The sequence below is a fragment of the Triticum aestivum genome, chromosome 3D (assembly GCF_018294505.1).
Source record: "Triticum aestivum cultivar Chinese Spring chromosome 3D, IWGSC CS RefSeq v2.1, whole genome shotgun sequence".
In the NCBI taxonomy this organism is placed as follows: domain Eukaryota; kingdom Viridiplantae; phylum Streptophyta; class Magnoliopsida; order Poales; family Poaceae; genus Triticum; species Triticum aestivum.
Window position 1 is genome coordinate 17,295,255 of NC_057802.1, and position 144,179 is coordinate 17,439,433.

Here is a 144,179-nt window from a genome sequence, read left to right on the forward strand (position 1 = left end):
AAGAATCACTCCAAAGTTCTTATCTAGCTGAGAACATAAGAAGAAATTGGTTGTAGGGTACGAAACCACCTCAAAGTTATTCTTTCCGATCAATCTATCCTAGAGTTCGTACTAAAATAACACCAAGCCATTCTTTCCGATCGATCTAACCAAGAGTTCATACTAAAATAACACCATATGATACACATCAGCCAACTTTAATGTCACCTAGATATATACTCCAATGTCACCGCGAGTATCCATGAGTTGATTATATGATATGCATCAGACAATTTCAGATGCATAATACTCAATCCAACACAAAGAACCTCAAAGAGTGCCCCAAGATTTCTACCGGAGAAACAAAGACGAGAACGTGCATCAACCATATGCATAGATTACCCCAATGTCACCTCAGGAATCCGTGAGTTGAGTGCCAAAACACATATCAAGTGAATCAATATGATACCCCATTGTCACCACAGGTATTCATAGCAAGACATACATCAAGTATTCTCCAATCCATAAAAGTATTCAATCCAATAAAAACGAAATCTCAAAGGAAAAACTCAATTCATCACAACAAGATAGAGAGGGGAAAACACCATATGATCCAACTATATTAACAAAGCCCGCGATACATGAACATCGTGCCATCTCAAGAACACGAGAGAGAGAGAGAGAGAGAGAGAGAGAGAGAGAGGGAGATTAAACACGTAGTTACTGGTACAAACCCTCAGCCCCGAGGGTGGACTACTCCCTCCTCGTCATGGTGGCCGCCGGGATGATGAAGATGGCCACCGGTGATGATTTCCCCCTCCGGCAGGGTGCCGGAACGGGGTCTACATTGTTTCTTCGTGGCTACAGAGGCTTGTGACGGCTGAACTTCTAATCTATCGACTCCCCTAGGGTTTTTGGAATATTTGGCAATTTATAGGGTGAAGAGGCTGTGTGGGAGGCCACCGAGGTGGGCACAACCCACTTGGGCGCGCCCTGGTGGGTTGTGCTCCCCTCGGAGCCCCCTCTAGTAATTCTTTGGCCCACCGGGTGTCTTCTGGTTTAGAGAATTCTTTAAAAAGTTTCACTGCGTTTGGACTCCATTTGGTATTGATTTTCTGCGAAGTAAAAAACAAGCTAAAATAGCAAGTGGCATTGGGCACTATGTCAATAGGTTAGTCTGAAAAATGATATAAAGTTGCTATAAAATGATTGTAAAACAACCAAGAATGATAATATAACAGCATGGAACAAGCAAAAATTATAGATATGTTGGAGATGTATCAGGGTCCCACCTATCACGGGGAGGAATAATTTTTTCCGCGTAACAAGGAAGCAGTTGCATGAGTCCGTCCATGGACCTGGTGCATCTGTACTCTCAGTCTCTCCACGTACAATCCTCTTTTGATGACTTTGTTGACCACGCCGCGCCGAGCGCACCAAGGCGGTGGACGACGGCGAGTCCCCGGATGGGAACGAACGGGAGATGGGAAGACGCAACAGTGGAGTCACAGACGGAGAGGAGTACGAGGGTTAACTGGTTCTGGTGCGGCGTGGGGCTGCAGTCGGTGAAGAACAACAGGATGTAGAGGGATGGCTTGCCGGCGGTAGGGTAACGCCTCGCAGCGAGGCATGCTAAGCAGAGCCGCTAGCCGCCGAAAGCGGGAGCTGGTGGTCCCGACGGCGCTGGTGGAAGTAGATGAGAGATTGAAGATGCATGCCGGCTGTTGGATGTAAATCCAATGGCTGTGGATGTTAGAATCATTTATTGACTAAATTGATAACGCCTTGCGTAGGCTTCAACATATTGGCCCACATGTTAGCCTAAAAAAATGTGGCACATATTCAACCCATTTTTTTTAAATACAGTCCTTTGATGTGCTGGGTGAACAAATAATATAGCGTCTATGCAGCTCATTTAATATATTTTTTGAGAAATCATAACTCATTTGCACTTTCTTTAAATACACCAATTTACTGGGTTGCTTGTAAATATAATGTTGAGTTGGACGGAACAATGTTCTTCTCTTTCTCTGTTTCTGCAGGTGAGCGCTTAGCCATGGCATGATCTCGCCACTTCTCCCAGCGACGTAGCTCGGTTGTCTGCAATTCTGTAGTTCCCTTTCTTCTCTAAGATTTCTTACCCTTTGCTCCACGTCACTAAATTCCAAGTACATGCCATCTTTTACAGAGTACAGGCACACATAGTGTTGCACTTTCCCTTAGCACTATTGTTTTTCTTTTCGTATGCTTCGGTGAAGCTGTGGCACGTCGGGAGCATTATCTATTATGGAAGGGAAACATTTCCCTCCTGACGACCGGCCGAGCGCTCGGCCGATCTCGCTTGGTGGGCCTCAGCAAGACACCCTTTCCTTATATCTTCCACACCGCACCTTTTTCTTTCTTTTCTTTTGCTTCTTCCTATCGCTGCTTCTTCCTCTCACCTTATGCACTGCAGGGTGAGCTCGTCAGCACCAACGGCGTGACCTCCTCCTGCTTCTGCGAGTAGCTCCGACCGCCACCGCTGCAAGCATCTCCTGCCCACGCACCTCAAACTGCACCCCCATCAATGCTACAACAGATCTTTTGACGGATCGCTGACATTTTTCCCCTGGGCACCTTCCCCCTCTCCTCGCAGCACCTTCCCCTGCCATGGTTACTGAACGATGGCGATAAGATGCATCTTACGAGATGGTGCACAACCGCAACACATACAGGGGTGCTTGTTGGGAAGGTTTTCTCCTGGGAACCAACATGTTGTTTTGCTGCAACCAGGAAATCCAGAGCTGGAATCAGCGTGTAGTTTTGCTTCATTGTCTGAGTGTTTTTTGCGGCGACGATGGCGGATGTCCCCATTTTTTGCAACCAACAAATGCAAAACCTTTTATCGGCAAGATTTTTTGCTATCACGGCGACCGGCGCAAGTAGCGATCAGGAGGCGGTTTGCAGCAAACGGTCTGTTGCGGGCGAAGCCTGAGTTGGAACTAGCTTTGCGTTTTGCTACAACCGGCAAATCGAGAGCTAGAACCCGCAACCATTTTTGCGGCATCATCGGAGTGCTTTTCTGCGACGACGACGGTGAGCGCATGATTTGTTGCAACCAGCAAAGGCAATAGCTTCTACCGGAGAGCTTTTTTGCTACCATGGCGATCACAGAAGTAGCAACTAGGAGGTTTTTCTTTGAGAAAAACAATTTGTTCTGGGCAAAGCCAGGGCTGGAAACAGCATCTTGGTTTGCGACAACCGGCAAATTCAGAGCTAGAGCCAGCATCTAAGTTTGCTGCATTTGTTTTTAGTGTTTTCTGCGGTGGCGACGGCGGACGACCTCATTTGTTGCAACCGCCAAAGCTAAAAGCTTCTGCCGGTGAGATTTTTTGCTATGCTGGAGCGACGCCGGACGATGGTGACCATGAACGACTTCTGATGGTGAGGATGAGCTATAAAAGCGATGGGGGTTGCCATGGGGCGGCTGGATGCGGCGGCCATAGACGCAGGGACTTCGCCGCCCGCACTGGGATGGGGGGACGAGCGCATGGTGCTGCGACCGAAGGAGACGATGATGCACCGCACTGCGGTGTCTTGTTGGAGACGCGAGGTGCTGGTCCACGGAGGGCTGACCAGGGGCGGGGGCTGTTGGGGGTGATGGAGTTTGCGAGAGGAGAGGGACGACCCCAAGGACCCACTGTGGGGCGCGGGGGAGAGCGGCGGCCACCATGGGGGGGCATCGAGCGGACAGGAATAGTAGAACGGGGGAAGGAAGAAGGCGACCTGGATGGGTGAGAGGATCTAATGGCTCGGGGTGGCCAAATTTGACGGCTGAGGTGCGACCGACCCAAACTTTGGGCCGGCGCGCCGGTGCCTATACCTCACGAAGGCAAAAGCTTCTACCGGAGAGCTTTTTTGCTACCATGGCGATCACAGAAGTAGCGACCAGGAGGTTTTTCTTTGAGAAAAACACTTTGATGAACATGTGTCAATACATAGACAAACAGAGTGTCCCTAGTACATGTGTGAATACATAGACAAACAGAGTGTCCCTAGTATGCCTCTACTTGACTAGCTCGTTAATCAAAGATGGTTAAGTTTCCTGACCATAGACATGTGTTGTCATTTGATGAACGGGATCACATCATTAGAGAATGATGTGATGGACAAGACCATCCGTTAGCTTAGCATTATGATCGTTTAGTTTTATTGATATTGCTTTCTTCATGACTTATACATATTCCTCTCACTATGATATTGTGCAACTCCCGAATACCGGAGGAACACTTTGTGTGCTATCAAACGTCACAACGTAACTGGGTGTTTATAAAAAAGCTCTACAGGTGTCTTCGATGGTGTTTGTTGAGTTGGCATAGATCAAGATTAGGATTTGTCACTCCGAGTATCGGAGAGGTATCTCTGGGCCCTCTTGGTAATGCACATCACTATAAGCCTTGCAAGCAATGTGACTAATGAGTTAGTTACGGGATGATGCATTATGGAACGAGTAAAGAGACTTGCCGGTAATGAGATTGAACTAGGTATGATGATACCGACGATCGAATCTCGGGCAAGTAACATACCGATGACAAAGGGAATGACGGTTGTTATGCGGTTTAACCGATAAAGATCTTCGTAGAATATGTAGGAGCCAATATGAGCATTCAGGTTCCGCTATTGGTTATTGACCGGAGATGTGTCTCAGTCATGTCTACGTAGTTCTCGAACCCGTAGGGTCCGCACGCTTAAGGTTCGAGTTATGTGATTCGATGACATGACGAGGAGTCTCGAAATGGTTGAGAGGTAAAGATTGATATATCGGAAGGTTATATATGGACACCGGAATGGTTCCGATAAGGTTCGGGGATTTTTGGAGTACCGGGAGGCTACCGGCACCCCCCGGGAAAGTTATTGAGCCTAATGGGCCTTAGTGGAGTAGAGGAGAAAGGCCACAGGAGGTGGGGCGTGCCCCCCTTGCCCCAATCCGAATTGGACAAGGGAAGGAGGCGTAGCCCCCCACTTTCCTTCGCCCTCTCTCTACCTTCCCCTTTCCTCCTCTCCGCTGGAACGAAAGGGGGGACGAATCCTACTAGGAATGGAGTCCTAGTAGGACCCCCCCCCCCATGGCGCACCCCCCTTGGCCGGCCACCTCCTCCTCCCCCCTCTTTATATACGGAGGCGGGGGGCACCCCAAAGACACAACAGACAATCTCTTAGCCATGTGCGGTGCCCCCCTCCGCAGTTTAACACCTCGGTAATTGATACGTCTCCAACATATCTATAATTTTTGATCGCTCCATGCTATTATATATTTTGTTTTGGATGTTTAATGGTCTTATTTATACACTTTATATTATTTTTGGGACTAACCTATTAACCCAAGGCCCAGTGCAAATTGCTGTTTTTTTGCCTATTTCAGTGTTTCGCAGAAAAGGAATATCAAACGGAGTCCGAACGGAATGAAACCTTCGGGAGAGTTATTTTTGGAACAAACGTGATCCAGAGGACTTGGAGTGGACGTCAAGTAATCAACGAGGAGGCCACGAGGAAGGAGGGCGTGCCTACCCCCTGGGCGCGCCCTCCACCCTCGTGGGCCCCTCGTGGCTCCACCGACCTACTTCTTCCTCCTATATATACCTATGTACCCCGAAACCATCCAGGAGCAACACGAAAACCTAATTCCACTGCCGCAACCTTCTGTACCCGTGAGATCCCATCTTGGGGCCTTTTCCGGCGCTCTGCCGGAGGGGGAATCGATCAGGGAGGGCTTCTACATCAACACCATAGCCTCTCCGATGATGTGTGAGTAGTTTACCACAGACCTTCAGGTCCATAGTTATTAGCTAGATGGCTTCTTCTCTCTCTTTGGATCTCAGTACAAAGTTCTCCTCGATCTTCTTGGAGATCTATTCGATGTAACTCTTTTTGGGGTGTGTTTGTCGAGATCCGATGAATTGTGGGTTTATGATCAAGATTATCTATGAACAATATTTTGAATCTTCTCTGAATTCTTTTATGTATGATTGGTTATCTTTATAAGTCTCTTCGTATTATCAGTTTGGTTTGGCCTACTAGATTGATCTTTCTTGCAATGGTAGAAGTGCTTAGCTTTGGGTTCAAGTGGCCGTGAAGGGATTGACAACCCCTTTATCGCGTTGGTTGCAAGGTTCTTATTTGTTTGTGTTGGTATTAGGGACTTGCGTGTGGCCTTCTACTGGATTGATACCTTGGTTCTCAAAAACTGAGGGAAATACTTACGCTACTTTGCTGCATCACCCTTTCCTCTTCAAGGGAAAAACCAACGCATGCTCAAGAGGTAGCAAGAAGGATTTCTAGCGTCGTTGCCGGGGAGTCTACGCACAAGCCAAGACATACCAAGTACCCATCACAAAATCTTATCCCTCGCATTACATTATTTGCCATTTGCCTCTCGTTTTCCTCTCCCCCACTTCACCCTTGCCATTTTATTCGCCCTCTCTTTTCGTTCGCCCCTTTTTCGCTTACTTCTTGTTGCATGTATGGCCCTGCCTAAAAACTTTGATCCTTACATTAAAAGGTTGGGAGAAATTGAAAACAACGTCAGAAGCTTTATGACTTTGCAATTTGAGCATAATAATTTCTTTAGAAATGAGCTTGGAGAACAAAAAAGCTTTATGGAGTACATGAATAAAGAGCTTGATGATATATATAAGGAATTTTATGGCTTGAGATCTTAGTTTGCTCATCTTGAAAAATTAATAGCCCAAATTTCGGATAAGCAGGCCACCTTAGTCAATAATATGGCTGCTAAACCGGAAGATTTAGAAGGTAATAAGGATGAAGATCTAAAAGTGATTGATGTGTCCCCTATTAAATCTTTGTTTTGCAATTTGAATCTTGATAATTATGGGACTGGAGATGAGTCAACTTTAGTTAAAAGGCGTCCCAATGATTCGGAGTTTTTAGACCTTGATACAAAATTTGGTAAAAGTGGGATTGAAGAGGTCAAAACTTTAGACAGCAATGAACCCAATATCTTGGATTTCAAGGAATTTAATTATGATAATTTTTCTTTAATAGATTGTATTTCCTTGTTGCAATCCGTGCTAAATTCTCCGCATGCTTATAGTCAAAATAAGGCTTTTACTAAACATATCGTTGATGCTTTAATGCAATCTTATGAACAAAAACTTGAATTGGAAGTTTCTATCCCTAGAAAACTTTATGATGAGTGGGAACCTACTATTAAAATTAAAATTAAAGATCATGAATGCTATGCTTTGTGTGATTTGGGTGCTAGTGGTTCCACTATTCCAAAAACTTTGTGTGACTTGTTGGGTTTCCGTGAATTTGATGATTGTTTTTTAAACTTGCACCTTGCGGATTCCACCATTAAGAAACCTATGGGAAGAAATAATGATGTTCTTATTGTTGCAAATAGGAATTATGTGCCCGTAGATTTCATTGTTCTTGATATAGATTGCAATCCTTCATGTCCTATTATTCTTGGTAGACCTTTCCTTAGAACGATTGGTGCAATTATTGATATGAAGGAAGGGAATATTAGATTCCAATTTCCGTTAAGGAAAGGCATGGAACACTTTCCTATAAATAAAATTAAATTACCTTATGAATCTATTATGAGAGCCACTTATGGATTGCCTGCCAAAGATGGCAATACCTAGATCTATCCTTGCCTTTATGCCTAGCTAAGGGCGTTAAACGATAGCGCTTGTTGGGAGGCAACCCAATTTTATTTTTGTTTCTTGCTTTTTCGTTTTGTTTAGGAATAAATAATCCATCTAGCTTCTGGTTACATGTGTTTTTGTGTTTTATTTAGTGTTTGTGCCAAGTACAACCTTTGGGAAGACTTGGGTGAAGTTTTTTGATCTTGCTGTAAAAAACAGAAACTTTAGCCCTCACGAGATTAACTACAACTTTTTACTGGAGATCGATATTTAGTTGATTATTTTTGCAGATGATTAATAGATAAATTCCTCACGGCCAGAAATTTATTTTAGAATTTTTGGAGTTCCAGAAGTTTGCATTAGGTACAGATTACTACAGACTGTTCTGTTTTTGACAGATTCTGTTTTTCGTGTGTTGTTTGCTTATTTTGATTAATCTATGGCTAGTAATGGAGTTTATAAACCATAGAGAAGTTGGAATACAGTAGGTTTAACACCAATATAAATAAATAATGAGTTCATTACAGTACCTTGAAGTGGTGTTTTGTTTTCTTTCGCTAACGGAGCTCACGAGATTTTCTGTTAAGTTTTGTGTTGTGAAGTCTTCAAGTTTTGGGTAAAGATTTGATGGATTATGGAAAAAGGAGTGGCAAGAGCCTAAGCTTGGGGATGTCCAAGGCACCCCAAGGTAAAATTTAAGGACAACCCAAAAGCCTAAGCTTGGGGATGCCCCGGAAGGCATCCCCTCTTTTGTCTTCATCCATCGGTAACTTTACTTGGAGCTATATTTTTATTCACCACATGATATGTGTTTTGCTTGGAGCGTCTTGTATGATTTGAGTATTTGCCTTTTAGTTCACCACAATCATCCTTGCTGTACATACCTTTTGAGAGAGACACACATTATTCGGAATTTATTAGAATACTCTTTGTGCTTCACTTATATCTTTTGAGCTAAACAATTTTGCTCTAGCGCTTCACTTATATCTTTTAGAGCGCGGTGGTGGTTATATTTTATAGAAATTATTGATATTTCATGCTTCACTTATATTATTTTGAGAGTCTTTTAGAACAGCATGGTAATTTGCGTTGGTTATAAATTTAGTCCTAATATGATAGGCATCCAAGATAAAAACTATTAAGTGCATTGAATACTGAGATAAGTTAGATACTTGATTATTGTTTTGAGATAGGAAGATGGTGATATTAGAGTCATGCTAGTAGAGTAGTTGTGAATTTGAGAAATACTTGTTGTAAAGTTTGTGATTCCCGTAGCATGCACGTATGGTGAACCGTTATGTGATGAAGTCGGAGCATGATTTATTTATTGATTGTCTTCCTTATGAGTGGCGGTCGGGGACGAGCGGTGGTCTTTTCCTACCAATCTATCCCCCTAGGAGCATGCGCTTAGTACTTTGTTTCGATAACTAATAGATTTTTGCAATAAGTATGTGAGTTCTTTATGACTAATGTTGAGTCCATGGATCATACGCACTCTCACCCTTCCACCATTGCTAGCCTCTCTAAATACCGCGCACCTTTCGCCGGTATAATATACCCACCATATACCTTCCTCAAGACAGCCACCATACCTACCTATTATGGTATTTCCATAGCCATTCCGAGATATATTGCCATGCAACTTACCACTGTTCCATTTATTATGACACGCTTCATCGTTGTCATATTGCTTTGCATGATCATGTAGTTGACATCGTATTTGTGGCAAAGCCACCTTTATAATTCCTTCATACATGTCACTCTTGATTCATTGCATATTCCGATACACCGCCGGAGGCATTCACATAGAGTCATATTTGTTCTAAGTATCGAGTTGTAATTCTTGAGTTCTAAGTAAATAAAAGTGTGATGATCATCATTATTAGAACATTGTCCCATGTGAGGAAAGGATGACGGAGACTATGATTCCCCATAAGTCGGGATGAGACTCCGGAAGAAAAAAAACAAAACAAAAAAGAGGCCAAAAAAGAGGGGAAGGACCCCAAAAAATGATGAGAGAAAAAGAGAGAAGGGACAATGTTACTATCCTTTTTCCACACTTGTCCTTCAAAGTAGCACCATGATCTTCATGATAGAGATTCTCCTATGTTGTCACTTTCATATACTAGTGGGAATCTTTCATTATAGAACTTGGCTTGTATATTCCAATGATGGGCTTCCTCAAAATGCCCTAGGTATTCGTGAGCAAGCGAGTTGGATGCACACCCACTTAGTTTCTTTTGTTGAGCTTTCATACACTTATAGCTCTAGTGCATCTGTTGCATGGCAATCCCTACTCACTCACATTGATATCTATTGATGGGCATCTCCATAGCCCATTGATACGCCTAGTAAATGTGAGACTATCTTCTCCTTTTTGCCTTCTCCACAACCACCAGTCTATTCCACCTATAGTGCTATATCCATGGCTCACGCTCATGTATTGCGTGAAGATTGAAAAGGTTTGAGAACATCAAAAGTACGAAACAGTTGCTTGGCTTCTCATCGGGGTTGTGCATGATTTAAATACTTTGTGTCGTGAAGTTAGAGCATAGCCAGACTATATGATTTTGTAGGGATAACTTTCTTTGGCCATGTTATTTTGAGAAGACATGATTGCTTTGTTAGTATGCTTGAAATATTATTATTTTCATGTCAATATTAAATGTTTATCTTGAATCTTTCGGATCTGAACATTCATGCCACAATGAAGAGAAATGCATTGAAGAATATGCTAAGTAGCATTCCACATCAAAAAATTTGTTTTTATCATTTACATACTCGAGGACGAGCAGGAATTAAGCTTGGGATGCTTGATACGTGTCCAACGTATCTATAATTTTTTATTGCTCCGTGCTATTATATATTCTTTTTTGGATGTTTAATGGGATTATTTATACACTTTTATATTATTTTTGGGACTAACCTATTAACCCAAGGCCCAGTGCAAATTGCTGTTTTTTTGCCTATTTCAGTTTTCGCAGAAAAGGAATATCAAACGGAGTCCAAACGGAATGAAACCTTCGGGAGAGTTATTTTTGGAAAAAACATGATCCAGAGGACTTGGAGTGGACATCAAGTAATCAACAAAGAGGCCACGAGGCAGGGGGCGCGCCTACCCCCCGGGCGCGCCCTCCACCCTCGTGGGCCCCTCGTGGCTCCACCAACCTACTTCTTCCTCCTATATATACCTACGTACCCCGAAACCATCCAGGAGCACCACGAAAACCTAATTTCACCGCCGCAACCTTCTGTACCCGTGAGATCCCATCTTGGGGCCTTTTCCGGTGCTCTGCCGGAGGGGGAATCGACACGGAGGGCTTCTACATCAACACCATAGCCTCTCCGATGATGTGTGAGTAGTTTACCACAGACCTTCGGGTCCATAGTTATTAGCTAGATGGCTTCTTCTCTCTCTTTGGATCTCAATACAAAGTTCTCCTCAATCTTCTTGGAGATCTATTCGATGTAACTCTTTTTGCGGTGTGTTTGTCGAGATCCGATGAATTGTGGGTTTATGATCAAGATTATCTATGAACAATATTTTGAATCTTCTCTGAATTCTTTTATGTATGGTTTGTTATCTTTGTAAGTCTCTTCGAATTATCAGTTTGGTTTGGCCTACTAGATTGATCTTTCTTGCAATGGGAGAAGTGCTTAGCTTTGGGTTCAATCTTGCGTTGCTTGATCCCAGCGACAGTAGGGGAAACGACACGTATTGTATTGTTGCCATCGAGGATAAAAAGATGGGGTTTATATCATATTGCTTGAGTTTATCCCTCTACATCATGTCATCTTGCCTAATGCGTTACTCTGTTCTTATGAACTTAATACTCTAGATGCATGCTGGATAGCGGTCGATGTGTGGAGTAATAGTAGTAGATGCAGGCAGGAGTCGGTCTACTTGTTGCGGACGTGATGCCTATATACATGATCATGCCTAGATATTCTCATAATTATGCACTTTTCTATCAATTGCTCGACAGAAATTTGTTCACCCACCGTAATACTTATGCTATCTTGAGAGAAGCCACTAGTGAAACCTATGGCCCCCGGGTCTACTTTCCATCATATAAGTTTCCAATCTATTTTTACTTTGAAATCTTTACTTTCAATCTTTATCATAAAAATACCAAAAATATTATCATCTCTATCAGATCTCACTTTTGCAAGTGGCCGTGAAGGGATTGACAACCCCTTTACCGCATTGGCTGCAAGGTTCTTATTTGTTTGTGTAGGTATTAGGGACTTGCGTGTGGCCTCCTACTTGATTGATACCTTGGTTCTCAAAAAATGAGGGAAATACTTACGCTACTTTGATGCATCACCCTTTCCTCTTCAAGGGAAAAACCAACGCATGCTCAAGAGGTGCAAGAAGGATTTCTAGCGCTGTTGCCGGGGAGTCTACGCACAAGTCAAGACATACCAAGTACCCATCACAAACTCTTATCCCTCGCATTACATTATTTGCCATTTGCCTCTCGTTTTCCTCTCCCGCACTTCACCCTTGCCGTTTTATTCGCCCTCTCTTTTCGTTTGCCCCTTTTTCGCTTACTTCTTGTTGCCTGTATGGCCCTGCCAAAAAACGTTGATCCTTACCTTAAAAGGTTGGGAGAGATTGAAAACAACGTCAGAATGTTTATCATAAAAATACCAAAAATATTATCATCTCTATCAGATCTCACATTTGCAAGTGGCCGTGAAGGGATTGACAACCCCTTTATCATGTTGGTTGCAAGGTTCTTATTTGTTTGTGTAGGTATGAGGGACTTGCGTGTGGCCTCCTACTGGATTGATACCTTGGTTCTCAAAAATTGAGGGAAATACTTATGCTACTTTGCTACATCACACTTTCCTCTTCAAGGGAAAAACCAACGCATGCTCAAGAGGTAGCAGTAATGTCATCGTACTGCTTAGGCGAAGCCCTGCGCCGGTAACTTCATCATCACTGTTGCCACACCGTCGTGCTGACGGAAATCTCCCTCGTCCTCAACTGGATCAAGAGCTCGAGGGACGTCATCGTGCTGAACGTGTGCTGAACACGGAGGTGCCGTATGTTCTGTTTACTTGACACAGACGTGATGCCTATATACATGATCATTGCATTAGATATCATCATAACTTTGCGCTTTTCTATCAATTGCTCGGCAGTAATTTGTTCACCCACCATAATAAATTCTTTCTTGAGAGAAGCCTCTAGTGAAACCTATGGCCCCTGGGTCTATTTTACAACATATTAGTTTCCCATCAACTTGCCAATTTCTGTCGCCGTTCCCTTACTTTGCAATCTTTTACTTTCCGTTCCATAAACCAAAAATACCAAAAATATTACTTTACCATTTATCCATCTCTATCAGATCTCACTTTGCGAATAACCGTGAAGGGATTGACAACCCCTTTGTCGCGTTGGTTGCAAGTTGGTTTTTGTTTGTGCGGGTATTTGGTGGCTTGTCGCGTTATCTCCTACTGGATTGATAACTTGGTTCTCAAAACTGAGGGAAATACTTACACTACTTTGCTGCATCACCCTTTCCTCTTCAAGGGAAAAACCAACGCAAGCTCAAGAGGTAGCAGTTTGTAGCACAAGTCATGCCGAAATTCATGGAAAATTTTGGCATGACCTTTGATACAAACTGGACAAATAGAGCGCCTAAAATTTGTCGAAACGGAAATGAATCAACATTCCGGCAAAACATAGGCCACTCGGAATCATTGCCTGCAAACAACAAAAGGCCACTTGGGCACAATCGAACCACTTCAATGTTGCATATAACAGGACCACTTAAGAACCTGTACATGAGCAACTACAACAGTAGATATACTTGAGAAAACACTATTAAGGAATTTGCATATAACCTGACCACTTCAAATTTGCATCTACTAGTGTTTGACACTTCAAGAAAATCTACACAAATATCATGCTCTCTCAAACTCAATTCAAAAACTAAATATAGATGGATGAACCCTAGAAACCTAGAACCTTTACATATTTCTGTCCTAATAAAATCTATGTCCTAATATAAATTATGAACCCTAGAACTCAATTTTTGTCCTAAATTTCAAATTATGAACCCTAGAACTCAATTCAAATTATGTCCTAAATTTCTGTCATAATAAAAAATTAGTACAAATTAAGAACCTACCAGACTTGTAGCACTAACAGAAATTTATATTTTTATATTGAATTTTTTTCTCTAAACTAAACACTACTGCCCTAATTAACATCTAATTCAAAAACTAAGTTAGAAGAAAATTCAGTTAACTACTAATAGAACAAAATTCAGTTAACTTTAGTGCTCTATAATGATGAAATGAAAAAAATTGAGTTAACTACTAATTTCATTCATTTAGGTCACTCATTTAACTTCACCTAATTAACCTACTGTACCACTACTACTAGCAGCTCTACTAACCTAATTAACCGAGTAAAACCCTACTACCCTAACTAAAAAACAGCTAATTAACATCTACTAGTACCACTACTACCCTAACCTAATTAACATCTACTAGTACCACTATATGTAGGAGATATGCCCTAGAGGCAATAATAAATGATATTATTTATCTCCGAGTTCATAATTATGTTTATGTTCCATGCTATAACTGCAATGATTCTCGAGTCTGCAATATCCACGAGGCTCGGAGGAAGACTCATATGCACGTGTGGAATAATAAACGGTAAGAAGTATTCCTAGTCTGGCCTCTAAGACTAGCTCAAGTGTTGCATGATGGTTCTGTTTTCCTGATCATGGGCATGTCTATGCCAGCAATTTTGAGGGCACAATGTTAAGAGAACATTTGTGTTGAATCGACCCGGATTGATGTTATGCTAAGAGATTCATTCGTCACAAGTTAATGGTTTATAACACAGAGATAGTTAATGTTTGCATAATTCCTTAGACCATGAGAGTATCGAGTTTCTTCATGCTTGCTTCATGAACTTTGGGGTTTGTTAAACGTCATCCGTAACTGGATGGCTATTACGGCGGCTTACGGGTTCATGGGAAAGTATGTTAAGTAACTTGATAGCTCGAAATTGGGATTTGCTCCTCCGACGATGGAGAGATATACTCGGGCCCACTCGGTGTTATGGTGTCCATCATCGTCTGGCCAGACACTTTGTGATTTGATCACGGGGATGCCGGAACACGAAACGAGAAAAGAGAACAAAACCGGTAACGAGGTAACTTGCGTAGTGGACAAAGTGTTGGCCCACGGGGATGCAATAAATCTCACCTCAGGTGTTTGTGATATATCGTGAAGCAACAGGAATAGCTCACCTCAACTGGAGGTTCACTCGAATATTCATTCGTGTGGGTATAGGGGTCAATATGGGTGTCCACGGCTCCGATGTTGATCATTGATCGGAAGGGGTTCCAGGTCATGTCTATACTTCACCGAACCTATAGGGTCACACGCTTAAGGGTCATCTATCTGCTGAATACTAGACAGGGAGTCTAAGAGAAAATCACCAAAAAAGTTTCGGACAGCGGAATCGTACCGCAGAGAGAGGTCACCGGATGAGTTTCGGTGAAACCGAAAAAGTTGTTTCGGGGTATGCCATTAAGTCAAAATGGTTTTGGCACATGCCTGATAATTCTTGGAGGGTGCCAGAATCATTCTGGAAACTTTTTGGAATTTTCAGAAATAAAAACCGAAAATGTTTCGGAGCTGCCAGTACCGCTTTGGCTGTTTTTCGCAGATGAAATTCACTAATCTGAAATTGCTTCAGAACGAATCCAAAATCATTTTAGTGGGTACTGGAATTATTCTAAGACCCACAGAAATATTTTCGGATTTAGTGGACGTGAAAAATTGTCTTCACGAATAGTGAAAACGCATTCTTGTTTGCTTTTCGCAGATGAAAATCACTAAACCGAAATTGTTTCGGAACGCGTTGAAAATTATTTTAGTGGGTACTGGAAATGTTCCGAGCCCACATAAATATTTTCAGTTCGAACGGACGCTGAAAAATGTCGTCATGAATAGTGAAAGTGCTTTTTTTCTTGGCTTCTTGGAGAAGCCACCTTGAGGGCCTTTTTGGTATTTCCCCCCTTGGCTTCTTGGAGAAGACACCCTTGGGCTTGGCCTATAAATAGGGGTGGAGGGGGCTGCCTAAAGGATCATTCCTTCTCACATACAAGTGCCATGCAATGATCTGGCTTCTCTCTCCCTCCCCGCGAAATAGTTTCGTAGAGCCGAAAGGCTGTCTGGGTTTCGGTAGGAACTAGTTCTGGACGGCGAAGCCCTGTCGGATAGATGACACCGTATGTGTGCAACTCTGTAGAGAGATCGTAGTTTCGGTCTTAGTTCGTGAGTGCCTCCCGAAGGGCTGTCCATGTGACCGTCCGAGTTTCGAAGGTCCTCCCGAAGGGCTGTCCGAGTGACCGTTCGAGTTTTGAAGGTCCTCCCGAAGGGCTGTCCGCGACACCGTCCGGGGGGCTGTTTGACCGCCTCCCGGAGGGCTGTCTGAGGAGCAGATGAGGGTATACATCCTCGCGGTTGGGAGGTTGTAAATCCTAGCTGCGGGGATCTGCACCACCGATCGTCATCGAATCTACTTCCTGCTGCGCTACGAGTCGGTAACGAAACAGATCAAACCATGTATGCAGTCTCCATAGTGGTCCTGGGCTGGTGCGTAGGTCGGAAAATTTTTGTTTTCTGCTGCGTTACCCTACACTATATATACTACTAGCAGCACTACAGCAACATTTTCTTTATTTTGTTCTTTTAAAAAACATCTATGAAAACAAAAACCATAATTAAACCCTACTTCCCTAACTAATTTTTTTCACTAAACCCTACTGCCCTAACTAAATTTTTGCTCTAAACTAACTTTTAGCTCTAACCTAGCCAACCTAGTTAACCTAATGAACCAAATTAACCTAGCTAGTTCAGTTAGTTACTTAACCTACCTAGTTAACCTACTTAACCTAGCTAATTCATAGGGTTCAGAACTAAATTCACCTAAGTAAATTAACCTAGAGAGGAGGGGTGGGGGCTCACAGAGAGGGTGCTCGGGGGAACGGTTGCGGGGAGGTGCTCGAGGAAGAGGGTGGCGTGGAGGGCGTCGAGGGTGGCTCCGGTGGCGTCTACGGCGGCTCCAGTGACAGCGAGGGAGGCAGGGGCATCGAGGGGCGGACGAGGGTGACTCCGGGGGCGTCGAGGGTGTGCGACGATGGCGCGCGGCTCCGGTGGTGACGATGGAGGCAGGGAAGGCGAGGGAGCAGGGGCGGTGAGGGAGAGATAGGGTGATGCGAGAAGAATGGGGAATTGAGGGAAGGAGGAACACCCATGCAGGGGAAAGTCAAACTTAGTAGTAGCGCTTTTTCCTGACAAGCGCTATAGCTACTTAGCTATAGCGCTTTCTGACGGAACGTGCTACTTCTATAGATAAGTTAGCTATAGCTCTTGTTCGTGAAAACGCGTTGCTGCTATTGCTTGCATTTTTTTCTTTTTCTTTAATTTTCCTTTTCTTTTTTTTCTTTTCCTTTTGTCTTTTCTTTTCCTTTTCTTGGTTGCAGCACTGTCGCCTTAAATCACGCTGCTACTATTTTGTTAGCAGTAGCGCTGTCCTTAGAAGGGCGCTACTACTATACCAAGCCTGGCAGCAATGGTGTAACAGTTATACTAGTAGCGCTTTTTATGAAGGACGCACTACTGCTATTTATGTAGCAGTAGCATGCTTTTTCATACCGCGCTACTGTTAGATAGTAGTACTGTCGTGTTTTAACAAGCGCTACTGATAAGTCTCTGTGTATAAGCATTTCCCTAGTAGTGTAGCTTTGCATGATACCGGAGAACTAAAATATAAAAATAGGTGTTGTTATCATAAAGTAAGAATATATTACTATATATTATAAAATAGCGAGTGTGGAATAATGATGGATCATGTGCGGAATTATCCTAGGCAATTGTTAACAAGATCAATAATCATTATTGCTATTGTACACGAGGGAGAGGCATAATCTAACATACTTTCTCTACTTGGATCATATGCACTTATGATTGGAACTCTAGCAAGCACCCGTTGTCGGTGTCAAAACCGGCGGATCTCGGGTAGGGGGTTCCCAACTGTGCGTCTAGGATCGATGGTAACAGGAGACGAGGGACACGATGTTTACCCAGGTTCGGGCCCTCTCTATGGAGGTAATACCCTACTTCCTGCTTGATTGATCTTGATGAATATGAGTATTACAAGAGTTGATCTACCACGAGATCGTAATGGCTAAACCCTAGAAGTCTAACCTGTATGACTATGGTAATGTGTATCTCTGTCCTTTCCGGACTATCCCCTCTGGTTTATGTAGACACCGAGAGGATCTAGGGTTTACATAGAGTCGGTTACATAAGAAGGAATCTTCATAATTGGTCGCCAAGCTTGCCTTCCACGCCAAGTAGAGTCCAATCCGGACACGGGTACATTCTTCGGCCTTCATGTCTTCGCAGCCCATCAGTCCAGCCCATGGATAACAGGCCGGACGCCCGAGGACCCCTTAGTCCAGGACTCCCTCAGTAGCCCCTGAACCTGGCTTCAATGACGAGGAGTCCGGCGCGCAGATTTGTCTTCGGCATTGCAAGGCGGGTTCCCTCCTTCTGAACTCCAGACATAGTCTTCGGATGAAGTAAGTATATCCAGACCTGTGTATATAATTGCAGAGAATACAATGTCCCACGAGTCCAACTTGCTGATAACTGTTCATGACGTCGTATCATGCCTGCCCGGTTACTATTTCCAACCATCGGCTAGCGAGCCGCCCCATGTCTTGGGGCGCGGTTTTATTGGCACGTCTTGTCAAAGCAGATATCGTGTCCCCTTATTTACGGGATTTTCATTAATGTAGGCGTGGGTAACCCAACCGTCCCCTGGGTACAACTCCTTGGGGATAGGTAAGTTTAGAGACCCAGAGGGAGACGCCCAGTATTCGGGGTCTTTATATAGAGACCCAGTCTCGTCTTCTTCCTTTGCGCTTGCTCCTTCCTCAACCCCAGCCACCCCAAGTTCCAACCCTCGGGTTCCAATCGCCACCAGCCCAAATCATGTCCGGATCCAACCGTCAAGGCCGGTGGGTGGCTTCTTCTGTCACAGAGGAGGATATTGCGAAGCTCCGCGCAGCGAGGTATCTAACCCCAGAAATCCTTCATCGGCTTCCTGCACAAGGGCAGGTTATACCTACCCCCAGATCTAGCGAGAGGGTAGTATTTGTATCTCACTTCCTCCACGGTCTAGGGTTCGCGCTTAACCCCTTCGTCCGGGGGCTCATGTTCTACTATGGGCTAGATTTTCATGATCTGGCCCCGGACTCTTTTCTCCTCATCTCGACATTTATCGTCACGTGTGAGGCCTTCCTCCGGACTCCTCCGCACTTTGGTTTGTGGATCAAGACCTTCGACGAGAGGCCACAGGTGACAGAGGAGGAGCAGGCAGAGTGCGGCAGTGTCATAATAGGCAAGCTTGCCAGCGCGGTTTGGCCTGAAGGATCTTTCGCCAAGTCTTCCGACCTATGGCAGCAGGGGTGGTTTTATATCAACGAGCCACGGGGCTCCAAGTAGGCGGCTACGCCTGTGTTCCAACCCGGCCCTCCAATTCAGATTGCTTCATGGATCAATAAGGGATTGGACTGGGGATCCGTCAATGAAGTGCAGACTCTGCAAAGTCGCATCCGAAGCCTTACCGAGAAGGGCATCGATCTTGTGAACGTCGTTCAAGTAATGCTAGTCCGTCGGACCCTGCCATGTCAGCGGCGGCCTCTCCGTATGTGGGAGTTTAATCCAGAAGGGTGGTGGATTCTTCAGCACTTCTTCGGCACCACGCACGAAGGAATGTGTAAATTATATTTCGGGGAACGAGAGCAGTGGCCGGACACCACCGAAGATGTCGGCCTTGACTGCAATCATCCGGACACTTTGGTAAGTATTCAATCTCCGAACACCTTCCATTCAAGCATCTCTTGACAAGATACTGAACAATCCGTCCCTATACAGGACTGGATAAAGAAAGCAGTGTTAATCTGGTGTCCGGCGCCCCTTCCCGAAGACTCTGCGACCGCCCCGCTAACGAGAATGCTGATTCCGACACCATACTAGGTGTCTGCAGAGGGGGCGAGAGCAGGCAGCCCAGAGGTGATAACCGCCCTGAGGATGAATTAAACGCTGCGTTCGGGGAAACCGGAACCCTTTTGCCCAGGGGCAAAGGTGCAGAGGGAGCCCTCCATGCCAAGAAAAGGGCCGCTTCCGAAGATCAGGAGGGGAAGCCTTCCAAGAGAGGAAAAATGCCATCGTCGGGCACCTTGGGCCGGGCAAGCGATGCTGCCATAGGGCTTGATGACGAGGACGAACCTCGAGGCAAACCGTAAGTGAAGCTGGGGCACTTTAAACGTACCTCATTCCTTTCCTATTAGTGAAGTAATCATCCGACATATGTACATCCACGCAGGTTAACTTCTGTTGTTTCTCAATCGTCCTCCTCCTCGGGAGATCTTCTTCCGGAGATGATGGAGAGTGACACGCCTTCTCCGGCCTCTTCGCCCAACAGGGGGGATGATACCGAGGTATCGTCCCGAAGGGCTCCTCCCGATCGCCAAATAGTGCGGGAAACGGAGAAGGCGTTACCCGAAGGTGGTGCCTCTGTCGCTCAGGGTTCGAGAATCAAGAATGACGGCCCCGAACCATCCGGTTTACATCCGGAAACGATCCTGGAGGCGAGTAAGCGAATTCCTTCAAAGGAATGCCATACTCCGGCGGTGGTTTCCGAAGACCCAGGAGCGCCGGAAATGCTGACAGACATGCTACGACGAGTGTCCATTTCAGAGGAGCACCGTGCCTTGATGGTTACGGTGGTCAAAAAGGTTCTATCCACGAAAAGTGGATTGAACAAGGCCTCACGAGCCTTCTAAGAGGTTTTGAGGTTTGTGATGTAATTTTGTCGATTGAATTTTATTGACAGAATGCACCTGTTGTATATGCAGTAGCCCCTGAGGCTCGGATTGCCTTCTGAAGGAAGCGATCGGAGGATCAAATGATTTATCTTGAAATACAGGCTGCCTCCCCTCCTGTGGCTGCTCGAAATACGGAAGTGGCCGAACTGCAGCGAAAGCTGGATACTGCGGAGGATGACATTGCATTGATCAACAGGCGTCTTGACGACTCGCAAGGTATATATTTCGAGCATTCCTTACACCAATGTGCTTGAATCTCAAAAGATTTTATATGAAATGTGCATGAATGCAGATGGTGCTGCCACCGTGGAAGCTCTTCGGGCGGAGCTAGTCCGGGCCAGGGAGCAGGCCCGGTTTAGTGATGCTGCTGCTGAAAAGGCATTGGCTGAATTAAAGGCCGAACAAGCTGCGCGGTGTCAAGGCGAGGAGAAGATATCCACGATGACACTCAAGCTGGAGAATGCTACTGGCCGCTGCGAATTTCTTGAGAAGGAGAATAAAGCCTTGACGGCTAAACTGGACAAGGCCCGCCAGGAGGCGAGAGAAGCGCGATCAGAATTTAGAGCAATCCGTGAGGAAGTTCGGCAGGCGAAGGAGATTGTGGTTGGGAAGCCTTTTCTGCTGCAAACTAAGTTTAGTGACCCGGACTATGCTCAACTTAACCAAGTGTGGAGTTCTCCGGACGAGTATTTGGACTTGCCGAAGAGTTCTTCCGATGCAGCGCGGTATTACCAAGCGCGAGATGGATATGCAACGGAGAAGCTTTTTTGGTCGCAGTTTGGCGCGTCAAATCGTCCTCTGCTGCTCAATGAACAGATGTCCCAATGGGCCGAACTTCATAGGGTATCTGGCGCTGCCATGAAGGATGTCATAATCCGGCTGTGGCCAACCAAGCCTGCGCCGAATAGCTATTTTGGTTTGGTGCAGAAGCTTGTCGACGCGGTGCCGCGAATCGATGCTGCGAAGCGATCGGCGTGCATTGAAGGTGCACGTATAGCCTTTGCCCGAGTCAAGACATTCTGGGGAAAGATGAAGGCCATCGACGTCGCGACGAAGGGTCCGCCCAAAGGCAAGGACCGTCCGGAACCGGAGCATTATTTTGAAGACGTCCTGGAGGCCGCCCGCTTGATAGAGGGTCAATGCTCGAAAAACATAATGTTCGAGTGAGGTGTATGATGATTGTAAAAGATAACTTTATAGTTAATCTATTTATGTTTTGCTCGAAAGCTTGAATTCCTCCTGTGCGGCCGTTTTAATATAATCTGAAAGCTTTCCAGTCGTCGGCTTCAGCCCCCTCGTAGGAAGTACGGGGGTGTTTGGAAAAGCATTTAATCACTCTTTATCCAACGTCTTGGTCCATGAGGGAGGTGATAATGCGGCGAACCAGGCAATCGGACTATAAGGCGTTAACACTTTCACTTAGCCATAGGAGTTCTATGGTGGGGCTACGACATAGCCCCTGGTATGTGTGCAGCGTATGGTGCCTTGCATATCTGATCTGAAAAAGATCCCTCGTGTTACACGGAGAATCGCTAAAGATTCCAATAAGTCGTCAAGTGGTTGACCAGCTCTCGCCGCATCATGACAGTCAGTTTTCGGCTTTCTCTACTGAGGTGCTCATCCGGTTTAGTCCAGGGCACAATCACAGTAGTTCTCCCTTTACTACCCTAGCCGATAGAGCAAAACGTAGGGTAGCAAGCACAGGAGCCGGGCAACCCAGCTATTGACCCAAGACAATGATTCGGAGCTGATGCATATAAGGCCAAACTTGCGACGCCGAAGTACGCTATAGAGTTGTTAGGACTTTTACTGGCAACTCATTCGTTCCCATACCGAGCCCCTGGCAGGGTATGCCGAGGTGCATCTGTAAAGCAGTCGTTGAGGCCGTACTTATTGTTGAAAGAGTATGAAAGATTAGTTCGGATGATCTTTACTGGGGACGGAGCAATATGCCAATGATAAATTTATGTATGTATATATATATAAAGAAACCACAGACCCGGCTATTTGACATGCTCGGGGTCGGTATCAGAGGAAAAAAGGGCATAGTACAGGCTCGGAATAAAGAGTACGCTCTACAAAAAGTTATTTTGGACCTCCTATTGCACGTCTGCGCCGCCCGTCCTCGGGGAGGGGAATCCTTAACGGAAATAGCCCCTTAGGTGAGTGTACGGATCCGAACTCCGATAGAGTCCGCTGTAGATGTTGTCCGGTTGGTCACCTGTTCTTAAGAGATGATACAGAAAAATAAGGAAAACAGATAAAAAAACATTACGGGAATGCTTGCAGGGTTGTCCGTATTGTGCTTCCGCCGATGCCCATGGTATCTTGAGTGCGTAGTGATGTACGCGTGGTGTAAATTTTGCCCGTACAGTAGGTGGGTGGCGGAAGCCGAACTGCTATTTCCGTTCCGGGAGTGGTCGAACTTCAGAGGCAAACTGTTTCTCGCCCCTGGTGTTCAGCTGGCGAGCCAATCCGTCGTCTTTATCGCCTGGTGGCCTCCTCCCCTTGTGATCGGCGTTGAGCTTGCCTGCCTGCTTGAGGACCCAACAGTTTCTGTTGGTATGATTAGCTGGCCTATCAGGGTGACCGTGAATCTGACAAGGTCGGTCCAATATCCTGTCAAGGGTGGATGGTCCATCCTGGTTTGCCTTTAGTGGCTTCTTCCGTTGACCGGGCTTCGGATTATGAAATCCGGCGTTCACCGCTGTGTTGCGTATATTACTGCGACTGTTGTGTTCGGTTCGTTGTGGCTTACCATTGCCGTCTCGGATTTCGGAAGTGCCCGGGTCACTGGCGTTGTTGCTTTTACGAGCGAGCCAGTTGTCTTCTCCCGCGCAAAAGCGAGTCATTGTAGCGGTAAGGGCTGTCATGGATTTGGGTCCTTCCTGGCCGAGGTGACGCGCTAGCCATTCATCTTGGATGCTATGTTTGAAGGCCGCAAGGGCTTCTGCGTCCGGACAGTCAACAATTTGGTTCTTTTTGACTAAGAACCTAGTCCAGAGCTCCCTGGCTGACTCGCCGGGCTCCTGGACAATGTGCCTTAAGTCATCGGCATCTAATGGCCGGACGTATGTTCCTTGGAAGTTGTCTCGAAAGGCGTCTTCCAAATCTTCCCAGTTGCCAATAGAGTTTTCTGGCAAACTATTTAGCCACTACCGAGCTGGCCTTTTAAGCTTGAGAGGTAGGTATTTAATGGTGTGAAGGTCGTCTCCGCGAGCCATGTGAATATGGAGGAGGTAATCCTCAATCCATACCGCGGGATCTGTTGTTCCATCGTATGATTCGATGTTGATGGGTTTAAACCCGTCTGGAAATTCATGCTCCATTACTTCGTCAGTGAAGCAGAGAGAGTGTGCGGCTCCTCAATGTTGGGCCACACTATGAAGCACCTCTGGCGGGCTCCATTTACGGTGCTTGGACTGGGCATGGTCGGCTCTGTAGTGTCCGAATAGGTGACCATCATCGTCGGTCGGGGTATATCTCCGTGATCCGTACATCGATCTTGTGCGTACTGCTCTACCCTCCAGGTCTTGGTTGATGTCGCGAGTGTTCCCCCGAGCTGTTTTGTTTTTACGGCCGGATGGGGTGGTATGGTGGTCTGCTTGGGCTGCTGCTTTATCCGGACCAAACTGTGGTCGACCTACCGCATTATTCGATGGTGGTATGGGCTCTAGCGCCCTGCCATCGTGTTGAGGGAGCCACCTGCACTTGGGATGGCTTTTGTCTAGGCCGTTAAGGCCGTATTCTTCGGCGGCTAGGACCTCGGCCCATCTATCATTGAGCAAATCTTGGCTTGCTTGAAGCTGCAGCTGCTTCTTCCTTAGACTCCTTGCCGTGGCTATTAGCTGGCATTTAAAGCGCTCCTGCTCGAGAGGTTCCTCGGGCACGATGAAATCCTCGTTGCCGAGGCTCTCCTTTTCCTCGGAGAGTGGGGGATAATTACTATCCTCCGAGTCTCCATATATGACCTGTTCATCGGGGCTATCTTGCCCGCTTTCTTGTTCCTCATGTTCGGGTCCTGCCTCATCAGGGTCCTTGCTGTCCGGAGTGTTATCATCTCCGGTGCCGGTGCTGTTTTCTCTTGAGCGACGTGACCGAGAGTGGTGCCGGGGGCGCCAATGTTCGGACTGTGTGCCGGGAGGTTTATCCTTGACTGGATCTTTCTTGTCATCGTCGAGATCGTTGTTAGGTGTGTCTACCATACATACGTCATACCAGGAAGTGGCTGTCCCGCGTCTAGCGGATGGTAAGTCCTGGTCTTGCCCCTCGTCGTCGTCCATACCATTGATGTCTTCGAAGCAGGTGTCCGGCGTGTTGTTGGGTCTTCGACCGTGGCTATGAAGTGGGTGGCGGGTGGGAGGCAAAACTCCCCATCGTCCGCCGTAAGTTTGAACCGAATATAGTTCGGTGGCGAGTCACCTGCCAGGGATAGGTTTTTTAGTGAATTTAGTACGTCGCCCATGGGCGAGTGTTGGAATACGTTTGCGGCGCTGAACATGAAGATCAATAACCGCTCGAGTTCGGTATCCGTGGACATGCAGGGTTCGGAACTTGTCGCCGGAAACGAGTCCGGGGTCCCGTTGATGCCGATATCGTATGAAGTGAAATCTATGTGCGGCTCCGACGCCGCGGGATCAGCAGCCTCCGTGATGGGGTTGAGTGTCCCATCTTCGGATGACTCAATCTGCTCCAGATCTAAGGCCGGAGTTGTTGCAGGAGCTATCTCCTGGATGGGGCCCGATGACAGGATTAAGCCATGCTCGTCGGGGTGAAGGGGAGCAGTGGCGCGGTCTCAAATCCTTTGAAGACCAAGTCTCCACGGATGTCCGCGACGTAGTTCAAGCTTCCGAATCTGACCTGATGGCCGGGGGCGTAGCTGTCGATCTGCTCCAAAAGGCCAAGTACGAAGCCGCCGAATATGAAGATTTGTCCAGGGAGGAAGGTTCCCCCTTGGACAGCGTCATTGTCGATGATTGAAGGGGCCATCGAACCTTTCGTCGACGGCACAATGGAACTCTCAATGAAAGCACCAATGTCGGTGTCAAAACCGGCGGATCTCGGGTAGGGGGTTCCGAACTATGCGTCTAGGATCAATGGTAACAGGAGATGGGGGACACGATGTTTACCCAGGTTCGGGCCCTCTCTATGCAGGTAATACCATACTTCCTGCTTGATTGATCTTGATGAATATGAGTATTACAAGAGTTGATCTACCACGAGATCGTAATGGCTAAACCCTAGAAGTCTAACCTGTATGACTATGGTAATGTGTATCTTTGTCCTTTCCGGACTATCCCCTCTGGTTTATATAGACACCGAGAGGATCTAGGGTTTACATAGAGTCAGTTACATAAGAAGGAATCTTCATAATTGGTTGCCAAGCTTGCCTTCCATGCCAAGTAGAGTCCAATCCGGACACGGCTACATTCTTCGGCCTTCATGTCTTCGCAGCCCATCAGTCCGGCCCATGGATAACAGGCCGGACGCCCGAGGACCCCGTAATCTAGGACTCCCTCACCCGCAACTACTAAAGATCATTATGGTAAAACCCAACCATAGCATTAAAGTATCAAGTCCCCTTTATCCCATGCGCAACAACCCCCTTACTGGGGTTAAAGCTTATGTCACTCTAGCAACCCACTATAAGCGAATCATGAACGTATTGCAACACCCTATAGCGGGAATCCTTCACGTGTGTGTGGCACGGAAGGCACCATAGGACAGCACCAAAATAAAACATACAACTCAAACCAATCTAGATCATCAATCAACCCAAAAGACAAAAGAAATCTACTCAAAACATCATAGGATGGCAACACATCATTGGATCATAATATGTGGCATAAAGCACCGTGTTCAAGTAGGGGATTACAGCGGGGTGCGGGAGAGTGGACCGCTTAAAAGAGATGATGAAGGTGATGAAGAAGGTGATGTTGATGAAGATGATCACCGCGGCGATGGTTCCCCCGACGGCACTCCACCGCCACCGAAAGAGAGGGGGAGAGGGTCTCCCCCTTGTGCTTCCTCCTCCATGGCCTCCCCCCCCCCCCTAGATGGGGAGAGGTTCTCCCTCTGGTCCTTGGCCTCCATGGTGATGATGGCCCCCTCCGGATTCCTCCTCCATGGCCTCTGGTGATGATGGCCCCCTCTGACAGGGTCCCAGAGAGGGACTAGATTTATTTTTCGTGGGTACAGAGGCTTGCGGCGGCTGAACTTCTGATCTAGGGTTCTTTTCGGAGGTTTGGGCATTTATAAGAATTTTTGGCGTCAGTCTCACGTCAAGGGGGTGCCCGAGGAGCCCACAAGCCGTAGGGGCGCCCCCTGACGGCTTCTGGCCAACTCGTTCACTTCCTGGCACAGCTACGGTGCTTCGGGGGCCTCTTTTGGTCCATAAAAAATCACCGTAAATTTTCAGCCCATTCCGAGAACTTTTATTTCTGCACAAAAAATGACACCACGGTAGTTCTGCTAAAAACAGCGTCAGTCCGGGTTAGTTCTAATCAAATCACACCAAAACCATCTAAAATTGTTGTAAACATGGCATGAATACTTCATAAATTATAGTTACGTTGGAGATGTATCAGATCCCTAATCGCAAACAGATCATCTAAGTAAACTGTATGTCCAATATTGCACACACCTTGATCTGGCTGACCGTTCCTGTTTTTCTGGCTCATCACAAACAGTTCGTATGGATCAACTGTATGACATGTATCACACACGCAACTCTAATCTGAATCGTTCTTGATGTCTCCGCCATCGCACATAGTTCGTCTTATTGGTGACGGCTTTATTACAACAATGTTTGCGGTTAATGCATCACCCACAGTTTGGTCGAAGGGTCTATGATTCACGTGTTGCGTTAGCAGCTAGCAGCATCCTGCAATAGTGATAGAAAGAACTTATTGTAATCTCCTCGTGGAGCTATTTGTTCCAAATTGATGTGCTAATTTGTATTGTGGTTAATATGAAAAATTGATCCATAATAATGTGGGGATGTATGTTTTCATCTAGTATCTAGTATTTTTCTTAGTACATTGTTCAACAAAGTATCACGATTTCCACAATAACGTGAAAACAGTTGAGATGCATGACTACATTGCTCACACTTTGCGTGAAATCTTCCAAAGCTTTCAAGAGGAAAGGAACTTTGCGTAAATATAAACAACTATACAGTTTCTTTGCTATAGACTAATATGGAACCTGGGAGTGGTCATATCCAAGTAAGAGACGATGGAGTTGAACTTTGAAGAAATTTCCTTATACAGATATGCATGAATTGAAAGGAGATGTCACAGCTTTACTCTATTTTCACACTTTCATAAGATGGAAATTGCCTCATACATCCATGCCTAGATGGAAAGGAAGGCGCTCCCTCTTAAAAGTGTGAAATTCATCGACGCAAGAAAAGTCAACCTTTTCTAGGGAGAGGTACAGATCTCAAAGCAAACAATAATCTAGAAATACCAATACACAAACACAAACTTAGATAAAAATTATCATATTGACAACTACCGAGGTCAACCTGATCTCCACCACCCACCCGGTTCTGAAGTTTTGGGAGATTAATACTGGAAATTAACGGAAGAGAGAAACACGACACGTGTCACTATGTTAGGGGGGCACACACCCAACACGCACCCCACTCCATCGCTCCATACCCATCCGCACCTCATACGCTCCCCTCCACCTTTCTGATCCAGATCCAACCACCTCACCCGAGAGCTACACAGAGCAGGCCCTTCTCTCGGCGGTCACACCCTCCCATTCGTCGACGCTCTCTCCTCCCTGCCGGGCAGATCCCCTCCCCCACGTCCACATCCTCCATCACCAACCTACCTCCCCGCCAGCGAGTAGGCTGAGCAGTGTACTCCATGGCCAGAGTCACTTCCCAGTTGTCATCAACCAGGGCAGACCTGATGGCGACCTCACCGGATCTAGAATCAACAACGCCCACCAGTCCATTCGACCGTAGTTTCCTCCCCCGCTCCCCCCGCTCCCCCAACCAGATCTAACACCGCAATCATCATTCCCTTCCTAGATCTATGTGTGGTCTCGACCAGCCTGTGCGTCCTCTGCGTCAGCTGGATCATGGCCATGTCATAAATGGGGAGATCAACAAGATCCTAACGATATGCTCCTCCCCGGGGTCAGATCCCAGCACTCCATGGCTCGTTGTGGCTGGATCTATCCATGGGTTCCTACAACAGCAATGACGAGGAAACCCGCATCACCTTCTAGGCTCCAAGTTGCTGCCACCGCTCATCTCCCTTCCCTACGGTGGTACTCGCTAGTTTGCATACCTCGTCTCCTGGTAAGCTCCGAGGAGGAGGCGATGCCTCATCTGCTATAACCGCGACCGCCTATTTCAACCTCAACCGTTGGGGATCTACGACATCGACGGAAGGTGTACCTCTACTCGTGTGCCTTTTGTGTGTACTATGAGCAATTTTGTGATATGAATGTGTATACCGTTTGCTACATTATGATCCCTTTTCTTATTATGGGCAAGATCTTAACTGGATCATGCATAACACTTACCATGTGCATATTACCTTTCCTGATGCATGTATATTCAAATTTGTAACGTTTAGAGCTTTGTGTTGATGCATCCTTAGAAATTTGTAGTATGTTCATGGTTTCTTACTGACCTTTTAGTGTTCTTAACTACAAGAAACATTGTTTTCACTTCATTTTTTAGTACCTTGTGCTTTAAGATCTTGTAGATTACTTTGGCACTCTATAACACTTTCGAGCACCTTGTAAATTAATTTGGCACCTTGTGCTTTACAGATTTTGTTAGTTTTAGCACCATGTAAGTAATTTTGCACTTTATTGATACTTTCCTAGATACTAGTCGAACTTTGATGATGTGTGTATATATGCAATTCCATACATCTAGTAATTTGGCACTGTCTTGCTAACTGGCATATTCTATATGTGTCCAAAAGTGTGAACTTTTATTGATCATATATATGTGGTAAATGGTTATGTTTTTACAATTAGGATTCGCCGACGATAGTAAATATGGTAACCATGACAGCTAGCTCGCCTCTAGCTATGCATTAAGCGGTGCTCTCGATCCAGTACCTTTGTATATGATCCAACACTTTCTTGTAATTCTGCGCCTTCTATTTAACACCTTTGTATATGTGTTGGCACTTGGTATCATCTCAACACTTTATCATCTGTGTACTAGCACTTTATGTATTGGCACTTTGTATTATCTCAAGACTTTATCATTTGAACAAACACTTTGTGTATTGCAACTTTAAATCATCTATTGTACATAATTTCATGTAATTTGGAACTTTGTTTTGTGGAAGCACTTTGGAATTTGGCATATTGTAATATGAAATTATTGTGATTATAAATGGCACTTTGTGATTGTTGTATAACCACACACTTTATGTATGAGGTGTGTATGAGAGAGTTCCCACGCGTACTCCTGCACATGTATGAATTGTAATTGGAACTTTTGTAAATGGCACTTTCCTATTTTGTGTGCTCAGAAAATACTATTTTCATAATTACATGGGTTCCAATGATTTTAGTTAATGATGGTTAATTCAGAAACATGTATTAACTTTTGTTATTAAGTGTAATGTTTGTCGCAGGCACCATTTAAATTTCAAGTGAGTTGGATGACAGTAGTACCCGTCTGGGTGACAATAGTACTACTGGTAGTCTGACAGTTGTACTAGTGCCAGGTGATAAGAATACTAGTGGTGTACATGACATAGACGATTTGATGAATTTATGTTGCAAAATGGGAATGGCTCTAGAGATCTCGAAGAAACATGTATGGTTTTGATAGGCTCAACTTGGGTAATGGTTGCTAGCATTATTTTTCCCACGGACATATACATATATGTATACGCTTTCAAGTCTTTGGTCACGCAAATACAAGAATGACAAATTCTTTATAACCAATCATGGTTCGGTGCATACGCTTATTCTCCAAATGGTAACATAGTGCAACCTTGACTCATATATATAAATCCGGGATGTTATATTGTTTCTTCTCACCACTGGATGTACGAGCCCTTTTATTCTTGGATAGGGAGACATCAGTATTGTTGTTAGACAGGAACACATCAGTGAGGACAGTATTGGAATTCATTGAAGCCTTGAGAATATCGAGCGCCTGCAAATAGATTAATTCAACATATCAACATAAGAAACAATTCATAAGTGCTTGAATAATTCAGCGAGTCTCACCTCTTTGTTACCAATCTTCACAGACTTCTCCTCGAGCACGAGGTCCTTTTGTTCCCTATTGAGCTTGGTTATCAGCACCACCGCGGATATGTTGGACATGGGGGTGATCGTGAGGTCATCCATGATAGTGTAAGTAACCAGGCCTTGCACGTGCCCGCCGCCGGCTATGATAGACCCATAGAGAGAGGAGTCACGTGCAACATCTGCCGCCATGCCCGTAGGCGCCAGCGCATGTGCAGTTACTGATGCATACTGTAGTGGGTAAGATGTCGCCCTGTGAACAGATGCCCGCATGGAAGGTGCCGCTGGGTGTGTTGTGATAGGGCGTTGAAGGAACAAGGGCCTACATGAGCTCAAGAGCGCCTCTTGCACGATCTTGCTGTGCATGTACCTGGTATCCATTTTCTCGGCACTATCATAGATGTTGGCCACGCCTACCCCATCACTTCGGGTCTGAAGTACCTTGGCTACAGTGCCTATGGGCATCGCTAGGAGGCTAAAGAGGAAGTCTACAGCCTCCTTTCCGGCCTCCGCGTACAAGACGCAATTGGCCTTCTTGTCGATGAGCAGCTTGAGGGTCAGTGCGGACGGGGCCAAGTTGATAGGGGCGGGAGGTGAAGACATGATTTTATGTTGAATGATAATTGGGAGCCCACGGCCTCATATATATATAAGGGAAAATATTATGTAATTAATGCATGTTGATAACTTAAAAAATGCAAGATATTTAATGACATTTATTATACGATATTCACCAAATACAAATAAGGAAAGAATTAATATGCAATTAATGCATGTTAATTGGTAAATAAAAAAGGTAATGAACGTAATTTATTATACAATCTTTACCTCATACAGATAAGAAAATAATTAATATGTATTTAATGCATGTTGATAGTTCCTCCAATCCTAAATATAAGTCTTTATAGAGATTACAATAAAAACTACAAACGGATGTATATAGACATATTTTAGAGTGTAGATTCATTCATTTTGCTGCGTATATAGTCCATATTGAAATCTCTAAAAAGAATATTTAGAAACGAAGGCAGTAAGTAATTATACAAATATGTTTAAATGTATTTATTACATAATATTCTCCTCATACAAATAAGGAAGGAAATAATACATAATTAATGCAACATGATAAATGAGGAAACAACACAAATAATTAATGATATTTATTGTAAATAATTTATTCTAGATTGTTTACATTCTAAGAATATTAAATTGTATACAAATTTAAAGTTGGCACACTTCATCCTTTGTTTACATTCTAAAAATAAAAATAACACTCCTTTCATTCAAAAATATAAGATGTTCTATTTTTTTCTAAATCAAGTGCATATAGATGTTTTAAATTTCAATCTGTTTGTTGTCCATGTTGAAATATCCAAAACATTTCATATTTGTGAATAGAGCGAGTACAAACAGCTGGTATTGAAAACAGAATCTGTCAAAAACAGAACAGGCTGTAATGATCTAGACAACTACCATACTTTTGCTACTCCAAAAATTCTGAAAAATTAGGAAAACATGGGAAATTTGTATATCAATCATCTGTATAAAATACAAGAATTTATCACGTTCTAGAAAGCAGATCAGTTATGTTACTAAGCGCAAAAGTTTCTGTTTTTTCACATAATCAAATCAACTATCATCCACACTATCCCAAAGGCTTTAGTTGGCACTTTATTAAAACGAAAGCTATAAAACAAGATTACTATAGTGGCTTAATCATGTGAACACACAAAAACAGTAGGGGTAAATGTTGGGTTGTCTCTCAACAAGCGCTTTTCTTTAATATCTTTTTAGCTAGGCATGATGATTTCAATGATGCTCGCATAAAAGATAAGAATTGAAACATAAAGAGAGCATCATCAATCACATGACAAGCACATTTAATTCTAACCCACTTCCTATGCATAGGGATTTTGTGAGCAAACAACTTATGGGAACAAGAATCAACTAGCATAGGAAGGCAAAACAAGCGTAGCTTCCAAATTTTCAACACATAGAGAGGAAACTTGATATTAGTGCAATACCTAGAAGCATATGTTCCTCTCTCATAATAATTTTCAGTAGCATCATGAATGAATTCAACAATATAGCTATCACATGAAGCATTCTTTTCATGATACATAAACATAGAAATTTTATTACTCTCCACACAAGCAAATTTATTCTCATGAATAGTCGTGGGAGCTGATAACCCACAAGTATAGGGGATCGCAATAGTTTTCGAGGGTAGAGTATTCAACCCAAATTTATTGATTCGACACAGGGGGAGTCAAAGAATATTCTCAAGTATTAGCAGCTGAGTTGTCAATTCAACCACCCCTGAAAGACTTAATATCTGCAACAAAGTATTTAGTAGCAAAGTAGTATGGAAGTAACGGTAACAGTGGCAAAAGTAACAGTAGCAGTTTTGTAGCAATTGTAGCAGTGGCAACGGCAAAGTAACATAGCAAAGATCAATATTGAAAAGCTCGTAGGCAATGGATCAATGATGGATAATTATGTCGGATGTCATTCATCATGTAGCAGTCATAACCTAGGGTGACACAGAACTAGCTCCAATTCATCAATATAATGTATGCATGTATTCCGAATATAGTCATACGTGCTTATGGAAAAGAACTTGCATGACATCTTTTGTCCTACCCTCCCGTGGCAGCGGGGTCCTAATGGAAACTAAGGGATATTAAGGCCCCCTTTTAATAGAGAACCGGACCAAATCAATAGCACTTAGTGAATACATGAACTCCTCAAACTACGGTAATCACCGGAAAGAATCCCAATTATTGTCACCTTGGGGTATGCGGATCATAACTCGTAATAGGTGTCTACAACTTGCAAGATAGGATCAAGAACACAAATATATTCATGAAAACATAATAGGTTCAGATCTGAAATCATGCCACTTGGGCCCTAGTGACAAAATTAAGCATAGCAAAGTCATAGCAACATCAATCTTAGAACATAGTGGATACTAGGGATCAAACCCTAACAAAACTAACTCGGTTACATGATAAATCTCATTCAACCCATCACCGTCCAGCAAGCCTACGATGGAATTACTCAATTACGGCGGTGAGCATCATGAAATTGGTGATGGAGGAAGGTTGGTGATGATGATGGCGTCGATTTCCCCTCTCTGGAGCCCCGAACGGACTCCTGATATGCCCTCTCGATGAAGAACAGGAGGTGGCGGCGGCGCCGTATCGTAAAACGCGATGACTCCTTCTCTCTGGTTTTTTTCCTCCCTGAACATGAATATATGGAGTTGGAGTTGAGGTCGGTGGAGGTCCAGGGGACCCACAAGGCAGGGGCGCGCCCTAGGGGGGCGCCCTCCACCCTTGTGGACAGCTGGTAGGTCCCCTCCGGTTGATTCTTTCGCCAATAATTTCTATTTATTCCAAAAATATTCTCCATGGATTTTTATGTCATTTCGAGAACTTTTATTTCTGCACAAAAATAACACCAAGGCAATTCTGCTGAAAATAGCGCCAGTCCGGGTTAGTTCCATTCAAATCATGCAAATTATAGTCCAAAAGAAGGGCAAAAGAGTTTGGAAAAGTAGATACGACGGAGACATATCAGGAGCAAACTCAACAAAATAACTATCATGGGATACTTGATTGGCATAATCAATTTGAGCATAAAAATCATGATGACAAGTTTCATGGATATCAATACTCTTTATAGCATACATGGCATCACCATAATCATCATAGATAGGAACTTTGTTGTCATAATCAATTAGAACCTCTTCCTAAATAGTGGATTCATCATTAAATAAGGTCATGACCTTTCCAAATCCACTTTCATAAATATTACAATAAGATCCAACACCCTCCCAAATAGTGGGATCATTAGTACATAGAGCTGACACCCTTCCAAACCCACTTTCATCAATATAATCATCATAAATAGGAGGCATGCTATCATCATAATAAATTTTCTCATCAAAACTTGGGGGACTAAAAATATAATCTTCATCAAATATAACATCCCCAAGCTTATGGCTTTGCATATCATTAGCATCATGGATATTCAAAGAATTCATACCAACAACATTGCAATCATGCCGATCATTCAAAGATTTTTTGTCAAACATTTTATAGAATTATTCTTCTATCAATTGAGCACAATTTTCCTTTCCATCATTTTCACGAAAGACATTATAAAGATGAACAATATGATGCAACCTCAACTCCATTTTTTTTGTAGTTTTGATTTTATAAACCAAACTAGTAAAAAAACAAGAAACTAAAACATTCAATTGCAAGATCTAAAGATATACCTTCAAGCACTTACCTCCCAGGCAACGGCGCCAGAAAAGAGCTTGATGTCTACTACACAAGTTGTTCTTGTCGACTTGTGTTGGGCCTCCGAGCGCAAAGTTTTGTAGGACACTAACAATTTTTCCTCAAGTGGATGACCTAAGGTTTATCAATCTGTGGGAGACGTAGGATGAAGATGGTCTCTCTCAAACAACCCTACAACCAAATAATAAAAAGTATCTTGTGTCCCCATCACACCAAATACAATGCTAAATTATATAGGTGCACTAGTTCGGCGAAGAGATTGTGATAAAAGTGTAGTAATAATAGTAGATATTGATTTTTGTAATAGGAACAATAAAAACAGCAAGGTAGCAATTGATAAAACGGAGCACAAACGGTATTGCAATGCTTGAAAATAAGGCCTAGGGTCTGTACTTTCGCTAGTGCAATCTCTCAACAATGCTAATATAATTGGATCATATAACCATCCCTCAACGTGCGATGAAGAATCACTCCAAAGTTCTTATCTAGCTGAGAACATAAGAAGAAATTGGTTGTAGGGTATGAAACCACCTCAAAGTTATTCTTTCCGATCAATCTATCCTAGAGTTCATACTAAAATAACACCAAGCTATTCTTTCTGATCGATCTAACCAAGAGTTCATACTAAAATAACACCATATGATACACATCAGCCAACTTTAATGTCACCTAGATATATACTCCAATGTCACCGCGAGTATCCATGAGTTGATTATATGATATGCATCAAACAATTTCATATTCATAATACTCAATCCAACACAAATAACCTCAAAGAGTGCCCCAAGAATTCTACCGGAGAAACAAAGACGAGAACGTGCATCAACCCTAAGCATAGATTACCCCAATGTCACCTCAGGAATCCGCGAGTTGAGTGCCAAAACACATATCAAGTGAATCAATACGATATCCCATGGTCACCATAGGTATTCATAGCAAGACATACATCAAGTGTTCTCCGATCCATAAAAGTATTCAATCCAATAAAAACGAAATCTCAAAGGAAAAACTCAATTCATCACAACAAGATAGAGAGGGGAAAATACCATATGATCCAACTATATTAACAAAGCCCGCGATACATGAACATCGTGCCATCTCAAGAACACGAGAGAGAGAGAGAGAGAGAGAGAGAGAGAGGGAGATTAAACACATAGTTACTGGTACAAACCCTCAACCCCGAGGGTGGACTACTCCCTCCTCATCATGGTGGCCGCCGGGATGATGAAGATGGCCACCGGTGATGATTTCCCCCTCCGACAGGGTGCCGGAACGGGGTTTACATTGTTTCTTCGTGGCTACAAAGGCTTGCGGCGGCGGAACTTCTAATCTATCGACTCCCCTAGGGTTTTTGGAATATTTGGCAATTTATGGGGTGAAGAGGCGGTGCGGGAGGCCACCGAGGTGGGCACAACCCACCTGGGCGCACCCTGGTGGGTTGTGCTCCCCTCAGAGCCCCCACTGGTAATTCTTTGGCCCACCGCGTGTCTTCTGGTTCAGAAAATTCTTCAAAAAGTTTCACTGCGTTTGGACTCCATTTGGTATTGATTTTTTGCGAAGTAAAAAACAAGCAAAAAATAGCAAGTGGCATTGAGCACTATGTCAATAGGTTAGTCCCAAAATGATATAAAGTTCCTATAAAATGATTGTAAAACATCCAAGAATGATAATATAACAGCATGGAACAAGCAAAAATTATAGATATGTTGGGGACGTATCAGGGTCCCAGCTATCAGGGGGATATTTTTTCCGCGTAATAAGGAAGCAGTTGCATGAGTCCGTCCATGGACCTGGTGCATCCGTACTGTCAGTCTCTCCACGTACAGTCCTCTTTCGATGACTTTGTTGACCACGCCGCGCCGAACGCACCAAGGCGGTGGACGACAGCGAGTCCCCGGATGGGAACGAACGGGAGATGGGAAGACGCAACAGTGGAGTCGCAGACGGAGAGGAGTACGAGGGTTAACTGGTTCTGGTGCGACGTGGGGCTGCAGTCGGTGAAGAACAACAGGAGGTGTAGAGGGATGGCTTGTCGGCGGTAGGGTAATGCCTCGCAGCGAGGCATGCTAAGCAGAGACGCTAGCTGCCGAAAGCGGGAGCAGGCGCTCCCGACGGCGCTGGTGGAAATAAATGAGAGATTGAAGATGCATGTCGGTCGTTGGATGTAAATCCAATGGCTGTGGATGTTAGAATCATTTGTTGACTAAATTGACTACGCCTTGCATAGGCTTCAACATATTGGCCCACATGTCAGCCTCAAAAAATGTGGCACATACAACCCATTTTAAAAAAAAATACAGTCCTTTGTTGTGCTGGGTGAACAAATAATACAACGTCTATGTGGCTCATTTAATATATTTTTTGAGAAATCATAACTCATTTGCACTTTCTTTAAATACACCAATTTACTGGGTTGCTTGTAAATATAATGTTGAGTTGGACGGAACAATGTTCTTCTCTTTCTCTGTTTCTGCAGGTGAGCGCTTAGCCATGGCATGATCTCGCCACTTCTCCCAGCGACGTAGCTCGGTTGTCTGCAATTCTGTAGTTCCCTTTCTTCTCTAAGATTTCTTACCCTTTGCTCCACGTCACTAAATTCCTAGTACATGCCATCTTTTACAGAGTACAGGCACGCATAGTGTTGCACATTCCCTGAGCACTATTTTTTTTCTTTTGGTATGCTTCGGTGAAGCTGTTGGCACGTCGGGAGCATTATCTATTATGGAAGGGAAACGTTTCCCTCCTGACGACCGGCCGACGCTCGGCCGATCTCGCTTGGTGGGCCTCAGCAAGACACCCTTTCCTTATATCTTCCACACCGCACCTTTTTTCTTTCTTTTCTTTTGCTTCTTCCTATCGCTGCTTCTTCCTCTCACCTTATGCACTGCAGGGTGAGCTCGTCAGCACCAACGGCGTGACCTCCTGCTACTTCTGCGAGTAGCTTCGACCGCCACCGCTGCAAGCATCTGCTGCCCACGCACCTCAAACTGCACCCCCATCGATGCTACAACAGATCTTTTGACGGACCGGTGACATTTTTCCCCTGGGCACCTTCCCCCTCTCTTCGCAGCACCTTCTCCTGCCATGGTTACTGAACGACGGCGGTAAGCTGCATCTTACAAGATGGTGCACAACCGCGACACATACAGGGGTGCTGGAACCAACATGTTGTTTTGCTGCAACCAGGAAATCCAGAGCTGGAATCAGCATGTAGTTTTGCTTCATTGCCTGAGTGTTTTCTGCGGCGACGATGGCGGATGTCCCCATTTGTTACAACCAACAAATGCAAAACCTTCTACCGGCGAGATTTTTTGCTATCACGGCGACCGGTGCAAGTAGCGATCAGGAGGCGGTTTGCAGCATACGGTCTGTTCCGGGCGAAGCCTGAGCTGGAACTAGCTTTGCGTTTTGCTACAACCGGCAAATCCAGAGCTAAAACCCGCAACCGTTTTTGCTGCATCGTCGAAGTGCTTTTCTGCTACGACGACGGTGAGCGCATGATTTGTTGCAACCAACAAAGGCAATAGCTTCTACCGGAGAGCTTTTTGCTACCATGGCGATCACAGAAGTAGCGACCAGGAGGTTTTTCTTTGAGAAAAACAATTTGTTCTGGGCGAAGCCAGGGCTGGAACCAGCATCTGGGTTTGCTACAAACGGCAAATTCAGAGCTGGAACTAGCATCTAGGTTTGCTGCATTTGTTTCGAGTGTTTTCTGCGGTGGCGACGGTGGACGACCTCATTTGTTGCAACCGACAAAGCTAAAAGCTTCTGCCGGTGAGATTTTTTGCTATGGTGGAGCGACGCCCGACGATGGTGACCATGAACGACTTCTGATGGTGAGGATGAGCTATAAAAGCGATGGCGGATGCCATGGGGTGGCTGGATGCGGCGGCCACAGACGCAGGGACTTCGCCGCCCGCACTGGGACGGGGGGACGAGCGCATGGTGCTGCGGCCGAAGGGGACGATGATGCGCCGCACTCCGATGTCTTGCCGGAGATGCGAGGTGCTGGTCCGCGGAGGGTTGACCAGGGGCGGGGCGGTTGGGGTGATGGAGTTTGCGAGAGGAGAGGGACGACCCCGAGGACCCACTGTGGGGCGCGGGGGAGAGCGGCGGCCACCATGGGGGGCCATCGAGCGGACAGGAATAGTAGAACGGGGGAAGGAAGAAGGCGACCTGGATGGATGAGAGGATCTAATGGCTCGGGGTGGCCCAATTTGACAGCTGGGGCACGACTGGCCCAAACTTTGGGTCGTTGCGCCGGTGCCTATAAGTCGCGAAGGCAAAAGCTTCTACCGGAGAGCTTTTTTGCTACGATGGCGATCACAGAAGTAGCGACCAGGAGGTTTTTCTTTGAGCAAAACAATTTGTTCTGGGCGAAGCCAGGGCTGGAACCAGCATCTGGGTTTGCTACAACCAGCAAATTCAGAGCTGGAACAGAAGGAAATATGCCCTAGAGGCAATAATAAAGTTGCTATTTATATTTCCCTATATCATGACAAATGTTTATTATTCATGCTAGAAATGTATTAACCGGAAACTTAGTACATGTGTGAATACATAGACAAACAGAGTGTCCCTAGTATGCCTCTACTTGACTAGCTCGCTAATCAAACATGGTTAAGTTTCCTGACCATAGACATGTGTTATTATTAGAGAATGATGTGATGGACAAGACCCATCCGTTAGCTTAGCATTATGATCGTTTAGTTTTATTGCTATTGCTTTCTTAATGACTTATACATATTCCTCTGACTATGAGATTATGCAACTCCCGAATACCGGAGGAACACTTTGTGTGCTATCAAACGTCACAGCGTAACTGGGTGATTATAAAGATGCTCTACAGGTGTCTCCGATGGTGTTTGTTGAGTTGCCATAGATCAAGATTAGGATTTCTCACTCCGAGTATCGGAGAGGTATCTCTGGGCCCTCTCGGTAATGCACATCAATATAAGCCTTGTAAGCAATGTGACTAATGAGTTAGTTACGGGATGATGCATTATGGAACGAGTAAAGAGACTTGCCGGTAACGAGATTGAACTAGGTATGATGATACCGACGATCGAATCTTGGGCAAGTAACAGACCGATGACAAAGGGAATGACGATTGTTATGCGGTTTGACCGATAAAGATCTTCGTAGAATATGTAGGAGCCAATATGAGCATCCAGGTTCCGCTATTGGTTATTGACCGGAGATGTGTCTTGGTCATGTCTACATAGTTCTCGAACCCGTAGGGTCCGCACGCTTAAGGTTCGATGACGATTTGTATTATGAGTTATGTGATTTGATGACCGAATTTTTTTCCCAAATGAGATCACGGACATGACGAGGAGTCTCGAAATGGTCAAGAGGTAAAGATTGATATATTGGAAGGTTATATACGGACACCTGAATGGTTCCGATAAGGTTCGGTGATTTTCGGAGTACCATGAGGCTACCGGGACCCCCCGGGAAAGTTATTGGGCCTAATGGGACTTAGTGGAGGAGAGGAGAAAGGCCACAGGAGGTGGGGCGCGCCCCCTTGCCCCAATCCGAATTGGACAAGGGGAGGAGGCGTAGCCCCCCTCTTTCCTTCTCCCTCTCTCTCCCTTCCCCTTTCCCCCTCTCCGTTGGAAGGAAAGGGGGGCCGAATCCTACTAGGAATGGAGTCCTAGTAGGACTCCCCCCCCCCCATGGCGTGCCCCCCTTGGCCGGCCACCTCCTCCTCTGCCCCTTTATATACGGAGGCGGGGGGGCACCCCAAAGACACAACAAACAATCTCTTAGCCATGTGCGGTGCCCCCCTCCGCAGTTTAACACCTCGGTAATATCATCGTACTGCTTAGGCGAAGCCCTGCGCCCGTAACTTCATCATCACCGTCGCCACGCCGTCATGCTGACAGATCTCTCCCTCGTCCTCAACTGGATCAAGAGCTCGAGGGACGTCATCGTGCTGAACGTGTGCTGAACACGGAGGTGCCGTACGTTCGGTACTTGGATCGGCTGGATCGTGAAGATGTTCGACTACATCAACCGCGTTACTAAACGCTTCCGCTTTTGGTCTACGAGGGTACCTGGACACACTCTCTCCTCTCGTTGCTATGCATCTCCTAGTTAGATCTTGCGTGATCGTAGGAATTTTTTTGAATTATTATGTTCCCCAACAGTGGCATCTGAGCCAAGTCTATGCGTAGATGATATGCACGAGTAGAACACAAAGAGTTGTGGGTGATAATAGTCATACTGCTTACCAGCAACGTCTTACTTTGATTCGGCGGTATTGTTGGATGAAGCGGCCCGGACCGACATTACATGACCGTGTTCATGAGACTGGTTCTACCGACGTGCTTGTTGGGTGTCTGTTTCTCCAACTTTAGTTGAATCGAGTTTGACTACGGCCGGTCCTTGTTGAAGGTTAAAACAACATACTTGACAAAAAATCATTGTGGTTTTGATGCGTAGGTTAGAACGGTTCTTGCTAGAAGCCCATAGCAGCCACGTAAAACTTGCGACAACAAAGTAGAGGACGTCTAACTTGTTTTTGCAGGGCATGTTGTGATGTGATATGGTCAAGACGTGATGAGATATAATTTGTTGTATGAGATGATCATGTTTTGTAAAAGTTAACGGCAACTAGCAGGAGCCTTATGGTTGTCGCTTTATTGTATGAAATGCAATCGCCATGTAATTGCTTTACTTTATCACTAAGCGGTAGCGATAGTCGTAGAAGCAATAGTTGGCGAGACGACAACGATGCTACGATGGAGATCAAGGTGTCAAGCCGGTGACGATGGAGATCATGACGGTGCTTTGGAGATGGAGATCAAAGGCACAAGATGATGATGGCCATATCATGTCACATATTTTGATTGCATGTGATGTTTATCCTTTATGCATCTTATTTTGCTTAGTACGTCGGTAGCATTATAAGATGATCCCTCACTAAATTTTAAGGTATAAGTGTTCTCCTTGAGTATGCACCGTTGCTACAGTTCGTCGTGCCGAGACACCACGTGATGATCGGGTGTGATAAGCTCTACGTTCACATACAACGGGTGCAAGCCAGTTTCGCACGTGCAGAATACTCGGGTTAAACTTGACGAGCCTAGCATATGCAGATATGGCCTCGGAACACTGAGACTGAAAGGTCGAACGTGAATCATATAGTAGATATGCTCAACATAGTGATGTTCACCATTGAAAACTACTCCATCTCACGTGATGATCGGACATGGTTTAGTTGATATGGATCACGTGATCATTTAGATGACTAGAGGGATGTCTATCTAAGTGGGAGTTCTTTAGTAATATGATTAACTGAACTTTAATTTATCATGAACTTAGTACGTGATAGTATTTGCATATCTATTTTTTTGTAGATCATTGGCCCGTGCTACCGTTCCCTTGAATTTTAATGCGTTCCTAGAGAAAGCTAATTTGAAAGATGATGGTAACAACTACATGCACTGGGTCCGTAACTTGAGGATTATCCTCATTGCTGCACAGAAGAATTACGTCCTGGAAGCACCGCTAGGTGCAAGACCCGCTGCAGGAGCAACTCCAGACGTTATGAACGTCTGGTAGAGCAAAGCTGATGACTACTCGATAGTTTAGTGTTCCATGCTTTATGGCTTAGAATCGGGACTTCAAAGACGTTTTGAACGTCACCGAGCATATGAGATGTTCCAGGAGTTGAAGTTAATATTTCAAGCAAATGCCCGAGTTGAGGGATATGAAGTCTCCAACAAGTTCTACAGCTGCAAAATGGAGGAGAATAGTTCTGTCAGTGAACACATACTCAGAATGCCTGGGTACCACAACCACTTGACTCAGCTGGGAGTTAATCTTCCTGATGATAGTGTCATTGACAGAGTTCTTCAATCACTGCCACCAAGCTATATAGGCTTCGTGATGAACTATAATATGCAAGGGATGGAAAAGACAATTCCCGAGCTCTTCGCGATGCTAAAGGCTGCGGAGGTAGAAACCAAGAAGGAGCATCAAGTGTTGATGGTTAACAAGACCACTAGTTTCAAGAAAAAAGGCAAAGGGAAGAAGGGGAACTTCAAGAAGAATAGCAAGCCAGTTGCTGCTCAAGGGAAGAAACCCAAGTCTGGACCTAAGCCTGAGACTGAGTGCTTCTACTACAAAGGGACTGGTCACTGGAAGCGGAACTGCCCCAAGTATTTGGCGGATAAGAAGGATGGTAAAGTGAAAGGTATATTTGATATACATGTTATTGATGTGTACCTTATTAATGCTCGTAGTAGCGCCTGGGTATTTGATATTGGTTCTGTTGCTCATATTTGCAACTTGAAACAGGGGCTACGGATTAAGCGAAGATTGGCTAAGGACGAGGTGACGATGCGCGTGGGAAATGGTTCCAAAGTCGATGTGATCGCCGTCGGTACGCTACCTCTACATCTACCGTCGGGATTAGTTTTAGACCTAAATAATTGTTATTTGGTGCCAGAGTTGAGCATGAACATTATATCTGGATCTTGTTTGATGCAAGACGGTTATTCATTTAAATCAGAGAATAATGGTTGTTCTATTTATATGAGTAATATCTTTTATGGTCATGCACCCTTGATGAATGGTCTATTTTTGTTGAATCTCGATTGTAGTGATACACATATTCATAATATTGAAGCCAAAAGATGCAAAGTTAATAATGATAGTGCAACTTATTTGTGGCACTGTCATTTAGCTCATATTGGTGTAAAGCGCATGAAGAAACTCCATGTTGATGGGCTTTTGGAATCACTTGATGCTTGCGATGCCTCATGGGTAAGATGACTAAGACTCTGTTCTCGGGAAAAATGAAGCGAGCCACTGACTTACTGGAAATAATACATACTGATGTATGCGGTCCGATGAGTGTTGAGGCTCGCGGCAGGTATTGTTATTTTCTGACCTTCACAGATGATTTGAGCAGATATGGGTATATCTACTTAATGAAACATAAGTCTGAAACATTTGAAAAGTTCAAAGAATTTCAGAGTGAAGTGGAAAATCTTCGTAACAAGAAAATAAAGTTTTTACGATCTGATCGTGGAGGTGAATATTTGAGTTATGAGTTTGGTCTTCATTTGAAACAATGTAGAATAGTTTCGGAACTCACGCCACCTGGAACACCACAGCGTAATGGTGTGTCCGAATGTTGTAACCGTACTTTATTAGATATGGTGCGATCTATGATGTCTCTTACCGATTTACCACTATCGTTTTGGAGTTATGCTTTAGAGACGGCTGCATTCACGTTAAATAGGGCACCATCTAAATCCGTTGAGATGACACCATATGAACTGTGGTTTGGCAAGAAACCTAAGCTTTCGTTTCTTAAAGTTTGGGGCTGCAATGCTTATGTGAAAAAGCTTCAACCTGATAAGCTCGAACCCAAATTGGAGAAATGTGTCTTCATAGGATACCCAAAGGAGACTGTTGGGTACACCTTCTATCATAGATCCGAAGGCAAGATATTCGTTGCTAAGAATGGATCCTTTCTAGAGAAGGAGTTTCTCTCAAAAGAAGTGAGTGGGAGGAAAGTAGAACTTGATGAGGTAATTGTACCTTCTCCCGATTTGGAAAGTAGTTCATCACAGAAATTAGTTCCAGTGATTTCTACACCAATTAGTGAGGAAGCTAATGATCATGATCATGAAACTTCAGATCAAGTTACTACCGAACCTCATAGGTCAACCAGAGTACAATCCGCACCAGAGTGGTATGGTAATCCTATTCTGGAGTTCATGTTACTTGACCATGACGAACCTATGAACTATGAGGAAGCGATGATGAGCCCAGATTCCGCGAAATGGCTTGAGGCCATGAAATCTGAGATGGGATCCATGTATGAGAACAAAGTGTGGACTTTGTTTGACTTGCCCGATGATCGGCAAGCCATAGAGAATAAATGGATCTTCAAGAAGAAGATTGACGCTGACGGTAATGTTACTGTCTACAAAGCTCGACTTGTTGCGAAAGGTTTTCGACAAGTTCAAGGAGTTGACTACGATTAGACCTTATCACCCGTAGCGATGCTTAAGTCTGTCCGAATCATGTTAGCAATTGCCGCATTTTATGATTATGAAATTTGGCAAATGGATGTCAAAACTGCATTCCTTAATGGATATCTTAAAGAAGAGTTGTATATGATGCGACCAGAAGGTTTTGTCGATCCAAAAGGTGCTAACAAAGTGTGCAAGCTCCAGGGATCCATTTATGGACTGGTGCAAGCCTCTCGGAGTTGGAATATACGCTTTGATAGTGTGATCAAAGCATGTGGTTTTATACAGATTTTTGGAGAACCATGTATTTACAAGAAAGTGAGTGGGAGCTCTGTAGCATTTCTGATATTATATATGGATGACATATTGTTGATCGGAAATGATACTGAATTTCTGAATGGCATAAAAGGATACTTGAATAAGAATTTTTCAATGAAAGACCTCGGTGAAGCTGCTTATATATTGGGCATCAAGATCTATAGAGATAGATCAAGACGCTTAATTGGACTTTCACAAAGCACATACCTTGATAAAGTTTTGAAGAAGTTCAAAATGGATCAGTTAAAGAAAGGGTTCTTTCCTGTGTTACAAGGTGTGAAGTTGAGTCAGACTCAATGCCCGACCACTGCAGAAGATAGAGAGAAAATGAAAGTCGTTCCCTATGCCTCAGCCATAAGTTCTATCATGTATGCAATGCTGTGTACCAGACCTGATGTGTGCCTTGCTATAAGTTTAACATGGAGGTACCAAAGTAATCCAGGAGTGGATCACTAGACAGCGGTCAAGAACATCCTGAAATACCTGAAAAGGACTAAGGATATGTTTCTCGTTTATGGAGGTGACAAAGATCTCGTCATAAATGGTTACGTCGATGCAAGCTTTGACACTGATCCAGATGACTCTAAGTCACAGACTGGATACGTATTTATATTGAATGGTGGAGATGTCAGTTGGTGCAGTTCCAAGCAGAGCGTCGTGGCGGGATCTACGTGTGAAGCGGAGTACATAGCTGCTTCGGAAGCAGCAAATGAAGGAGTCTGGATGAAGGAGTTCATATCCGACCTAGGTGTAATACCTAGTGCATCGCGTCCAATGAAAATCTTTTATGACAATACTGGAGCAATTGCCTTGGCGAATGAATCTAGATTTCACAAGGGAACCAAACACATCAAGAGACGCTTCAATTCCATCCGCGATCAAGTCAAGGAGAGGGACATAGAGATTTGCAAGATACATACGGATCTGAATGTTGCAGATGTTGGGGAACGCGGTATTTCAAAAAATTTACCTACGATCACGCAAGATCTATCTAGGAGATGCATAGCAACGAGACGGGAGAGTGTGTCCACGTACCCTCGTAGACCGAAAGCAGAAGCGTTTAGTAACGCGGTTGATGTAGTCGAATGTCTTCACGGTCCAACCGATCCAAGTACCGAACGTACGGCACCTCTGTGTTCAGCACACGTTCAGCGCGATGATGTCCCTCGAGCTCTTGATCCAGTTGAGGACGAGGGAGAGTTCCGTCAGTACGACGGCGTGACGATGGTGATGATGAAGTTACCGGCACAGGGCTTTGCCTAAGCACTACGACGATATGACCGAGGTGGTAAACTGTGGAGGGGGGCACCGCACACGGCTAAGAGATGTCTGTTGTGCCTTTGGGGTACCCTCTGCCTCCGTATATAAAGGGGGGATGAGGAGGTGGCCGGCCTAAGGGGGCGCGCCATAAGGGGGGAGTCCTACTTGGACTCCTAGTCCAAATAGGATTCGCCCCCCCCCCCCACCCCCACCCCCACCCCCGCCCCCTCCTTCCTTCCACCGCAGAGGGAAAAGGGGAAGGGAGAGAGAGGGAGAAGGAAAGAGGGGGGCCGGCCCCCTCCCCTAGTCCAATTCGGTTTGGGCAAGGGAGGGCGCGCCCCTCTCATGTGGCCTTTCTCCTCTCCTCCAATAAGGCCCAATAGGCCCAATACTTCTCTCGGGGGTTTCCGGTACTCCAGAAAAATGCCCGAACCACTCGGAACCATTTCGATGTCCAAATGCAACCTTCCAATATATGAATCTTTACCTCTCGACCATTTCGAGACTCCTCGTCATGTCCTTGATCTCATCCGGGACTCCGAACAAACTTCGGTCATCAAATCACATAACTCATAATACAAATCGTCATCAAACGTTAAGCGTGCGGACCCTACGGGTTCGAGAACTATGTAGACATGACCAAGACACATCTCCGGTCAATAACCAATAGCGGAACCTGGATGCTCATATTGGCTCCTACATATTCTACGAAGATCTTTATCGGTCAAACCGCATAACAACATACGTCATTTTCTTTGTCATCGGTATGTTACTTGCCCAAGATTCGATCGTCGGTATCATCATACCTAGTTCAATCTCGTTACCGGCAAGTCTCTTTACTCGTTCCGTAATGCATCATCCCGTAACTAACTCATTAGTCACATTGCTTGCAAGGCTTATAGTGATGTGCATTACCGGGGGGGGCAGAGACACCTCTCCGATACACTGAGTGACAAATCCTAATCTTGATCTATGCCAACTCAATAAACACCTTCGGAGACACCTATAGAGCATCTTTATAATCACCCAGTTACGTTGTGATGTTTGATAACACACAAAGTGTTCCTCCGGTATTCGGGAGTTGCATAATCTCATAGCCAGAGGAATATGTATGAGTCATGAAGAAAGCAATAGCAATAAAACTAAACGATCATTATGCTAAGCTAACGGATGGGTCTTGTCCATCACATCATTCTCTAATGATGTGATCCCGTTCATCAAATGACAACACATGTCTATGGTTAGGAAACTTAATCATCTTTGATTAACGAGCTAGTCAAGTAGAGGCATACTAGGGACACTCTGTTTGTCTATGTATTCACACATGTACTAAGTTTCCGGTTAATACAATTCTAGCATGAATAATAAACATTTATCATGATACAAGGAAATATAAATAACAACTTTATTATTGCCTCTAGGGCATATTTCCTTCAGCAGACCCGTTGACTAAGCCTCTCTCACGAGCAAAACATGATCAGCACCAAGACTCCATGGGTGTTTGAATCATTACTATGTAATCTAGATTATTGACTCTAGTGCAAGTGGGAGACTGAAGGAAATATGCCCTAGAGGCAATAATAAAGTTGTTATTTATATTTCCTTATATCATGAGGACCCCCTAGAGGCAATAATAATGTGACCATGAACGAGTTTGCGAGAGGAGAGGGACGACCCTGAGGACCCGCTGTGGGGCGCGGGGGAGAGGGGCGGCCACCATGGGGGACCATCGAGCGGACAGGAATAGCAGAACGGGGGAAGGAAGAAGGCGACCTGGATGGATAAGAGGATCTAACGGCTCGAGGTGGCCCAATCTGACGGCTGGGGCGCGACCGGCCCAAACTTTGGGCCGGCGCGCCAGTGCCTATAAGTCGCCATTATGGAATTGGTATCTTGGCAGGATTTCAGTAAATACACCTTCACACATCTCTCTCTTCAGTTCGTCGTCACACATCTTGGATGAAATGGAGTTGCCCGCGCGAAATGGTAACAATCAATTCCGCATGATCTCCGTCCAGGACGGTTCAACAGTCGATGGAATCTCCTGTCACAAAGGCAAAGCCATCGGTGAGTGGGTGGAGTGCGACAATGGCGATGGCGACGCTCCCAATTACCTGTCACCTCCACTTTTTCCTCTTCCTCTCTAGCATCGTCGTCGCACGGAGTGGGTGGAGTGGTCGCGGCCACGGAGAGAGTCCCAAATCCAAACAACAACACCACTGGCACCACGTCCGCCTGCCCGTCGTACCGCTGCGGCCACGCCGTGGACATCCGGTACCCGTTTTGGATCGACGGCGGGAAAGGATGTTCGAACGGCTCCCACTGCGGGTACCCGAGCCTCCGGCTGGAGTGCCGGCGCGACACGCCGGTCCTGCGGCTCCCGTCGGGCGACTACGCGGTGACGCACGGTGTCCCTGTTCGACCTGGGCGTGTTCTCCCGGTCCAACACGTGCCCGCTCGTCGGCCGCAACCTCACACTCCCGGACGGCTCGCCGCTGTCGCTGGCGGCGAGGGACGCCAACATTGTTGTGTTCTGTGTGTATTTCTCAAATGGAGCAATACACACAAGTTTGCATTTTTCTGTGTGTATGGAGCAACTCAAGTTTGCTGTTAACTAGTCTCAGATTTAGTGTGCGTATGCTTGAGTCCTGATCTTGTGCATTTTCTTATAGGAGTACGTACTGGCAAACATGATTTGGGCATTTCTAGTTTGATTTACAGATTCAGACAAAAGTTTACTGTCAAAATTGTCAATTTCCTTAACTGAATTTATATACTTAACTATTTACACTCTCAACTGAATTCTTACCAATGCTGAATTTTTTGCAGTATGTAGAAAAGAATAAAGTTGGACTACTAAAATCAAAGAAAATAGTCCATGAATTTTGTCATCTTGTCTCTGGAACAGCAAAAACATCACGCATCACTGAGTCCCATTCCTTCCCGAGTGCAAGCCCGATCCTGTTGGCTGGCCACGTCCGCCAAAAAATGGGCAAACGCCACCCGCGACGACCCGCCGTCGTTCCAAGCTGCCATGGCGTCTTCCTTATTCGCCGCGACCCGCGCCCTGAGCTCTCTGCCCTCCTCGGAATCCATGACAAGCCTTACCTTGGCCTCCACCTCGCCGGCCTTGACCAGCCCGTGCTGCCACCCGACCATCTCTACGGCGATCCCCATGTCCCCCACCATGAACAGCTTGTTCATCTTCTGCTCCGCGTACAGCGGCCAGCACAGCATCGGCACTCCCGCCGTGACGCCCTCCAGCACCGAGTTCCATCCGCAGTGCGTCACGAACGCCCCGGTGGCCTTGTGGCGGAGAACGTCCGCCTGCGGTGCCCACAGCTTGACGACGAGGCCACGGCCATTGGTGCGCTCCATGAACCCGTCCGGTAGGAGCGCGTCGATGTCCGGGTCGGCACAGGGGTCGAGCGGCTTCTCCGGGTCGTCGCTGACTGGGGCTCGCACAACCCACAGGAAGCGGTGGCCGGACTTGTCTAGCCCGACGGCGATCTCCCTGAGCTGCTCCTCGGAGTGGTTTCCTATGCCGATGCTCCCGAAGCAGAGGAACACGACGCTCCGGTCAGGTTGGCCGTCTAGCCAAGGGAGGCACTCGTGCCGCTCTTTTGCCTCGGCGACGGCGATGCTGCCGACAAATGGCCCGACGCAGTACACCGGAGGCAATACCCGGCCGAGGACACACCGAGGGTCCCTGAGAGCAGCCACCCCCCGAGCCTCCAATGACTCGAGCGTGTTCACCAGCGTGCCGTCGGCCTCCAGGATCCGGGGCAGCGAGGCCATCATCGCCTTATACTTGTCGCTCTCCGGGTCCTCAAGCAGTTCGGCCATTAGGTGTGAAGCCGGCATGGGTGGAAGGCCGAAGAGCTGGAGAGGGGTGTCTCCTAGCTCCTTGAAGCTCGTCCCGCCCTCTGCGAGAAGTGTCGGAAGCTGGGCGAAGGCGGCGAGGACGGAGGCGCTGGAGGTGAACAAGTTGTAGCCGGGGATCCCGAGCCTCTTTACCACGCCGAGCGCCTCGCTGGACAGCGAGTCGACGACCACGGCATGGACGCTCCGGGGGCGCATGGAGCAGAGGAAGTCGTGGAGGCGCTCGTTGTAGCGGCGTATGAGCTCGAGGTAGCCGGCGGGGAACTGCGTGTCCTGGGTTAGATCGGGCACGTCCTCCACGGTCGGGAGCGTGTGGAAGCGGACGGACGGCATGGAGGCGGCGACGCGGGACACGACGGCGCCGAAGGCGATGTCGTCCTTGACGGCGGGGTCGATGAGCGCGACGGAGACGGCGTAGCCGTGCTCGAGGAGGGGCGCGGCGAGCTGCATCATGGGGACGCAGTGGCTCACGGCGAGGCCGGGGTACAGAACGACCGTCTTCTCCATGCGTTGATGGCTTGAATGAAGCTTGGATCGATGGTTGTTTGTGATTTGTGTGGTGGAGCCTCTGCATCTGCAATGATTGAGAAGCATCGACTGGCCCTGGGCCCTGCAATAACGTTAAGCACCGGTGCAGTGTAGCAATCACACAGGGAAGCAAACCTGCTAGTGGCGTGCTTAGATTATCAAATTGACCTTCTTTTAAAATATGGTGTTGTTTTGCATTTCCTGCTAGTCCATGCATCCGTCAGCTAGATTAGATGTGTGCATGTAGCAGTTGGATTTTTCTTTTGATATGAGCTACCTTGGCATGATGTACGTGTCTGTTCTTCACTCACGGTCAGGATTCAGCAAAGGGGATAGCTGCATAGTGGATTAAAGTAACAAGTTTTGGTGTTCCCTCTTCTCTGAACGTGGCAACTCTGTGATTCTGTAGTTAGTTTTTGTTCGATGAATTGTTGTTAGAGCGTAGCTGGTGCGGCTTCGAACTGTGTTCCCATAATGATTGTGTGTGTGAGTGGAATCGAGAGTTTACTCAAGTTTATCATAAGACTTCTAATGCTTGCAGTTTCTGAGCACTGAATTAAGTTTAGGTTGTCGCGTTGCTCTAGTGTAGTAGTCATCTAAACGCTTTTATATTAGTTTGCAGAGGGAGTATTTCTTTTTGAGCTTTGACTCTGCTCACGAGGTGAATTTGAGCACTAAATTCATCTTTTCAACGATATGTATCTCCAGGATCAGTATCCCAGCTCATAGATTTCTGAATGCAGAGTACTTCAGTACTTATATTTTCTCGTTATAAAATAAATCGTGAAAATCCTCCTATGTTCTGTTGCCCCGCAGATCTTTAAGCTGCCTCCGTTTCGAGAAAATTGCGGCCAGGAAGGTGTTGACGAATGGTCGCTGGATGCAAGGTTTGCAAAGGATGAGCAATAAGGATCAGCTAACACAATTCGTCAGGCTATGGGAGGACGTGCAGATCGTCACCCTCACTGAAGCAAAGGACACGATCGGCTCGTCACTAAAGGCCAAATGGCCAATGCCCGGGGACACACCGAGGGTCCCCGGGAGCAGCCACTCCCCGAGCCTCCAACGACTCGAGCGTGTTTACCAGCGTGCCACCGAGTCCGGGTCAACGCCTCAACGGTAGGAGGCGCGCACGAATGCATCCCCAGCCAATCCTTGTGGACCGAGGAGGACACGACTCTTTGACTACCAATAGTCGACACCAGGCAAGCCCCGATCGCTCTATGGCCTTGGCCAAGGCAAGCTTGCACGATGCCACACTCGTGGCCAAAGACGTTGATCTGTCTGCAGGCATAGCGATGTCCCAACCTCCACTATCGACCATGGTGCCCGTGATGAAAGGACCCTCACCACCCGCGAACATCACCCGGACCCACGCCCAATCACTTCTACCCAAAGCGCCAGCTCGGACATGCCTCGGGCTCATATCTGGTCCACCCGAGCGCGAGCGCAAGCCTAAGGTCGAAGTCACCTCCTGCTGATGCCCCTACCCTGGAGAGGAAGGCACCACCTCTATGCGCCACGTGCCGAAGCGTGACAACCAGATCCACGCCGCTGAACCACGACGCCAACCTCGTTCCGCACTTCCAGAGGTGCTGGGAGGCCGATGCGGAGCTCGGCCTCATGGGGCGAGCGAAGGCGGCCGGAGAAGAAGGCGCCGCCAACCGTCTCGCCGCCGCCAAGGAGGCGCACACCCTCGCCCACGTGCTCCGCAAGTCCGCCACGAAGGTTTTACCTTGGCGTCGACGAGTGAGACAGTCGATTTAGGTTTAATTTGTAGCATGAAGTTTGCATTTCCTATGTATACACTATGGCTATGATGAATTATTTTCTAGCGTGAAGTTGTTTCTTAAATTTACAGTACAAGATCTACGGGATCTGTTTCATTGGAGCCTTTGCGTTCTCGCAAAACTGTTTTCGAGGGAACCCTAAAATGATTTTGCAATACCGGATTTTAGCGGATCTGCTAGAGATGCTCTTACATAGACTTGCGCCTGCCCTTAGCAGCAGATTTTTTTTTTTTTGGTGTGGTTCGTTGAAGCTGTTGGCACGTCAGGAGAATTGTACACAATCCAATGTGTTGTGGAACTGGTACCTTTGCAGTTTGCACGATTTCTAACTTTGTTCACACATCAGTATCTTCCTTCACACATCTTGGATGAACCGTACGTCCTGGATACATGGAGTTACCCGCGCGAAATGGTACCAATCAACTACGCATGATCTCAGTCCCGGCTGCTGGTTGAACAAGAATTGATGGAATCTCCTCCTCTCGCGAAGGCAAAGCCATTTGTGAGTGGAGTGCAACAATGGCGATGGCGACGCTCCGAGCCAGTCACCTCAACTTTTTCCTCTTCCTCTCTGGCATCGTCGTCGTCGCCGGCGTCGCGGCAACGGAGAGAGTCCCAAATCCAAACAACAACACCACCGGCACCACGTCCGCCTGCCCGTCGTACCGCTGCGGCCACGCGGTGGACATCCGGTACCCGTTCTGGATCGACGGCGGGAACGGCAGTTTGAACGGCTCCTACCACTGCGGGTACCCGAGCCTCCGGCTGGAGTGCCGGCGCGACACGCCGGTCCTGCGGCTCCCGTCGGGCGACTACGCGGTGACGCACATCCTGTACGGCGACCGCACGGTGTCCCTGTTCGACCTGGGCGTCTTCTCCCGGTCCAACACGTGCCCGCTCGTCGGCCGCAACCTCACGCTCCCGGACGGCTCGCCGCTGTCGCTGACGGCGCGGGACGCCAACCTCACCTTCTTCATCCACTGCTCCTTCATGGGCATCCCGGCGCACCAGGTGGCGTGCCTGGAGGGCGACGGCCGGCACCACTCGTACGTCTTCAGGGACGGCGACGACCTCACGCCGTACGGCTACGCCGGGCTGTGCCAGGACGTGGTGGGGATGCCGGTGCTCAGGAGGTCCCTGCTGGGCAAGACGGGCGCGGCAGCCAGCGGTCCGCTGGACGCCGTCGTGCCGGCGCTCAACATGGGGTTCGAGCTTAGCTGGAGGCCGGAGGCGAGCGGGGAGTGCGGCGGCTGCGAGAAATCCGGCGGCCTGTGCGGTCACCGTCGGCAGGCGGCGCGAGATGCATGGACGTTCACGTGCTTTAGGACGGGAACGACGACATCTGCATGGGGCGCACCCAAATCTTCAGGTACGCAACACTGTGTCGCCTTCAATCAGAAAGTTCTCTGCAACTTTCTGTTAGCCTATATTATTGTTTGGCAGTCCCATTTCCAGTACTAAAGCATTTTTTTTAGAGCCAAAGCATTTTTATTTTCAAATTCTGCCACTTTAGTTCAAACTAGCAGGTACGCACCCAAAAGAGTTTAAGTTTAGACCATACTCCCTCCGTCTTATGATATAAGAGCATTTTTTACACTACACCAGTGTCAAAAATGTTTTTATATTATGGGACAGCGGGAGTAGTATATACTTACGCAGTAGTGCTGGTGGCTGAAGCCAATCGACACCAACATTAGACTAAACTCAAACAAACACGCTGCTATGAATGTACTCGTGCTAGCACCGCCCGATGTTCGCCATCGGAAAAAGGTGACTGGTAATTCGTGGTCAACCATAGAATCAATCACTACTTTCGACAAGCCCAAGCGTTCCTTTTTGAACTTCTCATTTTTCCGACATGTACTTCCACAGCCAGTTGTGGCCAGCGTTTTGGTTACCGCTCGAAATTTCGAGATCGCGAGCAGTTACCACGATTATTGTCCCCCCACGAAATACACTCATACCGAGCAAAAAAAATTCAAAATTTTGAATTCAAACGCTCACCTTCTAGTTAAATATAAGGCATCTCTCTATGAGAACACTACTGGTGATGGCGTAGTGGCAAAGAAGTTCTCTCCGCAGCACCCAGTCTCGGGTTCAAATCTGGTCGCTCGCTCTTTGAATACATATCTATATCGACCTCAAAAAATTCGAGTTCAAAATTTGATAATAAATTTGGTCTGATTTTTTTTTTGGTATTTCGGGGTTACCGTGGTAATCGCAAATTTCGGTATCCTTCGAGAAAAAAGGTCCACTCAGGATCCAAAACCTTGGTTGTGACACTATTTTGCAACTGTAGCCTTGTTTTTTGAAGCTATAGGAAAAAAACAACCATTACAAAAGAAAAGCGAGTTTGAACCATTATTAATTAACTGGCTTTAGTCCAACACCAACATTCATGAAACTTTCAACAAACAATCCGCAAAGCACAACTATTTCTTATAAGCATTTTAAGGAACAAATAACCAAGCTTTCTATTGTTGCTGCAGGAGCTCTCCACCAAAAACACTAAAGCTTTCAACTATCTAAACGAGCCTTTGAATAAAATTTTACAAGCTTTGACCTAAAAAATTAAAGAAATGCAAAAACCCTAGATCGAACCCCATTGATCCCAACCTCCCTCGGTGATGGCGTTGAACCATGGTGACCGTAGCGATACATCTAGATCCTGAAGGCGGAGAAGAAAAGGGGAAGGAAACGACACCGCACGCACACTGACCAGCTACTAGCTAGCATACTCGAGGAGAGCGCCGGCACTGGCGCACAACAAGATACTAAATTAGAAAGACGTCTTGACCATCGACGTGTGGAGAAATACGAGAAAGAGCTCATAGGTTTGTAGATTAGTTAATTTGGTAGAGAGAAAATATATAATGAGATGAAATATACCACACATCAGTTACGGAATAGTTGGTAGTGAGCACGAGTGATGGGGTGGGTTGTAAAAAAAGGAGCGAAGGTGAAGGAGCCTTTGGGATGTTTTGTGAAGACAAAGGCTAGCTCCTTGCTTTATCATCTTCGTTCGTTCACTCGTAGTCAACCTTGCCGTGCCCGCGGCGGCGGCTGGAACGCCGTGGCGCCGCCCCGTGTGGCGGCGCTCTAGATAGAAATAGAACCATGCGCTGATTTGGGTGGGTAGGCCCCACGTCGATGCATGCATGCATGCAGTGTAACGCGTCTTGGTCAAGTCTACGTACGCATACAGAGGCTCAACTTGCTCTCTCTCTCTTTTTTGCATCGATACAGAGGCTAGCTTAGCATGCAAGCACTCGTTTAGTTTGCAACAAATTATTACAGCCCACAGCCACAGGACAAGGATACGGTAACGACCAGAGCACGCGGCCGTTTTACTTTACTCGCTCGCGGAAAATGGTAGAGGCGGAAAGGTTGTTTTTCCGTGCAGTAGGTAAGGATGCGTTCAAACCCAGACCCGGACCGACGACCTCCCTTCTCCGGTCAATGACATGCGGGCCCGCGCCGCCGTGAGGACCCACATGGCGGGTGAGCTCCCACTCCCACTCGCCGGTGGTGTCCACTTCAGTCAGTCAAACTCCCTGACGACGAACGGTCAACACATCCGGCAACCATGCATCCATGAATGTCCCGGTGCTTTCCTTCTTCTCATCCTCAGCATCCTTTCCTCTCAACGTTACCCAAATCTCCTACGCCTTCCAGAGCATCCCGTAGCCGGCGGCCTCTCCCTTTCGTTGCAACAACAAGATCGACGCGATGCATCCGTTTCGCGTCCCGGCGTCCGCCGCCGCCGCCGTGCTCTGCTCAGCCACGCTGCTGCTAACAACCGTCCTTGCCACCGACGCCATAAACACCACCGCGCCGTCGTCCTGCGACCCGGCGGCGTGCGGGGGCCTGCGCATCGCCTACCCGTTCTGGCTCGACGGCACGCACCTGCCGGAGTGCGGCTACCGGGCCTACCAGGTCAGCTGCGACGGCAACGGCACGGCCTCCCTCAAGAACTCCCTCTGGACGTACCAGATCCGGGAGATCAATTACGGGGACGACAACGGCACCTTCCGGATCACCAACGCCCAGCTCACCGACGGCACCTGCGACATCGAGCTGCGCGTGAACGCCTCCGCCGACCTCGGCCTCGCGCCGTTCAGCATCAGCGCGGCTAACCGGCAGCTCTTCTTCCTCTACAACTGCACCGACCAGCAGGCGCGGCAGCCGCCGCCAACGTGGGCGCACGTGAACTGCGCCAACGGCTCGCGCAATGACTCGTTCGCGTTGCTCGCCGGCGGGTACAAGCCCGAAGACAAATGGGGGCCGCTGCCGGGAAACTGCACGGTGTCGATGATGCCAGTGCTGGGCTACCCACGGGCGGCCGGAAAGGACTACCGGCGGCTGATGAAGGACGGCTTTCTTCTGGAATACACGGTCGACGACTGTGCGGGGTGCGTGGACAGCGGAGGGCTTTGCCGGGTTAACACCGTCTACGACTCCTTGGAGTGTCACTGCCCCGACGGCGTGTCCGACTTCATCATCTGCGGCGGTCAGTGTCAATTCATCTCGGTTTTACCTCTTTTTAATCTCCGTAGACCTGCTAATTAGATCTCAAGCTTCGGAAATTATCTCGCATGCCATTATTAGTATCAGTATTACCTCAAACGTGTTTGCAAATGTCTAAGTGACTGCGAGAGCCAACGGACAGGCTATATGTATGTAGCCCCAGCCATGCCATGTGGTTAAACCAACGTTTAAAGGAACACATTTGTTATTTCTCATGCAACTGAAAATAAATTTCGGATCAGTTGATTCTCGATTTCCATTGACAATACGCTGTGGAGATCCAAGGTCCCGCATTAGATAGCAACCTGGCAAGAGGTAGGAATGGCGCGGTGAGCCATGATGTCACGGGGGAAGGCAAGGAATGACTTCGCCAAAGGTAGGAATGGTGCGGCGAGGCATGATGTCGCGGGTGAAGGCAAGGAATGATCTCGCAGCTGGAGGTAGGAATGGCGCGGCGAGCCATGATGTCATGGGTCAAGGCAGGGAATGACTTCGCCATATGTAGGAATAGCGAGACGAGCCATGATGCCAGAGATAGTGTAAAAAATAAAGCCTCTTCAAATTTTTCTGTCCGCTTTGATTGATAGAAATTTTGATCCAAAATAGTTTGCAATTGATCTTATGGAAATTCCTGGATGGACTCGAATATTCGAGTGATTGAGGATTTGCGTCCCACAGAACTACCATTTTAAAAAAGTGACCGAAAACTACCAAGATTTTATAATTTTATGACTAAAAACTACCACTTTCAGATAAAGACCAGTTTAGACGATTTAAGCGTGTTGTCAAAGTCAACGCTAACGTGGGTCATCTGTCAACACTAGCGGCTCAGTCGTGCTCGTTGCCTCCGTGCTGAACGCCACCAACGGCCTCGTTGACGTTGAGGTCGGCTCGTTGAGCTCGTATGGGCCGCGGCCGCCGCCGGGCGTCGGCCTGAACGTCACCATCACGCCCAACCGGTCGTCGCCCGGCGCCGACACTAGTCACCTCACCGTGCGGATCGAGTACGACGACCCCGCGCACCGCCTCTCGGTCTACGCCCACGACACGGCCGTCGGCGACCCGCCCATCAACGACACAGCCCTCCTCCTCCTCGACGCGCCGCTCGACTTGGCCGGCCGCTTGCCCGCCAAGGCCGCGCTGGTGGGGTTCTACGCCTCCACGGTCCCATGCCGGCGTCCGGCAGGGGCGGCTGCGTCGGGGCCGGTGCGAGGAAGCGGCTGCGCGGGCGCGACGCCGGGCCCTCCCTGCTGAGCCCGGTGGAGGGCGGCAGGTTTAGCTGCTGCGCGTGGAAGCGACGCCGGGCCCTCCCTGCTGAGCCCGGTGGACGACGGCGGAGGTGGCGCGCCGGTGCACGCAAAGTGTTTGGAAAAATGTCACGGAGAGAGGAGGAAGAAGGAGGAGGTTCACGCTGACACGTGGGCCTCGCCTGTCATAAACACGTTTAAATCGTCTAAGCTGGTCTTTATTTGAAAGTGGTAGTTTTTAGTCACAAAATTATAAAATTTTGGTAGTTTTCGGTCATTTTTTTTAAATGATAGTTCCGTGGACGCAAACCCTTAAAATGATAGTTTTTTGTCAATCACTCCTAATATTCTGAATCAAGAAAAAACCCTCTTTCCCAGCTCTTGGGAAACCTTTCCCCCCGCTCGATGCTTCAAAAAGGTCTTTGCAGTTAGTATCTGAGACACGTTCCACCTCTTTTCGCACGCATGCACGAAAGTCATCCGAAATATAGCAAAATACGCCGCGAGGATCGAACAAGACCATCTTCCCAAGTTCTAACATTGACCATACTCTGTAGCCTCCGTAATCAAGCACCCAAAATGTCACGCAAATCGGCCGCTCCCTTCACCCGCTACCTCCTCGTCCATGGAGGACCATCCCCCGGCCGCTTACAAGTTACTACTAGTACGATCCAGTCTCATTCACCCAATCATAAAATACCCCAAAAATATCCTCCTGTTTCGCCATTCGATCCGAGATGTTGCTCCTGCTACTACTGCTGTCCATGCCTCTGCTGCTCGGCGCCCGCGCGCAGCCGCTGGACGCGAGCTGCGCGCCGGCGGCGTGCGGCGGCCTGACCATCACGTGCCCGTTCTGGCTGCGCGGCCACCACGAACCGAACTGCGGCTACCCGACCTTCAGCGTCACCTGCGGTGATAAATAGGATTAGCTTGAACGGACCAGTATTAGCAATTGACTGAGTGATCTGTTTTATTCCAGTACTCCATAGCAGCCGAAATGGGTATAAAAAATTCTGGGGGTGTAGGATAGTGCATAATTTTGACCAGCAAAGTCAGCGTCGCGATTTCCAACACGGAGACATTTTCTTTGTAAGGAATGTCCATCGGTTGATCATCTCTAGTTGGTCCCTTAAAACCGGTTAGAGTAAAAAATATTTGTTTCAAAAGATTAAACCGAATTTAACCAACACCTTATCGGCTTTAGCCCTTCAAAAAATTTACTCATCGCTTCAGCTGCCGCTTATATTTACTCCTGCGGCGCCACTTTCCGAAAAAAATTCCTCCCCCGTGCCGCGCGCCCCCCTTGCTCGCACCACATCGATGTTGACGCGGCTCAAATCCATATCGCACCACCCACCGGCTCTCCCGCCTTAACCCGCAGTCATTCCCACACACCCGCTGACGCTTTCAATCGGTCGGTGCCACCCCGAAATGGCGGGATCTATCCGTACAAGGTCGCCCCCACCGAGTTGGAGCACGGATCCATGTCGCGTCGCACAACCGACCCGTGCAGCACGCGGCACCCCCTCCCCTCTCGCTCTTTTCACCACCGACGTATTGATGCCGCCGCGAAAGAAGAAGAAGTATCACAGCGTGCGACAGTGGTCGCGGGGGCGTGGTTGTCAAAAATCAAGGAAGCGGACATCGGTCGTCAGTACCAACTTGGCTCCTTCGAGTCGGCAGCGAGGGCATACGACAGGAAGGAGGCGAGCCTTTAAAGCAGCAAGGCAGAGATCAACTTTCCCAACGGCAATTGCAAGGTCCCAGGGCCCGTCGACATCGATCCCTAAATGGCCCCCTGCTGCAAGTTGCGGGAGAATCGGGAGGCCTTTGAGGGCTCGAGGCGGGACGCGTTTATGAGAAGTACATGACCGAGCTCCGCCGGATGCATCCGGAGCTCATCGCCAAGGAGCGTTGGTGGCTCTAGATGTACAAGAGATGGCTACCGGCGAGGACGATGCCGGGGCGTCCAGTGAGGGGGACGAGGGGACCAGAACTGATCAATCTTTCGTTTAATGACTCTGACTCCTGCTTCGGCCTGCTCCAACAGTTTCCCTAAACCCCAAATTTTCTAGGATCTCTACTTAAAAACGCCTCATCTTCCCTACAACACAATTCATGTTGGCGGGAGCCACCCGTCTGAATTCTCATGCTCGACGTTGCCCTGCCTCGCCACCGGCTGTCGCCCATCTGAATTTTCATGCCTCGACATTGCCCTGCCTCGCCACCGGCTGCCACCCGACTCGCCGTCGCTCTTACGCCTTTGACAGCCAATAAATTCATTAGAAGAGTCCCTAAACACGCTTATAGGGGGAGGTTTTTGAGAGAACTACTGGATATGGATGCTTTTAGTCCCCTGCACAAGGAACAAAAAAAAATGCATTAGTGACGGGTCAGTCGTTTTTGCTTTATTACCCTATATACACAAACATCATACATTATGAAGAACATTCTATCTTGATAATATATTAAACCCCAATCAAATGGATTGTCAAAAATAGAACGAATCAAATTCCTAAACTGACTGAAACGTGGCTCTTGAAAACAGAGTCAAATCTAAAGAAGGAGGGTTAGCAGCCTCCTGGGTAGTAGCCTAGCTGTGCCCTTTTATTGGACACTTAAAATTTCACGTTGATTTTTGCCAGAATAAGAACACAATTTTTAAAAAGAAAGTCAAATATGCATGAAATACTAGTCAAACAAACCACACCATTCGCATTCCCCTTTCGTCATTCTCGCAGCTCCTCCCTGGCTTCTACATCTTCCCTCCCATGACTCCGTTCTTTCACACTCGCAACCAGACAGCACACATCCGGCATTGACAAGCTAGCTAGATGCGCGCTTGCATGATGCCTCCGGCCGTGCTCATCCTCCCGCTACTGTTGTCCTCCTTCCTGCTCCTTGACCATGCGGTGGTGGACGCCGAGTGCGAGCCGGCGGCGTGCGGGAACCTCACCATCAAGTACCCCTTTTGGCTGGGCGCCCCCGACCGCCCCACGCCGGAGCCCTCCTGCGGCCACCCAGCTCTCCAGCTCTGGTGCAGCGGCCAGGGCCACGGCAGCACATTCACGGCCTCCATGAGGAGCTCCGCCATCCAGGTCCTCAGCATCGACTACGCCCGCAACACCTTGGTGGCCACCGACGGCAGGCTGGCCGCCGCCGGCGACGCCGCCGTGTGCCGCGCCGACTTCAACGTCTCCTCCAGCCTAGCCCTCAGCCCCTTCAGGGTCAGCCCAGGCAGCCGCGCCCTCTACTTCCTGCACGACTGCAACGGGACGGAGCCGATCGGGCGCGGCTTCGTGAACGCCACCGCCGGCTGCGGTAGACCCGCCTATGCGTGCCTCGGCGGGGTCTACGACCAGGACACGCTGCCGCCGATCCCGGCGACATGCACGTACTCCTACCTGCCGGTGCTCGTGAAGGAGGCGGCGGCGCGGCCGGCCACGACGGCTGGAGACTACACCCGGCTTCTAAAGGCCGGGTTCCAGCTGCAGTGGGCGGGCGTCGGCTTCGGCGACTGCGCGGCCTGCGCTGCGAGCGGCGGGCGGTGCCGGTACAGCAACGCCACCGCGGCGTTCGGGTGCCTCTGCCCCGGCGACGGGACGCTGCGCGGCTCCACATGCGCCGGTAAGTACGACATGCAACGCTGCCACTTTGCCTATATATCGGCACGTACATGCTTTGTTAGATTTTCATTTGTTCACTGCACTTTCGCGGTATGGTTGCAGTGGCATACCAGCGTTGCACTAGTCGGGAGGTCTAGCGTTAAATAGAGGGCAAATCGCCCACGCAGATGGGCTGCGGCCCAATAGCCCTATCTAGGTCGCTCAGCTAGCACGTGTATACAGGTGGTTTTTTCACCTCGACGTTCGAAAAAACACTGCAGATGTGGCTTAGAGAAATAATAAAGTCTATCGTTTTTCCAAAATATTCAGAAAATATTCGTGAATTTATGAACTATGTATGGATTTAAAAACATGTTCATGGATTTTGAAACAAAATGTTCACGAATTTTTAGAAAACAAATAGATATTTTTTTAAATGTTAACGCTTTTGAAGAAAACCTAGACTAAAAAATGTTTATAATTTTAAAATAATAACTAAATTTAAATAATATACACAAATCTTATAAGTTTCATATGTTTCGATTAAGGTCCATAGAAGAAAAAAATCATGAATTTTAAAAAAACGTTCATGATTTTTAAAAATAGAAATTAAAAAAAGAATTTTTTGTTAGAAATTATGAATTAGAAAATTGTTCAAGAACGTAAATCTTTAGGAATTAAGAAGTGATTTTGACTTTTATTTAAAAATATAAAAAGGAAAAAGAACAAAATAAAATGGAAGAAACCGGTGGAGAAAAAAGGACCAAGTGGGGAAACCATGAGTAGCTACTGCTATGTACGCTCTCCTATAGAAAACCTGATAAGAAATCAAACAAAATTGCACCTAACTAGGCCAGGAAAATCTAAGCGCAAAGAAGTGCAAGAGCACGCAATTTGTAACAAATACTCTATATCCTTCGCTGCAGGCGATACATAGCAAACACATTATAGCCAACTAGTGTTGTCCCCATATTCACATGCGGGCGTTATTCTCCTAAGACACTAAATACATCGTTGGGGTGGCATTGAGTAGTCTATTATGGTCATTGACATCGACATCAATACAAGAGAATGCGAGGTTAGAGGCGATCACAATAATAGGTTGCCTCCCCGCCGCCCCTGAAATCGTTTGATTGATTGTTACATTGGAGTACTATAGCAGCAATCCTTACAAGTAGCTCGGGACCCAACGGCGCCCCAGTTCCACCATTGTGTGAGGGTCGTCCCTTTTCTCCCTTGTCCCTTCTAAGCCGGAGTACTTATTTTGCGTTGAACTTAGAGAGCTTTATACATCAAAGGTTTCAAGTACAATCAGTCAAAATGTTGCTAGCAAGAAAGTTAGTTGTCGGGTACAGTTTGCTGTTTTCCCAAGGTTTATTATTTTGGTTTGGGTGGAATTTTGAAACCCAAGGATGTTTTGAAATTTGGAAAAACTATTTAGAAATGTGTCTTCAACCCTCAATGACGAAATTCCATGCAACATTTTTACCAAGATCTCACCGAAATTCGTGAAATCGGCCGAAACTGGAACAACACATAATGCCCGTCATTTGGTAGATCAATAAGCTTTAGTTGCTACTAATGAAGAAAAAAGGGAACCAATGAAGAAAAAAAGGACCACAATGAGAAAACTAGGAGCGGCTACTGCCATGTAGGCTCTCACCGAAAACCAGGAAAGAAATCAAACAAAATCGCTCCTAACAGTATTGTACTGGGCAAGGAAAATCTAAGCGCAGAGAAGTGTGGGAGCACGCAATTTGTAGCAAATACACTATATCGTTCGCTATGAGCGGTACATAGCAAACACACTATAACAAGCCAGTATTGTGCCTCGGGTGATATTTTCGTAAGACGCTAAACACATTGTTGTGTTGGCATTGGGTAGACGGTAATGGTCATTCACATCGACACCGATACAATAGATTGTCCGGCAAGTGTGCGAGGCTAGAGGCGAGGATAGTACTAGGCCGAGCCATGCTCCAGATCATGACCCTGAAATCCTTCGACTGATTGATATATTGGGGTACTATAGTTGCAATCCTTACAAGTATCCCGGGACCCGACGACGACCCAGTTCCATCACTGTGTGGGGGTCATCCCTTTTCTCCCTTGTCCCTTCTAAGGCATAATACTAATTTTGCGTCAAAGTCAGAGAGCTTTATTCAGCAAAGTGTTCAAATATAACCAGTCAAAATGTTGCTAACAAGAAAGCTAGGTGTCCAGCACTGTCAACTATTTGTCAATATTTATTATTTTGTTTTCGGGTGAAACTTTGGAACCCAAAGGATGTTCCCAAATTCGGAAAACTATTTACATATTTGGCTTCAACCCTGAATGACGAAATTCTTGGAAATTTCACCAAGATCTCACCGAAATTCGTGAAATCAACCGAAATTGGACAAAACATAATCGCTTGTCATTTGGTAGATCAATAAGCTTTAGATGCTACCAAAACAACAAACTTTAACTACGATTATCACAAAAAGACACTTTCAATTTGGGATTATCCAGCTTGTCGGGCCCATATTTCTACTGATGTGATGCTGTTGGGATAAGGTAGTTCCATCCACCTACAAACTAATCCATGACTTTCTTCTGCCTGCTTCCTCCTGATCACAAACATCACCAACCTTTTAGTAGTAATAACTCATCACACAGTCACATGATCCAGGAGTTGTCCACATATGCGGCAGGCCGGCACATATGACATGAGCCCGGAATTAAATTACCGGCAACATACACATCGCAATCATGAATTTGGAACCACATATGTAGCTAAAAAATAATACTGTTGTTCTCAAAAAATAAGTAATACTGTTAGAACCACACAAGGTGGAGCTTTCTTTTGCCCTCTCAGCCCTCAAAAGTCAAGAGGCAGCACCGGTTTCCCACTCGTGCTGATAAAAGAAAGTCCAAGGTATAGAAAAAGAGCAGTCAAACAAAGCCACACACCATTGGCATTTCCCCTTTCGTCCACCTAGCCAGCTTCTACATCCTCCCACCAAAGACTCCATTGTTTCGCACATCCCAACCAGAGACACATAATCCACTCTAGAATCTACTGTAGATGACTACGGCCGCGACCAGCCTGCCGTTCTTGGCATCGTTCCTCATCCTCTTCCTTCACCATGGGGTGGACGCCGAGTGCGAGCCGGTGGCGTGCGGGAACTTCACCATCAAGTACCCGTTCTGGCTCGGCGCGCCCAGCCACACCCCGCCGGAGCCCTCCTGCGGCCACCCGGCCTTCGAGCTCTGGTGCGGCATCAGCAGCACCTCGGCGACCATGCGTGGCTCCGCCATCCAGGTCCTCAGCATCGACTACGCCGCAAGCTCCCTCGTCGCCTCCCACAGCAGATTCTCCGGGCGGGTGAACGGCGTGTGCCGCGCCGACTTCAACATGTCCTCCAGCCTGGCCCTCAGCCCTTTCAACATAAGCCCGACCAACATGGCCCTGTGCCTTCTCTTCGACTGCAACGGGACGGAGCCGGGCGGGCGCGAGTACGCCAACGCCACCGCCACCTGCGATAGACCCGTCTTCGCGTACCTCGGCGGGAGGTACGACCGGGACAAGCCGCCGTCGATCCGGACGGGGAACTGCACCTACACGTACCTCCCGGTGCTTGGGACGGAGGCGGCGGTGTCCACCGCGGCCAACTACAGCCGGATGCTGAAGGCCGGTTTCCTGCTGGACTGGGCGGGCACCGGCGGCATCGGCGACTGCCCCGCCTGCGTCGCGAGCGGGGGCCAGTGTCGCTACAGGAACGCGCTCGGGGCGTTCGCCTGCCTCTGCCCCGGCGGGAAGCTTCGCGGCCCGACATGCGCCGGTGAGTTCGCCCACGCCGCCACTTGCCTCTACTCTACTGTACCAGCGCGTGCCGACGTGGACGGCCATATCGGCACATGCGCGTTTGATTATTAGTCTCATCTTCCTCCCTGGTTCGTTGCATTTCCGCCGCATGGTGCCATCCCGATCTTGCGTAGGCCCATGGAGATTTCACCTTTGGCTTTTCTTCTTCTCCCCGGTAGATATTCAGGCGGCTAGCTGACCGGCTAACACGCTGAGTACATCGTTGGTGGTGGCATTGACGGTTGACTGGTGGATTGCTGCGCCTGATTGACCTCGGCGCCGGCACGAGAGATTGGCCGGTAAACGCGTACGTTCGTCTCCTGCTTTCTCCGTTCCAAGGTTTTACCCAACTTTTACGCAATTCGTTCAAGATTTACTCGAGCTCGTTGGGAGCACAGGGGTGACAGCACTAGTTATTACCGTACTTTGTCCATTGAAATTTGAAGACGGAATAGAGTATTAGGTGTGGTACGTACGTAAGATTCGGTTTGTGGTGGGCATGTAGACCAGTGCGGTCAGTAGGTACGTGTATATTGCCCGCAAAAAAAAGTAGGTACGTGTATACTTATCTTAGAAAAAAGTAGGTACGTAGACCCGTGTATCACTGGACAAGTTTTATTTTAGCAACGCATCATTGGACAAGTGGAACTGGTGGGTATATAACAAGTGGTTTCTTAAGGCCTTGTACAATGGGAGGTGCTTAGGAGAGGTGTTTAGATAAATAAATCAGGATTTCTTAAGCACCGGTGCTTATTTGTACAGGATAGACGCTTAACTAAGCGTCTCTCCTATAGAAATAGGCACCGGTGCTTCAGAAAAATCCGGTTTATTTTTCTAAGCACCACCCTAAGCATCTTTCATTGTACAAGGCCTAACCATCCTTCCCAAAATGTAAGGTGCGATTGACTTTGCACAGTCTTTGATGCATGACTTTGACCACTGATATATACAATCAAAGCACGTGGATATAAATGGCATCGTCGTATTTTTCTTACAAAACAATTTTGTTTCATATACCTACATACTAGTTTTATAGAGATACAATAGGTGAAAATCTTAGTCAAAGTTATGCAACGAAGACCAGAAAAGTCAACCGGCGCCTTATATTTTGGGAATGAAAAAAAAACCTATGAATCTTGTAAGGTCGGCATTGCGGCCGAAATTGGCATGCTGCACTTGTTCAGTCCAGACAGAGCCCAGTCCTCCATACACTTTCAGACGCACGGCCTGTTAAGCCTATATCTATATACTTATAGGACTTTCGGTTGAATTACATCTCTTCGGCCCACAATGATAGGTATTGAGCTATTGGCTATCAGGTCAGAATATTATCCTTGACATTAGCTCCATACTTCTTTAACGAAAAAGGGTTTTCCTCCGCTTTAGATTATAAAGCAATCATACTTCTTTTTTGATCCATGCAGAAGAACTGCATGTAATATATTAACAACAAGAGAGGGTTCAGCCGGTCAAACGACCGGCATGTTCAAGTTTACAAGGACACTGAAACAAGCACGCACAAAAGAAAAGGACCAAAACTAGCTTCCGCCTATAGCTTAAGAATAGTAGCTACTAAAAAAAAGAAAAACTCAATCCTTAATATATTTAATTTTTATTGAATAAAATATATTAAAGATTTAGATTCTACGCATTTTTAGATTGCCGTTTGAATAAAAGGATTTAAGCCTTAAAATACATGTTCTTGGAAAAACCGTAATGTCTAACTAAGCCAAGTCCCACGTTGCAAATGCTATAATAATGCCCAATAAATGTGTGAACTCTAGGTTTGAAATGGACTTTTCCCCTATAAAGACAGAAATTTGCGTGGAGTTAAAATTTAAAAAGGATAATTTTGTTTTTCCTACCAATTAGTAGTTTTCTTAGTAGCCCATCTAAAAAAGAGATTTTTAGTGGGCTGTCCCCCGCATTTTTTTAAAAAGGCCGTCAATTAAGATCACGTTGTGTTTGTCCGATCATGGTATTCCTACGCCGGTCGATATACAAACCAGCACCGGAATATGGGATATATCTATTTCCCCTAGGAGGAACAAAAGAGAGGAGAATACATCCCGCTTTAAGTGCAGTCGCCGGCGCTTAATTATCCCGCCGAGGGGGAAGAAAGCTAGCGTCATGCTGCTGTGTAGAAGAGCCGCACTCTCGCCGCCGTGGACCGCGGAGGAGATGCGGTGCCGACGTCGCGTTGGAGGAGAGGGAGCCAGTGGGGCTCGCCGTCGTTGCTGTGGAAGAGGCAGTCTAGCCTGCCGATGAATGCCGTTTTTTTTTGAGGGGGGAATCCCGTTGGTGAGCCACCCGCGGAGCTGGGCCCCAGGCAGCCCAGGCAATGGCCTTGGTCATCAGAAAAATTTCAAGCCCATATTCTAAAAAATAAGATTGGCCTGGGCCACAGCCCACTCTTAATCCTCTTGCTGGGCCTCAGGTCTGTGAAGGCTGGCCCAATACCACCTAGCGATCGAGAGGCTATCGTTTGCCAACCCTACCCTGCCGGCCAGGCCGCCGCCGCCCGCCGTCGTGCTCCCCTTCGATCCCTTTCTCCTTGGCTGCGGCCATGTTCAGCGAGGCGGCAGGCTGCCCGGCGGCAGGACCGTAGGAGGCCAGGAGCAACCCACCTCGGTCCCTTGGTACTTCTGCCTCAGCGGCCCAGCTCCGCCGTTGCACGGAGATATTATTCCTCCATCCGGTCATCCCACAAAACTGCCATCTCAGCCCTTTCAAATCTCAATATTTCTTGCTAGATGCCTCTGTTTGATGAATGATGATGACAATTTAATTCTTAGTGCTTCCCCCTTTCCAGCATAAATATGGAAACCGATTTAGATATTTAGTAATTTTTGACAATAACATCTTCTTTTCAAGTTCAAACCAAGGGATCCACGGAAACGGGTCCTTCAACTCGAAGAAATGATAATATCCCTCGCATTACAGCCCAACTCAAGCCCGGTGATATTGATTATTGATCTAATGATCATCGCGTCTAGTTGGAATATATTCTCTCCATCCCACAATATAAGAGCGTCTTGTACACTACACTAGCGTCAAACAACTGGGACGGAGGGAGTAGCGCGCTATTTTTTTCATTGGTAACACCACCGTGAGACGCACCCTCGGTTTACTCCCCTTAACTCTGGAAAGGCTGCGACGTTGCCAGCCCATAACAGGTGCACTCCGTGCATGACCTTGCCTGAGATGGAGAATCGTTTTTCTTTTCCCTGTAAAATGTGATCTCTGTACAAACCTATCCCGACCCAAGAATCCATGAACAAGACGTACTTGAAAGACAAGTACGTGAATATGTATGTTTGGTCGACGATAAATCTCCGTCTGGACTAAAATTTACACGGAGTTTTCAAAATGCACAACCCAGTAACCTGACAAATGATCATCTTTTTCGTCGGATACTGACATAGTATTACCTGTCAAGTCTGAATGTTGTATAAATATTAGAATCTGGCATCTAAAACTTTCTCGATGAAGGAATCTTGTATTTAGATAGCTGACAAAAGGATGGAGTATCCGGTATGGAAACAAACAGCCTATAAGCATCCAGGTTCATGTCACATCGCGGGCACACAGAGGTCATGTTGATGGCTTACCCGTCAATGGTGTTAGGATTAGAGATTCAGAAACCATGGCCTACAAGTCCAAGCGGTGGTTGAGGGAATTCGTGGATGACGATTGCTTAGCCCCGATTTTCCAGTCATTTGTTCGTACCACCGTAGGATTCGTCCACATATATCCTTCTTTAACCATGATATCCTCTCATACACATTTCTCCACCACCCCACGGCCAAATCTTCTTCTATTCCTATGGCTACTGCCAGCTGCTGGTTTTTGGTGTTCGTCTGGGTAGTATGGTGGCTGCCACCGACGCTCGCCGGGCCTGAGGAGCAGCAAGGAGAAGGCTGCTCGAGCTTGGCCAAGACGTGCGGCAACCTCACTATCTCCCGCCCGTTTTGGATCGCCAGCAGGGAGGCGGGAAGATCGTGTGGTCCCTTGGACTTCCAGGTCGGTTGCTCAAACAACAACATTTCATTTCTCCGGAGCTCTGGATTCACTGGGTCCACTGGCTTTGCGATCATGAACATCTCGTACGATGATCGCAATCTGCGTATCGTTGATGTACACAAAGAGGAAGCCTTCAACGTCACCAACGGCACCTGCAATTTCCCGAGTTGGAACACCTCCAGCAAGCTGGCAGTGCCGTTTAAGGTCAACCCCGCCAACCTGAACATCATCTTGTACAAGTGCACAAAGAGGGTGGCGCTGGTGGAGGTGAGATGCGCGAACGCGAGCAACGTGTTTGTTCGCACGGGAGTGCGTTTCGATGAGACTGGGAACTATGGCGGCTACGCCTTGGAGGGCTGTGATGCTATCGTCGTGCCGGTGATGGGCTCGGCGAATGCAAGCAACTTCGAACAGCTCATCAGCGATGGCTTCCTCCTGACATGGGATCCACCCCCTGCACGTAAGTTCACCTGTCGAATCATCTTTTAATCAAGTTCGTACCTAAGCTAGGACGTGGGGTGCCTAAGTAACTTTCATGGATTCCCATAATCGTTGGAACAATCAAACATGTTACTACTCACTAACCGAGGATTATGATGAAGTTGTTAGTTTTCTTCTTCTTATTCCTACATTTTAGAAATCCAGTGAATCAAACAGGCCCTAGTTAGTCTGAATTGAACTCCTGAAGTTGGCCATATATACAGCCTAAATTGGCATCACGCACTTGTTCGGTAATCCAATCAGAGTCCAGTCACACTTTCAGTTCTTTTTTTTTAGACAAAGTCACACTTTCAGCTTCAGACAACATATTAGTTATTTGGAACTTTTGGATTGTTGGATTGGGAGTGGCTACAAGACAGTGGACTGAAGAAAATTTAAAGGGTCAGTCGATTTCTAACATTCTATTTCAACCGTTGGATCAAGATCCAACGTCCACAACTTCATCTTCAACCTGTGAGCATGCACTGTTTCTCTTCAACCTCAAATCTGACCCCAAGCCGCCAGCTACCACCAGCCTAACCACTGCCACCTGCCCCCCGCGGCCGGCGGCGCTCCAGCGATCGCCTCACCGCGCCGTCCTCCCCTGAACCGCCCCACTGCCGGTCTTGCTGCCGCCCCGGTCATCCCTCTAGCCTCGCCCCGTCCAGTTTTTTCTCCGGAGAAGCCCCACCACCGCCGTCCACCTCCGCCCCCACCTAAGATAGATAATGGGGGTGATGACGGCGAGCCCCTTCCTTCTCTCCAGGGAGGCCCTTCCTTCACTCAGAATTGACTGACCCGGATTCGAAATTCAGCCGACTGACATGTAGCTAATATGGGTTGGATTACGGTGCGTTGGCCCCCAACAGTGGAATTCTGTCTGGCGTAGCGGAGTCCTTAAGCGTCAAATAGGTGGACAAACGACCATGTGCAGCTATTTGGGCCAGCTGTTGCCACAACCCATGTTAGCCCGTGTCTTTGTTTTTGTGAAAAATGTATTTTGCTTAATAATATTTTAAAATGTTGTCAAAATATCAGTTTGAAAAAGTGCACAAGAGACTGCGTGAAATGAAAGACATGTTCATTTGTACAAACAATTATATTCATGTATAAAAAAATCCATGGACTTTTTAAAATCGTATATGTGAAATAAAATGTTCATCAGATATTTTATTTTTTCACATGTACAGAGAATTATATTCAGATGTTTAAAGAATTTACATAGTTTTTAATGAACCAAAGAAAAATAATCAAAAGAGGAAAGATGTATAAAAATAAATATAAAACTGATACCAAAAGGAAAATTAGAAAAATAAAAAAACCACCTAAAAAACATGGGAAACAAAAAACAGAAAACTAGAGAAGATTCCAAAAAAAGAAGAAGAACAAAACATAGAAATGACTGACCCAGGAGATGTGCTAGGCCCAATTATGCGTCCTCGTTTGTGTTATGCCGACATTTTAGTGGGCGTCAAATAGGGTTTGTCAGCGTAGCCGGCAAACCTTGTTTTGGGTCTTAGCCCCTTAGTGGCGGGCCACCTGGGCAAATACATAAACCCGCAACCTCGCTCGTACTTTTATCCGAGTGTCATCTTTGACTCTTATTTGAGGCGCGTTGCACTGGATAGTTGGTTTCTTATCAGGTTTAAAAAGTTAGTGGTTGTTTCCATAATGAAAATCGTTGAGAAGGCTAAATTAAAAAGACGCTGTAAAGAATCAGTTTGGAAATTCATTTGATGCTTTCAAGTCCTTGGAGAAACCACTATTTAGAACTTTGCCAAGTTGCACGTTACAAAAGCTAAAATGACGCAAAGTAAAATGTGTGAACTCAAGCTTTGAACAGACGTCTCCCCTGCAAAGACCGGAAAATTGCACTCAATTTCTAAAATGCGCAGCCCCAATAGCCAATCAGTGCAAGGATCTTCCTTCCTACTGATAGTTACCGCTGTCAAGTGTGAATGCCGTAGAACAAGCGCATGGAGTATCCGGAACCGACAGAACCAGCGTACCTAATAAGCATCCTGGTTCAAGTCACATCACGGGGTCAGGTCATGGTCATGGCTTAGGGACAAAATGGGTAGCTCTCAAGGCCTCAGGTTTTAAAGGTCATGGCTTTCCGGTCTAAGGGGTCAGTCAATTGGGGAATTTCGTGGAGGACGATCGCCTGAAGAAACTTTCCAGTCAAATGTTCCGGCTAATAGTACTCCGCTCGCTTGCCGTCCCCTTATATGGTCCATGCTTCGACCACGGTATTTTCTCTCTTATGTGTAGCCGACCACCACAACCCCCTTTGGCACCGCTCGCTGCAATCTTTCCAAATCCCTTCTACTCCGATGCCGCCGAGCTCCTGGTTCCTCACCTTAATCTGGGTGTGGTGTCTGCCACTGATGCTCGTGGAGGCCGAGGAGCAGCAAGGAGAAGTCTGCTCGGCCAAGTGCGGCGATGTTAGGATCTCAAATCCATTCTGGTTCACTGACTTCGAGACCGGAAGATCATGTGGTTCGCCTGGTTCCCCGGGCTTCCAGCTTACATGCTTCAACAACAGCTATTTTCCATTTCTACCGAGCTTTGTGCCCGACAGCCCTGGCTTTGCAATCATGAACATATCTTATGGGGAACGCAGCTTGCGCGTCGTTGATCTGGGCAAGCTGCAACTATTACATGACCAGCCCGAGATCTTCAACCGCTGCCTTCCGATCTGGAACACCTCTGTCAAACTGGGCCCCTCGTTTAAGATCTCCCCCGTCAACCTGGAACTCATCTTGTACAACTGCACGGAGAAGGCTGCGGCAGCGGCACGCCGGGAAAAAGAACTGGTGCAGACAAAGACGATGAGGTGCGTGAACACGAGCAACACGTTTGTTCGTGCGGGAGTGCCATACGACCCCACCGGGAACTACTCCGGTTATGCTTTGGAGGACTGCGCTCCAATCGTCTTGCCGGTGTTGCCGTCCGGCGAGACGAACGCGAGCCACTACGAGCGGCTCATCCAAAGTGGCTTCCTCCTGAAATGGGAACTGCCCCCTCCAGGTAAGTTCACCCAGTCAAATCATCTTTTATTCTAGTTCGGCTAGCCGCAGTCCCTAATTTGCTTGAATTTCCCTAACCGAACCAAGCAATCAATCATGTTAGCTTAGTGCTCTCACTAGGTACGTCATTAGTTTTTTTTTTTTTACGAATGCTCGTTAGTGGGGCCTATGGTTTTTTAGCAACTGCGCCTATGTGGTACACTTCTATACTTTAAAAAAAATGTCATTTTAATGCAATGACTTCAGTGACTTATAAAAAGTGATTTTAATACGTCAAGAGAATATGTTGAATGTTCATGTAAAATATTTTTGTTTCATAGTAAAACTAATTTTATAATAATTAAAGAAAGTCCATATATTTGAAAATAACTACAAGAAAAATGGTCATGTATGTCAAAAGCGATGTTCCTGTATTTCAGAACAAATATTCATGTTGAAAAAAAGTTCAAGACTTTGAAAATAAGTGTAAATATAATATATATTTACGACAAAAGTATAGTAAAAATTCAAATAAATATAATTATAAATAAATTCACATCATAAGCCAGTAATTTGAAAAAAAATGGAACTAAAAAAGTGAAGAAATTAGACAATAACAAAAAATCAAAACAAAAAGGCCAAAAAAGTAAAATTATAAATATGAAAACAAAAGGTAAGTAAAAATGATTAATATGAAAACAAAATCCACTTTAAGTGATTTGGATCAAGAAGACCATAATCGTTCTACAGTTTTGCTATCTCTAAGTTGGCTGAGAAGTTGGTTTCCGTACGCTGGCCAGGTCACACATCACAAAGGCTAGCGTTGCCAAAAAAAAAAAGGTGCACTTCATGTCTAGACGTAGAAATGTGCAAACAGAGGTTAGAAGTTTCTTTTATTAGATTAGATAAATGTCTAAAAAAGAGCACAAAATATCCTGGCCCTGGTTCCGGTGACATCATGGGCGCCCGGAGGTCATGGCATACCTTACTTGCAGATTTGATAAGTCATGGCTTACTAGTCTACTGGGAAACTTCCTGGATGATGATCGCTTGGCCCAAATTTCCAGTCATGTATATGTGGTTCGTGCTTCGAGCACGGCACTATCTCTTATGCGTAATCTACCTTCCCACAGCCATAGCCCATGACCAGTGAATCCAGGTACCACCCTTTGCTATCCACTGCAATCTCCCCAAATCTTTTGCTCGGATGTCTCCCAGCTGCTGTTGGTTCTTATTCTTCATCGGTGTGTGGTGGCTGCCGCCGATGCTCGTGTTGGCCGAGGACCAGCAGGGGGGAGACTGCTCGACCATGAAGTGCGGCAACGTCAGCATCCTTCATCCGTTTTCCCTCACCGACAGAGAGACGGGAAGATCATGCGGTCCTGATCCCTACCCGGACTTCGATGTCGCTTGTAACAACAAGAGTATTCCAGCTCTACGGAGCTCTATACCCCTGAACAATGGCTTTAGAATCCTCAACATCTCTTATGAGGAACGCAGCTTCTATGCCATTGATCTGGGCAAGCTGGACGTGTTGAAATCCACCGACAAATGCAGTGCCGTGTTCTATAACACCTCGGTCAAACTGAACCGCCCGTTCAGGATCGCCCCCGTCAACCGGAACCTCATCCTGTACAACTGCACAGAGGAGGACGGAGCAGCGGCCGCGGCACGTCAGGACACAGGCCTGGCGCAAACGACAGTGAGGTGCGAAAACGAGTGGGAGGTGCTTGTCCGCGTGGGAGTGTCTCATGACGTGACCGGGAGCTACAGCAGCTACGCTTTGGATGGCTGCCGTGCCGTCGTCGTGCCGGTGCCGGCCTCGTCGGCAGGGGCAAACGCGAGCGACTACGAGCAGCTCATGAACGATGGCTTCCTCTTGACATGGAATCCGCCACGTAAGTTCACTCGTCAAATCATCATTTAATCAAGTTCGTACGTGAGCTAATTTGCTTGGATTTCCCGTATGGAACCAAAGCTAAAAATCATGTTAGTCACCAAACGATGATAATGTTGAGTTGATTGTGGCGGACCAGCGGATGTTCCGCTTGCCCTTGACGTGGGGCGACCTGCCTGCACTAGCCAAATTGCCATGCTTGTTTTAGTTAGAATTTACCGGATCACTGTATACTAGTATATCTTGCCGGCATGGTGGCCTGGAATCCTTGTGCTATTTACAGGTGTCCAGTAGACCTGTGCATCATTAGACGTCTACTAACAAGTGGAAGTGGGTCCACCATAAGTGTCTTTTGCTTAGTCTGAACTCTGAACTTCTGAAGTCTGCACTATGGCCAAAATTGGCTTCGTTCACTTGTTCAGGTGTATAATCAAGTAAGAGCCCAGTCAGAAATAGACCTCAGACATGTGGACTTCTATAGGCTTGTGTTTATTTTTTGCAACTTTCGGCCGAATTGCAGCGCGTCGACCCCAGAATGCTGGGTGCTCCTATTCATAGTTTAATAAAGTGCTATGGGCTCAGCCCATATAGTGCTGATGTGCGAGGACCGGTCCCATCAAAAGAAAAACTGGCACGCTCCCAGCTACTTCTTGCTCTGTTAAAACTCGATTAACATGAATTGCTTTAAAACTTAATTTTGAATTTTTTAAATGTTCTCAAAATTTATAAAATATTTTATTAATTTAACATGCTCACGAAAGTTTAAAAGTGTTCACGAATTTTAAAATCTTATTGTTTGGAAAAAGATGCGAATGAAACAAATGCTCATACTTTTTATTATAATCATGGATTTAAAACATATTTATGATTTTTTAAATGTCCATCATTTTAAAATGTTCATGTAGTAAAACAATAAATAATAACTAGAAACCAGAATGAAAGAAAGGAAAGAGTTTTTTTTGGAAGAAAACCTATTATAACCCTTAGAAAAAGTAGAAAAGTAAAAGACAGGGAAAAACCACCGAGAAGTAGTTGCCACTCGCGCCGAAGTTGAGACCGGACCATCATGCTCGCTCCCGTGCGATTTAGAGACAATTTGTCACAACCATTGCTCAATATGAATTCCCCACAATGGTGGAGTCCGGTCTGCGTAGCCCATGAACTGTGTTTTGAACCTTAGCCCTAGGCCATGGCTATCTTAGAAAATCCCTTGGTCGTGGCCTTCTGATGCCTCTTAATAAAAAGATTTTCCAAACACTGGCAAATCTAAATAGCATATCTATCTGAATAAAATGTGTTTACTCTAGGTTTGAATTGGAATTCTCCCTTGCAATTTAGCTACAATCTGTGACAACAAGTCATGAATTAGAATTCTCACGATGGTGGAGTTTGGTTTGCGCAGCCCACGAACCGTGTCTTGAACCTTAGCCCTAGGCCGTGGCTATCTAAAAAATAAAACCACCCCTTGTCGTGGCCTTACAATGCCTCTGAAATAAAAAGGATTTTCAAACACCGGCAAATCTAGACTACATACCTATCTGAATAAAATGTGTTCCGTCAAAAAGATCTGAATAAATTTTGTGTACTCTAGGTTTGAACAGGAATTTTCCCTTGCAAAAAAGAAATTTGCATGCAATTTCAGTGAAACGCAACCCAGTGACTGATCGGGCTATAGAACCTTCTTTTCTATTGGATACAGTAATCAGTAACCTGTCATCCCTTAAGAAAACAAGTAACCTGCCAAGTGTGAAGGTTGTACCAAGATTAGAGTCTGGCCAGATAGCAGACAAAGAGCACAAAGTTGCCGCAACCGAAAAAACCCAGCCTAAGCAGCTTGTTCAAATCACATCACATGGTCAGAGAGGTCATGGTCATGGATTAATTACCCCGTCTATTTTTTCTCCGCAAAGAAAAAAAAATTACCCCGTCAAAGGGTAACCCAGAAATTTAATATGTCATGGCTCTACTAGTCCAAGTGTTCACTGGGGGCGTTTCAGTATATGTGGACGATGATCATTTGCCCCAGTTTTCCAGTCAAATGTTCGTCGCTCACTCTGCCCTCCCATATATATATCTTTGGTTCTTCAGTTCTTCAGACCGCGGCACCCTCTCTAGCCTATGACCACCCTTCCATCCACGGAGCTCCTTTGCTAAATCTTCCACTCCCATGGCTCCGAGCTGCTGGTTCTTCTGGGCGCTGTGGCTACCTATGATGCTCGCGGTCGCGGCGGCCAAGGAGCAGCAAGGGGAAGGATGCTCGGATTCGGCCAAGAGATGCAGCAACGTGACCATCTCCCACCCGTTCTGGCTCAGGCATAACGAGTTGGAGCGAGCGTGTGGTGTCCCAGATTTCGAGGTCACGTGCTTTCACAACACTACTCCAGTTCTACGGAGCTCTGTGCCCATCGGCTACGGCCTCTCTATCATCGATATCGATTACGGGCAACGCAGCCTGCGAGTCGCTGACGCAGGCAAGCTGGAGCTGTTGTCCAACGACTGCCTGCCGGTCTGGAACACCTCGGCCAAGGTCGGCGCCAGCTTCATGATCGCCCCCGACAACCTGAACCTCGTCCTGTACCGTTGCACGGAGGCCGCGTCGGCCGTGGCCGTGGCGCGGCGTGACAGGGAGCTGGTTCGGACGAGGATGAAGTGCGGTGACGGCAGCGAGGTGTTGGTCCGCGCGGGAGGGCGGTACGGCGAGACGGGCGGCTACGGCGGCTACGAGGGCTGCGACGCTGCCGTCACGCCGGTGCTGGGCGCGCACGGCAAGGCGAACGCGAGCGACTACGAGCGGCTCATCAACTATGGCTTCCTCCTGACATGGAAGCCCCCGCGTAAGTTGGCCCGTCAAATCATCTCTTGATCGATCCAGTGTGTGGCTAAGCTAGGACGGACGTACGCCCAGTACGTGCCTTGCCTTTGCTTGGATTTCCCTTACCCGATCAAGCAAGCGATCCATCGTGCCACTCGATCTCTTGTTTGAGGGTAAGGCCGTGGACCCGTAGTAGTCGTCGTGCCCAGTTGTGGCGGGCACTTCCACCTTCCTGGTCGCTGAGTACTGTGCGTGCGCCCACTTGACCATAGCCACTGCATCTTGGGCGGCAGGCATGTTGGCATTGCGCAAGTTAGTGCCAGTACCCTTTTTATCTTCCGTAGGCTGTCGGGTAGATGCATTTCATCCTTGTGTGCTCTAGCCGGCTGACATCCACTTGTTTTAGTGTGACGCGTGGATTTCACAAAGAAAAGGGCCCGGCTACCTTTTTACCTGGGTGATCTTTGTAGCATTCGTCTGCGCCTGCCCATGTACTACCTAGATCGATTTTTCTCGCTTTCAGTTCACAGCCCGGCCGGGTGCTTTTCGACGACACTGCTTGCACGATTTGTGCACGATGAGGCAGCTGGGCCTTTCATCATGTCTGATTCATGGACTAGCACTAGTAGAAAAAAAGGCTTCCATACGCCCCCATTAGTCCCCAAAATAATCGAACCGCGACCAAAGGGGTCTTTAGTCGCGGTTCGGGAGGAGACCCGCGACCAACTATCTGGGCCCAGCGCGCTCGGTCGACAGCTGGCGGACGGGAGGGGCTTTAGTCCCGGTTGGCCTGGCCAACCGGGACTAAAGGTCCTCAGGCTGGCCCGAAGTCCTTTAGTCGCGGTTGGCCAGACCAACCGGGACTAAAGGTTAGCCCTTTAGTCGCGGTTGGCCAGACCAACCGGTACTAAAGGGCCCATCAAACTCTACCCCCCTGGACCGCCTTTTCAGTTTTAGAAAAACCAAAAGAAAATGATGCAAATGTCAAAAAAATAAAATAAAATAAGTTTCTCATGTGATATGTGGTCTAGTTGTTGGGAAAATTAACAAATATGAATTTCGACTTTATTTGCAAAATCTCTCTGGAATTTCTTAAAATGGGCATAACTTTTGCATACGAACTCGGATGAAAAAGTTTTTTATATGAAAAATCATCTACTCGAAAACATTTTCAAAATCCTCAAAAACCTAACAGAAAAAAGATACGGGGCTTTTAAGATCTGGAGAGGCAAAAAAATTCAAAAAAATTCAAATTGTGGTCAAACTGTGGTCAAACTAATTATTCTACAATATTAATGTTACTAAATAATTATTTTATTTTTTTTAAATTTTGGTCAAATCTGGTCAAACTGTGGTCAAACAATGGTCAAACTAATTATTCCAGAAATATTAGTGTTACTAAATAATTATTGTTTTTTAAAACAATAGTTTCAAACTCAAACAGTGAAATGTGTCACTTCATGCTCAAGCTAAATTCCTGAGGGTTAATAGAATTGACATCCTACTATTGTCAGGAAAACAACAAGTGCAGACTTGGAAACGAGGGAGAATAGAACCCGGAAGTTAAGCATGCTCAGGCTGGAGTAGTGAGAGGATGGGTGACCGTCCGGGAAGTTAGATGATTTGGAATGATGAGGGGTGATTAGAGATTAGAGGATAAATTGAGCAGTGATGAGGGGTGGTGATTAGAGATTAGAGGTTAAAATAATTCAGAAATTTGAAAATAAAAAAAATAAAAAAATTCGCAAAAAAACCAGGTTTAGGGGGGCTAAAACCCTAAACCTGCGGAGGAGGCCTTTAGTCCCGGTTAGCCACGAGAACCGGGACTAAAGGTCCTCCGCCCCGACGGACCCCTGGCGCCCACGTGGACGGGCCTTTAGTCCCGGTTAGCCACGAGAACCGGGACTAAAGCCTTTAGTCGCGGTTCGTAAGAGGCGCGACTAGGGGGGGTTTTTAGTCGCGCATATTTAGTCCCGGTTGCACAGCCGGGACTAAAGGCCTTTGCGAACCGGGACTAAAGGCCCATTTTCTACCAGTGTAGCACCCTTGGATTAGTTGTCGTGCAAGGATCGGCTAGCAAACTGTCGTGCGTAAAGTAGTTTGGTAAAGTAAACTACTCCCAAGTGGGTAGTACCAGCTTGCATTAGTAGCCTAGTAGGTGCTCGTTAGCACAAGTACGTGGGTGCTAGTTTGCATCAGTAGATGCTCGTACACTAGCACAAGTGGAAAGAAAGTTGCTGCTAGACCTAGCGTACGGACCAAGACTGGATCGATCAGCCCAATTTGAACTCTCAACTCTCAAGTCGGCACTGGCTGACAGTAGTTTCGAAAAAGGTTCAAAAGCGATTCATCAGTCTTCTAGTAAAAATTTCGGATTTTGGAAAACATGCTAAACATTAGACTTAGTATATGCTGTAAGCCGGTAACGAGCACACGCCATTGTGTGGAAAATTCGTGCCAATACGTATGATCAGCTAATTGGAGTACTGTCAAAGGTTTACTAGTCCGCGCTTACGTTTCACCGGTTCACGTGTACGACCACTGTTACCAGTCCTCACACAAGTACCCAGCTAGCTCACACCCATGGGTCCATGGCCGACAGGAGCGTGCACCAGCCGCAGCCGATCGACACGACGAGCCCGGGCTCGCATCTTATCCGGTCCAGTCGCATCACTGCTCGACCACGACCGGGGATGGCTGAAATGCGCGTGTGTGGACGTTGGCTGCACCGGTCAAATGTTCCGGCTGATCACTCACTGAGCCCCTTCCCTGATGGGTGTCCATATACGTAGTAGGTACGATGAATATCACAGCTGATACAATTCTATATCCTCCTCCATATCCACTCCACTTTGTGCCAAAGAATTATCCTGCTACGTACTCGCCTTAGCCATCTACCGGAATCATCCTCTCCCGCATGTTCCCATGGCGCCTGGGGCCTTGCCTCTTCGTCTCCGTCGCCGTCGTCGTTATCGTCGCTTCCACGATGCCGGCACGGATGCTCGCCGCGGCGGCGGCCTGCGAGCCGGAGCGATGCGGCAACGTGAGCGTCTCAGCCCCGTTTGCGATCCTCTCGGGCTCCGAGGAGAACCGATGCGCCCAGATGGGGTTCCAGGTCCACTGCAACGACGACGTCCCCTACCTTGGGTACTATGAGCGCAAGTACGGGCTCCAGATCCTCGACATCTTCTACGGCAACGGCTCCCTGCTCGTCTCCGACGTCCACAAGCTCGGCGACTTCTCCAATGGTTCCAGCTGCCATGTCCCCACGGCCAACACCGCTAGCAAAATCGGGCCTCCGTTCTACATGAGCCTCCTCAACCGGAACCTCATCTTCTACAACTGCGCCAGGAAGCCGAGGACGGCGCGCCGAGCGGGGCTGGTGGACACGGTGTGCCGGAACAACACGTTTGTCCGCGCGGGAGGGCGCTACAACGCGTCCGGCAGGATCGATAGAGGGTACGCCTTGCCGGGCTGCAACGCCACCGCCGTGCCGGTGCTGGGGGCGTCCGGCGAGGTGAATGCCGGCGACTACCAGGAGCTCATCAGCGATGGATTCCTCCTCACATGGCAGCCGCTGACGCCGAGTGCCGGTAGTGGTGAGTTCAGTCGTTGAATTAATCATTTTCTATCGAGTTCCTAGGAAACAAACAATCTGGCCTCAGCTTCAATTATCTATGGGGCCATGCAAAATTAATGGCGGGTTGGCAAGCCGTCACCGTCGCCGTCGCCGTGGCGGGCCATGGCGGGCGCTCCTCGCCGCCGCCGCCGCCGCCGCCCACGGCATTGCCGCTGTCCAACGGCATCCCCGAAATCTAAGGGACACTAATTAAAAATTGGAAATGCGAAACAAAATAGCGCGTTGACTCTGACTAGTCAAGCCGCTCTGGCCACCGTCCTTGTTCCCCAAGTCGCACATCCCACCCTCCATTCTGTCCCGTTAACTAGTCCTCGCCAGGTCCGTTCAGTCAGCCATCCCCACCCCAACCCATGCCGCCGCTCCAGCCCCCTCTCCTCCTCCTGCTCCTGCTCGTCGCTTCCTTTCTCCGGCTGCCGGTGCCGGCCACTGCGGCCTGCTCGCCCAAGAAATGCGGTGACCTGAAGATCAGTTACCCGTTCTGGCTGGAGGAGCCCGGCAGGCCGCCCTGCGGGTCCCCGTCGTTCCAGCTGAACTGCAACGGCAGCCAAGCTCTCCTCACTCGCTCCATGTTCGGGGCCTACCAGGTCGTTCAAGTCTTCGCCGAGAACTCCTCCTTCCTCGCCGTCGACAAGAACCTCCCGCTCGACGACGGCTGCCCCAAGTTTTGGTTCAACATCTCGCTGGGTCTCGGGCTGGGTCCGTTCGTCATCAGCAAGAAAAACAAGGAGCTGCTCGTCCTCGACAAATGCACCAAGGAGGCGACGCCGCCGGGATTCAACCGCACCCGTTGCGCCAGCGAGTCTTTCATCCGCCTTGGCGGGGAGTACGGCGGTCACCGCGAACCGGGCGTTGTCCCACCGGCCTGCCGTCTCTCCGTCGTGCCGGTTCTTGGTTTTCCGGGCGGGGGCGACTACGTCCGGAGCATGAAGCAAGGGTTCCTGCTTGAGTGGGCGGTGCCGTCAGACAATTGCCCCAAGTGCGAGGCAAGCGGCGGGCAGTGCAGGTATGCCAACGACGGCACCGGGTTTTCCTGCCATTGCTCCGGCGGCGTGTACCCTGAGAAGTGCGGTGAGTTGAGGAAAATTAACTGACAGCGCCACCATGAATTTCCCTAGTCAGTAACTAGTTCTTTGATCAAGCTAACCCCCTCAAAATTTCAAGTGCTAGCGACCGATTCAGTGACTCCAAAAATGCCTGACGTAGGTAGAAATTTTGACATTGCCATCTGACATTGAATCGCTGTCAAAAACAGATTTACTGCGTTTTACGTCGCTGTTGCTAGGAGGAACATAGAATGCTGATTGTTGTTGTTTTTTCAACTCTTGAGTGCTTGCTTGGTTTCTTGGAGCTCCTGCAGACTATTATTTTGTTTCTGGTAGTTAGTGATGAAGTTAGCCCATTGATTGAGACGTTGGATGATTGGAGCCTATGGATTCCTAGTCAAATGCGTTTGTTGAATTAGTCAGCAATGCTATTCAACAAAGATGCCGTACTGACGGTTCCAAACAGACTATTCCCGTAATTGCCCGATCGATGCGCTTACTTTTCTGTGCCCTGGTCCGTGTTTCAAACATGTGGAAGTCAATGTTATTGCAGCTGTTTGTTGTTGAATTAGTTAGGTTAGGGGTGTAACGTTGAATTGGACACTGTGATTTGCTTAAGTGGCTACTTAGAGATGCTGATGCACATGGTAACTGAGTGTTGCACTGCTTAAGCAGTGCAGAAGAGTGGCGTGATGCCAATAATTATGGCAGCTTACAGCATTCCATTTAATATTTCTCTGTACCAAGGCACCAAGCTAGCTTCAATGGAACTATCTAAAAAACTCTGCTCGTTTTCTGGAAAACTATGATGGCACAGTTGCAGTTTTGTTACGTTTTGACTTACTGCAAATGTATGAATCTGTTATTTTTGGTGTCACTTTTAGGATCTAAGTGTCATGATTGTGGCTTCTTTGAATTTTTTTTCCTCCATATATGTTGCCACCTTCACTAGAGAATCTGAAATTCAGCTGTTGCTGGATTTTCCTCATTAACCAGTCACAAAAGGGAGTTCAACTTATGTAGAAGCTGGCATAGTTATCATGAAAAAACCAACTCATCCTACATAAAGTTCTTCTCATTTGTCAAGTGATTGATTACTCATACTTCTTGTTTGCTACTTCATAAACCGTGAAAATATTGACAGACTCTTCTTATGCAGGGGGCAGTAAAAAGACGACAAGAATGTTCATAATATGTGAGTCCAATCAACTATCAAGCTGCTCGGCCCATCTAGTCCTTCGGTTCTTAATTCCTTGCTCCAAATTATAGCATAATATGGAGAATAAGGGGGCAAAATCTCATGATGAAGAATTAATCAGATCCCTTGGTTGCTTCATGTTGCTAATGCGTTATATTTGTTGTGAACAGTTGGATCATTAGGCGGTCTTGCTGCATTAACGGTGTTCGTCTTCTATCTCTTGCACCAACGAAAGAGGAAACGAGCTGTAGCTTCAGACGAGTTGATGCGAAGTGGATCTTCAATGACGTCATACAGTAAAGACCTTGAGCTGGGTGGTTCGCCTCATATCTTCACTTTCGAGGAACTTGAAGTAGCTACTGATGGATTTAGTGCTTCAAGGGAGCTCGGTGATGGTGGCTTTGGAACTGTTTATAAAGGTAAAACACATGTTTGCCAAACTCGCTTGTAAATCTTAACTTTGGAACAGTTTAGAGCTCTGTTCTCAAGTCTCAAGTGTCATCTTTGATAAAATTATCAACTTAGACAATGACAACTTTGACATTTTTGTCATTCAGGAAAACTCAAGGATGGGAGAGTAGTAGCGGTGAAACGCCTTTACAAGAACAACTACAGACGGGTTGAGCAGTTCCTCAACGAGGTAGACATCCTGTCCCGCCTGCTCCATCAGAACCTTGTCATCCTATATGGCTGCACGTCGAGGATGAGCCGTGACCTTCTCCTGGTGTACGAGTTCATCGCAAATGGGACGGTTGCGGACCATCTTCACGGATCACGCTCAGCGGAACGAGGCCTCACGTGGCCTCTAAGACTGAACATTGCCATAGAAACAGCTGAAGCACTGGCCTACCTCCATGCCGTCGAGATCATACACCGGGATGTGAAGACAACCAACATATTGCTGGACAACAGCTTCCATGTCAAAGTTGCAGACTTTGGGCTGTCGCGCCTGTTCCCGCTCGAGGTCACCCATGTGTCGACTGTTCCACAGGGCACACCGGGCTACGTCGACCCCGTGTACCACCAGTGCTACAAGCTGACCGACAAGAGCGACGTCTACAGCTTCGGCGTCGTGCTGGTGGAGCTGATATCCTCAAAGCCTGCTGTGGACATGAGCAGGAGCCATAGTGAGATCAACCTGGCCAACATGGCTCTCAACAGGATTCAGAACCATGAAGTTGTTCAGTTGGTTGATCCGGAGCTCGGCTACGACACCGATCCCGAAACGAAGAGGACGATCGACCGCGTGGCCGAGGTGGCCTTCCAGTGCCTGCAGATGGAGAGGGATCTGCGGCCGTCGATCAAGGAGGTGGTGGAGATCCTGACTTGCGTCAGGGACGGAGACTGTCGGGCTAAGAGCATGAAGAAGAAGGCGTCTCAGAAAGAGGACGCGCACTTGCTCACGGAGGGCCTGCAGTTTTCGCCTGACACGGTCATCCATAGATTCGATAGCCGGTCAACTAACCACTCGGTAGCGTCGAATGCTAGCGGGTTATGATGCGCTTTGTATTGATTCTGAAGAAATAAGGCCGCCCTGTCGATCGGATGAGTTGTATATAGCATAGAGTTGCTAATGAGGTGATTCATCTTACTAATAAGTACAGGCTCACGGTTGCAGTAACTCTGCATTTTTGAGCTTGGCAATGATTCAAATGGTAGGTGTATGTACTAGGAGCAAATTCCAGGGTAAGCACTGTAATATACATATAGTCGGTTCAAGTTGACCAAAGGATTGAATTCAGAAGTTGAACTGATCAACATTCATATTATAAGTAATCACACTGTACTTATATATAGGAGCAATGTACAGTTATTAGAAAGAGGACGCGCACTTGTTCACCGATGGCCTGCAGTTTTCGCCTGACTTGGTCATCCATAGATTCCATAACCAGTCAACTAGCCACTCGGTAGCGTCAAATGCTGAAAAGAATATTGCCGAGGCCCTTTTTGGCACTCTTTGACAATGACAAAACAAAGTTCCCAATTTTTTTAATAGATTTCGATGGATTAAAGATGAAGATTAGAAGATACCCTTTTAATCAAAAAAATTATATTGTTATGATCTCTTGTTTGATGCATTAGGAAAGTAAGGATTATAATTAGTTGATCCTAAATAAACGAGAATACGCAACACCAAACCTAAAAAAGAAGTCTCCCAATGTCAAAAAATCATGGTCGAAACCAAGGGCCCGTTCTGCCCTACAAGGCCTCAAAGGAAGGAAATATTCTCATGGGTCTTGAGCAACTTGTTCTTTCCTGATGGGTACAGAGCTAACCTGACAAGGAGAATGAATCTTGTTATGTTGTAAAAAATTTAGGGAAACGTTTACAATCGGCACGCCGGCCGAACGCTCTGCCGGTCGCGTCCACGCGCGTGCACTCCCAGCCATTCAAGGTCTGACACGTAAGGGTGGGGGGCCACCTTATCTTCTGTCCTCTCTCTCACACGTCCACCTATCTTTCTCTGTTCTTTTCTCTCTCTCTCTCTCACGCACCCATCTCTCTTTATCGGTACCTTTCTCTCTCCCACCGTGGACATGGTCTCAGGCATTCTCCTCGTCGGCGGTCTCTCACCGAGCGCCACCGCCGTGGGCCTCCATCAGCGACCCCCTCCTTCGATCAACCTTGTCTCAACGTGGTGGAGCTGACGGGCGATGCAGACGAGCCTTACCGGAAAAACCTGCAACCTCGATGTGAGATGCTGGAAAGCTGCGACCGACACCCGTCGGCGCTGGAGAAGAGGCACCCTCAAACTCCCATGGTGCTACAATTGGCACCCACCGTTGCTGGAACGGTGGTCTCCATTTGCTACAACCGGCGGCGCCAAAAAAGCTGGAATAGTTGGGAATGCGAGCTGCATCCGTGTTGCTTTTTGCTGGAACCGCAGTCAACTTTTGCTACATCCACCACGCGGTGTTGGTCGAGACGACGGTGATGTTGTTTTTTTTGCTGCAACCGTGTTTGAATTTAGCTGGAACCAGAGACAACTTTTGCTACAATCCACCATGGTGGTGTTGGTCGCGGCGGCGGCGACGTTTTGTTTTGCTGCAACCGTTTCGGAGTTTGCTACTAGCGGAGGTGTCATTTGCTACTACTGGAGCTTCAACGGCGACGACGGTGAGGCTGCGATGGCGAGGTTGCAACGGCGAGGCTACGGCGAGAAGGTTGCAAGCTGCAACGGCGAGGCTGCTGCCGGCGACAACGAGGCTACGATGGTGAGGTTGCAAGCTCCAACGGCGAGGCTGCTACCCGACGACAGCAAGGTAGCAACCTGCAATGGTGAGGTGGGGTTTTTTGCTGCAACAGTCATCGGATTTTGCTACCAGCGGCGAAGGATTTAGCTACATCCGTCCTGGTGGAGCTGCAACCCCGCGACGGCGGCGACCTTTTTGCTGCAACAGTCGTCAGATTTTGCTACCACCAGCGAAGGATTTTGCTACATCCATTCAAAATGTCGTTTACTGGTGGCCGTCTGGAATCCCGTGCAGCGAGCGTCGACGGCGAGTGGCGGCGGTGGTGCATCGTGGTGTCGCATCAATGGAGCATCAACAACGGGAGTTGCAACCAGTCGGGGCGGAGCTGCAACCGAAATTGAAGAGCGGGGAAGTTTCTTCGACGAGCAGCGGAGGGCTATGGGGCGTCGGAGTGCGAGCAGCCAGCGGCCGTTTTTCCCTCGCGGAGCTGCACACGGGAGGCTATGGCGTGTGGGCAGAGGTGGGGTTTTTTTTCCTGAGATTCGGTGGGAGGTAGAAGACGAGTCAAGAAGAGGGGAGAGAGCCAGATCGGATGACAGACAGAGGTCAGATCGAACGACTGTGGCTGGACCGGCCCAAAACTAGCGCCGGCGCACCGGCGCCTAGTGTCGCCCAAAAATTTAATAAGAGTATTTTTATGGATTCGGGTGTGTGCGTGTGTGTGTGGGGGGGGGGGAGCTTCGAATCGCGGTGTTGCTGCCCACAGGCTCATAGGCGTCCACGGCTCCATCAGACATCATGGCGGAACCATTCTCCTCATACACGGAGGAGCAGCAGGCGCAGGCGCCCCTCCTCGTCGAGGCCGCTGCGAGGGACGATGAGTTTGCGCGGGCAGATCGAGATGGTGCTGGCATGGTCGATCATCGATCGCGGTCCAGTGCCGCCATCTCCCGAGGCCCAACGTGGCGTTCAAATTGGATGCCTCATGAAGGAGGAGACGACATCTCCGTTGGGCAGTCACGCGGTCCATATCACGGGTCACCACAAGGAGCAAACGTCGGCGTCTCCGACGTGTTGGCAGTCGGGCAGCCAGTGGCGCCCAATCACCGTGAATAAGGAAGAGCCCTTCTTCAAGGCATCCTCCAAGCCACCCCCAATCACCGTGGATGCTGTCTTAGCAACCAACTTCTCCGAGCGGGACTGGCCAAACCTGAGCGCTTCGCTCGACTCCAAGGCAAGGGGCAGGAGGTGCAGATGGAGTCTGCGGCCGCACGTCGCCGAAGGCAGCCAAGCATCTACACCAGACTAATTTGCAATTATATTTTTGAGAAACGGAACATACCAGTTTAGACCGACCCCCCCTCTCCCTCCTGCGACGCTCCCGCGAGCGCCGGGGAGGGCAACCCTAGCTGCCGACCCAGGCCCCCCTTTCCTCCCTCCTCCCCCCGCCGCCGCCGCGGCGCGCTGACGGGCAAAGCCCTGCCAGCATCGACGGCGACGGGGTGCTTTTCCTCCAGCCGCATGGGGCCGAGCGGCGCGGGCCGACGGATTCTTGCAGCGGCGCTGCGCAGGTACAGGGCGTGGCGGCGCGGCGGCTGCAGCTGGCGGCGGAGGCGCTGGTTGACGGCAGCGGCGTGGAGGGGTTGTGGATGGCAGGACGGCACTCGTGTCCTTGGTTGAGTCAGGCCAGCCTCGATCTGGCTGTCGACACGGGTGGCTCGGCTCCATGCGGCGGCTCGGTTGGGTTGGGTCGAGGGTGGTAGCTGGGTCCGAGCTCTCCTCTGCTCGGTCATCCGTGGTGGCATGCCTGCCATCCTCCGGTCTGGTCCAACCATGCCTGGCTAGATCTGACGCTGGCAGGGGGCGCGGGCCGTGTTCGGCGTTGGCTGGCAGGTGTTGGGGCGGTATGGCTGCTTGGCTGGGCGGCGGTGTGATCCAGATGGTGGTGGTGGTGGTGGTTCGTGCTGGTGGTGGCGCTGGCGGTGGTGTGGGCTTCGGTCGACCTTGCGTGCGGCGGCCGTTGGCGGCGAGGGTGGTGACGCTGGCTCGGGGCTGCCCCTCGGGGTCCCGATGTGGATGTGGGCTGCCACGGCGTGGTGGTTGCCCATGGTGGTGGTATGGGCCGTTTCACAGCGGCGGCTGGACTTCTTCGGCGTCAGCCTGTCGGTGAGCGCCCTTGACGACCTTCGATTCCTCTCCCCGTCGTCCAGGCGCTACTTTCATCAGAGGGTTGGCCCTCTCCTAGCTGCGGCCCATCGCCCGTCTCGCGCCCGGTAGCGGGACCGAGCTCGTCCCGCGCCCGGCAGCAGGACCAGACTCGTCTCGCGCCCGGCGATAGGACCGAGCTCGTCCCGCTCCCGGCAGCAGGACGGGTCGATGGTGGCCAATTTTGGCCGGCCTATTGGGTCTCGGCGCCGGGGACAATTCATGGGTGCGAAAGGCGGTTCCTTTCCACTCGTCTCTTTGGTTGGGCTAGCGGTGGGTGGCGAGTGAGGTGGCGTCAAGGTCCTGGATGCCGGGGCGGCGGCCCTGGTGGTGGTGTCGCGGTGCTCCTGGGCAAAGCCCATGGCTTGGTGCTGCCTGGTGGCCATGGCCGTGTGGGCGGCGTGGTAGCCAGGGTGTGGCGTTCGATGGCGGTGAATATTGGCCGGGGTGAAAATCTGTTCTATCTTCGGACGGACCAGCGGCGGCGAAGCTTGTTCCCTTCTTGAAGGCGTCGCCGCGGCTCTCACTGCCCGTCGTGTTGCTCCGAGAGAAACTCTGATCCTTGGGTCGGGCGGTGGCAGCGCTTTGGTGTCGTAACCTTCCTGTAGGCACCGCCTTGGAGCCCACGGTGCGTCATATGTGGCTTCTTCTCTTCGCGGTGACGTGTTTACGGCTGAGGCCCCCCGGTGGCTCATGTAGTGCTAGGGGTGGTGTTGCTGCGCTCAGCGCCTATGTATCCAGTATCCTGCCTTGGGTGTGTGCATGTGTTTCGGTGGCGTGCGTTGTACCGGGTTGTTGTTGATCTTTACTTTATATATAAAGCGGGGTGAAAGCCTTTTTGGGTAATTATATTTTTGAGTTACGCTTTAGTGACCGCGGCTTTTGTACTGAAAAGAACACCACTGAATATGTTGAAATGACAACATATAAGATATGGTACAGGACGTCGAACCAGTTTGTATTTTCTTAAAATTTGGAATGAGGTGCGTATGTAAAGTGTATCATGGTTTTCATCCGGAGCCTTTAGTAAGGTAATGACACCGAAGCGCCGCCGCCGCTCGATCCAAATGATCATGGTTTTCACCCGGAGCGATTTGAAGAGAGTAGCCATGACGATGCCTTCATGGACATCCTCGAATGCCGTCGCCATCGGTCTAGACAAGCCAGATAGGAATCAGTACCCAGCACGCCTCCTGGCCTCCAAGACCACGAACGATTGCCTAAAACACCGACCACCACGTCGCTCAGACTGCCATGATTGTTGTGTCCACACCTAAGCCGTGAGCTCCGCCCGCGAGCACCGTGGCTCCCACCACCAAGGGTCGCCGCCCCGGCATCCCAGATCTCCCCTCCGTCACTGCCATTGCACCCGGATGCCAACAACCAGTGAAGCGGCAAAAGGCATCACCAAGAGCCCTACAGCTTGCTCCTTGGTGAGGACAGGGCCCAGTCGGTCTGTACAGGGTAGGGGAAGTGGACGACGGCCGCCAACTGCAGCCACCCAAACCACCGGAGACCCGGACCTCTGCCACAACCTATCTAGTTTCTCCATATTTTAGCAACGGGACTGCCAGGGCCCCCTGCCTCCCTCTCGGATTCGCGCCCACCACCACTGGCCGTTAAAGATGCCTAGACCATCAACCACTGCCACCGACCGCAGAGCTCGCCTCCAGGCGCTGGGTCAAGCCACCAGACGAACGGAGAGGAAGATCACGATCGTCCCCACCGTGCCGCTGCCACCACCTACCACTACAAGGTGGCCGTCCGCGGCCAAAGCCGCCCACAGCCCGTGCCGACGCACAACAAAGCAAGCCGCCACCACTCGCCCACCTGGACGCGCACCATCCACCGCCACCCGGCCATGACAAAGCAGGTCACCCGTGACCCAGGTCGCAAGCAGTCCCCGCGACATGACAGGCCGCCGATGTGAGATCCACTTGATCTGGTCTGGTCCGTCCGACATGTCACCGCCTGAAGAGGCCACCACTCCCCAGCCGCCGCATGTCGTTAGGGGCCCAATTCGCCCCCGCATCGCCGCCAAGGGCCAGCTCGCCGCCGCCAGGTAGAGCCGCCGCCACCCAACACACACTAGTAGAAAAAGGGTCAAATGTGAAGCACATTAGTGCCGGTTTGATTTTGAGCCGGCACTAATGTGTCCATTAGTGCCGGTTTCAACGGCTAGGCGGGCGGAGATCATTAGTACCAGTTCGTGAGCAACCTTTAGTATCGGTTCGTGTCACGAACCGGTACTAATGAGGCTGCGTCAGGCTGTGTTCAGGCTGGGGCCCCACGGCCACCTTTAGTACCGGTTCGTGCCATGAACCGGTACTATAGTTTCTTAGTAAGCTGTTTTTTAGTCCCACCTCGCGAAGAGAGGGGCACTAGGAGCGGTTTATAAGCCCTGAGTGCAGAGGCGATGAAGGAGAGGCGCAATGCTCATCTGCACGTTGCTTAGCTTTAAGCCTTGAGGAATAGTGTAGACTGCACGGAGCTATGTGCAGTGCAGTTTGCACTATTCCGAAAGGCTTGAAGCTAATTAACGAGCATTGTGCCTCTTTTTATCTTTAATAACTTATTACAACTCCGGACTTCTTGTGTTACGGCAAAAACTGGACGCACTTCGTGTACAAACTGGACAATCTCTTTCGAAGTATCAGGGTTTCTGACGAGAACTCATCTGTTACATGGGCACTTCATTTTTTTAAACTTATTACAACTCCAGACTTTTTTGCGTTCCGTACACACCATTCAAAGCGACGTCATCAATTTTCAAAACTTTCTGACATCATTTGCTATTTTTAGTCATTTACCGATTTGTTTAGAGAGCTAAATGACCGTGAAATTGAAAATCACTACAAAATGAACTCTGAAAATGTCGAAACTTGGCATGGTATCATCATTTCACCCACATAGTATGTGCAAAAGAGTAGAGAGGGTTACGGCAAAAACTGGACGCACTTCGTGTACAAACTGGACAATCTCTTTCGGAGTATCAGGGTTTCGGACGAGAACTCATCTGTTACACTGGCACTTCATTTTTTAAACTTATTACAAATCTAGACTTTTTTGCGTTCCGTACGCACCATTCAAAGCGACGTCATCAATTTTCAACACTTTCTGACATCATTTGCTATTTTTCAGTCATTTACCGATTTGTTTAGAGAGCTAAATGACCGTGAAATTGAAAATCACTACAAAATGAACTCTGAAAATGTCGAAACTTGGCATGGTATCATCATTTCACCCACATAGCATGTGCAAAAGAGTAGAGAGGGTTACGGGAAAAACTGGACGCACTTCGTGTACAAACTGGACAATCTCTTTCGAAGTATCAGGGTTTCTGACGAGAACTCATCTGTTACATGGGCACTTCATTTTTTTAAACTTATTACAACTCCAGACTTTTTGCGTTCCGTACACACCATTCAAAGCGACGTCATCAATTTTCAAAACTTTCTGACATCATTTGCTATTTTTCAGTCATTTACCGATTTGTTTAGAGAGCTAAATGACCGTGAAATTGAAAATCACTACAAAATGAACTCTGAAAATGTCGAAACTTGGCATGGTATCATCATTTCACCCACATAGCATGTGCAAAAGAGTAAAGAGGGTTACGGCAAAAACTGGACGCACTTCGTGTACAAACTGGACAATCTCTTTCGGAGTATCAGGGTTTCGGACGAGAACTCATCTGTTACACTGGCACTTCATTTTTTTAAACTTATTACAACTCCAGACTTTTTTTGCGTTCCGTACGCACCATTCAAAGCGACGTCATCAATTTTCAACACTTTCTGACATCATTTGCTATTTTTCAGTCATTTACCGATTTGTTTAGAGAGCTAAATGACCGTGAAATTGAAAATCACTACAAAATGAACTCTGAAAATGTCGAAACTTGGCATGGTATCATCATTTCACCCACATAGCATGTGCAAAAGAGTAGAGAGGGTTACGGCAAAAACTGGACGCACTTCGTGTACAAACTGGACAATCTCTTTCGGAGTATCAGGGTTTCGGACGAGAACTCATCTGTTACATGGGCACTTCATTTTTTTAAACTTATTACAACTCCAGACTTTTTTGCGTTCCGTACGCACCATTCAAAGCGACGTCATCAATTTTCAACACTTTCTGACATCATTTGCTATTTTTCAGTCATTTACCGATTTGTTTAGAGAGCTAAATGACCGTGAAATTGAAAATCACTACAAAATGAACTCTGAAAATGTCGAAACTTGGCATGGTATCATCATTTCACCCACATAGCATGTGCAAAAGAGTAGAGAGGGTTACGGCAAAAACTGGACGCACTTCGTGTACAAACTGGACAATCTCTTTCGAAGTATCAGGGTTTCTGACGAGAACTCATCTGTTACATGGGCACTTCATTTTTTTAAACTTATTACAACTCCAGACTTTTTTGCGTTCCGTACACACCATTCAAAGCGACGTCATCAATTTTCAACACTTTCTGACATCATTTGCTATTTTTTAGTCATTTACCGATTTGTTTAGAGAGCTAAATGACCGTGAAATTGAAAATCACTACAAAATGAACTCTGAAAATGTCGAAACTTGGCATGGTATCATTTCACCACATAGCATGTGCAAAAGAGTAGAGAGGGTTACGGCAAAAACTGGACGCACTTCGTGTACAAACTGGACAATCTCTTTCGGAGTATCAGGGTTTCGGACGAGAACTCATCTGTTACACTGGCACTTCATTTTTTTAAACTTATTACAACTCCAGACTTTTTTGCGTTCCGTACGCACCATTCAAAGCGACGTCATCAATTTTCAAAACTTTCTGACATCATTTGCTATTTTTCAGTCATTTACCGATTTGTTTAGAGAGCTAAATGACCGTGAAATTGAAAATCACTACAAAATGAACTCTGAAAATGTCGAAACTTGGCATGGTATCATCATTTCACCCACATAGCATGTGCAAAGAGTAGAGAGGGTTACGGCAAAAACTGGACGCACTTCGTGTACAAACTGGACAATCTCTTTCGAAGTATCAAGGTTTCTGACGAGAACTCATCTGTTACATGGGCACTTCATTTTTTTAAATTTATTACAACTCCAGACTTTTTTGCGTTCCGTACACACCATTCAAAGCGATGTCATCAATTTTCAACACTTTCTGATAGCATTTGCTATTTTTCAGTCATTTAACGATTTGGGGAAAAGAAAAAAACTATATAAAAAACTAATCAGAAATAAATAGAAGAAAATAAAAATAGAAAAAAAGAAAAAAAAATATATAAAAAACTACTCAGAAATAAATAGAAGAAAATAAATAAAGAAGAAAAAAAACTATATAAAAATTTTTCAACACTTTCTGACAGCATTTGCTATTTTTCAGTCATTTACCGATTTGGGGAAAAGAAAAAAACTATATAAGAAACTAATCAGAAATAAATAGAAGAAAATAAAAAAAGCAGAAAAGAAAAAAGTATATAAAAACTACTCAGAAATAAATAGAAGAAAATAAATAAAGAAAAAAAGAAAAAAATTATATAAAAAATTATTGCGGCGCTGCCCAGTGGGCCTGCTAGACCACGGGCGTGGAAATTCAGGCCCACAAGGGCCAGCAGGCTCACAGGGCAGCGCGCCATAGTTGGGCCAGAAGCCTGCTTTACAAGGGAGTTCAAAGTAGCAGCCGCGGCTGGGTTTATAAACCAGTGCGGCTGCCTTCGCCCGGGGAGGTGGGACTAAACTTTCTACACCGCGGGTGGCAGCGCACCCCCTTTAGTACCGGTTGGTAGCCCAACCCGGTACTAAAGGTGGGTCTTTAGTACCGGTTGGAGCCACCAACCGATACTAAAGGCCTGCTCTTCACGCCTCTTGGCCTAGCCAAAATAGGCCTTTAGTACCGGTTGGTGGATCAAACCGGTACTAATGGCCACCGCTATATAAGCACCACTTACGAATATTTTCAGTTCGTTTCAGTTTGTTCTTCGCCCCCGTCGCCCCCCTGTCGCGCCCCAGCCCGTCCCTGTCGTCGTCGTCGTCGCCCAGCCGGCCCCCGTCGTCGCCGTCTCGCGCCGTCGCCCCAGCCCGCCGCCCGTCTTCCCTGTCCCCGCCGCCCCGTACGTGTCGCCGTCTTGCGCCGTCGCGCCGTCCCCGCCGCCCGTACGCCGCCGCCCCGCTCGTACACACACACACACATACACACACACACACAGAGACACACACACAGACACATTTTTTTACTTATTTTCTGTTTTCTGTTGTTTAGATTAATGCATGTCAAATTTTTTGTTGAATTAATATAACTAGTTTATTTTTAGTAAATGCTTAGTTGAACTAGTTGAATTAATAGAACTAGTTTATTTTTAGTAAGAAAATTTAGGTATATGAGATTTGATGATCTAATTAAAATATTACTATATATAGCTACTTTATATATTTTAGTAAGAAAATTAATATAACTAGTTCATTTTTAGTAAATTCTTAGTTAAATTTGTTGAATTAATAGAACTAGTTTATTTTTAGTAAGAAAATTTAGGTATTTGAGATTTGATGATCTAATTAAAATATTACTATATATATAGAACTAGCTACCTTATTTTAGTAACAAAATTAATAGAACTAGTTTATTTTTAGTAAATGCTTAGTTGAATTAGTTGAATTAATAGAACTAGTTGAATTGATAGAATTAGTTGAATTAATAGAAGTAGTTGAATTAGTTGAATTAATAGAACTAGTTGAATTGATAGAATTAGTTGAATTAATAGAAGTAGTTGAATTAGTTGAATTAATAGAACTAGTAAGTGCTTAATGTTTCACCTATATGAACATAGGAAATGTCGTCTGACGACGAAAAAGATTTCATTAAGTGCGAATATTGTGAAGACCAGCGCGGCCTGTGCGATAGAAATTTCCTTGTTGATGATAGGCGCTTCAGCATCAAGCTGGATGAGACCTTCGAAGTGGATATAGTAAGTCACAACGACAAGTCTTTTTTCGTAATTAAGCATGACTTATGCTTCATTTGCTTCAACTTATAATTTTTAATTTTCACTATTGTACTAGCGCATCCCCTGCCATGCAAGAATTTTTGTCTTGGATAAGATAGGTTTCAGTGCTATGGAAACTATGGAGGTAAAGAGAGTTTACCTGAAGACCGAGCATGGTTATACTTTCAACGTCAAATTATACAATGCAGACACATACACTTATTTTGAATGCAAAACTTGGCAAGCACTATGCAAGACTTATGCATTTGAGCCTGATATGGTTATCACCTTTGATATTCGTCCGGAAGATGATATTGAAGGTAATAGAGACATCTGGGTCGATGTGCAGACGCCTCCAGTTCTACCATTATGTGAGTTTCTCAACCATATTTATGTCTTCGATATTGTTTATTCAAAAATAGTTGACAAGTAATTTCTATTGACAGCTTATTTTGATTCAAGCAAACATGTTCGGCGCTTGGTAGACAGGACCATCCACTGTCCCGGGGCTGAACTAAACTGCGAGGAGATAAGTCATTATGTTTCATGGCTTGAGGATCTTGATGCTGTCAAGAGAAATCATTTTCCTGAATTTGAAAATCTTAGTACTCAAAACGTGCGACCAATAGTGATCGTATTGAACTACGGTCACATGTATTTAGGAAAGATGGTAAGATTTTTACTATTAGTCCTCAGTGCATTTTTCCATATATACATTATTTTTCAAGTTAAACTTTCATTGCTAAGTATATTAATTACTATACGATGTTCTTCAACAGGGACTCCCGATGACAGTTGTGCCTCAGTGGATCGAGACTAAAGGTCGCATGTCAATTGTTAGCTTACGGCCAAGATATCCTACAGTGCACATGAGTGCATTCAGGATTTCTGAAAGCGATGAATGCTTAATAGTGAAAGATTGGAGCAAAATTGTTAACGATCGCAGAGAAGTACTAGGGGGCAGCAATGAGAAGCGCACGCACGATTAGGAGACAGGTTCATCTGCATGCTCCAATATGATGAATCAGGAGAGCTATACATGTTCTATGCTATTTTACCTGAGAGAGAGCAGCAGGAGTGATTTAGCTAGTTATCATGCTCTTAGTACTTGTTGTCCTCTCATGCGTGTCCGTGTTCTTCGTCCTGAACTTAATCTCAAAGAGTGATTTGCTTTTGTGGTGTTATCAACGCTTATAATATCATGACCATGTTGAACTCGATGATATCTTTGCTAGCTAGTATATACTGTTGTTGGTGATGATATGATGCAAGAGTTTTTATATTAATATGATGATGATGATGATGAGTTATTATATCATTTATGAAAGAAACCGCATATTAGTTTCAACTGGATGGATCCTAGCTAAGTGATCAAGTATATGCCATATCCATATTACTTAGATACTAGTGATCTAAGTAATATGGATATGGCATATACTTGATCACTTAGCTAGGATCCACATGCATCCAGTCGAAACTAATCTGCGGTACTTTCACCTAATAATTTAACAACTCATTATAATGTAAAACAATCACTAAATTAAATTGAAAACACAAAACTAAAGGAAAAATAAAAATTAAAACCAAAACACACCCAAACATTTAGTACCGGTTGGTGTTACCAACCGGTACTAATGTCCACGCACCCGGGCCTGGCTCGTACCACGTGGTGGCACGTTAGCGCCGGTTCATGCCGAACCGGTACTAAAGGGGGACCTTTAGTCCCCACTCTTTAGTGCCGGTTGCAGAACCGGCACTAAAGGCCCTTACAAACCGGTGATAAAACTCCATTTTCTACTAGTGACGATGGACGTTGTGCCGCCAGGCCCTGTCGCAGTCCAACGCCTCCTCGCACTGCGGCGTCCCGCGCCAGCCGTCAACCGCGAATAGAGGGCTTAGATCCCTGCTGCCACCAACGTCGGTCGGGCTTTGTCGCGGTGATGATGGGGGAGAAAGGCCGGGGCACTCGAGTGGTGGCGCGCTAGGGTTTCCCCCGAGTACGCTTGCGGGAGGGGGCAGGTTTGTCTTAAAAAATTTACTGGATACTCCCTCCGTTCTTATTTACTCTATATACTTAGAGTTGACTGAAGTCAAACTTAGTAAAGTTTGACCAAGTTTATGAAAAAAAGTAAATATTTACTATAATAAATCTATATTATGTGAAAGTACATTCAATAATATATCTAATGGCATTGATTTGTTATTGTATATGTTAATATTTTTGTTTATAAATTTTCTTGAAGTTTATAAAGGTTGACTTTGACTAAAGCAAATATACGAAGGGAGTAGTAGATTTCCAACCCATTGGCCGGGATAAGTCTAAGTTTGGACTTCATTAGATGATATGCCACGTTTGAGTTAATATGTGTGATGATATGGGTGTGTGTACCAAAAAAAAAGTATTTTTCAAAGGAAAAAGATCAAAGAAAACTGAAGGTATTTCTCAAGAAAGGAGAAAGAAAACTGAAGGTGAGATAGAAGTCACACAATCAACATTCAGGGCATTCAGGGTAGTGATCAGTGTAGACACACTTTTAAGGAAAGCTGAATGTGAGACAGAAGACATCCAGTGTATCGACCATTCTGTAAGCAGATATTTCTGTAGAAGAAAGCCTGTCAGTGGCCAAGTTTGCCATGTTTTTCTCTTGATCCTGTCCATCCGAAACACAAGCGAAAACGATGGTCAAATTTTGCGTATGCAAAGTCTGCACTGCACTCAAAATCAGAACAATTTATTTCTCATTTATTCATCGCCAAATCTGTTGGCGATTACACAAGTACAGACGCAACAGGGAAAAGAAACGCAATACAGAGACCAAATGCCTCACCAGACTCGGCGAGAACAAAGACACAACTGTAGCATACTTTTAGGCTGCAGAACTTGCACACACATGAACCAGACTGGCTCTGACCCAAATACTCAGCCGGATATCTCGATGGCCTTGACCTCGGGCTTCTTGACCTCGGCCTTGGGCACGGTGACGGTGAGCACGCCGTTCTCCAGCCCGGCCTTCACCTCCTCCACCTTGGCGTCCTCCGGCAGCCGGAACCGCCTGACAAACTTGCCGCTGCTGCGCTCCACGCGGTGCCACTTGTCGTTCTTGTCCTCCTTCTCCTTTGTGCGCTCGCCGCTGACGACGAGCACGTTGCCGTCCTCCACCTCCACCTTGACCTCCTCCTTCTTCACGCCGGGGAGGTCGGCCTTGAAGACGTGCGCCTCGGGGGTCTCCTTCCAGTCCATCCGGGCGTTGGCGAACGCGGCCGTCTCGCTGCTGCCGCCAGAGATCGCCGGGACGATGGAGCGGAAGGTGTCGAAGGGGTCCGCCCAGAGGTCGGCGAAGGGGTCGAACACGTTGCTCCGCCGCACGATCGACATCGTCGGTGTTGATTGCTTCGGCTTGTGCGCTCGGAAAATTCTGTAGATCGTAGGTAGGACTAGGATGCTGTGTGCTTTTGCTTTACACTGATTCGAGTTGGCATGGAGGGCAACGGGAGGCCAGGTACTTATAGCGTCGCAGGTGCTGCTCTTGAAGCATCTCGAGCACTCTGCAATCGACGAGCGTTTGGTTCTGTTCGGCTTTCCAGCTCGGCTCCACGAGCTTCTCCTTGTTTCTATTTTCGGCCCATGAAGGTGCCACCGTGTTCTAGAGTAGTCTCCTGCTTTGGTGTTAGTGGGCCTTCTCCATTATTTTTCTTTGTACAGATCCAGCACCCCGGCGAGTACTCCGGAATGTGATGGGGCCTTTTCTAGAAAACGACATGGAGAACTCGAGATGCCTCAGGAGCGCACCCAGCAAGCGACTCACACCGGAACAGAGACGGTGAGACCAACCGAGAAGAGCGCCAATCACAGACCAAAGCTATGATCCAATTACACGAGTTTTTTTTTATAAACCTGATATCTATATCTATTCCATTATATAATGTACGAATAACTTGGAATAACAATCATTGGATTCGATGAAGCCGATACGACGGTAAAAACATGGCAAATTCGAGTGTTGCTGACCTGTTGGATCTTTTCATTGCTTCACTAGATTCTGTACGTGTACTATTTAGAAGATTCTATGGTTGGCCTTAAGCCACATGAACATTTCGCACAAAACTTGTAGTAGGCTTCTACTTTATTCTAGACTCTTCCATGCTCATTCTCTCCTAATTTCTTTTTTCTATCGAAACTATCATTCACTTTTACTTTGTATTCAAGGCTATGTACTTCCATAAATCATATTTATCTTTGCAGATAGAACAATAGCTTTATGATAGCCAGAAAAGATATCTAGACCAAACACGCTCAATATATTTTTGAAGTGATTTTTTATTTTATTTTTGCATCTTATACGTCATGGATATGCCTCCCAATTCCATTTGCATGTTATAATTAATACAATAACAATATGCCTATCTTTGGTTGTAGTTTGATTATCTGAGCTGCCACGTACATAGCACGTACTTCCTCCGTTCCATAATGTAGTATGTATAGTTTTTTTGAAAAGTCAAACCTCACAAATTTTGATCAAGTTTGTGGAGAAAAATATTTACATCTATAATTCCCAACATATATCGTTAGATTCATCATAAGATGTAGTTTCATATTTTATATATTAGCTACTGTAGATATAAATAATTTTCTCTACAAATTTGGTCAAAGTATGCAAAGTTTGACTTTTCAAAGAAATCTATATGCACTACATTATGAAATGGATGGAGTATAACTTACAGGTATAAGATAGAGTCAAATCTTTTGTCCAGGTTTAACTTAAGCAATAGTAATATGTACAGACCGCTTGATTAAAAGCGATGATAGTCAAAATGTAAAACCAATATTATTTTCACTACCGAAATAAAGCGGAATTGTAGCGACTGGGATCACATGCGGAAGCAACTTCCACTCTCACTCCGCAAATGTCATCCTCGACGGAGAGTTGTTCCTAGCAGAAAACTTGGTCCCAAAACACTTGAATCGTGTAACTGTGCCCTTCAATTCTAAATAAATGTGGTTTTGGTCTCTTGAAGTGGTTTTGATCAAAGTTGTGCTGATGTGCAGTCCTCGTCGCGGTCGCGTGCCTCTTGCATCGCCATATTTTCTTCTGAAATATCCATATAATGCTAAAGAAAAGATCCAAATACAATTGTGATTTAAATTCAAGGTCCAAATACAATTCTTTAAAACGTTCACAAAATTTGGTTGGAGTCATAACTCTTGCCAGAAATATCAAACATTTAATAAGACATTTTGGAAACATTGAATTAGATTTTTGGGTTTTTTCCCTTTTATTAAAGTTTGAGGCTTTTAATTTCCTTCAATTCAATTTTTCTAAATTTAAACATGATGCATGGATGCTTCTAATGCAACAATTTACAACTAACTACACTATAATATTGTAGGGCCGTGATAGCACGTGTACTACTCCTTTTCTCAAGCTTCAATGGCATGTAGAAGAGAATCCCTTATAAAATGGTCTGAACTCCCTTTCGAGAGCAACTAATCAACGAGTACTCCTTGGGGAGCCCTGCAATGGACATTTTTGGGGGGCTGGAAGCGCCACTTGGCGTGCTCTCAGTCACCGCCACATGTCGCATACTGGGTGGTCCCTCTGGGTTTTATTATTTATTATTTCATTATTTTTTGTACGCATTTTCGGCTTGTAGTTGGCATTTTCCGGGTTTTTTGGCTTTTCGATTTTCCCTTCTTTCCTTAGGTTTTGGACAAAAAATAAATCAAAAAACCAATATTTTGCGCGAAAAATGTGTTTTTTTCCTGCAAGAGGCACATATTTACTTTTCGTGGAGGCACTCGAAAAAAACACATTTTTTTGCTACCACGAGAGACACGGATTTACTTCACGTGGAGGCACAGATTTGCTTCCGCGAGAGGCGCGGTTGTGCCTCTCGAAAAAAAAACGTGTCTTTTTTCTTCAGTGAGAGGCACAGATAATACTTCTCCTTGAGACACTGATTTGCTGTGCCTCTTGGAAAAGGAAAAATAACCTGTTTTCTTTTTTTCCGCAAGAGGCACATATATGCTTCCACGGGAGGCACAGTTGTGCCTCTCGGGAAAGGAAAAAATATATATTCCGCAAGAGGCGCAAATTTGCTTCTGGTGGAGACATATATTTGCTTCTGGTGCAGACTCAAAGCAGAAAATTATTTTTCTCATTTACATCCCTAGCCGCCAATCTCCACCTGGGCTTGGTCGGTTGCCCCGACCTACTGCCGTGTAGCCATCGCTACCTCGAAAGGGTACCTCTATGTATCTCTTGAGAGCTCCTCATTGGGGCCTTATGTGCCAGTTTTGCCAGGCGATGCTCACGTGCCGACCCATTTAGAAAAACCGATTGCTTCGATCGATCGGCGACAAAGAAAAACCGCTTACCCCTGACTTTTCAAAATTTTAAAAAAGTTCACAGATTTTGCAAAAAACATCACGAACTTGAAAAGGTTCATGCATTGAAAAACAGATTTTAAAAGAGTTCATCATTTTTTTTACAAAAGTTCACAAATTTGAAAAATCTTCACGGATTTGTTAAATAAAATCTTGGGTTTAAAAAAAGTTCATTGATTGTGAAAAAGCTCATCGATTTTCAAAAAAAGATGGATAAAAGAAAAAAATTAGTGGGCCTTATAGCGTCGTCGGCTGCTGGTCTTGAAGCATCTCGAGAACTCTCCAATGGGCAAGAGTTTGCTTTCTTCCTTCGGTTATCAGCCCTTGAAGGGCCTACCGTCTTCTAGAGTCTCCTACTTGCCGTTAGTGGGCCTTCTCTCTATTTCTTGTTAATAATTGTACTGGCACCTGGGCGAGGGCGACTAGTCTAGAATGTGTTGTGGGGCCGTTTCTAGAAGAGTTTCAAAGTGTTGGGCGTTTTTCCATTGAAATGATTTTTCTTCGGCTTTTTTTGTAAAACTTTTCTGTTTTTGGTTTTCCCTTTTTTGGGTTTTCTGTTTTCGGTTCTACATGTTTTCTCTATTTTCTTTTTTTTCTGTTTCTTTGTTTTTTGGTTTTACGTCTCCAATAGTTTATGCTTCTTAAAAAATGAACACGGTTGTGTTTCACCTTGCGAAAGCACAAGCAAGTTCACTTGGAAGCACAGTTTAGTACAATTTGAAAGCACAAGTTACTACTAGTTGAAAGCACAAATTTGCCCAAAAAATTCTCATCGAAACCAACTGACATGAAATCTAATTTTGAAGATCTTGACGCAAGAAACACAATGGTGAAAATGGTTCGCGATTTAGACGTGCGGTTCAATAGATAAAACTCTTTAAAAAACCAATCTATGAAAAAAGAACACAAACCCACCGGCGCCTCCCGTACGAGGAGTGAAATCCGACCAAAACTCTCTGGTTGCGACAATTCTCACACATGCAGTTGCCACTTATCACATCACCGGGGGAGGTGAGAGTGCAAGGGGTACCCCTAAACCACTGATTCCGGAGAACTTGAGGTGTCGATCATGTGAGGAGCCGGAGGGCCAATCCTAGAGGGCAAACGCGACGTTATATGGGCCAGCCCATTATGGGCTCCGTATTTTTTCCATAATTTTCCCTTGCCGTTTTTCCTTTTTTCTGTTTTTCCATTCAGTTCAATTTTTGCTTTTTTCAATTTTTTCTATAGAAATAACAAAACAATTCTTGAATTCACCAATATTTTATGAACTCGACAACATTTCAAATTCACAAATATGCTTTCAATATGTTACCATTTCTTAAATCAAATATATTATTCAAATCCATGAACAGTATTTTAGTTCTCAACATTTTTTGATATCCTTGAACAATTTTTAAAATTCATGGACATTTTTATTTCACGAACATTTTCCAAGAACATGAACCTTTTTAAATTTTCTTTTTTAATTTGCACTCATTTTATGAAAATAAAGAAACAAATAAAATTTGTAAAAATTTCATGAATTAGCAAACCTTTTTTAAAATCCATTAATAATTTCTATAATTCACAAACAATTTTCAAAATTGTTTTTTGTTACAAATTCGTGAACAATTTTTTTGAATTCACGAATATATTTTTAAAATTTATGAATATATTACTGATTTTTTTTTAAAGATGAATCATAAAGGATGAAAACACAAGTGCACACACTTCTGCACTAGGCCAACCCAAAGTGCTTGGAGGTACGCGTTTGCTAGCCTTCGGTCACTATATGTGGTAACTAGGAGGTCCCGTGTAAGTCCTCGTCTTCACCGCCTTAAGCACCAGCTAGCAAAGCTGGCGCTCGCACGCATGGAAGCGGGCCGTGGCCCAACTTTGCGCTAGCCTCTCGCTCGCTTCGCCTACTAGTTTTCCGTTATTTTCTACCGTTGGTCTGGTAGGGAAAAACAGGTCGTTATAATACAATTGAAAAAATTTCATCGATAAAAAGTTCATAGATTTGCAAAAGAAAGTTCATGAAAAAAGAAAAAATTCATTATTTTGAAAAGGTTGACGAATTTGAAAAGGTTCATGATAATTTGAGAAAGGTTCATGAATTTGAAAAAACCATTGATATTGGAAAAAGAAGTTCATGAATTTAAAAGAAGTTTTCCAATTGACGAAAGGTTTTCCGAATTGAGAAAAGTTCCATGCATTTGAAAAAATAAAGAATAATAAAAAAGAAAATAAATAGAAAAAGAATGATCAAAAAACCTAAAACATTAAAAAATGGCTGGGAAGCTTTTGGAATTTGGACCATTTCAAAACGCTTCTGGCACCACCGCGCGAGTTAACGAAATGCACATAAGGCGTCAAATAGGATTTTAGGTCCCGAGTGGGATCTCCTATTTTGCCGCACGCTGCAACAACGGGGCGTGGCTACCTCTCATCCGCAGCTAGATGCGAGGTCTGCTGGCATCTGTGCTTCTTAAATGGTCCAGACTCATAAGCAGGCACACGCGTAAGAATGTGTGTCAACCACATACTACGCATGGCCGTCGACATGGGTGTGCGAGGTGGGCGACCAAACAGGGCCCCCAAAAAATAGGGAGGCCCAAATCCTCTATCCGTTCTACGTCTCTTTGGTTTTAGTCTGTGTCAGAACTTATAGGGAGAGGTAGGGCGACCATTCTGCTTTCATTTTTTCATTTGTACTCTGTGTATTTGAATCTATCTACTGGAAGTCGCAGCCGCCACCATGAATGAAAGCTCCTGCTCTACCTTGCATTGTGGGGGAGGAAAATGACAGAAGGAAGGGCGATCGGTTATTTGGGCCTTGGACCTTTAGGCCTGGTAAACTGATAAGGTAAGTCCATAGGTGTTTTGTTGAAAACCCCTAAAAAAGGTGTTTTGTTGGAAGGGAATCAGTTGCATGCAAACCTAAGTCACAAGGAGGAAATCGGTGGTGTACGGTGTCCAGCGGGGCACGACAGCCTCTAGCGGGCGGAGAGCGGTGTCCGGCGTCGTCTTATATTATGTGGGAAACATGCCTGATATGGTGAACTGGTGATGTGGAGGTAGTTTTTCCATGTGAAGATCTTGTCTGCTATGGAACTTGCATATGATGCTTTTGTATATGGTCTCCTCGTATGATCCTAATTTAAGAGCTTTCTTCTTAGAGCCTATTTATTTGGACTTTTGCTACTACTTTTCCAGCTTTTCCACTTTGACAAAAAAATCACAAAAAAGCTCTTAAATAGGGGTTTTTTGCTTCAGCTTTTGTCTTATGAATCAATATTCTTATATGATGGTATAAGCAAAAAAATCACTTATTTAGGAGTTTTTTTTTGGCTTTTTGCCAAAGTAGAAAGCCTACAAAAGCAGAAGCAAAAGTCCAAACAAACAGGGCCTTAATCATATTTTGAATGCAAAGACTCGCATGTCTCACTTTGCTTATCAATTTGTTGAAATATTGTTTGCCAATTATCAAGTTTCTCTTGGAGTTTTAGATGAGAAAAATGAAAGTATTGCCGGTGTCGGCCAGGGAGGTTCCAAAGTCTTGATGCGGCATTCTAACTTGGTGATAATTGTTGTGTTATACTAGTATACAGTGATATGATACGCTCTATCACACATATGCCTCCTTATATCTGCCTCAAAACATCCACCATACCTACCTATTATGCATTTGCATAGCCATCAGAGATATATTGCCATGCAACTTCCACCGTTCCATCACATGACTTGTCTGTTCATCATCATATTGCTTTGCATGATCATATAGAGCTGAGATGATATTTGTGGCATAGCCATCGTTCATCATTGTTATACATATTACGCTATATCATTGCACATCCTGGTACACTGCCAGAGACATTCATATAGAGTCATGTTGTTTCAGTTATCAAGTTATAATATCGAGTTGTAAGTAAATAAAAGTGTGATGATCATCATTATTAGAGCATTGTCCCAATGAGGAAAGGATGATGGGGACTATGATTCCCCCACAAGTCGGGATGAGACTCTGGATAAAAAAAGAAGAAAGAAAAAGAGAAAAAAATAAAAAGAACAAGAACAAGAAAAAAATGCGAGAAAAGAGAAAACGAGCAATGTTAATAACCTTTTACCACACTTCTGCTTCAGAATAGCATCATGTTCTTTATATAGAGAGTCTTCTGAGCTATCACTTTCATATAGTAGTGCGAATTTTTTATTGTAGAACTTAGCTTGTATATTTCGATGATGGGCTTCCTCAAATGCCCGAGGTCTTCATAAGCAAGCAAGTTGGATGCACACCCATTATGTTTCCGTTGAGGTTTCATACACTTTATAGCTCTTAGTGCATCCATTGCATGGAAATCACTACTCCTTGCATTGATATCGATTGATGGTCCTCTACATTGCTCGTTGATCCGCCTAGTTGATGCGAGACTTTCTTCCTTTCTGACTTTCCTTAGGGTGTGTTTGTTAGCTGATATGTCTCCAACGTATCTATAATTTTTTATTATTCCATGCTATTATAGTATTAACCTTAGATGTTTTATATACACTTTCAAGCAATTATATATCATTTTTAGGGACTAACCTATGAACTTAGTGCCTAGTGTCAGTTGTTGTTTTTTGCTTGTTTTTTGTTTTTTAGAATATCAGTACCAAACGAAGTCCAAATGCCATGAAACATTTTAGAGATTTTTTTCTGGACATAAGAGACCCTGAAAGCTTCGGAGGGGACGAAGAGATGGAGCAGTGGCCCACAAGGCACCAGGGCGCGCCCACGGGGGTAGGGCGCTCCCTGGTGGCTTGTGGAGCCCTCGTGGCTCCGTTTGACCCAACTTCGCCTCTATAAATTCTCTAAAATCGTGAAACCAACAAAGGAGTCCAAGAAATACTTTTTTCGCCGCCGCAAGTTCCAGAACCACGAGACTCCATCTAAAGGCCTTTTACGGCACTCTGCCGGAGGGGGATTCGATTATGGAGGGGCTCTACATCATCCTTGCTGCCCTTCCGATGATGCGTGAGTAGTTTACCACAGACCTACGGGTCCATAGTTAGTAGCTAGATGACTTCTTCTCTCTATTTAATCTTCAACATAATGTTCCGCTCGATGTTCTTGGAGTTCTATCCGGTGTAATCACTTTTTGCGATGTGTTTTTTGGGATCCAACGAATTGTAAGTTTATGATCAGATCTATCCATGAATATTATTTAACTTTTCTCTGAATTCTTTTATGCATGATTGTTATAGCATCATATTTCTCTCTGATCTATTGATTTAGTTTCGCCAACTAGATTGATTTTTCTTGCAATGCGAGACGTGCTTTGTAATGGGTTTGATCTTGCGGTGCTCAATCCTAGTGACAGAAGGAGACATTACACATATTGTATCATTGCTATTAAGGGTAAAAAGATGGGGTCTATTCATACGTGAGTTTATCTTATCTACATCATGTTATCTTGCTTAAGTCTTTACCCCGTTCTTTATGAACTTAATACTCTAGATGCATGCTGGATAGCGGTCGACGTGTGGATTAATAGTAGTACATGCAGGCAGGAGTCGGTCTACTTGTCTCGGACGTGATGCCTATATACATGATTATTGCCTTGGATATCGTCATAATTATTTGCTTTTCTATCAATTGCCCAATAGTAATTTGTTTACCCACTGTATGCTATTTTCAAGAGAGAAGCCTCTAGTGAAATGGCCCCCGGGTCTATCTTTTATCATATATTAAAACCAAAAATACCTTGCTGTGTTTTTGCTTTATTTATTTTATTTTGTAATTTTATCTGATCTATTTATCAAATACCATGCAATTTAATCTTGCTCGTAACCGTCGAGAGATTGACAACCCCTTGTTCGGGTTGCAAGGATTTATTGTTTGTGTGCAGGTGCTGCTAACGAGGTGTTGCTTGGTTCTCCTACTTGATTGATAACCTTGGTTCTTAACTAAGGGAAATACTTATCTCTACTGTACTGCATCATTCTCTCCTCTTCGCGAAAATCCCAACGCAGTTCACAAGTAGATGTAGCTTGCATGGAGGGTGCATGGTGCCAAAAATAGCTACAAATGGAGCTGTGTAAGACGAGCCGTGGACTCCAAAACGATGCCTTCAGTAAGGTAACAGCACCAGAGCGCCGCTGTCCCTCAATCCAAAGGATCACAACGAAAGAAGGAGAGTAGCCATGATGCTGTCTTAATGGACATCCTCGAATGCCGCCGCCGTCAGTCCGGTCCAAGCTAGACAGGAATTAGTCCCCGGCCCGCCTCCCAGCCCCCAAGACCACGAACGATCGCCTAAAATACCGACCACCACGCCGCCTACATGGCCATGATTGTTGGTCCACACCTAAGCTGCGAGCTCCCCGCCTGCGAGCACCATGGCTCCCACCACTAGGGTCGCCGCCCCGACATCCCATATCTCTCCTCCGCGTGCTAACATCGCACCCGGACACCAACAAGCGATGAAGTGGCAGAAGGCATCACCAAGAGCCCCAAAGTCAGCTCCTTGGTGAGGTCAGGGCTCAACCGGTCCTTACAGGGCAGGGGAAGTGGACACGACCACCAACTGCAGCCACCCCAACCACCGAAGACCCGAACCTCTGCCACGACCAACCTGGTTTTTTCCAATTTTAGCAACAAGATGGCCAGGGGGCCCCCACCCTCCCTCGCCGATTTGCCCCCACCATCGGGCCGCCGAAGATGCCCAGAGCATTAGCCACTGCCACCCACCGACTGAGCTCGCCTCCCACTGCCAGATCGAGTCATCGGACGAACATAGGAGAAGATCATGGTTGTCCCCCACCACGCCGATGCCACCACCTAGCACTATAGGGTTGCCGCCTGTGACCTAAGCCGCCCACAACTCGCGCCGCCTGGCAGAGCAAGCCATCGCCACTCGCCAATAGCCCACCTGGACGCGCATATAAACCACCGCCAGCCACGGCAGAGCTGGTCGCCCGTGACCCAAGCCGCACGCAACCCCTGCTGCATGACGACGGGCCGCCGACGCGAGATCCGCCTGATCTGGTCGGGGTTGTCTCGCACGTCACCGCCTAAAGAGGCCGCCGCTCTGCAGCCGCCACATGGCTGCCAGGTAGAGCCACCACCATCGAGCACGGTGGACATTGTGCCACCGGGCCCCACGGCAATCCAACACCTCCTCGCGTCACGCCCAGCCGCCAACCGTGACTCGGGGGGGGGGGGCACTACTGGAATCGCCACCTACATCGAGTGCCAGAAACACTCGGCAAACAGCCTAAACCCTCGGCAAAGGCTTTGTCGAGAGTTGTACTCGGCAAAGCCTACCAGGCGTACACCTCTCAGGCAAACAGAAATTTGCCGAGAGCCAGAAAACGGGCACTCGGCAAAGAGTTTGCCGAGAGCCAAATTGTGCCTCTCGGCAAAATAAAGTGACTTCACGGTTGCTGGTTCCGTCATTTCTTTGCCGAGAGCCATGCTCGGCATAACTGTCACAGCCAACTGCTAGATGCTCCCAGTGCATGCCATTTTGCCGAGAGCTGCACTCAGTAAAGATTCGTTCCTAGTTCCGTTTCTTCCGCTTTTCCCTCGAACCACTGCAGCAAAAATAGATATACAATACAAAAAACTTGCATTTGAAGCCACAAAGTCTAACAACAAAACTCACATAAACATTATATCAATAATTCACACAAGCTTCATGTCAAATCACAAAGTAGCTCTTTGGTACAAGTGCCTACTTACTAAACAACAAAGTGGTCAATGCATGTCTACATGCGACCACATGATAAAAGCAACACCAAAATTATGACGAGCTGAAGGAGAATTGTCAAGTTCTTCCATCCACTGAACCCAATAAACCGTTTCTGGCTTGCACCATTGCCTACTTCAGATTTTCTCTTCTGGTTAAGCATATACTGTTTGTAATGATACTCTGCCTTCTCTCTGCTATTGAACGAGTCATGGGAGCTGCCTTCATAGTGAAGCACTTGTTCATTGCATTCAAACAATGAATCGTAGATTCCTGGACACCTACATCTGTACACCGCACACCACATCGTCTACAAAGAAAGAGAAAAGAGGCAGAGAAGGAATGCAAGGTTAAAATATCACATCATACATAATCCACGTAAGCATTCATCACTCATACAATCAAAACCATAGCAAGTGGCAATCCAAGTCCATATCAGCAGCTACATGACTATATCACTAAATCAACGTCAAACTATCTAGGTTGACTACTCCGAGGTGTAGTCTGTGAAACCAATTATCGTGGAGTCAGAGCACGCGGGGACATTCACCATAGTGGAGGACCAAGCGTCGTCGGGAATGATGGTCGGTGGACTCAATGGAACCAGATGGTCACACTCCTTACGTGGTGGGGCCCTCCTCTCCTTAGCTGGCGGATTCTTCTTGGCGAGATCCGCAAATTACTTTATTACGATCAGTTGTGGGTTCTTCTCAATGAGTGCCTCCAAGTGGTCCTCGGCGCGCTTCTCCTTGAACGCGGAGTCGACCCTATATTAAAGCTGCGTCTTCAGACGAAGCCATAGCAGCAAAATCGATCGGTGCTAGCACCTTTCATCACACAATGAAAAATAACATAAGATTAAAATATCAAAGATTACTTCTAAGCAAATTAATCATGATGTACACTCTCTCACAGATATTTCGACTTTCGGTGATGGTTGAGCTGGGCGAGTCCGTCGTGCGTGACATATGTATATCACAGGACGAACTCGCACAGTTCGACCGCCATCGGCAAAATTCGATTTTTTTCCTCCAAGAACAACTCTTATCCCTCTCACGTATATATGGTGGACACTCTCTCTGGTGGTGGTATCTATGGTGAACACTCTCTCACGGGTATTTCGATTTTCGGTGATGGTCAAGCTGGGCAAGTCCATCGTGCATGACAAATGTATATCACAGGAAGAACTCGCCCAAATTGACCGCCATCGGCAAAAGTCAATTTTCTTCCTCCAAGAACAACTCTCATCGACACTCTCTCTGGTGGTTGTATATATGGTGGACACTCTCTCACGGATATTTTGACTTTCGATGATGGTCGAGCTGGGGGAGTCCATCGTGCGTTATCAAGATATAACAGGAAGAGCTCACCAAGATCGACCGTCATCATCAAAAGTCAATTTTCTTCCTCTAAGAATGACTCTCATCGACTGTCGGTGATGGTCGCTCTTCCTCTGTTCCTCCTGCTTTGAAAATATCACAGAGGAGGAACAGAGGAAGCGTGACCCCCTACGAGAACAATCGGTACCATTCCTCTGAAAATATCTCGCATCTGTCAAATATGGTCGTCACTCGCTCAAGATAAACACTAGTACATAAAAACTACTATAAGAAACTACTACGGGGAACTACTACCAAAACTACTAGTACCACTACTAGATAAAACTACTACATAAAAACTAATGCAAAAAGCTACTACAAAAACTAATAGACATAAACAACAACAAAATCCATACATACATCCACACATAACATCCATGCATACAACAACATCAAAAATTATCTACATAGCATCCATACATCTATCAATCCATACATCTAGTCATCCATCTATCTATGCATCCATCTATCCATCTATTTATGCATCTATGTATGCATCCAAATATCCATCTATAGTCTATACATACATCCACACATGGAGAGGGGGAGCTCACCAAGTAGACCGGAGGGAGGAGATCGGTGTGGGGGGCGCCGACCGGTCGGGGGACGGCCGCAGGGTGGGGGGCGTCGGTCAGTCGGGGGGGAGGGAGGCGGCCACGGAGTGGGGGGCGCCGGCCGGTCGGGGGACGGCCGCGGGGTGCGGGGGCGCCGGTCGGTGAGGGGGAGCAGCGAGAAGAGAGAGGCACAAAGTAAAATGAAACCAACGGGGAATTAATTTAAGTTTCTCCACGCTACCTTTACAGAGAGCCTGTCGGTGGGGCACTCGAAAAAGGAAGTCAAACCTAGATCTAGGTTTTCTGTTACCGAGAGGTACTCTCGAAAAAGGTCCGCAACTAGATCTAGGTTTTCCTTTTTGCCTAGGGCAAATCTCGGAAATGACATCTGTACCGAGTGCTACTCTCGGTAATATGATTAGTTAGCATCACTTGTGCCTCTTTCATCTAACCTTGCGCATGCCGCAAGGACATCACAAAGAATTTTCCATACCGCTTCCGGGCATGATTTCATGTGCCACCTTGCAGGTCTGCAAATACCGGTGATGAAACCCTAGCAGAGCAATAAATGTCTCAAATATTGCACGCGGGTAGGAAAAATGCTGGGGACTGGCACATGTCATGCGATGGCTTCATTTGAGAGCACGAGAAGTTCCGAGGCCAATGGAGCAACATGACCCACACTTCCTGCACAAACCAAACACATTACCTCTCGATACCCTGAGACTAGATCGCAAATGGTGGGTTTACAAGCGGCACCAGGGGAGGCATATCCGAAATGCGCCTAAACTTTTACCACCCTGGGCCATGTGATGGTAGCATGCCAGCTCTCGAGGAATTCCGGCATCGTACGATTTTCCGAGGATTTAAACGGTTGGACTGGACATGCCACCAAGGTACTTTCGCCCCTGGTGGCAGGGCATTGCCCCTACCTCGTCTGCACAAGGCCTACGCATGCCGCAAGGAGATCACAAAGGATTTTCAATGCCGCTTCTGGGCATGATTTCATGTGCCGCCTTTGCAGACCTGCAACTTCCGGCATGAAACTCTAGCAGAGTAATAAATTTCTCGAATATTGCACGCGGATCGAAAAATGCGAGGGTGTGGCATGTGTCATGCGATGGCCTCCTTTGAGAGCGCGAGAAGTTTCAAGGTCAACGGAGCAACATGACCTGCCCTTAGTGCACTAATCGGACATCTTCCCTCTCGATACCCAGAGACTAGCTCGGAGATGGTGCGGTTTACAAGCGGTCTCAGGGAAGGTGGGACTATTTAAACACGTCTTGTTGCCTATCCCTGGGCGAGGTGGGACTAAAGTTTGCTTAATCTTTGCCGAGCGTAGCTCTTGGCAAATAAGTCTTAAGTTTGAACTTCATTAGATGATATGTCACGTTTGAGTTAAACATGTGTGATGATATGGGTGTGTACTAAAAAAAGATGTACTTTTCAAAGAAAAAAGATAAAAGAAAACTGAAAGTATGTCTCAAGAAAGAAGAAAACTGAAGGTGAGATAGAAGTCACACAATCAACAATCAGGGCATTCAGGGTATTGATCAGTGTAGACCCACGATTAATGAAAGCTGAATGTGAGACGGATTCGTGTATCGATTATTCTTTAAGCAGACCTAGTACCTGCTTGCCAGGCTGCCATTTTCAGTGAATCTTTCCTTGTGTACAATGAATCTTTTCAGCTACTTGAGAAAACTGTCCATCCGAACTAGTACAAGCAAAGAAAGGTCAAATTTGTGTATGCAAAATCTGCACTGCACCCAAAATCGGAACGGCTTATTTCTCATTTATTCATCATCAAATCTGTTGGCGATTACACAAGAACAGAAACGACCAGCGAAAGAAACGCAGTACAGAGATGCCTCGCCAGACTCGATCGGCAAGAACAAAGACACAACTGTAGCATACATTCAGGTTGCAGACCTCGCACACGCATCAACCAAACTGGCTCCATCCTTGATGACCATACGTCGAGACGCATGCACTCAGCCGGAGATCTGGATGGCCTTCACCTCGGGCTTCTTGACCTGGGCCTTGGGCACGGTGACGGTGAGCACCCCGTTCTCCAGCCCGGCCTTCACGTCCTCCACCTTGGCGTCCTCGGGGAGGCGGAAGCGCCTGACGAACTTGCCGCTGCTGCGCTCCACGCGGTGCCACTTGTCGTTCTTGTCCTCCTTCTCCTTTGTGCGCTCGCCGCTGACGACCAGCACGTTGCCGTCCTCCACCTCCACCTTGACCTCCTCCTTCTTCACGCCGGGGAGGTCGGCCTTGAAGACGTGCGCCTCGGGGGTCTCCTTCCAATCCATCCGGGCGTTGGCGAACGCGGCCGTCTCGCTGTTGCCGCCTGAGATCGCCGGGACGATGGAGCGGAAGGTGTCGAAGGGGTCCGCCCAGAGGTCCGCCAAGGGGTCGAACACGTTGCTCCGCCTCACGATCGACATTCTCGGTGTTGCTTCGGTTTGTAGCTCGGGGGGAAATTCTGTATCGGATCGTACGTAGGATTTTGCTTGACGCTGGCTTGAGTTTGGGATGGCGGGCGATGGGACTGAGGCCAGCTACTTATAGCGTCGTCGGCTGCTGGTCTTGAAGCATCTCGAGAACTCTCAAATCGACGGGAGTTTGGTTCTCCTTCGGTTTCCAGCCAGGCTGTGAGCCATTCTTTCTTCCTTCGGTTATCAGCCCTTGAAGGGCCTACCGTCTTCTAGAGTCTCCTACTTGCCGTTAGTGGGCCTTCTCTCTATTTCTTGTTAATAATTGTACCAGCACCTGGGCCACTATTCTAGAATGTGTTGCGGGGCCGTCTCTAGAAGAGGACATGGAAACCAGAGAAACTAAGGGTAACCTCCGCCGACGGCACTTTTCTAGCGTGGAGCGTTTCAAAGTCGCTACGTGAACCGTGTTGGGCGTTTTCTCATTGAAATGGTTTTTCTTCGGGTTTCCTATAAAACTTTTCTGTTTTTGGTTTGCGTTTTTTATTATTTACTTATTTTTTATTTTGAATTCTTTTCACTGTTCTCATTTTTTCTTGTTTCATTTTTTTGGGGTTTTATGTCTGGCAAGCGCGTGTGCTTCTTCAAAATGAGCACGGTTGTGTTTCACCTTGCGGACGCACAAGCACTTGCAAGTTGAAACTACAGTTTAGTACAATTTGGAAGCACAAGTTACTACTAGTTAGAAGCACAAATTTGCCCAAAAAGTTCTTGTCGAAACATATCAACATGAGATCTAATTTCGAAGATCTTGACGTGAGAAATACAATGTTGAAAATGGTTCATGTTTTGGACGTAGATTCAGCAGATAAAACTCTTTGAAAAAATATCTATAAAAGAAGAACACAAACCCACCGGCGCCTCCATACTGTCACAAAAAATTCTGACCAAAACTGTCTGGTTGCGACAAGTCTCGCACGTGCAGTCACCACTTATCGCCACCAGGGGAGGCGATAGTGCAAGGGTTACCCGTTAACTACTGATTTTGGAGAACTAGAGGTGCCGTGTAAGGAGGAGTCGGAGGGCCAATCCTAGCGGGCAAACGCGATGTTATATGGGCCAGCCATTTTTCCATAGTTCTTCTCTTTACCTTTTTCTTTCTTTTGTTTTTTCATTCAGTTTCAGTTTCATATATTTTTCATTTTTTTATTTTAAAATCAATAATATTTTCTAGAATTCACGAATATTTTATGAACTCTGCATCATTGTTTCAGAAATATATTTTAAGTATTTTACCATTTTTTAAGTCATAAATGTTATTCAAATTCATGAATAGTATTTTAGTTCACTTTTCTTAGTCACGGTTCACATTTCTTTTGATATCCTTGAAAAACTTGAAATATTCATGAACACTTTTATAAGTACATGAACATTTTTAAATTTGTATTTTTAAAAATCCGAACACATTTTCTGCAATTGAAAACATTTTTTTGAAATTTAGGAAAATTTAATGAGTTGTCAAATCTTTTGAAAATTCACAAATAATTTCTCAAATTCACAAAACAAAAATCGAAATCATATTTTTTACAAATTCACGAACAATTATTCTGAATCATGAATATATTTTGAAATTCATGATTATATATTTTTCCATAATTTTGTTTAAAAAGGAATCCTAAGAGAATTAATACACAAGTGCACACACTTCCGCACTAGGCCGACCCAAAGCGCTTGGAGGTACACGTTTGACTAGGCGGTCCCGAGTGAGTCCTCATCTTCACCGCCTTAAGCCCAAGCCGAACGTGTCCCAACTTCGCGCTAGCTGCTCGCTCGCTTTGCCCAGTAGATCTTTTTTCGTTTTTTCTACAGTTGGTCTGGTAGATAAAAACCGATTGGTCATAATACTGTTGAAAAAACTCATCATCGATATAAGTTCACAGATTTACTAAAGAAAAGTGCACAAAAAAGAAAAAATTCCAAATTTTGAAAAGGTTGATGAATTTGAAAAGGTTCACGAATTTGAAAAAAGTTCATTGATATTTCAAAAGAAGTTCACGAGTTTAAAAGAAGTTTTCAAAATGAAAGAAAATCAAATTGAGAAAAGTTCCATGCATTTGAAAAATGGAAAAAGAAAAAGGAAATAAATACAAAAAGAATGAAAAAATGATCCGGAAAAAACTAAAACATCAAAAAACGCCCGGGAAGCTTCTGGAGCCTGGACTATTCTAACGTCTGCTTCTTAAATGGTCCAGGCTCATAATTACGCGCGCATGTAAGAATGTGTGTCAACCACACACGTAGGCAGGTAAGCTATTTTTTCACTTTTTTGTATTTTGAAGTATTTTAAATACATATATTAAAAAATTTACTTGAATTACAAAAAGTGTTGATAGCGCATTTAAAAAAATCATGCATTGTAAAAAAAGTCCGTGATAGCTTTCGAATAAATGTTCGTGATTTCTAAACATATTTCATCGTTTCAAAATTTATATTTGTGATATTTTAGAAAATGTGCATACAATATAAGATAATGGTCCCTATTGAAAAAAACGTTCATGACATTTAAAAAATGTTCTAATGCTTAAGAAATATTTTTCATGTTTTAGAAAAAAATTAGGACATTTATGATTTTATAATGTTTGTTAAACAATATTCACTGTGTATTCAAAAAGTGTTCACATGTGTTCAGAAAATGTTGAACATGTATCTTTAAAAACTAAAAAGTTTAATGTCTATTCAAAAAATTCTTAATGATGTACTCGATTTTGTTTTTTCAATGTGCATCTGGAAATGTTAAGCCTGCATATGAAAAATGTTCAACATGTATTTAAATAAAAGTTAATGTGTATTTGAAAAATAAGAAAGAAAACTAGGAACCCTACAAAAGAAAAGGGGGAATGAATTGAAAAAAGTCCAAAAGAAAATTGAAAGAAAAATCGAAGTAAACCTATAGAGAAACACACATACAAGGACGTCTTTAGTCCTAAGTAAATTGGGTAGGCTAGAGCTGAAAACCATAACACCCTATAATATCTCGAAATCAACTCATGGTTCTGATATGTGGATAGCTAATTTTCACATGGGTAGTCGTTTAGTGATATTCTAGTCTTTTAAATCTCTATTTGCGGACTACTTTCATGTCAGGTTTTTTCTAGCCCGACCTCTTTTGATATTTCCAGCACGCTTTAGCTGTCTACTGTGCACTGGATCTTTTGAAGGCGTATGTTAAATTTGCGCAAATCATCTAAGACGATATTGGACAAGTTTCTCTTCTGTCGGTGCTATCCCAACTCTATTGCATGTGTCATCATTCTGGATCCGATTCTTTCTTATGTGTTCACATGTGTATCTCCGCTACACCTAACTGTTGAACATGTAGCCTTTTAGTCGTCCAACACTCAGCGTCATACAACATTGCTTGTTGAATCGTCGCCCTATAGAACCTAACTTTTACCTGTGACACTCTCTTGTCACAGAGAACGTCAGAAGCTTGCGCCAGTTCATTCATCTGACTTTGATTTGATGGCACACATTTTTATCAATATCACCATCCTTTTGCAGGATTGACCCCAAATATTAAAAGATGTCCTTCTGAGGTACCACCTGCCTATCAAGGTTTACATCCTCCTCCTCGTTCTAGTAGTACTGAAATCGCACCTCATGTACTCGGTTTATTTCTACTGAGGCTCAACCTTTCGATTCCAAGGTTTGCCTCCATAGGTCTAACTTTCTATTTAACCCTCGTCCGACTATCATGGACTAGCATCACATCATCCGCAAAATAGCATACACCATGAGATATCTTCTTGTATATCCCTTGTAACCTCATACGTTACCAAAGCAAAAAAGATAAAGGCTCAAAACTGGCCTTTGGTGCAGTCCTATATCAATTGGGAAGTCATCAGTGTTATCATCACTTGTTCGAACACTTTTCATAGCATTTATTGTACATGTCCTTGATGAAGGTAATGTATTTTGTTGGAACTTTATGTTTCTCCGAGGCCCACAACATGACTACACAAAAATAAGAAAAACCAGAGAAAATAGATAGACACAGAAAAAATTCGGACAATAAAGCTTAGTCTCGCAATAAAGACATGGCTCCTATGATCGCAAGGTGTCACTGTTTCGCATAGGGGCGTTCCTCATTGGGCCAACCCATTTGCGTGAAACTATAGTGAATCGGTTCCAGTATGGTTTTTCTGTCGGTTTAAAAAATTGAAAAACAATTATTGTAAATGTGGACATTTGTTGAATACCTAAAAATGTTTTGTGTACACTTTTTTGGTAAAAAATGATTTAAGAAAATGTGAACAATTTTCAAGTATTCTTTTTAAACATGGACATTTTAAACTTGTGAAATTTTTCCAAATTTTGTTTTACTACGCGAAGGTTGTTTAAAATTGTGCAAAAAAATGTATTTAAAGAACGTGACCGATATTTATAAAAGTAAATAATATATTTTCAAAAATATAATTTTTTTTAAATTTTCTAAAAACCATGAACATTTTTCGAAAATAAATAAAAGGAAAACAACACTAGGTGGAGCAACTTGTTCAACCCCTTCGCCGAGCCCTTCAATGTCTTCAAATATGCACAAACTACACCTTTTCTACACGGGAGGGGGCGAGGGTTTTATATCAATTAACCTGTATTAAGATGATCCAGGTTAAGAACACGCACCACATTGGAGGTATCTAGCAACCCATCCTCACAATCTGCTCCACTACGATGATTTCGTGGTTCCTGGCAAAGGAAAAAGAGCAACAGTTCTTTAGAAAGGATTTAGAAAGTAAACCAAAATAAACCAATAATATCTGTCCGCACCATCAAAATAAAGTAGAACTATAGTGACATGGGTCGCATGCCGAAGCAACTTGCACCCTCATTTTGCGCATGCCATCTTCGACCAAATCGATCTAGAAGAAAAGCTTTTTTCGGGGATCCTAGAAGAAAAGTTGGTCTCACAAACACTTGAATCATGTAATTATGCCCTTCAATTTTAAATACCGTGTGGTTTTGGTGGTCTTGGAGTGGTTTTAACAAAAGTTTTGTCGATGTTCAACTCGATCGCATGGCTCCAACACTGCTATTTTTTCTTCAGAAATCTCCACTTGTTCTTTTTAAAGCATATAAAATACTAGAGAGAATATCTAATAAATCAAGAAGACGTAAAAATTAAATAAAAATTATCTGATTGTTGGCTTTTTCATGCTTGGATGATATGATATTGGCATCCTGAAAAAAAAATGTTATTGGCAAAACTAGACAATATCAGAGAGCTCTGAAAAATAAACATAGTTAAGAGTTCTTTTGGCAAATTTAAAGTCAACTATTGGTCCATCGGTTCCATGCCTGATTTGTTTTTTTTTTGCGAGAAAATTTTCAATCTATTCATCAAGGCCTGATTTGTTTCTTTAACAAAGAAGGAAAAATTGTTTCTTTAACAAAGAAGGAAAAACACAATAATCGTTGGTAGGTCTACTTAGGTCTCTCCTTCCGCCTGCAGCAGGAAAGTCCCAATCGAAATAGAATTTCTGTTGAAACTAGAAACCGGCCACACAGCGCCAAACATGTTGGATCCGCATTCATGGTGTTGATCATTGTAGAGCCACGATTATTCCTGTGCACAGTTTTCTTACTCAATTCTTAAGCATAAGTTTCTATAGAAAACAAAGCCTGTCCGTGACCAAGTTTTCGGACAGCCAATGAATTTTCCCTTCAGAACAAATGATACTTTTCAGCTGCTTGAGAAAAGGAAAAGAGCAGGAAAGCCATTTTTCTCTTGATCTTGTCCATCCGAACAAGAAGCGAAAAGGTCAAATTTTGTGTGTGCAAAATGCGCACTGCACTCAAAAGCCGACCGGTTTATTCATCACCAAATCTGTAGGTGATTACACAAGTATATAAACGACTGGGGAAAGAAACGCAATACATTGTTCATAGTTGCCTCGCCAGACTCGATCAGCAAGAACTGTAGCATACTTTCAGGTTGCAGACCTCGCACACACATCAACCAAACTGGCTCCAATGCTCAGCCGGAGATCTCGATGGCTTTCACCTCGGGCTTCTTGACCTCGGCCTTGGGCACGGTGACGGTGAGCACGCCGTTCTCCAGCCCGGCCTTCACCTCCTCCACCTTGGCGTCCTCCGGCAGGCGGAACCGCCTCACGAACTTGCCGCTGCTGCGCTCCACACGGTGCCACTTGTCGTTCTTGTCCTCCTTCTCCTTGGTGCGCTCGCCGCTGACGACGAGCACGTTGCCGTCCTCCACCTCCACCTTGACCTCCTCCTTCTTCACGCCGGGGAGGTCGGCCTTGAAGACGTGCGCCTCGGGGGTCTCCTTCCAGTCCACGCGAGCATTGGCGAACGCGGCCGTCTCGCTGCTGCCGCCAGAGATCGCCGGGACGATGGAGCGGAAGGTGTCGAAGGGGTCCGCCCAGAGGTCGGCGAAGGGGTCGAACACGTTGCTCCACCGCACGATCGACATCGTCGGTGTTGATTGCTTCGGCTTGTGCGCTCGGAAAATTCTGTAGATCGTAGGTAGGACTAGGATGTTGTGTGCTTTTGCTTGACACTGATTTGAGTTGGATGGAGGGCGATAGGGCTGAGGCCAGGTACTTATAGCGTCGTCGGCTGCTGGTCTTGAAGCATCTCGAGAACTCTCCAATGGGCAAGAGTTTGCTTTCTTCCTTCGGTTATCAGCCCTTGAAGGGCCTACCGTCTTCTAGAGTCTCCTACTTGCCGTTAGTGGGCCTTCTCTCTATTTCTTGTTAATAATTGTACCAGCACCTGGGCCACTATTCTAGAAGACGACATGGAAACCAGACAACTTCGGTGAGCAACTAACGACAACCTCCGCCGAGGGCACTTTTCTAGCGTGGAGCGTTCCAAAGTCGCTACGCGACTCGTGTTGGGCTTTTTTTTTTCATTGAAACGGTTTCTTTCGGGTTTGTTTTTACTCCCTCCGTTCGTAATTCTTGTCGCAAGGGCGTTTTTTGCATTTTAGTCCTTCGAATTTTCCCGACCAAACCCGCAGTCCACCCGTCTCCTTCCTCGCTTTCTCCATCGCTCCCCCACGCCGGCGACGGCGCTGCCTCCCCATCCGTCCCACGCCCAATGCCACCATGCTCCCTTACCCACCTCTCCGCCGCACCACGTCGCCGCCTCGTCCCCCCACGCCAGCGCCTCGTTCCCCTGCCAAAACAGAGCAAGCGGCAAGGTTCGATTTTTGCCACTACCTGGTTCCCTTGCGCGTCGTGGATCACCTCCTCGCCGACCAGCCTCCGTCGACCTCATCCCTTCCCCCGCAGCCCCACCCCGTCCCTTCCGCGTCATCTTGGGCCGGCGGCCCCGCCACGCCGCAGCTCCAGAGATTCAGACTAAAGCTTTGTTTTGTTTTGAAACTCAATTCAAGTTCCATTGCTATGCACTGATTTCAGCTCATGTGGTGTGCCTGGCGTTCCATCATGCCATTGCATTTCAATACATAAGCACATAGCAGGTCTGAAACCCCTAGGAAATCATTTGCATATTGTCAACCTACTGTGAAATGAGTAATAGCTGCATCTTCCAGGATAGTAGTGTGGGCTTCCTCATTGGTTGCAAACCAAAGCACTTTGACATGTCAATCATGAGTAAATCAGAAACTAGTCTCAGCTTGAGTATTGATCTTGTGCATTTTCTTTTTCTTTCAGTGAACTAGTCTCAGCTTGAGTCCTGATCTACTGTAGTTTTTTTATTTTAAATTGTTTAATTGACAAATCATTTTAAATGGTGTGAACAGGTTTCAGTGAACTAGTCTCAGCTTGAAACAGTTAACTAAATTTTGACAGTGGAGTGGATCTTGTTTGAACTACTCTGAATTCTGTTTTTGAAACATGCAATCAAGAGCAATGATATTAAGAAAATTATGATTGTAAAACATTCAATCTTGACTGCAAGTCATTGTAGGTACTGGATAGGTTCATGATGACAAGATGAGAATTCCTCCCCCTTTCCCTAGATAAGCCTTCATTTAGTTGCAGTTCAGTTAACGAGGTTACTGAATCATGGAGTACATTGTGGCTCTGCAGGTCTGGCCCATCGATGATGACGGCTCCTCCTCGTGCTCAGTGGTTCAGAAACGTTCAGTGGGATTGCAGGTTCAGAAATGTTCAGTGCTTGTTCATTTTGTAAGTTCCATGCTTTCTCTTTTTTGATCATGAATTGTGGGGGCATCATTCATCAAAGCCATGACATAAAAAAAGTTGGGTCATCTTGACATCCTGTGTTGTGTGTGTGTGCATGGTGTAGTGTGAGTCTTTCCTCCTTATCCGGTTGCCCTCCTTTCCTGTCTCTCTGATTGAATTCTGAGGCCCTCATCCTCCCAAGTGCCAAAAGTATGACTACGCCATAGCTTCTGTTGTTATTGTACATAAACGAGAAAATTATGAGTAAACCATAGCTCCATCAATTCTAGAGTAATCTTGTTGACCAGATTTACCAAGTTTAGACTTGCTGTTAGTGGATCAGAACATGCTGTGAGGAAGTCTAAATTTACTCAAGGCCTTGTTGTTAATGCATCTTTAACTGATTTTACTCAAGGCCTCGGTTTAACTGAATTTCCCTTACTGTTAATTGATCTCCAGATTGTGGAGCACTAAGGAACATCATGGAGTAATCCTGATAATTGTCCCTATGTACTGTCAGTCTAATTGTCTAATTGTTCACATCATGGAGTAATCTTGTTAATTGTCCTGATTGTGGAGCAGTAAGGAACATCATGAAATTTTTATGACCTGGACTTATCATGTGTGAATAAAATTAGGAACAGTACTGTACAAGTTCTTCAGACCTTGTTGATCAACAAAATTATTGCCAAAAAAGTTGGTACACATATTGGTCTAGAGCTCTGTGTTGTTCTATTTTTCTATTGTTGATCATTTCCATGTCCTAAATTGCAAAGTACAGCTACAAGTCCAAACCTGAACATTTCAGCTGGAGGACCATAGATGATGATCAGGTGAGAGTCCATAATTCCCTCAAAAAAATGTGAGAGTCCATAATCCATGCCGTAATAATTCCAGTTGCCAAAGTCTTGATTGATTGAATGTTAAATTAACATGGTTTAATGTTTCCAGAATTAACATGATTAAATGTTTCCAAAATTAACAAAATCCCATTTCCTGATTGAATGTTTCCATAATTAACATGATTGAATGTTTCCAAGTTAACAAAATCTTGTCATTTACTGATTGAATGTTTCCAAAGGTAACATTACCAATTTTGCAGGAGTACCAGCTGTAGGTGGTCGAAGCAGCAGCAAAAATAGGCGCCGGTGGTGGCGGGGGCAGCAGCAGTAGTAGGCGTCGTCGGCAAGGAAGGAGCCGGCGGGGAAGGAGAGACTAGGTCGGCGATTGTAGTCTCCCAGCAGGAGAGACGGGGCGCGGGGAAGGATCGCGGCGGAATCACGGAGGTTGGCGGCGGTGCAGCTGGGCGGCGCCGCAGTGGCTGGTCGCGCAGGTGGGCGGAAACTCAGCGAAGTGGCGGAATTGCGCAGCTGGGCGCCGGCAGGTCCTTGCGGATCGAGGATCAGCTCGCCTGGTGGTCGCGGCGCGGTGGACGGCGGAATCGGCGGGCAACTGGTGGCGGGTAGGTGGAGGTGGGTGGGCTGCGAGCGCCGAAATCTCCAGCACGGCGACGGAATCCCACGGCGCTGGCCCTTGGCGACGCGCAGGCGCCGGACGGAGGAAGCAGAAGGATTCAAGGACCTATTTGCTACTGCTTTCAAATTACAAGGTGTTTTTTTGCAAAGCAACCACTGTACTGCGCGCGCGACATGAATTTCGGGATGGGGGGGAGTACTTTTTATTTTTCCAGTTTTTTGTTTTTCATGTTATTAATTTTTATTATTTATTTGGATTTCTTTTCTCCATTCTCATTTTTTCCTGTTTCATTATTTTTGGGTTTTACGTCTGGCAAGAGCGTGTGCTTCTTCAAAATGAGCACGGTTATGTTTCACCTTGCGGAAGCACAAGCTAGTTCACTTGCAAGTTGCAACTATAGTTCAGTACGATTTGGAAGCACAAGTTACTACTAGTTAGAAGCACAAATTTGCCCAAAAAGTTCTTATCAAAACATATTAACATGGGATCTAATTTTGAAGATCTTGACGTAAGAAACACAATCTTGAAAATGGTTCATGATTTGGACGTAGATTCAGTAGATAAAACTCTTTGAAAAAAATCTATATATGAAAAAAGAACACAAACCCACCGGTGGCTCCCGTACTGTCAATTTTTTTTTACCAAAAATGTCTGGTTGCGACAAGTCTCACACATGCAGTCGCCACTTATCGCTACCAGGGGAGGCGAGAGTGCAAGGGGTACACGTTAAGGAGGAGCCAGAGGGCCAATCCTAGCGGGTAAACGCGACGTTATATGGGCCAGCCATTTTTCCATAGTTTTTCTCTTTACCTATTTTTCTTTCTTCTATTTTTTATTCAGTTTCATTTTCATATTTTTTTCATTTTTTATTTTAAAATTAATAGCATTTTCTACAATTCACGAATATTTTATGAACTCAGCAACATTTTTTTGCAAATATATTTTCAGTATTTTACAATTTTTAAATCATAAATATTATTCAAATTCATGAATAGTATTTTATTTCATATCTTTTTAGTCACAGTTCGCATTTCTTTTGATATCCTTGAACAACATGAAATATTCATGAACATTTTTATAAGTTCATGAACAATTTTAATTTTGGTTTTTTAGAAATTCGCAAACATTTTGTGAAATAAAAAAATTCTAAAAGTTTCTGAAAATTTAATGGGTTATCAAACCTTTTGAAAATTCACAAATAAGTTCTCAAATTCACAAACAATTTTCAAAATCATATTATTTACAAATTGGCGAACAATTTTTCTGAATCATGAATATATTTTGAAATTCATGATTATATATTTTTCCTGAATTTGGTTTTAAAAAGGAATCCTAACCGAATGAATACACAAGTGCACACACTTCCGCACTAGGCCTACCCAAAGTGCTAGGAAGTACGTGTATGCTAGCCTCCCGAGTGAGTCCTCATCTTCACCGCCTTAAGCCCAAGCGGGACGTGGCCCAACTTCGCGCTAGCCGCTTTCTCGCTTTGCCAATAGTTTTTTTTTTCGTTTTGTCTACAGTTGGTCTGGTAGGGAAAAACCGGTTAGTTATAATACTGTTAAAAGAATCATCATCGATAAAAGTTCAGCAATTTACGAAAGAAAAGTTCACACAAAAAAACAAATTTTTGAGAAGGTTAATGAATTTGAAAAGGTTCATGAATTTGAGAAAAAGTTCATTGATATTTGAAAAAGAAGTTCACGAATTTAAAAGAAGTTTTCCAAATGGAAAAAAAATCAAACTGAGACAAGTTCCATGCATTTGAAACATAGAAAAGGAAAAAAGAAAATAAGTAGAAAAATGATCCAGAAAAAACTAAAACATCAAAAATTGCCAGGAAGCTTCTGGAGCCTGGACCATTTCCGAACGCCTTTGCGCAAGTTAACAAAATGCACGTAAACTGCGCGCAGAAAGCGCCGAATAGGATTTTGGGTCCCAAGCCAGATCTCCTATTTTGCCGCAAACTGCGGCAAGGGGTGTGTGGCTACCTCTCATCCGCGGGTAGATGGTAGGTCCGCTGGCAGCTACGCTTCTTAAATGGTCCGGGCTCATAAGTATGTGCGCACGGAAGAATGTGTCTCAACCACGCAAGTAGGCAGGTAAGTTATTTTTTTCACTTTTTTGTATTTTAAAATATTTTAAATACATATATTTCAAATAAATAGTTGAATTATGAAAAGTGTTGATCGGGCATTTAAAAAAATCATGCATTGTAAAAAAACTGTCCGTGATATAGCATTCAAATACAATGTTCGTGATATATAAACATATTTCATCGTTTCATAAATATGTTTGTGATATTTGTAGAAAATGTGCATACAATATAAGACAATGGTCCCATTCAAAAGATGGTTCATGACATTTCAAAAATGTTCCAACGCTTAAGAAATATTTTGCATGTTTTAAAAAAAATCAGGACATTTATGATTGTATTATGTTTGTTAAACGATATTCACTGTGTATTCAAAACGTGTTCACATGTGTTCAGAAAATGTTGAACATGTATCTTTAAAAGCTAAAAAGTTCAATGTGTATTCAAAAAATTCTGAATGATGCACTCAATTTTGCGTTTTCAATGTGCATCTGGAAATGTTAAACCTGCATATGAAAAATGTTCAACATGTATTTAAATAAAAGTTAATGTGTATTTGAAAAATATGAAATAACCTAAGAACCCAATAAAAGAAAAGGGGGAATGAATAGAAACAATCCAAAAGAAAACTGAATTAAAAATCAATTTAAACCCATAGAGAAACACACATACAAGAACGTCTTTAGCCCTAAATAAGTTGGGTAGGCTGGAGCTGAAAACCATAAGACCTCATAATATCTCGAAGCCAACTCATGGTTCTGGTATGTGGATAGCTAATTTCCACAATGGTAGTTCTTTAGTGAAATTCTAGTCTTTTACATCTTATTTACGAACTACTTCCATGTCAACTTTAGTCTAGCCCGACCTCTTTTGATATTTCTAGCACGCATTAGCCGTCCACTATGCACTGAAGTTTCTGAAGGCCTATGCTAAATTTACGCAAACCATCTCAGACGATGTTGGACAAGTTTCTCTTCAGTCAATGCTACCCCAACTCTATTGCGTATGTCATCATTCCGGATCCGATCCTTTCTTGTGTGTTCACACATGCATCTCCGCTACACCTAATTGTTGAACATATAGCCTCTTAGTCGTCCAACACTCAGCGCCATACAATATTGCGAGTCGAATCATCGTCCTGTAGAACTTAACTTTTACCTGTGACACTCTCTTGTCACAGAGAACGCCAGAAGCTTGCGCCACTTCATCCATCTAATTTTGATTTGATGGCACACGCTTTCATCAATATCACCATCATTCTGCAGCATTGACCCCAAATATTAAAAGGTGTCCTTCTAAGGTACCGCCTGCACATCAAGGCTTACTTCCTCCTCTCCGTGCCTAGTAGTACTGAAACCGCACCTCATGTACTCAGTTTTAGTTCTACTGAGGCTAAACCTTTCGATTCTAGGGTTTGCCTCCATAGCTCTAACTTTCTATTTAACCCTCATCCGACCATGATGGACTAGCACCACATCATCCGCAAAATAGCATACACCATTAGATATCTCCTTTTATATCCCTTGTAACGTCAGATGTCACCAAAGCAAAAAAGATAAAGGCTCAAAGCTGACCCTTGGTGCGGTCCTATTTTAATTGGGAAGTCATCAGTGTTGCCATCACTTGTTCGAGCACTTTTCATAACAATATTGTACATGTCCTTGATAAGGGTAGTGTACTTTGTTGAAACTTTGTGAAAGTGCTAGTTATCGACTAGAGGGGGAGGGGGTGAATAGGCGAGTTTTATGAAAGTCTTCAAAACACGAGGTCTTTGAAGACAAACTGTTGGAATGAACATATATGATATGCAGCGGAAGATGAACTACACTAGACAAGCCATAGTCAAGTAAGCAATATAGTGAAAACACGAAGACTAACAGCAGCTAGGTAGTATGGATTAGAATGGAAGACAGTATGAAGCCAAACAGGTAATAGTCTTTGCACAGTGAAGTCAAACAGATCAGGCAGGCAGGCAATAACTTCACGAAGACAAACTGAAATGTAAAGAAAGTAGAGGATAGAACCAGTATCTTGGTGAAGACAAGGATTTGGTAGATCAGTTCCAGTTGCTGTGACAACTGTACGTCTAGTTAGGGAGGCTGAGATTGAACTCAGAAGACCGTGTCTTCACCTTATTCCCCTTGAGCTAAGGACACCCAATCCTCGCCCAATCACTCTGGTAAGTCTTCAAGGTAGGATTCCAAACCTTCACAGACTCCATTCACTGGCGATCCACAATGACTCTTGGATCCTCAGAACGTGATGCCTAACCGGTTGGGGGATGCACAGTCCTCAAGTATAACAAGTCTTCAGGGCACGCAGACAGAAAGACTTGAGTGATGCCTAACACTCTTTTGACTGGATGTTTTGGGCTTTGTCCTCGCAAGGATCTCTCTCTCTCAAAGGCTTCGGAGGTGGGTTGCTCTCAAATGACAAAAGCCGTGCACTAACTCTGAGCAACCACCAATTTTGATGTAGGGGTGGGCTACTTATAGCTAGGAGGCAACCCGACATGATATGACCGAAATGACCCTGGGTCACTAAGGAACAGACACGTGTCCAACGGTCTTCAAACACATGGGTAGCTTGGCTTGGACTACAAGCAAGGCTGACTCATCCAACTCTGAATAAGATTTGCTCTTATTGTCTTCGCTCGAGGACATAGGATTTTGGTTGAGCATCACTTCAGTCATGTGGCTTTGTTCACTTGGACCCCACTTAACAGTACGGTGATTCCTATGACTCAATAAAGAAGAAAATGAAACTACGAAGGAAACTATGTCTTCGCACTCCATAGTCTTCAAGTGAATGTCTTCACATGTCATTATCTTCAACGTGTCACGAACCACCCTTGTCTTCAATGTCTTCATACATTTTAGGGGTGATCTCTGGTAGGTAAACCGAATCAATGAGGGACTACTACCTGTGTTATCCTGCAATTCTAACAAACACATTAGTCCCTCAACCATGTTTGTCGTCAATACTACAAAACCAATTAGCGGTGGCACTAGATGCACTTACACTTTGCGTTTCTCTGAGGCCCACAACATGACACATAATACACAAAATAAGAAAAACCGAAGAAAATAGATAAATAAAAACACAGAAAAAAACAAGTCGGACAAGATGGTTCTATAGCATGATCTACTAGGCTGACCTGCTAAGGCGAGCACATCGCCATGTGTGTTTAGTTGAGATGAAGGTTGGTCTCGCAATAAAGCAAGGTTGTCAGAATCGTGATTCTGAATCGGATCAGAGCTCTGATGGTAGGATCGCAAATCGTAGAATCTTCACTATCAGGATCGTAGAAACGTAGATTCTAAAGACTAAAATCGTAGAATCAAAGGGTTACTTTGGATCGTAAAGTCGTAGAATCGTAAAACAGAATTGTGATTCTGACAACCTTGCAATAAAGACATAGCTCCTATGGTCGCAAGGTGTCACTGGTTCGCATACGGGCGTTCCTCATTGGGCCAACCCATTTGTGTGGAACTATTGTGAATCGGTTATAGTCTTATTTTTCTGTCGGTTTCAAAAAATATGAAAAGCAATCATTTTAAAAAGTGAACATTTGTTGGAAAAATTAAAAATGTTTTGTGGACACTTTTTTGGAAAAAGTGATTTAAGAAAATGTGAACAATTTTTGAATATTCGTTTTAAACATGGACATTTAAAATTGTGCAAAATTTTCAAATTGTTTATACTACACGAAGGTTGTTTGAAATTGTGAAAAAAATAAAGGATTAAGATGATAAAAACGATTTTTTTCAAAACCATGAACATATTTTGAAAATAAATAAAAGGAAAACGATAAAAATGGTAGAGAAAAAGGAAAAGGCCGGTCGAGAACCGGGTGATCTAGACATGTGCTAGGCCGGCCTAATAGTAATCGCCGTGTGAGTGCGTTGTTCATTTCTACAACACTTTGAGCCTCAAATAGTAAACACTAGGTGGAGCAACTTGTTCAACCCTTTCGCCGAGCCCTTCAATGTCTTCAAATATGCACAAACTACACCTTTTTTGCGTGGGAGGGGGCGAGAGTTTATATTAATTAACCTGGATTAAGATGATCCAGGTTAAGAACACACACCACATGGGAGGTATCAAGTAACCCATCCTCACAATCTGCTCCACTACGATGATTCGTGGTTCATAGCAAAGCAACAAGAGCAATAGTTCTTTAAAAAGGATTTAGAAAGTAAACCAAAATAAATCAATAATATCTGTCTGCACTGTCAAAATAAAGTAGAACTATAGCGACATGGGTCGCACGTGGAAGCAACTTGCACCCTCACTCTGCGCATGCCATCTTCGACCGAATCATTCTAGAAGAAAAGGTTTTTTTCGGGGATCCTAAAAGAAAAGTTGGTCTCACAGATACTTGAATCATGTAATTATGCCCTTCAATTCTAAATACTGTGTGGCTTTGGTGGTCTTGGAGTGGTTTTGACAAAAGTTTTATCGATGTTTAGTCCTATCTCATGGCTCCAACATTGCTATTTTTTCTTCATAAATCTCACCGGTTCTTTTTAAAGCATATATAAAATACTAGAGAGAATATCTAATAAATCAAGAAAACATAAAAATTATCTGATTGTTGGCTTTTTCATGCTTGGATAATATGCTATTGGCATCCTAAAAAAAGTTATTGGCAAAACTAGGCAATATCAGAGAGCTCTGAAAAGAAAACATAGTTAAGAGTTCTTTTGGCAAATTTAAAGTCAACTATTGGTCCATCTGTCTCATGCCTGATTTATTTCTTTAACAAAGAAAAACACAGAGTCGTTGGGAGGTGTACTTAGGTCTCTCGTTCCGCCTGCAGCAGCAAAGTCCAAATCGTAGAATCTGTGTTGAAACTGACCACACCGTGCCAAACATGTTGGATCCACATTCAGGGTATTGATCAATGTAGAGCCACAATTAATGAAAGTTGAAGGTAAGACAGAAGTAACATTCAACATATCGATCACCTGTTCGCACACGAACACATCACGGTGTACCTCCAACGCCGAGGGTGATGCACCGCAACTCAGTCGAAGGAGACCCGTCCGGAAGCGCGGTACGCAAGCAATCCGGCGGGCGCTTTTGTAGACCTGAAACCCCACATACCCGGAAGGGACAACGTCAGGGCGTGCGGCGGCTATGAGCTGCCCTAGGTCGGCCTGACCGCCCCTAGGGCCTCAAGGTTCGCCGCCCTACAATGAAGAAGAACGAACGAAGAACAAAGAAGAACAAGAACAAGGAAGAGGATAAAAGTAAAGGTAAAAAGTGGTAGATGATTTTGTCGATTGTGTGTTGTTCAATGGGCCGTCACCCCTTAGGTATGTAAGAGGCGGCTGGACTTCCCATGCAAGGAAAATGCTTGGATTCACGTCCAAAACCCTAGTCAAATTCGGATTGGTTTTGTCCGAACTTTCCAAAACTGTTCGAAACCGTCTGCACCTTACGGGTCCTTTTTGTGGTAGTAAACGACCTCGGATGAAAACGAAACCAAAAGCAATCTCGACCGTTTTGACGAGGCGAACAACTTTCATGTTGAACGTTTTTTGATCAGAGGTCATCTTGAGGGTCAAATCGCTCGCGCAAAACAGGCTATTATTCACGCTACCTCGCGCAAAACAGACTATTATTCGCACTACCCATCAGACAGGGTGTCTGGTGGGGCGTGCCATTTTCTACCTACTTACAGAGCTGCATTCCGATGACTCTAACTTTTGCATACGAACTTGAATTGGAACGATTTTTATATCAAAATTGATCGTTTCGACGAGGCGAAGACAATCCATGTAGATCATTTTCCATACGAGGCAGTTTTGAGGGCGTAATGAGCCGAATAGTGTTCTGTATACAAAATCTCAGTATTTCGAACACAACTTCGGCCTTTGAGATGAGATCGGATGGCGATGACCCAAACTTCAAAGATGTTAATATCAACAATACGGAAATCTTTGATGTAGATCACTTCTATATTTGAGGTCATCTTAAATAAGTTCTTGATCGTGCCAAAATCTGTTGTCAACACATGCCCCCCTGTTTTTCGGCAAAACTTGCGTGCCAAAAAATAATTTGCAATGTATTTGTTCTAAGGACGATGCCAACACTCCATCGGCCATTTATATTTCTCAGGGCGATAATTATGTATCGGCCATGTTTATGCTAAGGGCGATAGTTATTTATCGGCCATGTCTTTGCTTAGTCATATGTGGGTCGTTGCTTGTTTGAACCTCTTGATGCAACTTGGGTGAAAACTTCTCAACTTATATAACAATTCGATGATAAGGTTCCATAGATATGTATCTCAAAGCCATCATTCGAACCATATTATTCACCCTTTCGCTAAGATTTTGCAGATAATCAAGAATGAACTTCCTCCAATCCTTACTTTACCTGCATAAAAGTTTCATTAGTGGCCGAGGTGGTGATCTCCAATTCGGCCTTACCTATGTTGGCAAGAATAAGCATCGGCCATTGATAGATGTGCAATACACCATGACGGACATGGTAGCCGGATGCTTGCTATGCCAGCTCTCTCCAATTGTCATGTCTAAATATATGAACAATTCTAATGCAACCCGAGGTAAATTTTGCATCTAGACATACCCCAAAATAAACTATAAGTGATTCGTCAAAACATTGATAACCCTTGGGTATTTGTTGCACTACTCATAACGAATCACCGAAAGCCTCAATATGTATAGTACCTATAGCAAGTAAAAGAGTCAATCCGAATAACAATGCATATTCGGCCTTGATTAATCGTGCATAAAAATATTCTAAGAGGCATGAGGCTTCACAAATAGTACCATAAGGAGATATATAAACAACACCAACACTTTGGCCATTGCTACGAGTTGAACCGTCAAAACATAATCTCCATAGTACTAGAGAGACAAGGATATATAATATCAATACTATGCATGTCATTAATCCGATGTTCAATAATAAAATCAGCTATGGTTTGGCCTCTTATAGATCTCAAAGACGCATAAGCCAAATCATATCCAAACAAAGTATAAGCCCCCAGCCAATTCTATAACTATGAATTGGTCTATGCATCATGTATTCAATGACATCAGTCATGATGTCTTAACTCCATTCAAATATAAATATAAATTTCCATGAGCACGTACCTTATCTCGCTCTCCATTCGAACTAAGGATGATGTTAGAGTACTACACCGGCCATGCATTGACATAATCTTAGGACGATAGATAAATATCGGCCATTACCATGTAAACTTGAAATCCAAGTCTATTTTTGACCTTTCATGAAGAAGTTTTGCCTGCGCGCAAACTACCTAGCCGGTTGACACTACTGAAAGATAAAAGAATGGTGGATAGATGGATTCGCACCATCCCAAAACCGAAATACAGACAGACCACCTAAAATAGTCGTACCGCTCCCCCTTTAGAGATAGATTTCTTTATTCTCTAAGCTAGCTAAACGCCCGAAACATAATAAGCTAAGCCTCCGTCGATTTAGCCAAAGCAGGCCTGGAGAAAATAATGTAAACAAATAAAATGACAAATCAAGTATTTCGGCCCTTTGGATCAGCAACAAACTTGTAGCTAATCAAATGTATAGTGATTTGGCAATACCCTTTCATGATGTAAGAAATTATATTGCATCCATGAATTAAAATAAGCCCATTGAGGGTAACCAATCATACCTGATGACGAATTCCATGGCATAGGTATCAACGGCATAAAATAAGATGCCAACACTCCATCGGCCATTTATATTTCTCAGGGCGATAATTATGTATCGGCCATGTTTATGCTAAGGGCGATAGTTATTTATCGGCCATGTCTTTGCTTAGTCATATGTGGGTCGTTGCTTGTTTGAACCTCTTGATGCAACTTGGGTGAAAACTTCTCAACTTATATAACAATTCGATGATAAGGTTCCATAGATATGTATCTCAAAGCCATCATTCGAACCATATTATTCACCCTTTCGCTAAGATTTTGCAGATAATCAAGAATGAACTTCCTCCAATCCTTACTTTACCTGCATAAAAGTTTCATTAGTGGCCGAGGTGGTGATCTCCAATTCGGCCTTACCTATGTTGGCAAGAATAAGCATCGGCCATTGATAGATGTGCAATACACCATGACGGACATGGTAGCCGGATGCTTGCTATGCCAGCTCTCTCCAATTGTCATGTCTAAATATATGAACAATTCTAATGCAACCCGAGGTAAATTTTGCATCTAGACATACCCCAAAATAAACTATAAGTGATTCGTCAAAACATTGATAACCCTTGGGTATTTGTTGCACTACTCATAACGAATCACCGAAAGCCTCAATATGTATAGTACCTATAGCAAGTAAAAGAGTCAATCCGAATAACAATGCATATTCGGCCTTGATTAATCGTGCATAAAAATATTCTAAGAGGCATGAGGCTTCACAAATAGTACCATAAGGAGATATATAAACAACACCAACACTTTGGCCATTGCTACGAGTTGAACCGTCAAAACATAATCTCCATAGTACTAGAGAGACAAGGATATATAATATCAATACTATGCATGTCATTAATCCGATGTTCAATAATAAAATCAGCTATGGTTTGGCCTCTTATAGATCTCAAAGACGCATAAGCCAAATCATATCCAAACAAAGTATAAGCCCCCAGCCAATTCTATAACTATGAATTGGTCTATGCATCATGTATTCAATGACATCAGTCATGATGTCTTAACTCCATTCAAATATAAATATAAATTTCCATGAGCACGTACCTTATCTCGCTCTCCATTCGAACTAAGGATGATGTTAGAGTACTACACCGGCCATGCATTGACATAATCTTAGGACGATAGATAAATATCGGCCATTACCATGTAAACTTGAAATCCAAGTCTATTTTTGACCTTTCATGAAGAAGTTTTGCCTGCGCGCAAACTACCTAGCCGGTTGACACTACTGAAAGATAAAAGAATGGTGGATAGATGGATTCGCACCATCCCAAAACCGAAATACAGACAGACCACCTAAAATAGTCGTACCGCTCCCCCTTTAGAGATAGATTTCTTTATTCTCTAAGCTAGCTAAACGCCCGAAACATAATAAGCTAAGCCTCCGTCGATTTAGCCAAAGCAGGCCTGGAGAAAATAATGTAAACAAATAAAATGACAAATCAAGTATTTCGGCCCTTTGGATCAGCAACAAACTTGTAGCTAATCAAATGTATAGTGATTTGGCAATACCCTTTCATGATGTAAGAAATTATATTGCATCCATGAATTAAAATAAGCCCATTGAGGGTAACCAATCATACCTGATGACGAATTCCATGGCATAGGTATCAACGGCATAAAATAAGATGCCAACACTCCATCGGCCATTTATATTTCTCAGGGCGATAATTATGTATCGGCCATGTTTATGCTAAGGGCGATAGTTATTTATCGGCCATGTCTTTGCTTAGTCATATGTGGGTCGTTGCTTGTTTGAACCTCTTGATGCAACTTGGGTGAAAACTTCTCAACTTATATAACAATTCGATGATAAGGTTCCATAGATATGTATCTCAAAGCCATCATTCGAACCATATTATTCACCCTTTCGCTAAGATTTTGCAGATAATCAAGAATGAACTTCCTCCAATCCTTACTTTACCTGCATAAAAGTTTCATTAGTGGCCGAGGTGGTGATCTCCAATTCGGCCTTACCTATGTTGGCAAGAATAAGCATCGGCCATTGATAGATGTGCAATACACCATGACGGACATGGTAGCCGGATGCTTGCTATGCCAGCTCTCTCCAATTGTCATGTCTAAATATATGAACAATTCTAATGCAACCCGAGGTAAATTTTGCATCTAGACATACCCCAAAATAAACTATAAGTGATTCGTCAAAACATTGATAACCCTTGGGTATTTGTTGCACTACTCATAACGAATCACCGAAAGCCTCAATATGTATAGTACCTATAGCAAGTAAAAGAGTCAATCCGAATAACAATGCATATTCGGCCTTGATTAATCGTGCATAAAAATATTCTAAGAGGCATGAGGCTTCACAAATAGTACCATAAGGAGATATATAAACAACACCAACACTTTGGCCATTGCTACGAGTTGAACCGTCAAAACATAATCTCCATAGTACTAGAGAGACAAGGATATATAATATCAATACTATGCATGTCATTAATCCGATGTTCAATAATAAAATCAGCTATGGTTTGGCCTCTTATAGATCTCAAAGACGCATAAGCCAAATCATATCCAAACAAAGTATAAGCCCCCAGCCAATTCTATAACTATGAATTGGTCTATGCATCATGTATTCAATGACATCAGTCATGATGTCTTAACTCCATTCAAATATAAATATAAATTTCCATGAGCACGTACCTTATCTCGCTCTCCATTCGAACTAAGGATGATGTTAGAGTACTACACCGGCCATGCATTGACATAATCTTAGGACGATAGATAAATATCGGCCATTACCATGTAAACTTGAAATCCAAGTCTATTTTTGACCTTTCATGAAGAAGTTTTGCCTGCGCGCAAACTACCTAGCCGGTTGACACTACTGAAAGATAAAAGAATGGTGGATAGATGGATTCGCACCATCCCAAAACCGAAATACAGACAGACCACCTAAAATAGTCGTACCGCTCCCCCTTTAGAGATAGATTTCTTTATTCTCTAAGCTAGCTAAACGCCCGAAACATAATAAGCTAAGCCTCCGTCGATTTAGCCAAAGCAGGCCTGGAGAAAATAATGTAAACAAATAAAATGACAAATCAAGTATTTCGGCCCTTTGGATCAGCAACAAACTTGTAGCTAATCAAATGTATAGTGATTTGGCAATACCCTTTCATGATGTAAGAAATTATATTGCATCCATGAATTAAAATAAGCCCATTGAGGGTAACCAATCATACCTGATGACGAATTCCATGGCATAGGTATCAACGGCATAGTTGAAGAATATGGATAATGTGTGGACCGAAGATGTTGAAACCTTCGGCTTGGTCCTTCATAGTTTTCACTCTTTTCCTTCTTCATCTTTGCCGCACGTTGTGTAATGGATTCTTTCACATAATTCTTATTTTGAGTACTTCCTTTAGGAACCCATGCCATGTTTCTTTCTTCAAGTTCTTGTGCACTAAGTTTTTGTAATTTCTTCTTTTGCCAATATGATAAGCCGAGTGAGCACCCCAGCTGTGATTTTGTTTGAAGTAATGGCAATTCTTCTTTTACCTTGCCCACTCTCAACTTCTTCTCTTTAGATTTGACACTTGATTGACTTGCCTCATTGCCTTTAGTAGCCAATGTCAACACTTTAATTGGCTCTTTGTTATCTGAGATCAAATCTGAAGTAGCACACTTACGACCATCTCTTTTCACGCGGTAAACTTGCTTGACCACCTCTTTCTTCTTCCATGAGCTTTGGACCGATTCCTTATGATTGAAACGGTCTTTGACGTGTGATTTTTCAAATGTTGATCTTCTTGGAGCTGCATAGTATTGGTGAGATGGTCTAAAATAAGATGGAGAATGTGCCCTTGTATCATACTTGTCCCATGATGGATATGGATTTACATGAGCATAAGGAGGCATCCACGGCATTGGCATTGGCATCCCAAAATAAGGATATGAATATGTTGCGTTAAAATTCTCAGTTTGCCAATACCAATCCTCATATTTGCGCTTTGGGGGTGATCTTGGTTTCTTTGCATGATTTGGCCGATAAGTATCCTTCCCTTCACTCTTCTTTTGATATTTATCCAATAGTTCAGCGAAGGTGATTTTTGATCTCTTACACTTGCGCTTATTTCGGCCTTTGTTTTCTTCTGGTTTGCTTTCGTCAATCATTGGATATGCTTGCTGCCCCCCTGTCCTTGGCGTCTCCATTGTAGCTTCGATGGAATTCTCGCCCTCAAGATTATGTTCATTATGCTCTTCAACAACTTCTTTACTTGAAAGCTTGATCCCATCGCCTGCAGTTTTTACCTTCTCTTTAAATAGATCGGCTTGAAGCAGCCGATGCAAAAACTTTTTGCCATCGGGACCAATCGGAATAGACTGGTCATCTCTTGGTGTTTCAACAAACTTCAATCGTCCTTTTTCAATAGCCGATTTAACTATTTGACGAAACATGTTGCAATCCTCAAAATTATGCTTGGACGAATCATGCAACTTACAATACATTCGTCCTTGCATTGATGGCTTAACATGGTGATCAAGAATTGTAATGTAATTATTTTTCAGCAACAAATCAAATATTTGATCACACATGCTTGAATTGAAGGTATACTTCTTGTTTTCTAGCCGATCTTGCTGTGTGAACGGCTTTGGAGATAAGCAAACGAATGGTTCAGATTTGGAATCTCCCCATTCGGCTATGCATTGTGTTTTCCACTCTATCTCCGATGTCTTTGGATAAGATATTATATTAGCATCGATTTTCTCAATAGAATTTAACATTGCCTTTAAATTTCTGAAATGAAGATATTTAGAACATACATGTCTCAGTTGAGACCAAGTGCAAGCCAAGTACGAAATAAGAAAAGCTACCCAACTAGATATGAACTTTAGATAAAGCAACGGGGAAAGCTTTGGCTGTAACAATAAGTCATTATCGGTCTTTATAAATGGCGCAATGGGTTGACCGATATGTTCCATAACAATTTTATTGCTAACAAGTAAATTACCCTTCTTCATTGGTCTTTCGAAATTACTTATGAGAATATTTCTTATATATGCATCAATAATGAAGTTGCGACCAAATCTGAAAATAGGTAAATTACTCGCTATGCATACCTCTTCAAATACGTTGGGAGAGCATGATGGTGGTGTGACTTGAACAATATCTAGCTTCGTCTTTGGATGACTCTCCAATGCCTTTTCATCATCATTTTCTTTATTCTGTGCATCATTACCTTGAAGATCCTTATCAGCCGAACTTTGTTTGGCTACTTGCTCTTGTCCTTGAGGCTTGTCAATTTCTACGGCACGGAGCTCATAGGGCAGGAAGTAGGTTCCATTAACTTCAGAAAAATCAAGCATGGTTGTTTTGCTATGCTTGCCATGCCCTTTCTCAATAATGCTTGCCTCTTTGGATTTGATGGATTCAGAATATATATACTACTTGATTCGGCTTTTTCAACCGAAGCACTTTCAAGTTCCGAATCATTCTTCTTTTCATTGATACTACCAATTGGCAATGCTTCTTTTATCTGAGCCAATTCTTTTTCTATTTGTTTCTGGCAGCGAGCGGCAAAGTTGGCTTTAAGCTTTTTCTCAATTTCAGCCCACTCCGGATATGATTGCCCCTCAATGCTTTTAGATTCTTTCGAAAATGACACATGGGTGTTGCCAAAATTTTGCAATAGTGTAGGGGTGTATAATATGATGTAGTACTAGGTGAAGGCATATGCATTGTTGTAAAACCATATTTTTGCTCGCCGATTTTATCAATTGGCAAAGATTCATCTTCTTGCAAAACTCTAGCTTTTATTGCGGCCTAATCAGGAAATAACCCCTTTTCATGTTGTTCAAGGCAAAGAGCACTAATCCTCTTATTTTTGGGCTAAACTCTTCAATGAAGCCACTACTACCTCATCTTCTACAATATTGGGCACAACCGCTCCTGTAAATTTACATTTATTCGGCTATGACCAGGAAGGTCGGAAGCCGAATTATGAACATCTACAGTTGTGTATGATGCTGAAAAATTATTGTCATTAGGTGTAGCATATGATGGTTGAGAGTAACTGACTGAATAGCTAGTAGTAGTATGGCCAATTCTCTCGTTCATCGGTATGGTTGGATTAGTATATTGCACATTACTTGCCGATGAATAAAAGGGTGAAACACTTTCTTGCATGGCATTGGAAATTCTAACATGAGGTGTTTCAAATTTATTAACCAAACTCACCATGTTGTTCATCGGCATAACGATTTGTGTGGTTGCCAATGCATGAGAGTTGGGATACATATGGTGCATGTTACTAGTATCATAAGAAGTTGAAGCATGTAAATTACTTTGAATCGGCCTATGCACATAATTAGATGCATGATTGAACAAACTAGGGCTGGCCGATAGAGTATACTCATTGAACGATCTAGTAACACCATATGAATTATTTGCATCTATAATAGGGAATTGGGTATTCATATTACCTTTGTAGATTGCAAAACCTAGATAACGATCTCTTCGTAGCAAGAACGGGCTGGAGACCGTTCAAAGCTTCATCCTCAGGGGAGTCGCCAAAAAGTGTGTTCACACACACGAACACGTCACCGGGTACCCTCGACGCCGGGGGTGATGCACCGCAGCTCACGACGAAGGAGACCCGTCCGAAAGCGCGGTACGCAAGCAATCCGGCGGGCGCTTTTGTACACCCGAGACCCCACACGCCCGGGAGGGACCCCACCAGGGCGCGCGGCGGCTATGGGCTACCCTAGGTCGGCCTGGCCGCCCTAGGGCCTCGAGGTTCGCCGCCCTACAATGAAGAAGAACGAACGAATAACGAGGAAGAAGAAGAACAAGGAAGAGGATAAAAGTAAAGGTAAAAAGTGGTAGATGGTTTTGTCGCTTGTGTGTTGTTCAATCGGCCGTCACCCCTTAGGTATATAAGAGGTGGCTGGACTTCCCGTACAAGGAAAAGGCTTGGATTCACGTCCAAAACCCTAGTCAAATTCGGATTGGTTTTGTCCGAACTTTTCAAAACTGTTCGGCTTAAAATTGCTGCACCTTGCGAGTCCTTTTTGTGGTAGTAAACGACCTCGGATGAAAACGAATCCAAAAGAATGTTTCGACGAGGCGAACAACTTTCATGTTGAATGTTTTTTGATTAGAGGTCATCTTGAGGGTCAAGTCGCTCGCACAAAACAGGCTATTATTCGCGCTACCTCGCGTAAAACAGGCTATTATTCGCGCTACCCATCATACAAGGTATCTGGTGGGACGCGCCATTTTCTGCCTCCTGACAAAGCTGCTCTAACTTTTGCATACGAACTTGGATTGGAACGATTTTTATATCAAAATTGATCGTTTCGACGGGACGAGGACAATTCATTTTTCCGACGGGACGAGGACAATTCATTTTTCCATACGTGGCAGTCTTAGAGCATTTTTCCATAAGTGGCAGTCTTGGAGGCGTAATGAGCCAAATAGTGTTTCGAATACAACTTCGGCCTTTGAGATAAGATCAGGTGGCGATGACCCAAACTTCAAAGATGTTCAAATCAACAATACAGAACTCTTTGATGTAGGTCACTTCTCCATTTAAGGTCATCTTAAATAAGTTCTTGACCGTGTCAAAATCTGATAAACACTATATTTCTTCATAATCTGTGCACAGTTTCTGTAGAAAAGGACAGGCCGTGACCAAGTTTTCAGTGGTGACCAGTTCCCGCTTGCCATTTTCAGATACCCCAATGAATTTTTCTTTCAGAACAATGTATCTTTCCAGCTGCTTGAGAAAATGAAAAGAGCGGGAAAGCCATTTTTCTCTTGATCCTGCCCATCCGAACTGGAAGCAAAAAAGGTCAAATTTTGTTTATTTCTCACTTATTCATCACCAAATCTGTAGGTGATTACTCAAGTACATAAACGACTGGCAAAAGAAACACAATACATAGTTGTCTCGCCAGACTCGATCGGCAAGAACAAGACACACTGTAGCATACACGTCAATCAAACTGGCTCCAATGCTCAGCCGGATATCTCGATGGCCTTCACCTCGGGCTTCTTGACGTGGGCCTTTGGCACGGTGACGGTGAGCACGCCGTTCTCCAGCCCGGCCTTCACCTCCTCCACCTTGGCGTCCTCCGGCAGCCGGAAGCGCCTCGCGAACTTGCCGCTGCTGCGCTCCACGCGGTGCCACTTGTCGTTCTTGTCCTCCTTCTCCCTGCTCCGCTCGCCGCTGACGACGAGCACGTTGCCGTCCTCCACCTCCACCTTGACCTCCTCCTTCTTCACGCCGGGGAGGTCGGCCTTGAAGACGTGCGCCTCGGGGGTCTCCTTCCAGTCCACGCGAGCACTGGCGAACGCGGCCGTCTCGCTGCTGCTGCCGCCTGAGATCGCCGGGACGATGGAGCGGAAGGCGTCGAAGGGGTCCGCCCAGAGGTCGGCGAAGGGGTCGAACACGTTGCTCCGCCGCACGATCGACATCGTCGGTGTTGATTGCTTCGGCTTGTGCGCTCGGAAAATTCTGTGGATCGTAGGTAGGAATAGGATGCTGTCTGCTTTTGCTTGAAACTGATCTGAGTTAGGATGGAGGGCGACGGGAGGCGAGGTACTTATAGCGTCGCAGGTGCTGCTCTTGAAGCATCTCGAGCACTCTGCAATTGATGAGCGTTTGGCTCCACGAGCTTCTCCTTGTTTCTATTTTCGGCCCATGAAGGTGCTACCGTGTTCTAGAGCACTCTCCTCCTTTGCTGTTAGTGGGCCTTATCCAGTACTCTAGCATTATCTAGAGAAGGAGTATCTTTCTCTGTACAACTCCAGCAGCACCTCAGCGAGTACTCTGGAATGTGATGGAGCCTTTTCTAGGATACGACATGGAGAACTCGAGATGCCTCAGGAGCGCACCGAGCATACGACTGAGCTTGAGACAACCGAGAAGAACGTCAATCACAGACCAAAATTACGATCCAATTACATGACTTCTTGATGAACCTGATATAAGATACAGTCAAATCTTTTGTCCAGGGTTAACTAAAGCAATAGTAGTGTGTACAGACCGCTTGATTAAAAGCGATGATAGCTAAAATTGTAAAACCAATATAATTTTCACTACCGAAATAGAGCGTTATTGTAGCGACTTTGGTCGCACGCAGAAGCAACTTGCACTCTCACTCCGCAAATGTCATCCTCGGCGGAGAGTTGTTCCTAGCAGAAAAGTTGGTCTCGAAACACTTGAATCGTGTAACTATGCCCTTCAATTCTAAATACTGTGTGGTTTTGGTCTCTCAAAATGGTTTTCATCAAAGTTGTGCTGATGTGCAGGCCTCGGCGTGGCCGTGTGGCGCTCGCATCGCCATTTTTTCTTCGGAAATCTCCATATAATGCTAGAGGAAAGATCCAAATACAATAGTGATTTAAATTCAAGGTCCAAATACAATTCTTAAAAATGCTTACAAAATTTGGTTGGAGTCATAACTCTTGCCAGAAATATCAAAGATTTAATAAGAATATTTTGGAAACATTGAATGATACTTTTGGGGTTTTGCCCTTTTTATTAAAGTTTGAGGCTTTTAATTTCCTTCAATTCAGTTTTTTTGAATTTAAACATGTTGCATGGATGCTTCTAATGCAACTATTTACAACTAACTACACTATAGTATTGTAGGGGTGTGACAGCACGTGTACTACGTACTCCTCTTCTCAAGTTT

At 45.4% G+C, this 144,179-nt stretch overlaps 7 protein-coding genes across 14 annotated transcripts; 2 read left to right on the forward strand and 5 right to left on the reverse strand.

Annotated features, from left to right (window-relative positions):
- Positions 1 to 49,428: 49,428 nt before the first annotated feature.
- LOC123076937 (anthocyanidin 5,3-O-glucosyltransferase-like) lies at positions 49,429 to 51,288 on the reverse strand. The gene has a single exon (XM_044499096.1). The coding sequence runs from the start codon at positions 51,168 to 51,170 to the stop codon at positions 49,611 to 49,613; it is 1,560 nt and encodes a 519-aa protein (XP_044355031.1). The 5' UTR covers positions 51,171 to 51,288; the 3' UTR covers positions 49,429 to 49,610.
- Positions 51,289 to 53,251: 1,963 nt separating this feature from the next.
- LOC123076938 (LEAF RUST 10 DISEASE-RESISTANCE LOCUS RECEPTOR-LIKE PROTEIN KINASE-like 1.2) lies at positions 53,252 to 86,046 on the forward strand. 8 transcript variants are annotated; one of them, XM_044499097.1, is made up of 4 exons: positions 53,252 to 54,263; positions 84,183 to 84,218; positions 84,392 to 84,640; positions 84,779 to 86,046. In XM_044499097.1, the coding sequence occupies exons 1-4, from the start codon at positions 53,414 to 53,416 to the stop codon at positions 85,717 to 85,719; spliced, it is 2,076 nt and encodes a 691-aa protein (XP_044355032.1). In that variant the 5' UTR covers positions 53,252 to 53,413; the 3' UTR covers positions 85,720 to 86,046. The 8 variants fall into 8 exon arrangements, with proteins under 8 accessions (XP_044355032.1, XP_044355034.1, XP_044355039.1 ...); XM_044499099.1 differs by lacking the exon at positions 53,252 to 54,263 and adding an exon at positions 65,205 to 66,097; XM_044499104.1 differs by lacking the exon at positions 53,252 to 54,263 and adding an exon at positions 66,906 to 70,603.
- On the forward strand, positions 54,271 to 57,636 carry LOC123076940 (LEAF RUST 10 DISEASE-RESISTANCE LOCUS RECEPTOR-LIKE PROTEIN KINASE-like 1.2). Its single transcript, XM_044499105.1, has one exon. It carries the CDS (start codon positions 56,624 to 56,626, stop codon positions 57,461 to 57,463), a length of 840 nt encoding a protein of 279 aa, XP_044355040.1. The 5' UTR covers positions 54,271 to 56,623; the 3' UTR covers positions 57,464 to 57,636.
- Positions 86,047 to 99,313: 13,267 nt separating the features above from the next.
- On the reverse strand, positions 99,314 to 100,079 carry LOC123076941 (16.9 kDa class I heat shock protein 1-like). Its single transcript, XM_044499106.1, has one exon. It carries the CDS (start codon positions 99,965 to 99,967, stop codon positions 99,512 to 99,514), a length of 456 nt encoding a protein of 151 aa, XP_044355041.1. The 5' UTR covers positions 99,968 to 100,079; the 3' UTR covers positions 99,314 to 99,511.
- A 14,314-nt stretch (positions 100,080 to 114,393) lies between these two features.
- LOC123073825 (16.9 kDa class I heat shock protein 2-like) lies at positions 114,394 to 115,184 on the reverse strand. The gene has a single exon (XM_044496850.1). The coding sequence runs from the start codon at positions 115,069 to 115,071 to the stop codon at positions 114,616 to 114,618; it is 456 nt and encodes a 151-aa protein (XP_044352785.1). The 5' UTR covers positions 115,072 to 115,184; the 3' UTR covers positions 114,394 to 114,615.
- A 5,699-nt stretch (positions 115,185 to 120,883) lies between these two features.
- LOC123073826 (16.9 kDa class I heat shock protein 1-like) lies at positions 120,884 to 121,664 on the reverse strand. The gene has a single exon (XM_044496851.1). The coding sequence runs from the start codon at positions 121,547 to 121,549 to the stop codon at positions 121,094 to 121,096; it is 456 nt and encodes a 151-aa protein (XP_044352786.1). The 5' UTR covers positions 121,550 to 121,664; the 3' UTR covers positions 120,884 to 121,093.
- A 20,662-nt stretch (positions 121,665 to 142,326) lies between these two features.
- On the reverse strand, positions 142,327 to 143,107 carry LOC123073827 (16.9 kDa class I heat shock protein 1-like). The gene has a single exon (XM_044496852.1). It carries the CDS (start codon positions 142,954 to 142,956, stop codon positions 142,498 to 142,500), a length of 459 nt encoding a protein of 152 aa, XP_044352787.1. The 5' UTR covers positions 142,957 to 143,107; the 3' UTR covers positions 142,327 to 142,497.
- Positions 143,108 to 144,179: the final 1,072 nt, after the last annotated feature.

Bases quoted from the DNA above. Each gene is read 5' to 3' on its own strand.
- LOC123076937 (XM_044499096.1), bottom strand. From the start codon at position 51,170: ATGCTTCTCAATCATTGCAGATGCAGAGGCTCCACCACACAAATCACA.
- LOC123076938 (XM_044499097.1), top strand. From the start codon at position 53,414: ATGGCGATGGCGACGCTCCGAGCCAGTCACCTCAACTTTTTCCTCTTC. The intron at 84,219-84,391 runs GTGAGTCCAATC...TGTTGTGAACAG, and splicing joins GACAAGAATGTTCATAATAT to TTGGATCATTAGGCGGTCTT. The intron at 84,641-84,778 runs GTAAAACACATG...TTTGTCATTCAG, and splicing joins CTTTGGAACTGTTTATAAAG to GAAAACTCAAGGATGGGAGA.
- LOC123076940 (XM_044499105.1), top strand. From the start codon at position 56,624: ATGCATCCGTTTCGCGTCCCGGCGTCCGCCGCCGCCGCCGTGCTCTGC.
- LOC123076941 (XM_044499106.1), bottom strand. From the start codon at position 99,967: ATGTCGATCGTGCGGCGGAGCAACGTGTTCGACCCCTTCGCCGACCTC.
- LOC123073825 (XM_044496850.1), bottom strand. From the start codon at position 115,071: ATGTCGATCGTGAGGCGGAGCAACGTGTTCGACCCCTTGGCGGACCTC.
- LOC123073826 (XM_044496851.1), bottom strand. From the start codon at position 121,549: ATGTCGATCGTGCGGTGGAGCAACGTGTTCGACCCCTTCGCCGACCTC.
- LOC123073827 (XM_044496852.1), bottom strand. From the start codon at position 142,956: ATGTCGATCGTGCGGCGGAGCAACGTGTTCGACCCCTTCGCCGACCTC.